At 45.8% G+C, this 121,896-nt stretch overlaps 1 protein-coding gene across 2 annotated transcripts; it reads right to left on the reverse strand.

Moving 5' to 3' along the window:
• Positions 1-48,588: 48,588 nt before the first annotated feature.
• LOC135907236 (mediator of RNA polymerase II transcription subunit 15-like) lies at positions 48,589-118,734 on the reverse strand. 2 transcript variants are annotated; one of them, XM_065438913.1, is made up of 16 exons: positions 118,188-118,731; positions 117,791-117,904; positions 117,279-117,358; positions 117,052-117,104; positions 109,095-109,255; positions 107,563-107,649; positions 106,928-107,052; positions 101,765-101,825; positions 101,507-101,594; positions 94,736-94,819; positions 93,989-94,066; positions 82,842-83,371; positions 57,215-57,771; positions 55,870-56,369; positions 50,378-50,460; positions 48,709-48,941 (listed from the first exon to the last, which is right to left on the reverse strand). In XM_065438913.1, exons 1-15 carry the CDS (start codon positions 118,269-118,271, stop codon positions 50,378-50,380), a joined length of 2,685 nt encoding a protein of 894 aa, XP_065294985.1. In that variant the 5' UTR covers positions 118,272-118,731; the 3' UTR covers positions 48,709-48,941. The 2 variants fall into 2 exon arrangements, with proteins under 2 accessions (XP_065294984.1, XP_065294985.1); XM_065438912.1 differs by lacking the exon at positions 50,378-50,460 and having other exon boundaries at positions 48,589-48,941; positions 118,188-118,734.
• Between the last annotated feature and the right edge of the window lie 3,162 nt (positions 118,735-121,896).

A 121,896-nucleotide genomic window follows, 5' to 3' on the forward strand; every position in this document is an offset into this window, starting at 1 on the left:
CTCAAAAGGTCATCAAATGTTCTTGGACCTTTCAGCTTGACTTGACTACGGATGTCGATACACAACCCTTGCGTTACCAAAGCTAGAACTGCAGGAGACGGCAGCTTCGCTTCTGCAGAATACAATAGGCGACGCATTCAAGACTGTACTCAAGCAGAGTGCCGCATGTATATTTGAGCCGCAGTGCAGGATTCCATCTTTATACTGCGTTGCCTAGGAAAGCCACTAAAAAGTTGCTTTTCCATAGCTCACGACACGTTGGTCCGTGATCCATGAGTTGTGCGTCATACTATTTTCTAACGATAGCGCCCAAATGGCAGCGTATATTCAAAATCTTTGTGTCATCGGAGTGCCAAATATTTTTGTCCGATTGTCACAGGCGTACTCGAAAAACCACAGCCAGTTGTGCGCACTTTGCGAGTATCCAGCAATAACATCCTGCTATCTCGTGCTGATTTCTCTTGATTAAGCGGTTGTACTAAAGTTCTCATTCTTTGACATTGTTGCATCATGTGCCCTTGCAGTTGTTCTGCAACAGTCAAGACAGGCTCTCACCTTCACGGCAGGCGAAACTCTTTTAGGGTGCCCCGGCGTATGCGTTCAATAACGGTTCGCTCTGTGTCTGAATCAGTAGATTCACTGTCACCTATCCTGTTAGCATCAGGGCTTGACGGCTGATTGCAGCTTCTTTCGTCACCACGTTGATCAGCCCGGTAACTTCGAGAGGAAAGTCCGTCACTGGCTCACCGTGCGCTTGGTATCGGATAAAAACGACAGACTCCGATAACGCCTGGTCGACCAAACACGTCTCGCACAAGTCTGGTCTCCAAAGCTGTCGGTTGCGCCAAAAGGTAGCGTTCCTGACTAGAACGGCTATAGAGAGAGAGAGAGATTCAAATTAGAGAAAGGCAGGGAAGTTAACCAGAGTTAAAACCTCCGGTTTGCTACCCTGCACTAGGGGAAGGGAAAGGGGACGTAAAGACAGAAAGAATAGCGTGACAAAAATGAGAGCGTGAAAAGAAAAGACGTAATCTCAGTGAGACAGGTGTCGTCCACCATTTAGTCTAACTTCTTCGTATTCTTTTATATGTGTGCGTGTGGATGGGTGGGTGGGTGTGTGCGCGCGCAGTCGTAGACAGCGCCGCGTTCACGTGCCAGCGTCCCCTTTATTTTTCCATAACAACAGGAGGAAGGAAAAATATGTCGCGAAGAGCACCCGAGCGCTATCAGCGGTCTTATCTGATCCTTTTCTTACGTGAACGTCTGCTTTCGCGCTGAATTACTGTTAATATGCACTGGCACGCAGCATGGCGCAGAAGCAGAACCGCTACGTCCACGAGCAGGTAAGTCAACACAATGCGGAGAGCCGTGGTGGCCGTGGCGACATCTCGCGAGACAGCGCGCAGCTTAGCCGACGAGCGCAGCACGGCGAGGAGAAGCCGCCGCGCTTGAATTTCGCGACAATGCCTCGTCACTCACCGCAAGTGCCTCGCCTGGAATTGATAGAACTATTTAATGTTGTCAATTGCACCATCAAACACATGGTTTTGTAGACTGCCCTCTAAAGAAATCATGAGCCATTCCACTCTGTGAAGGTGTTAATTAAGGGGAAATTAGAAATATTACGTAAAATTACGAAAATTAATTAATAAAAATTAGGTCAAACTCTGTTATAGTGAATGACCAGTGAAATTGTGTAGCACACGACAAACAGGTGACAGAGAATTTTGAGAATAGGTACGAACACATGTATTGTCTTGATCGGCGCTCATCGTGACGAAAGGTACGCACACACATTTATTTCTGTATACCCGCGTTCATTCGCGTTATACAGTCGTTATATACATTCGTGTTTTCATTTCGCAATATATTGCAGCAAGGAATTTGAGACCGAAACCAACGCACCGACCGGCCAGTGCCGTCAGCAGAGGGAGGGGCAGTGTCGCTGGCACGACGCGTCGGGGCCAGCTGTGGAAGGAGACCGCGCGAGCCCGTCCGCGCAGTCCGGGCGCCAACGAGCCAGCTGCGGCAGAAACCGACGACGAAGTAGTGGCGCGAGCCATTGCTGATGATGATAGCTTTTGCTCACAGAGGTTTGTTGAGGGGCACAAAAAATGCACGGAACGCTAGCCACACACAGCTTCGCTGTAAAAAAATTATGCAGATTTAACGCACTCGCGGGAATCTTAATAGACACGGAGCAACCTGCCATGGGAATCTACGTGAAGCGAAGCTCTAATGAAGCAGTTAATTGAATGTTATACAAGCGAATACGATGCGTACAAATGTGTTTTCACCCTATGCAGTGCGTAACCTAATGCAATACTTATCTTTATCCCCCGCAACGATCACAATTTTAATGTCACGCATTTCCTTTGTTCCACACTACTCCGTTCGTAAGCCATGCCGATATGAAACCACCAAGTCAGGCGGATGCACTGTGTGAGGCAGCGATATCACGAGGATGAATGCAATGTGTGGTGCTTCTCTATAGGAAGAATGGTAATGGGGAGTACATACGCATAGAAGTAGAACACATATCTAGCAGCACGTATCGCAGTGGCGCATACTCATGTTTGGCGACCTTTGTGCCTATGAATAAATTTTTACACAAACAGCCTCACCTGGTAAAGTGGGTGATGTATACTCATCGCGTTTTCTTAAGCAGGCATTAATACAAATGACTAACAGCCGGATGGGACTCTAATGAGATAGACTAGAAGAAGAAACATTGGAAATAAATAAATGTGCTAGCACTTCCTTACGCCATTGCGAGGGAGAAGGAGAGGTCACGGAAAGGCAGAGAAGTTAACCAGGCGAACGTCCGGTTTGTTTGCTACCCTGTGCTGGGAAAAGGGGCAACCGGTTCTAAAGAGACACAGAAGGGAAGAGAGATAGAGAGAGCACCAGTCGCGCGGTACTCGAAAGAGAACACAAAGTCTACAAGCGGTCAGTGTGAAACGGTGTCGAATACCGCAACTGAACTTTTACATGAGTAGGTGCGGGTTCGCACCATCGCACCTATGTGCGTCATGCAGGGAGATAGAACGAGTAAACCATTTCCGCCTTTCTTTTGGAAGTATAACCCCAAAAGAAAGACGTATACTTAGAGCAACGCCTATCGCGATTTGATCTTAGTCCCTCTAAGCCCTTGATATTTTTGTATTTTGGTGCTAGCACCCTTGATCGTGTCTGAAAGGAAGACTGTCAGATTGTGCATGAGTCAATCATTACCACAGGGAGGCTGACATGTTCCATACAGTTTTCCTTATTATTAACACTTTATTTGCATTTGTTATTCTACATCGGCTTCACCAAAATTCAATATGATATCTCTTTAATTATATTTAGTATTTTAATTTGAATATATGTGATACAGACCATTGAGTTAGCAGGAAGGAAGCCAATCTATTATGTTTCCGTTGCAAACCTCGGTCACTCCATCCGCACCCCTTAGGTGCCATACAGTGGAAGCAACAGCAACAACTTTCTGTCTTCTATAGGGGCGTCTGTAAACCATTTTAATGCTGTAATGCAAGATCTATGCGCCCGCGGGGTGTGAAGAGACACCGAAGTAAAGAACACAAAAATGAGAGCACCTCCCCCCGCCCCCCTACAGGAAGCACGCGTTTCATTAACAATTTGCTCATTCCCAAAAGGGACCGCGAAAGAAAGCATGTTATGCCACTTCCTTGGGGACACTGCCACAGCTGTCAACGAGGAAATTTGTCCAAGGCTTACGTGCCCGTGGAAGTGCGCAAACAGAAGGTCACACTAAGAACAAGTCTCTCGGAGAGAACAGCATGTTTCACGTGTCACTTTGCTTGAATGTCACTGCTGTTACTGTGGCGCACCTCGCTCTGTGGAAAGCTGAACACCGACGGGCAAACTTCCAATAATCTTAGCTGTCTTCCCGGATGGTCGTTCGTTCGGTGTGTCGCAGCGTGGTTCGAGACGACAGCAAAGAAGGAACCACAATTAGCGAAACGTCTTACCGCGTCTTATCGAATAAGCAACAGACTATGTATAAGCTGTTCAGACGGTGTACGTGGCGTTCATTATATTTGTGTCTATCTGCAAGTGCGCAATGTTGTCGCTCAAATCGTTTTAATTCATTCCAGCCTGAAAATGCCGTTATAATTCTGCATTAGCTTAAAGTCCACTGCTTCAGCTCAGCACAGTTTACGAAGCGGAGGAAGTCGTGTAAACCGGCTACTGTGCTGCGCGAGATAGCGCTTTGTTGATGAATTACAAAGGCTTGTGAAATCAGATAAGAAAAAAGCGAGAGGAATAAGAAGGAAAAGAAGGACAACACTGACACGCGTGTTGTACATGTTCATTCCATAATCATCATCAGATCGAGCACCCATATTCCAATTGGTTGGATGTAGAAGACGACATGAACGACGTTGGTCACTGTGGCGCTGGCCCCAGACTCTAGGTGCTTCGTGCACCAATATAGTCAATTCTATACCAAGTGGTCGTACCGATCAGCACATTCATTCTGAATCTTTCCTCATATTTAGAAATTCTTTCTGATCACTGTTATATTATTTAGCTTCATGCCCTTGCTCGACGCTGTGTTCCAAATTAGGCGACGGGTCCTTTGTGGCATATTCGAAATTTTGCGCGTCAATTGACCTGTGTAATCTCAAGTACATCTCAAATAACAGGGAAGGAAACAACAAAAGCAAGGACTATAAAAGGAATTAAATTCTGAAATAACAATTTATTTGATCGTCCAGCGTTGGAGGAATGAGAACGTTTAGAATGGCTGCTGTAATGCGCTCCATCGTAATAGCTTTCTTCGCTTTTCAGTGGCTTTTATATTGTGATTGAAAAGGAGCTGGGGCTCCGCTTGAAATGTTTGTGATCCTTATGGAACACTTTCCTGTATTGCTTGCCTTTCTTTCATGCCTCATTTTCTCGGTATGGTCACACACTGATGTGTGTTATATTCATGTTGGTAATTTCTGCAAAATTAATATGTAGGAATGAAGAACGTTTCCACTTCAAAGGTCTCCATCATAAAGATCTTAGGATGCTCGCATACTGATTCCAGCTGAATCATATGTATAACTGGCAAACAATCATTCGAAGGAATGAGGTATGGACCTTCATTCGGTGACAATGGGAAGTGGGAAAAGCGGAAAAAAAGAAGTCGAATAGTGCGGAAGCTTTGAAATCGGCTCCAGCTTTCATCAACGTTCTCGAGTGGTGCTCCCTGCGAATCCGGGCGAGTTATGCCTCAATCGACATGGCACGTCAAGAGGAATTCGTCGATACCAGATTTTCGTCGGTAGGAGGACTTTTCGCCGTTCTGCGAGTGTTTGAAACACGGCGAGGGTAGGCTTAAGGCCTGCTCCCGTGCATCTGGGACTTTGAATCCAGTATGGACGTTGTGGAAGGAGAAGATATTACTCAAGATGAGGCATGCGACGCGGGATGGAAGGTGGTGTACGGCCGCCGGCCCGGCAGGCGCAGGGAAGAATATTCTTCGGCTCAAGACTGGAAATACGAGTGGCAGACGGAGAGACGGCGGCCGCACCGCCGCACCACGCGATGCGATATGGCGCGTCACCGCTGCTTCGAGGCTGCCTCGACTGCCGAGAGACACTTTTCGCATCATTGTCAGACCACGCGAGGGCCTGAATGTAAACAAGGTCAGTAAAAATACGCTTTGAGCAAGCCTTGGCCATGGCGGCATCCTTGGCTCCAGCCGCAATCGAAGAGGACACGATGTGTCCCAATGGAGTTCAGAACATTTTTGACGTGTGTACTCCTCACGAGAAAAACGCGGACGCGTACGCCCGAGTGCAGCAAATCAGGCTCGGTGAAGGCACGTTTGGGGTCGCGGCGTACCTGGCCCCACCCGAGAATACGTGTAGAGGTGTCATAAGAGGAGTCGACGTGGAAGTCAGCGAGGCTCAACTCAGATCTAGAATTGTTAATCATCGGAATCCGGGCGCTTTGGAGGCCAGGCGGATCAAAAACACTACAGCGGTGGTGGTACTTTTCGAGGGAATGAGGGTGCCCAACTACGTGGCATGCGGCGCGAGTATATTTCGCTGCACGCTCTACCGACGCCACGCGGAAGTATGCTACGCTTGCGGAGGACTGCGACACCGGGCTGACGTGTGTCCCAACTCGGGAGTCAAGTGGTGTCGCACCTGCGGCAAACGATCGCCGGCGGAAGATCACCAGTGCGATCCTACATGCACGTTGTGCGGTGGCCCGCACCCCACAGCAGCCAAAGGGTGTAGGGACACATTTCAAGTTCCATATATCGTCAGCAGAAGACGGCGGCAGCGGCGTCGACGCACCGAGCAGCTGAAGCTGGGAAACGACGTCATCACGGCGGGCGGCAGGAGCCGCTCTCGTACGCCAGCTGCGCGGAAGCGCGGTGCAATCAGGCAGCGCTCCAGATCAAAAGGGCGCTTGGTGTCCAGCGTGAGGATCCAGGAGGAGCCTACCTGGGCGGATCGTGTCAAAGGGAAGAAGAAGAAGAAGGAGCTACAGAGACCCACGGACGTAACGCGGTCGGCTTCGCCAGAGCATGGTAGTAGATCGTACGTGGACGCATTACTAAAGGAAGTTAAGGAGCTTAGAGAGGAGGTACGCCGACTCAAAGCCGCCAAGGCGAACCCAAAGCCCATTGAATAGGCGAGCGACCAAACGCCACAGGTAGTCGAACATATACTCCGCGTAGGACGCACTAAAGCAAAGCGTAAGGCCCCCCTTCCTAACGAGGAGAGCGACTCGGGAACGCCTCAAGGAGAGGTCCAGCAAAGAAAGATGTTGGAGGAACTACTTAGGATAAGCAGAGAAAATCAGGAAAGCGTAAAGCTTTTGGTCCAAAGAGTGACGGTACTAGAAAAAAAGGCGGCGATTAAGGCCAAAGCCAAGGTCCGAGCGCAAAGCAAGGTAGTGAATCACTCCGAGGTTGCTCCGGCTGTGGAGCAAGGCATGTTAATGTAGCATCATGGCGGGTGATCAGAAAGAGCTGGTAATATGGCAGTGGAACTGAGCTAGTTTCCAAAGGCGCAAGGCTCCGCTACGGCAATTTTTGGCGAATGAGGTGGAAAAAACTGCAGATTTTGTTATTACAGGAGACACTGTGTGACGACCCTACCCTATCTGGCTTCAACACTGTGTCGGTCAGGAACGAGAGAGGCAAAGGACTAGCTACGATGACAAAAAAAAATCTAGCCTTTATTGAACAGCCAATTCCAATCTGGACGGGGCAAGATGGAGGCCCTTTTCGTGGAGGTTATAGTATCCACACGGGCGTCTTAAGCGGAGCGTCTTTGTGCTTAATGTCTATAGTGCGCCGTCGGAGACAGACGTTTAACTCCCTGCTTAGAGAGGCGACGTCGATAGCCAAGCACTCTGCTGATAGTTGCCGGGGACTTTAACGCCCCTCATAATGCATGGGGCTACGTCATACGGACTGCAAAAGGAGAGAACCTGGCGAGGATCCTGGATGATCTCGTGTTTTCGGTAATTACGGACCCAGGATTCCCCACTAGGCTGGACACGTCAGTTGCGCGAGACACAACACCTGATTTGGTTTGTGTAAGGAACGTAGGTAACGTAACGTGGGCCAATAAGCAGGAGAACCTGGGCAGTGACCACTTCATAGCAGCGGTAACTTTAAGGGTGGACGCCCGACCGGCCAGGGTATTTCGAGTCACGGACTGGCAGGAGTTCAGGAAACTTAGGAAGGAGCGAACGAGCACATTTTCCTCGTTTGGCGAGGCCATCGAATCGCTAACGGATGACGTCGAGCGGGCTACTAAGGTAGTACAAACGGAAGCGGAGGTCCTAAGAATGGATCCGCACCTAGCGCACCTGTTGGAGGCGAAATCATCCATTCTGATGAGGTGGAAAACACAAAGCTTAAATCGCAGGCTGAGAAAAAAGGTTGCGGAGCTTAATAGAGAGATCGAGAGATATTGCGCGGAGCTCAATGGGTTACAATGGGACGAGGTCTGCGCGGCAGTAGACGGGTAAATGCGCTCAGGAGGGAAGTGGAACCTCCTCAAGCACCTCCTGGGTGACGCACAGACAAAGCAGAGAAGAGAGAAAGAAGTTTAATGACACGAAATGCCGAGAGGTCGGCCTGAGGTATATTCCTCTAGCCAGCTACTCGGCATTGGGGGAAGGGGAAGTGGGAAAGAAAGAGGGAAGAAAGAGGTGCATGATGGGTGACGATGACGATAGAAGGAAGATGTAGAAAATATGGCAAGCAATTGGGCATGCTCAAAGTCTGCAGTCCAGGCCTGTAATTTTTAAAAAGTTCAGTAATGCCTTGATGGCCTTAAAACTCGACTGAGCGTCTGGCCAAGAGCCTAAAATAATATCCTCCGACAACGGTGCACTGTCGAGACGCGTAAGGTCCTTGACCAACCTATCACGCTCTTCCACGAACTTAGGGCAGTCACAAAGCACATGACCTATAGTTTCAGTCACATTGCACACCTCACAGTGTGGAGACTCGGTGCGTCGCATGAGGTGCACGTATCCGCGCGTAAACGCTACCCCCAGCCTTAGTCTGTGCAGAAGACTGGCATCGCTTCGTTGAATTTTCGGTGGTAGCCTAAAATTCATGGTGGGGTCCAATCTCTGGAGTCGTCTGTGGCGATTATCTGGATTGTCCCAGTGCATTGCTGTCAATTTGCGGATGACACTGGAGAGGAGACAGTTGGCGTCCGCTCTTGAAAAGGGAATTGAAAGCAGGGACTCTCGTTCCTCGAGTGCTTTCTTCGCTTCGGCGTCGGCCAGTTCGTTGCCCTGTATACCACAGTGACTAGGGATCCACTGAAATGTGATGTGGTGGCCGTTTTCTTGCGCTAAAGTGTAGAGCTCGGCAGTTTGAAGAGCCAACACTCTATAAGCGCTTTCTTTCAACGCCACTCTAAGTAGTTGAAGAGCCGATTTTGCGTCACTGAAAACTGTCCATATTTGAGGAGGCTGTCGCACAATATATTTAACGGCCTCTCTTATTGCCACTAATTCCGTAGATGTTGAAGTCGTCTTGTTATGCAGACGAAACCGTCGAATGACTTGATGCGCAGGCACGACGAAAGCCGCACCAGACGCATACGACGAGACCGAGCCGTCTGTATACACGCTCACCGCGGAGTCATATTCTTTCGACATATATTCAAGTGAGAAATGTCTGAGGCCGACGGTAGGTATTCGCGATTTTTTAGAGATTCCGGGAATAGATAGACGTACCGGTATTTTGGACATTACCCATGGGGGCATATGTGGAAGGTCAGCCGGGGCAAAGTATGCTGGTATGGCAGATGCTTGGCATTTAACGGCTCTTGAAAAAGTGGAGTCCGGCCGTGTATCGGGTAGTTTCGATAAGGGATGACGTCCGTGACGGCAAAGCAGTCGCAGGAATACTCGAAGAGGTTCGCATCGTAGATAGACAGGTAAAGGGGTGACGCGAGCCTCCTCAATTGTTCCATAGGTTGAGGTGCAACGTGGAACACCGAGACATGTTTTCAGCATCTGCGCCTGGGCACTTTCCAGCGTACGCAAACATGACGGGCTCATACTTGATAAAACTGGCAGGCTATACCGAATGTATCCGACGTAGAGAGCCTGGTACAGCCGGAGTAGCGAATGCTCAGATGGACCCCATTTCATACCGGCCAGAAAGCGAAAAACTTGAGCAAGCCCAGTTAATTTTTTCTTCAACATTGCCACATGTTTCGACCATGAAACACCGCGGTCAATGACAACGCCGAGGTATTTGTGGTGGGTGACATATGGGATGGCATTTCCATTGATCATAATTGGATACGAACACATAAGCTTCCGTGTGAACGCTATCGCAGCGCACTTGTCTGGGGCCAGTTGCAGTCCTTGGCACTGCAGGTACTGAGACGTTAAAGAAACAGCTCGCTGCAATCTGGCGCGAATTTGTGGTCGCGTGACTGCGGATGCCCATATGCATATGTCGTCTGCGTAGGTACTGATGCGTACTGTATCAGGAATTATTTCCGCAAGGCCAATAAGGGCAACATTGAAAAGGGTCGGGCTGAGAACTCCTCCTTGAGGCACTCCACAGACCACAGCGTGTCTTGTCGTTTCGCCAGCATTCGTGGACATGAAGACTGTACGACCATCTAGGTAATTTGCAATCCACATGTAGAGACGGCCGCCGATGCCTAGATTACTGAGGGCATCAAGAATGGCTTCGTGCAGTACATTGTCATAAGCTCCTTTTATGTCTAAGAAAACTGCTCCTACAAGTCGGTGGCGCTTTTTTTCCTGTTCGATCGTGGACACGAGATCAATGACCCCATCTATTGCAGACCGGCCACGTCTAAATCCGGTCATCATTTCAGGATAAAGCTCATTCTTTTCCATGAACCATTCTAGTCTAGTGAGTACCATCCGTTCCATCACCTTACCGACACAGCTAGCTAAAGCTACTGGCCGGTAAGATGACATTTCGTAAGGCGATTTTCCTGGCTTTAGGAGGGCCACCAAACGGCTGGTTTTCCACTGCTTCGGGACTGTACTGGTTGACCACGTGGCGTTATAGTATGACAGCAGGACTTTCCGACATTCCATCCCAAGGTGGCACAGAGCAGTATACGAAATACCGTCAGGTCCAGGGGCAGAAGATCGTCTAGACGCAGCTAGTGCAGCTTCCAATTCCGGCATCGTGAAAGGAAGGTCAAGACGGTCATCTTTAGGAGGTAGCACGGGTCGATCCAATGTTGGACATGCTGTAACATCAGTACGGGTGACTCTCTTACAGAAGTCTTCGGCAACCTGCACTTCCGTCAGACATTGGTGAAGTGCTAGAGCACGGAAAGAATGTTTTTGCTGAGGAGGGGCACGAAGGCTTCGTACTACCTGCCAGATCCTAGAAAGTGGCTTTCGAGGATCCAGAGACGAACAGAAGGTCCTCCACCGTTGTTTTCCCATTTTTTGAAGGTGACGCCGTATTTTTCGTTGAGCTCGTCGACATAAGACAAGGTCTAATGACGATTGAGTTCGCCTAACCTTCCTTTCCGCTCTACGACGGATCGCTCGGAGTCGTTCATATTCAATATCAATCGCCGTTCTGGATGTAGGTGCACAGATGAGCTTAGTTGTCTTCTGCATTGATGATACAATAATGTCTTCTATATCAGATGGTGAAGTGATGTCTCCGCAGTACTCTTCGACAGATGTAGAGAATGTGGACCAATCAGTGCAGCGTACAGCAGGTGGAGTTGATTGCACAAACCACTTCATCTGTACATATGTTGGTATATGATCGCTCCCATGCGTTTCTATGTCCAAGCACCAGTTGACTAAGGGCAGGAGGCTCCGAGATACAATAGTGAGGTCTAAGCAACTTCCGTAGGTAGTGCCGCGGATGTAAGTTGGAGATCCATCGTTGATGACAGCCAGACCTTCACTGTCTATGAAGTCCATCAAGTTCCTACCCCGACAGTTCATTGCGGCACTTCCCCAGTAAGGATGATGAGCATTGAAGTCTCCAATAACAACATGAGGGCCTGGGGAGCTTTGTAATACAGTGGATAGATAAGATAGTTCAAGTCCTTGTCTAGGAGGTATGTAGGCGCCGATGATCGAAAACACATGTAGTTTATGTTTTAGTGTCACACACACATATTCATTGCTGTCATGTGGAGTGATCGCGTTCCGCACAAACGTCATGTCGCTGCGTATACACATTAACACTTTGCTCTTGGGTCCATCTTCACGTGACCAGAGCTTAACGTATCCGGAAAGGCGAAATTCCGACGTGAGATTTGGCTCGCATATCACGATCACTGGGAAGCGGTATTTGAATACTCGTTGCCTAAAGTCAGACATGCGGCCGCATAGACCTCGAGCATTCCATTGCATTATAACAGAATGATGCATCTTCTGTTCCAATGTCCAGTGTTTTATCGTGAGAGCCATGATTAATACCCTTATTTTAGAGCCGCTAATAGCGGCTCCATAGCATCTAACGCCTTCACGACCGACAGTGCAGTTGGCGTTGCCAATCCGGAGAGTAATATACGCATAGTGTTTACTAGCTGTTTAAGCATGTCTATCACCTTTTCATTTCCAAGCCTTTCAGTACTCTCCCGGCACTTGGGGAGCGCCGAAGGAGTATCTCTTCCGGAAGCCCTCAGTGGTAGCGAAGGCCACTCAATAGCCGAAGAGGTTGGACGCACGTTGGATGACGCCTCATTCCTTGACGGGCGCGGAGATACTGGGGGAGGCGCATCTTGTGTGTGCCGGCCTTGCTCTCTCTGTGGCACGGTTTGCATCCAAGTACTCAAAGGAAGTGCCTCTTTACCCCGAGGCTTGCTCCGGGAGCGGCGACGCCTTTGCCGCAACCGGCGCCTTTTCTTGCGGACGGAATCGGCAGCCTCCTTGTGCGTGGAGTTCTCTCTCACCATTTTTCTCAGAATTTGCCTCTCCTCTACCATTTTGGGGCAGTCCTTGGATGTCGCTTCATGGTCTCCGGAGCAATTTGCACATTTCATGGCGTCAGTCTCACAGGAGTCTACCTGATGAGGACCACCACATCTTCGGCACGACGTAGGATTCTTACACACAGCACTCACGTGGCCCAGTTTGAAACACTTGTGACACTGTAACGGTCGTGGTACATATGGACGCACTGAGTGCCTCACATAACCTACTTTGACCGATGCTGGCAAAGAGTCTGACTCGAACACCAACTTGATGCACCGGGAGCGGCCGAATCGGTGGATGTCGAGGATTCGCACTGTCGACGATAATAGAGATCGCAGGTCGTCATCCTTTATGTCAATGTCCACATCCGATATCACACCAGTGCAGGTATCTTTGCCGTACGCTAGGAATGAGCGAACTGGGATGTTGCCAACCACTTGAATGCCTTTCAAAGCCTCCAATACTGCCTGAGAATTCACGTCCACCGTCAGAATGTTCTTCCGAGCATTAATGCGGATCTCTCTCACATGTCCTGAGGCTATTCGATCGAAGTATTTGGTCAGTGATTGTCTATTCAACGAATTCATATTCGTACCTTCCGTAGTTGGGGTGTAGCCCACGGAGAAGACCCGTTCGTCACATCTGCTGTTATGAGTAGAATCACTGCCTGCTGACGTCCGGCGAAGCTTGCGCTTCAAGTGGCGCGATTGGACTAGCGTGTAATCACTGTCCGAGTCCATGTCTGCCGCTGTTGAGCTGTCAGATGAATCGGGAAGCCTACAGTCGGTGATGTCGCGGTTTCCCACGGACAGGGCTACCGCCGCGGGACTCGCCTTGCCATGAGGGCGCGGAGGTCCTCCGTCCTCCATTCTGGAGGACGACGTCTTCGGGGAAGCTCCTGATATGTAGAAGGCGCACAACTTTGAAGAACCACAGAACAAGATCGACCGTTCCGCCCACAGACAAAGCATAATCAAAGGCAAACACTTAGTAAAGTCATGCACCGGCACAAACAGAAGGGAGGTACTGAAGGGTCACTTTTGAATGCGATCGCGGATAGATACCTAATTAGGGCAGACGCAGGAAGAGGATTACCCGCAAATCGAGTGTGCGACGGTAGAGGAACTGGACGCGCCCTTCACAGAATCGGAGATCAGGGCGGTGCTCTACAATTTAAACAGCAGATCGGCTCCGGGTCCGGATAAAGTTTCTAACAGGCTTTTACGAAACCTGGACGATAAGGCAGTGGAACTACTAACCAAGGAGGTCAACAGGGTATGGGAGACAGGACAGGTGCCTGACGGATGGAGGTCGGCTATAGTGACACTCATCCCTAAACCAGGAAAACCTCTTCATTTGGACAACATGAGGCAACTATCATTAACCTCGTGCATAGGCAAGGTAGCTGAGCACGCGATATTGAACAGGGTTTCCGGGTACATAGAGCGCAGAGACATCTTTCCACATAATATGGTTGGTTTACGGCCCGGCCTATCGACGCAAGAGGTTATGCTAATGCTAAGGAAGCAGATCTTTGATAGCGGCGCCCGGGACGTGAGAGGGATTCTCGCCCTAGATCTCACTAAGGCGTTCGACACAGTGTTACATAGATACATTCCGCGGGCCACAGCCGGGATAGGCCTGGGAGTCAAATTCCAGGCCTTTGTCAGGTCCTTTCTCATGAATAGAACTGCTACTATTCAGGTAGGGCAGATTCGGTCGAGCGTACAGATTTTATGCTTGGGGTACCCCTCAGGGATCAGTCATGTCGCCACTGCTCTTCAATATAGTCATCTATAGGGTCTATCAGAAAGGCTGGGCGGCCTCCAGGGCATAGGTCACGCACTTTATGCAGATGACATCACGATCTGGTGCCCAGGGGGCTCCCTAGCTGAAATGGAGCAAGCTCTACAAGCGATCTCGGACGAGACGCAGGTTTACCTCGCGTACACAGGTCTCAAGCTGTCTACAAGTCTATCGGAGCTGTTACCTTACAGACCCGCAAGGCAAGGGGTTAGGGGTCTGACACCCCTCAACCAGCTACCCGTGGTATTATACGCGAATAATGGGCAGAAAATTCCTAGTGTCGAATCAGTTAAGATCCTTGGCCTGCTCATAGACGCGAGGGGCTGTAATGCCGGAACAATTACCCACGTTACAGCCAAGACGGAGAATATGTTGCGGTTAATTGCTAGGGTGTCCAGCCGAAAGAAGGGGTTAGGTGAAGACAACCTCCTTCGGATGTATAACGCGTTTCTCATGAGTCATATTAACTATGTGGCGTCAGCCCTAGTATGGACAAAAACGGAAAACACCAAATTAATTACCCTCATGCGCAAGAGCATCAAGAAAGTGCTAGGCTTGCCTATTGCCACGAGCTACGACAGGCTCGATCAACTCGGGATGCACAATAGCATAGACGAGATCATAGAGGCACAGGTCACTGCCCAGGTGGTTAGGCTATCGTCGACCAAAGCTGGCAGGCGAATTCTCGCCGAGGTTGGCATGGCTCCTAGGATAATGGAGGACCGGCGCATAACATTGACACGAGAAACGAGAGCGACCTACCTGGTGAGGCCCTTCCCGCGAAACGTGCATCCCCAGCACAACGAGGGCAGACGTAAAGCCCGTGCACGAGCCATCTTGAAGAAAGTTAGAGATGACCGAGACTCCGCGGTCTTTGTCGATGCGGCACAGTACGGAAACAGGAGAGTGTTCTCGTTGTCGGTTGTAGACGGACAGGGGGTGCTTCGCTCCTCGGCCTCGGTCAGAGTGGCCACCGGGAGTATAGCAGAGCAAATTGCGGTTGCGCTGGCCTTGTGTGACCCAGAGCGTTCCTACATTTACACCGACTCGAGAGACGCCATTAAAGCTTTCGAATCGGATAACCTCGCACGAGGAGCGGCCTCCATTCTAGAGAAAAGGGCTTGCTCTGGTTCTCATTCTATCACGTGGTTCCCTGCACACATGGGGACGAACGTTCTCCAGGGCTTCCCAAACCTCAACGGATTGGCCCACGACCGTGCGCGAGTACTCACGCGCCGCGACGGTCTGGAGGCTCCGGAGGGGCAGAAAGGGACTCAGCAGAACGATCCACTCCTCACACTTAATGAAATTGCTAAACACTACCAACTTCGTCGGAGAATTTATCCTCTGCCTCACCCTCACGCAGTGTGTGCAGCGCGATATAAAAATAAAAATAACAGTTCAAAGCCAAACGCTACCGAAGCTGGGTCTTCCTCGCATTAGCTCCGACAAGCTACAATGGTATCAAGACGTATAATGCAGCCCTCGACACTCGTCCAGTTTTACAAGACCTATCTCTTAGGTTCGTTCTTGGGTTCTCATCCATTCCCGTAGGCGGCCGAAAAAAAGCATACATGTAGTCAAACAGTCGGTGCCTTCTTCCATTTGTTCCACCCATTTGTGCATTACCTGTACAAGTAACTTACAGAAAAAATACGTCAGTTATTGCAGTTTACAAGTGTGACCAGCTTTTCTTCTTCCTCTTGCGCGTCGCTGGTTTTAGAAATGAGCGAGTAGTGGAATTAGAAACGATGGAGTAGATCAAGTAAAGGGATGTACAAATAAAACCGCTGAGCTCTTAACTGTGTTTGGTGGTTCCACAATTACTGGTGACCCGGACTCCGAACGGAACCTTCAATGGATCAAACCCAGACTACAGACGACCTCAACTCCGCTCCTACTACCTCTGCAACTGGTCACGTACCTTCTGCGGGTGTTATAGGAGCTACAGCTACCATTACGCTACGGCAGCTATGGTTTTCTGATCCCACGTTATCGTTCATGCAAGCTGAGAACAAGTTCCGCACTCACCGCGTCACGTCGAAGTTTCGCAAATATGAACTCCTGCTTGAAGCTTTGCCGCTACACGCCATGGCCGAGATACGCGACATACCTGTCGAGCCACATCATGAAGCTCCATATACGACAATCAAAGAGGCTCTTCTTCGCCGTCTCGTTCCGCCTGCGCATCGGCGTATTCAGCAGCTCCTGAACAACGAAGAGCTCGGTGACCAACGCTCAACTCAGTTTATGCGTCACCTGCAACACCTCATTGGTGACCAACTAGACTCCTTATACACGGCCGTATTAGGTACGTGAGTTGTTTCTATAACGTCTACCAGCCAACGTACGCATGGCTCTTGTCACTGTTAACCATAAGTCCTTGTCGGAGCTCACCGAACTGGCCGACGATATGATGGACGTCGCTTCGGCAGTCATAAATGCTTTCCGTAGCTCTCCCCTTCCTGAAGTGGGTTCCCTTCGGGAAACAGTAAACGAACTGGCATCTCAAGTACCCGACTTGCATCAGGAATTGCGGAACACTTTCAACTTCAATGACCAACCAATAACAGCGGCGAGCGATCATGGCCATACGTCAAGCCGCCTTTTTCATATAACCGACCGAACCGCAGGACTGCGTTTGTTGGTAGACACAGATGCGGAGGTCAGCGTATTTCCTGCGTCCAAAACTGACCGGCGTCTCCGCGCAATGGCAACCCCCCTACAAGCTATCAGCTCTTCCGTCATTGCAACTTACGGACAGAACTCTCTTACCCTCGATCTCGGTCGTAAGAGCAGGTTGTCATGGCTATTTTGGATATCAGATGCCCGCTATGTCCTCTTAGGGGCTGATTTCTTGAGCCATATTCATCTGCTCGTGGATCACGGGCCTGTCAGTCAGCGGTTTTGTCATGGCTATTTTGGATATCAGATGTCCGCTATGTCATCTTAGGGGCTGATTTCTTGAGCCATATTCATCTGCTCGTGGATCACGGGCCTGTCAGTCAGCGGTTTTCTGTCACCCGCTACTGCTCTCAACCCTACTTCATTAAACTGCCTACCTCACCGTATACAACTCTACTCAACGAGTTTCCGGAGATTACTACAGTCTCCGATGGATAAAGCGCCTACACACTGTAACCCATTCTATTGTTACCACAGGCTCGCCCGTTCACTACCGGCCCCGCTGACTTGGTCCTGATACACTTCGAGTTGCCCGCAATGAATTCGAGCATATATATAGTGAAACATGCGAGCGGAGTTCGGACGAAGAAGAGAACGAAGATGTACTGGCTCGCGTGCGGCGCTGTGAGCTGCTTTCGCTGAGCGATACGTTTGCATTCTTCATCTTGTAAATAAACGCGATTCATCGTCACAATTGTGGTGGAGGTGCTAGGTAAGCCAGTACTACCTAGTGCTACCTGAAGGACACTGTCTGCCAACGACGGAAGCCCAACAGCACCAGCTACGCCGCAGCCGTCGACTTGCGGGCCTGGCACCACTACCTCAAGAAATGAGCTCGAATGGAGACACCCAACTAGCGTCGGCGAGGGCATCTCTTTATCACTACAGGGTGCCGTGGACCTTCATAGGGAAACCCGGCGACGACGTGGATGGGTATCTCCGCCACTATCAGCGGGGGCGCCAATCCTACGCTTGGAATGCCGCTAGGCAGTTGTGTAACGTTGGTTTGTTCCCTGATTTTACTGCGTTGGTATGGTTTGAGAAACATGAGGACACTTTGATAACCTGAGAACTATTTATGGAGAAAATTAAGAAATGCTTTGGAGACCCAGCAACGAAGAAGAAACGTGTGGAGCATACGTTGTCGTAAACGGCTCAAGTCACCGGGGAGACTTGCAGAACGTACATTGCAGAGATACTGAAGTTGTACAAGTCAGTGGACACCCACATGGCAGAAGAAGACAAGGTGGCCATATTCTCAAAGGTATTGTCGAGGATCTTTATCACTTCCTCATCGGCAAGTGTGGAATCAGTGGCTGACGTGATTAATCACTGTAGAACCTTCTAGGTCAGGCACGTACACAGGATTTTTTTTTTCGGGGGGGGGGGGGGGCACCACCTCCATCATCGTCATCATCATCATCATCCTGTTTTATGTCCACTGCAGGATGAAGGCCTCTCCCTGCAATGCGATCTTCAATTACCCTTGTCCTGCGCCAACCGATTCCAACTAGCGCCCGCGAATTTCCTCATTTCATCGCTCCGTCTAGTCTTTTGTCGTCCTCGATTGCCTTTTCCTTCTCTTGGTAACCATTCTGTAATCCTAATGGTCCAACGGTTATCTAACCGGCGCATTACATGACCTGCCCAGCTACATTTTTTCCTCTTGATGGGAATTAGAATATCGTCTATACCCGTTCGCTCTCTGATCCAAACCGCTCTTTCTCTCTCTTAACGTTATGCCTGGCAATCTTCGTTCTATCGCTCTTTGCGCGGTCCTTAACTTGCTCTCAAGTCTCTGCCCCATATGTCAGCCCTGGCAAAATGCACTGATTGCACACCTTACTTTTCAATAATAATGGTAAGCTTCCAGTCAGGAGCTGGCAATGTCTGCCGTATGCGATCCAACCCATTTTTATTCTTCTGTGAATTTCCTTCTCGTGATCAGGGTTGCCTGTGATTAATTGACCTAGGTAAACGTGCTCCTTCACAGTCTCTAGTGGCCGACTGGCGATCCTGATCTCTTGTTCCTTTGTTGTTGTTGTAGCCTGTGGCACGTGTGGCTCCTACCCACGATGGGGGATTGGCCAAGAAATGGGTGGATTATTCCAAAATAATATAGAGCATAAATTTCCTAATATCTATGCGAATAGCATTGAATAGGGTTGAATTACCGGCTAAAATAAAATCAGGAAGGTGCTGTTGAATGAGGAATAATTAATTTAAAAGTAATAAAAAAATAGAATTTAGCAGGGCATTCGTTTAGATTCTGCAAGGAATGTTTGGACAGCGAAGCATGCATCCCTGTGGCTGAATCCGAAAGTGGACGCCCCGAACGAAAGAATTGCAGGTTCTGTCAAGTCCAGGCCAATTCTTCGAAAAGGTATCTCCAACAATCTTTTTCTTTACGCAGCACAGCGGCGGCAAGATAGAAGAAAGTGCTGTATCGTCTCCTCCTCCTCACAAAAAGAACAAAGGGGAGAGGGAACCAAACCCGACCGGTATAAATAGAAATTTATGGAGGGAATGCGGCAGCGTAATTTGGTGAGGCAGACCTCAAGCATCTTTGTGTAACAAGATTCGCTATGCCAGGGAAATGCCAGGTGTTTATACTCTGGAGAAGCTGTCAAATGTGGGTTTCTGGGTTTCCGTGGGTTTCAAATGTGGTTTCTGTCAAATAGGAGTTTCTGTATCCTGTTCATTACTGTTTCTAAGTGAGGTATCGTGACTCCTCTTGGTACTGTATACAGGTCAGCTTAGAATTTTTCCGCTGCTTTTACTATATCTTCGAGATTGCTGATGATATCCCCTTTTTTATCTTTAGTGCATACATCATGGTTTGTCCTATGCCAGGTTTCTTTTTTACTGATTTCGGGCTGCGTTCATTTTTTACGGCTTCTTCAGTGTTTCTCATGTTATAGTTTCGAATATCAGTAATTTTCGCCTTGTTGATCAGTTTTGACAGTTCCGCGAATTGCGTAACGCTGTGCGGCCGCCAGTCCCAGACAACCGCGTAGAGCGCAGGACTCTGCGATTCTAGACGTACTGCGCTCACCGCGAAAGGTTAGAAAAACACCCACATAAGCACAGCAGAGAAGTGGCTACGTGAGGCGGTTCGACCGATAACTGTAGAAGCGTCATTCAAAACAAGTAATTGTTCTCCACTTACGGGGGCGTTTTCTCTACTTCCTTTTTCAATAAAAAGATGTTGATCCATAAATAGTCTCATGAACAACGCTTAACTTTTTTATTATTCGCTTTTGCTTGCAGTTTGGTTGTTGCCTTGGCTCTCTCCCTTAGTATCTCGCTTAATTTCTCAACTCCTTCCGATTTTTGTTTCCAGTTGCCAATTTTGCACGAAAAGTGCTATACAGTTAGGGAAAAACAGGCGAGGTAACGGGCAACAGTCATCTTGCTTATGGGTTTAAGGGTTATTGCAGGGTTTGATGATGGACGCACTTTCACATTATTTTATTTCCCACCTTATCTAACCCATATCACGTGTATATGGTTCCGGGGATCTGCCAGGGTCGCGGCGAGCCGTAACTCAAGAAAATAATGAAGCAAAGGGAAAAGTTAAACGCAATTGGCGTTTTCTCCGGCCGCAACTCGTTCCATGAGAGTACAAACCAGCTGAGTAACAGCCGCATCCCTCTCCTGGTCCCAGGATCAGCCTAAAAAAGAAGGTTGAACTAACAAAAGCAACAGCTATGCGCGTGACGGTTGAATAGATGGTGACAACTGAACGCATCTCGAGTTAATCGCGCGGGTGCGGAATCTATGAAAAACCTGTCCTTCACATTATACAAGAGGTGCCGATAACTACCGCCGTCTAAAAGGAGTGAAAAAGGCAGCATAATGCTGACCGATGAACAGCTGTCAAGTCTCAACATTGATCTGGTGGCGCTTTAGGAATGTTTGAGGAGTGGTGGCGTGGGTGGGGAGGGGGGGGGGGGAGTATGCCATTTGATTTCGGGGGGGGGGGGCGGGCCCCCCCGGGACCTCCCCCCCCCCCTGGGTACGGGCCTGTTCTAGGTCCTTAAAACACGTCGCATCACTTCGAAGTTTGAACGTCTGGTCAACGTGACGACGGTCGCCACCGTCGATATATGCCATGATTCACTACCTTCTGGCCTTTCCTCCACCATTCGTCTCATTATACGCTAGGAACTACGTCGGCATGCTTCTATTCCTGTGCAAGCTAGAGACACGCAGTGTAGTATACTATCAATGCTGCAAGTTTCGACGAGCGCAGCTACTCCAACCGCGGACCTCGGCTGAGGGCTCCACTACCAATGGCCTCTAACGTCAAGCCGTCTAATGCGCTCCGCGATAGTTACAGCTACAACAGCCGACCGTCTCCTTCCGTTCCAGAGTGGGAACAGTGTGCCCCGTACACTCACAATACCGCGACTTTTGGTATGCTGCATGAACGCCCCACATGCTGCCAGTGCGGTGTTCGTGGACACATCGCCCAGTTCTTCCCTACACGACGTCGCCCACGTACGACATTTTCCGAGCGATGTGCAGCATTCCCCCGGCGAAGCCAACGGTCCGATTACACCTACTGGCCTTCGGATCCAACTGCCCAGCAGCCCGTTTACCGGCAGAACATCCGTAGTGACTCTCCCCCCTCTGTGCGAAGCCTCACACCGCCTACTACGCGCCAGCGATGGTCGTCATCTCCCCGGCCCCGGCTTTCATTTCTGCCACCGGGAAACTAGCCTGCGCGGCCGATGGAGGTGAGGTCGACGGACGCACCGCATTGCGCACAAGTATGCCTCCACCAGTTCCGATGCTTCAAAACAATATTTTATTTATTTATTTATTTATTATTTATTTATTTATTTATTTATTTATTTATTTATTTATTTAGTATACCTCAAAGGCCCCAGAGATGGGGTATTACATGAGGGATGGGCTGACTTTAACGAAACAGTGATTCGGGAGCAGCCTTGAATTGATGGGCGTCGGAGTGGTGCGTGACGTTTGCAGGCAGACCTGCAATGGAGGTTCTGTGTTGCCTATCGACGTCTGAACTCCATAACCAAGAAGGACGTCTACATAACCAAGAAGGTTCCACTCGCCAAAGATGCGACACGACACGGAAGGATGTGTGTCGGGTTGCGAGCAATGCCCACGTCGCAAGCATCCCACGACTGCGCCGCCCGGACTTCTTCATCCTGTACTGTATCCTAGCTCTCCCTTCTGGGCTGTGGGTGTAAATCTCCTCGGCCCATTTCCGCGATCAAACAATGTCAATCGATGGGTAGTCGTCTGTGTCGACCATCTGACGCACTGTGCAGAAGCTGCGTCATTGCATGCAGCAACGGCCTTCCACGTATCGCGCAGTTTATGCTTCGCTTTGTAATTCTACGCCACGGTCTTCCATGAGTCATCATCAGTGAACGCGGGCGTCAGTTCGTCGCCAACGTCGTTGAGACGATCCTGTCTGTCTGTCTGCCAGTTTCATCATGTCACTCTGTATCGTCCGCAGACCAATGGACTCGTAGAACTGACGAACAAGACGCTTGCGAACATGTTATCCGTGTATGTGGATTCCAAGCACACGGGCTAGGAGGAGATGCTGCCTTACTTGCGCCTACACCGCGAGGCACGAGACCACAGGGTGTCCTCCGTTTTATCTGCTCTACGCTCGCTCTCCTCGCAGCTGTCTCGACACGATTCATCCTTTTGGGCTAGACGTGGGGATTGCGGCTGCACAGACATTGTGCCGAGCAGAAAAGGCCCTCGCATCGCACGCCTCCGAGCTCTTGCACCTCAACAGCGTTCAGGGATCCGTCACGACGTCCGCCACCTGTCCATGTCTTATGATGAGTGTGACCTTGTGTGATTGTGGGCACCAGCCCGCAGGCGTGGTCTGTGTCGGAGGTTCTTGGCCTACTGATCCCGTCCATTCGTCATTGTCGACCGCCTCAGTGACGTTAGGTATGGTATAATCTCCCGCGTCACAGGCAATGGTCGCCGCTCTAGAGGGACACAGCTGACACATGTCGCGCATCTTAGGCCTTTCTACAGTCGATCTCATGAATGAGTCGCCCAGCAGACATCCTCTGCGAACGGGGAAGTTGGGCGTGCGAGCGCAGTTCGGATGAAGAGGAGAACGAGGCTGCGCTGGCTCGCGTGCGGTGCTGTGAACTGCTTTCGCTGAGCGATACCTTTGCTTTCTTTATCTTGTAAGTGAAAAGCCCAAGTCGCGCGAAAATAAGAATTGCTTTTCGGGCTGCGGATTTCAACCACCGACCTCCGGGTTGCGAGGCCACCAGGCTAGCCAATTCAGCCACTGCCGGTTCATCACACGCGCCCTTTATAGCGGGGTTTTATATGCCCGAAGAAGTAGACGCAGCGCAAGGCGCCAGCCAATCACAGACGTCCCCTCGATTCTGAGGAGGGAACGGGTGGGATCGTGTGTTCGCTCGCCTCGCGCCCGCCGTTTCCCGCCATTTCAGGCCCGGCATTCAGATGTGGAAGCCGCGTTTGGTTAGTTCTGCCAAAGAGCAGGCTGCGTTGAAGTAACGGCAGCGGTAGCGGACCGCGCGTCGTGCGTTCGGCAGAAGAACCAGCGGTGTTTGATGAACCCCGCCGGGAACCCGCTCGAGAAAGGGCTCGCCGTCAACGTACCGACCACGCCGTTAGGGAGCGCGTAGCCGAGGCGTCACGACAGCGAAAAGCCGCGGAGACCGAGCTTTGCTTGCACGTTTCTTCACGGTAGTGGAAGGGCGGCCAAATTTTTTAGCCGGCACAACAATATATTCGTAAATAGATCACGTGAAAGCTTATCGCCAGATCCCCGTTTAGCCACCCGACATTCCAAAAACTGCTACAACTACCCCATTTGGCCTTTTTAAGTATTTACGCATGCCTTTCGGTTTGCGCAACACAGCTCAAACCTTTCAGCGTTTTATAGACGAATCACTTCCAAATGTGCAAGATGAGCACTGGTCGTGCTTTAAAAACAATTACATTTTGCTTTGTGCAGCGCGTGGACCTAGGATAGGCAGATAATGTCAGAAATAAGAGAAACGCCCGTGCCGCGCCCCAGAAAGGCATGGCAACCGATTGCGCCGAGTGTGCAGACATAAATAGCACGACATTCACGCTATCGCGATATTGGGTTTGGTAATAATGAGCGGCCCTGGCGCGTAACATTACCCAGTCTTATGTGACTGAAATGTTGAAGCGCTGTCTGCAGGGTGCGCTCGCGTTGACATACGAGGCTTTATCTCGACAGCTTAGTGGCTGCTGTTTCCGCGCTATCTTTGTGCACTGGCTGCCGTCGAGCAAACTCAGACGAGCGAAAAACTCGTGACATCCTGCACCGTACCCTAGCCCTTTCTCAAGCTTCGAAGAGGAGGAGGAGGAAAGAAAGGGAGAAGGCATAAATGTTAACTAGAAAAAATCACCGCCCAAGCACTTCGTACAGATGGTTAACTAACACAGCTGAAACGTGCGGTCCCGGTGTTTATCACTGGGTTAAAACCAACCGTTCATTGAACGACGGCTTGGTAGGCTGCCGGTTCGTCGGTACGCAGTTGCAGCTTGCGCTCGGCTGCACAAGCCTGTTCCTGTTCGCGGGCTCCAGCATCGGCACGGCGTAGACGAGCTCGCTCCCGGTTCTGCTCGTGGCGTTGTTGAACGAAACCTGTGCTCTTCAGGAGTACGTATGACGTGTGGCCTTCCAAATTCGGAGTCAGCGAGAAACTGCTGCGCGCGCGCTGGGCTGACAGAGCAACGACGACACTACTGGTGCATCAATCACGCGCCTCTCTTTCTCTCTTTTTTTTTCGCGCATGCGCATAGAGTTGAGCCGGAGGAGTTTTCGGCGTACAGGCGACGGACGCACTAATCGTCTAGCCATATTGGGGGCGAGGAGTTACGGAGTCGCCATCTGTCGGAACCACCTCCCTTGCGTAGTATGAGGCATCACGCGGCACGTTCCTCATAGGTTTCGCTTACGGCGCTCAATAAAAACACCACGCGGCAGCCCCCCTGGACATTTATGTAAGTACTCTCAAAACGAGGGAAGTTTTTGACTGTCGATATAATAATCTTGGGCAAACTGAAAGCACAGAATCGTTTACAGACGCTATCTCTTTACCGAATACGCACAGTGAACGCCACTGCGCGCTGTCGCCGCGACGGAGTCTTTCGAATCGGCTTTTTGCGTGAAAGGTATAGGCAAACGCTGAGAATAAACTATGAAATATGTTCTTATAGTGGGCTGTCTGTATAACCAAATGGGCCATAACAGAATGAAGCCTCAATGCAGCGATCGCACGGGTTCGCGGAGACCGACTGCGCGTCTGCATACAAGTCCGCGCACGTTTTGCTTTCGCTGTACGTAAGCGGGTTTTTGCACCTTGCCGTGAGCTTTAGGCCGCAGCATATGAGCATTTGACAGTACACTAGCAACCATAGTTGCGTGGACGCTATCGCAACTGTTCAAAAATAATTTCGTTATAGAGACTTCAACGTCTACGACGGCTGTGATGTGCCATCGCGACGATTCAATCTTTTTCTGTCTTCTAATTTCTTGGACATCTCAATATTATTTCTCAAGTTCCGTCGCACTGTATGTTTATCGGTCTTCTCGCCGTGCGATTTCCCTCTGCTTCTTTTTTGTAATCCAGTGCATTAATTCATAACACAAACATGACCGTATGTCATGCTTTCTTTAAAGTGCGTCTTACCACTCCATTTCCGTTCCAGTGATCTTGCCAGTATCCAGCATCAACAAGTTCATAGACCAAACCGTTATGACATTAGCCGGGCTGCCGGGCGCGGGCGAGCGTCTCAGTGCGCGTTTTCTGCTAGTCGCCGAACATCGCGCACTCCCGGCGCCGTTGCAGAAATATTCCTCACGTTTTTGTTTGCTGCATACCCGAGCTGTAGTTGCATACCCGATGGCTGTCTGCCGGTTCTAAGTTTCGCCAGCCAAGCTTCACGCATCTCCTTGCTCTACGGCTACGTGTGAATAAGGCTGACACCGGGCTCCGTTGCGTTTGTCCGGCACTGCGGCACCGAGAAGTAGCCTACCATGCTGCACGCCTCCAAAGGCAGCCACTACCTATTATAGTACTTTCAAATGTTGTCAAGCAGACACTCAAGGCGGTAAAGCCTCGCCACTTAATCAGAACCGTGGCGCAGGTGGGACTAAACTTTCGTTTTCAGCTCGCTTCGGTGCTTCCGAAGCAGCCGACGCGGCGCTGTGTCCACGTGATCCCTCATGCCACGTCACGGCGACGGTGGCGCCAGCTTTTCCAGTGGTGGAGCTCGCCCCCAATAGACCGTTATATCGACGAGTGGGAACGTAGCCTCGAACCAGCGCGCCGCTCTCCTCCTCACACTGGCATGTGCGGATTCCGTTTTCTCCCAGCGACAGCTTGGAAAGGTGAAGTTCAAATGCGAATTAGTGTGATTCTAACGTGTTCTGTCTGGGGTTTATGCGATGTCAGATGACTCAAGGTCGACGCGCGGGCTACCACTCTGCTGTATTCGGCTCCAAAAATAACACTAGGAAGCAAGCGTGAAGTGCATCTTCAGCCGCGGCGACTTCGTGGACACCACGGCGATAGCAGAGAGGCTTCCGCTTTGTATTGCCAGCATAAACATAAAGGTCTTGAAGCCATCGCGTATATGTTCTAAAGGTTTCGCTCACAGAGAGCGCTCGGCGACGAATTTGGAACTGGGCACCCATGATCAAACTGGGATATAAAAGAAAGGTGCGTATTCGAGTCGGTCAGCTATTGCAAATGGACGAGGCTAACTACTTCTTCGTACACGAACATTAAACTTGTTCTGTTCAAACGAGTTCCAAGAGTATCGTGCTTGGCAACCAACCTTCTGGCGGAAGTTGACCAAGTACATATTATGAAAACAGTACGTGCCGACTAAGAAATGAAGGTGTGGTATTTTCCATTATGTAACCAAAGCCATGCCTACCGTGTGCCGGCTGGCCCTAGTTGACATCGGTTCTCCCATGCTTCCGAATCTCGCCGGCAAGCTGTCGACGCCTCTCTTTGCGCGCTGTATTACTGCAGAAAATAAAATTGCCGTTGCAAATAGTTGTTCGTTTTTCAGCTATCTCGAGTAGGCGAGGTGACCTTGCACGGGCAGGCACCATTCGAGACCTAAGATTGCGCGTAATCTTTCAACGCGTCGAGTGCGTCTGGTTGATCGTGGCATATTCGCTGCCACTATCATCAGCTCAATTTACCCATGTAACAGCCCTTTCGATCGAGTTATTTTACACTTCTTTATTTTGTAAAGCTTGATGCCCGAGTGCCAGATAAACAATGTTTAGAAAATCGTAGCGCAATATTTTATGACCACGAAAGCTAGCAAAACGTAATCCCTCGGAGCTTTGCAGTTACCTGGATTGGAACGTGCGCTAGTGCGGCACACCGCATGACATATGGAGACACCTCTGATTGTGTGATAGCTTAATAGAAGCTAAGCACACATAAGCAGTGTGCTGGTTGCTTTGGTACCTTTCTTGAAGGGCCTTGGCTCTGGCAGACCGCCTCTTGTCGTGTCACCCAGGGAGCATGTTCTTGGGTAACGGTTTTATTACCAAACGGCGTTTGACCGCACCGAGTAATGTTGTTCTTCCTGCTGAATTCATAACGGGATTCAGCCCGAGTTTACTTAGAATGACCCTGCCAGTTGCGGTGCGGGAAAGTCGTTCACGTTGGGCTGTTATGAGCCTCCACGAGTTCGTCTAGGGTATTGTATACACCTAGCTCAAGTAATCGTCCAGTGTTCGCATACCTCGGGAGACCAAGGGCAGCTTTGAGTTGTGCGAATGACGCTGTTAACCTTTTCCTTGTCAGAAAGGCGTAGGTGGTAGCAAGGGAAGGAATACACGACGCGAATGATCAGGAAAGCCTGCGTCAGATGGCAGATATCAGCCTCCTTCATACCGCGGTGTCGTGTGGCTACTCGTCTGATTAGGCCACATATTTGGCGGGCTGTCGTCCGTAATCGGACAATCGCCTCAGAATTATGGGTGTTACGTTGAATTAGCATGCCCAGGACTCTTATAGTCAGTACTGGCGGAACTGGGCCGTCTTCCATACTGACTCGTATAGGTGAGGTGGCGTCCCTTTCGGTGGCGTGTTTGGTTTATTTATGACAGAATGGTCTAGCGTGCTCGCCGACAAAATCGGAGCTTCTCGTCATCCGAGATAAATCAACCCGTGACCGTGGAACACCTCCTGCTGGCCTGCCCTGCTTACCTGCAGCAGCGTGACCGCCTCTTGCAGGAGATCTGACACCTGGGGCTTCCTTCTGCACGGCAGGAAGACATCTTCCCTGGTCGCAACGAGCTACCAGCCCTCCTAAGTGTCGTCTCTCGACTCATCGGGGCTCTCGGCGAGACTCTAGGATTTTCTGCAAAGACGGATAGCCTCACGGCTATCCAATCCACTCCAGGCTACTCCATCTGTCCCAGCCAACTGGCTCCTGTTGGATCACCGCCCTCTGGTCTTTCACCTGATTACCATTTCTGCCGGGCTCACTGGGCCCTTCCTGCAGGACTGCTCAGCCGCTCCCATGGCGACAATTTAACCCCTTACTCTCCTATCTCCTTTGCTCCCACTATACCCCCACCCCTTTTGACGCTGAGCCGTGATCCCGCAAGGGCTGCAGAAAATAGCGTCAACCTTTCCTTTTCCCTTCAAGAACCACTTCTCTCGTCAGTATTGGGGGCGAGCTCCACCACTGGAAAAGCTGGCGCCACCGTCGGCGTGACGTGCCATAGGGGATCGCGTAGACACAGCGGCCGCGTCGGCTGCTTCGGAAGCCCTGAAGCGAGCTGCAAACGAAAGTTTAGTCCCACCTGCGCCACGGTTCTGATTCAGTGGCGAGGCTTTACCGCCTTGAATGTCTGCTTGACAACATTTGGAAGTACTTTAATAGGTAGTGGCTGCCTTTGGAGGCGTGCAGCATGGTAGGCTACTTCTGGGTGCCGCCGTGCCGGACGTACGCAACGGAGCCCGGTGTCAGCCTTATTCACAAGTAGCCGCAGGGCAAGGAGCTGCGTGAAGCTTGGCTGGCGAAACTTAGAACCGGCAGACGGCCAACGGCTACAACTCGGGTATGCAAGTACACACGCGAGGGCGATTTCTGCTGCGGCGCCGGGACTGCGCGATGTTCGGCGAGTAGCAGAAAACGCGCACCGACACTCGCCCGCGCCCGCTGCCCGGCTAATTTCAGGACGGTTTGGTCTATGAATTTGTTGATGCTAGATACTGGCAAGTTCACTGGAACGGGAAGGGAGCGGTAAGAAGCACATTAAAGAAAGGCATGGCATATGGTCATGTTTGTGTTAAGAATTAATGCACTGTATTACAAGAAAGAGGCAGAGGGAAATCGCACGATGAGAAGACCGATAAACATACAATGCGACGCAGCTTGAGAAGTAATATTGCAATGTCCAAGAATTTAGAAGACAAAAAAAGATTGAATCGTCGCGACGGCACATCACAGTCGCCGTAGGCGTCGAAGTCTCTCTAACGAAATTATTTTTGAACAGTTCTGATAGCCTCCACGCAACAATGGTTGCTAGTGTACTAATGTGCTAGTGTAAACGCTTATATGCTGCGGCCTAAAGCACACGGCACGGTGCAAAAACGCGTTAACAGCGAAAACAAAACATTGTGCGCGGACATGCATGCAGACGCGCAGTCGGTCACATCGAACTCGTGCGATCGCTGCATTGAGGCTTCATTCTGTTATGCCCCATTTGGTTATACAGACAGCCCACTATAAGAACATATTTTACATAGTTTGCTCTCAGCGCTTGCCTACCTTTCACGCAAGAAGCCGGTTCGGGAGACTCCATCGCGGCGACCGCGCGCAGTAGCCTTCAGTGTACGTATTTGGTAAAGAGATAGCGTCTGTAAACGACTCTGTGCTTTCGGTTTGCCCAAAGATTATTATATCGACAGTCAATAACTTCCCACGTTTTGAGAGTATACATAAATGTCCAGGAGGGCCACGTGGTGCTCTTATTGAGCGTCGTAAGCGTAACCTATGAGGAGCGTGCCGCGTGATGCCTGCCGCGTGATCATATACGCAAGGGAGGTGGTTCCGACAGATGGCTACTGTCCTCACCCCCAATACTGCGAGCAGTGTTAGCGGATAACAGGGCGCGATGTAGCGTTCGTTTTAAGAGCGATACGCTATTACGTTTTGCGTGAAACTTGCAAAAATGCAACCAAAACATTCTAGATGCTTCTAGAGGCATTCAAGGACGACTGCATTTCGAGGTCACAGTCCCGGAGGTGGCACAAGGCGTTCAAGGAGGGCCGGGAGGAGGTTGCCGATGAACCCCGTTCTGGATGCCAAACGACCAGAACCGACGAAAACATGGATGGTGTGCGCGGTTTTGCGTTCCGACCGACGATTGAGCATCCAGCAAATTGCTGACACCCTACACATGTCCATATTTGCGGTACATGGGATAGTGACCGAGGATCTGCAAATGCGCAAAGTCTGCGCGAAGCTTGTGCCGAAAGTGTTGACGGAAGATCAGAAAGTAATTCGATTTTTGTGTTGTCAAGAACTGTTGGATTAGATTCAAAATGAGCCGGACTTTCTTTAATCTGTCGTAACCGGAAACGAATCCTGGATGTTCGAGTACGACCCAGAATCAAAAAGGCAGAGCAGCGAGTGGCACACAAAATTATCCCCCCGCACCAAGAGAGTGCGAATGAGCAAGTCTCGCACCAAAACGGTGCTCATTGTCTTCTTTGACGCCCGAAGAATCGTCAATTCCGAGTTTGTGCCGCAAGGAGAAACTGTCAACTCAGCCTTTTGGTGCTCAAGAGATTGAAACGCCGCGTCGCGCGTGTGAGGGCTGACATCAAAGACACGGTCAAGCTCCACCATGACAATGCTCCCAGCCACACATCCGTCATTGTTATCCACTTCATGGCCCGGAGCAACACCTTGGTGGTACCCCATCCCCCTTAACAGTCCCGACTTGGCTCCATGCAACTTCTTTTTATGCGAAGCATACTAGCCGCACAACCACGCTCTTCCTTGCTGCGCCGCGCGCGGCCGCGTAGCTACCATATGACGTCATAACAGCTGCAAAGCGGACGCTTAAGCTTCGCCTTCAAGAGTGGAACGCGACAGCGTTCCCGTCGACCCGCCAAGGGGTGTAAGACAATGGGCTACGGCGCAGCGACTACGCGCCCCGCATCGGACGCGGTGAGCGTCGAGCAACGCAGCGTTCGGCGCGACAACGAAATGTGCGCCTGAGCAAGCGACGCACGCCTGAGCCTTAGAAACAGCTCGTTTCTAAGGCAACACCACGTTCACTAGAGGCGCTTTTGTACCGCTTTGACGCATCGAACTCGTGGCTCAGTAAATAAAGAAAAAAAACTCGTGGCTCAGTGGTAACGTCTCCGTCTCACACTCCGGAGACCCTGGTTCGATTCCCACCCAGCCCATCTTGCAAGCTGTTTTTTATTCATGAAGTGCCTGCTGGGATTTATCGCTCACGGCCAACGCCGCAGACACCGACGCCAACGACACCGGCTTTTTTGCGACACGAGCTCCTTAACGCCGCCGCGTTAAAATAAAGGCTAGTATGCTTCGCATCCTGGGCTTAACCTTAGCTAAGCCACAGCCATTTTTTTCCCCGACTGAACAGAGCGCTGAAAGGAAAGCGTTGGGAGACCGTGGAAAACATCCAAAAGCATGTTGCAGCGTTCCTGAGACATTCCCGTCAAGGACTTTCAGGGTGCCTTCCAGGCGTGGCAGACAGAGTTTTCTACAAAAATTACTAGAGGGAACTCTGGCGCTAGTGTCTACGGGAGCTGCAATGGAAGCGGTTGTCCCAGCATGGGAATTATGGGAAGTACATGGATTTGCCTAAACTTCGTACTTTTGGCTTCAAACGGCTTTTTGACTTTGTAAATTCGTCATTTTCAACAGCGTATTGCGTAATAAATAATTAAATAAACATCATTAAAATTGCCCGAAGGCAGGATTCGAACACAGGGACTCTAGCACAAAAGCCTGATATTGAAATCATTAAGCTACGGACGCATGTATCGACAAGCGAATGAAACGCCCTTATGAATTTATCGCGGGCATGCCAGTGCCTTGAGACGCTTGGCGCATTTCGATTTGGCCACCTGGACAAGCTCAATCGTTGCGATTAATAGCAATTGTACGCGTTCCCGGCATCCTCTGCACTTCGAAGAATATAGATTCAAGATTCATTTATTTCTCCAAGAGAAAAAGGCCGGGGACAAAAAGCTGCCGTGAAGCAGCTTGACGGGGTCAGGGGCCCATTTACAAAATGGCAGCAGTGAAGAGAAAAAAAGTACAATTTGACATACATCATGAATCAAGGAACACAATGCAGAATTTCAATTAAGCTTAATGCAATACAAAGTAAAAATTCAAATATACAATGCACTGAGAAGTAACAAAAAAGCATAATACAGCGTTATAGCAGAAACAGAAAGAGTAAAACGTACGTTGCGCTGAAATATACGACAATAAGATTTATATCGCGTAATATACAAAGCCCCAAGAACGTCTGAATCCACAAGCGCGAAGATCAGACAAATCCATGTACTTCCCATCATTCCCATGGTAGGGCAACGACTGCAGCGCCTCGACTCTAGTAATTTTGTAGGAAACTCTATGGTGGCAGACACGTCTATATATATATATATATATATATATATATATATATTGCAACGGGGGTGTTCGCCTAGCAGAAGGGTCACTATTTATAGGTTGTAGCGCTAGGCTTAAACAGGTCGGCGCTATATCGTAACGGGGAAGCAAGCACTACTCGTCTTCTCTTGCACCAGCACACCAGCACCATGCCCACTGCCCAGTGCCTTCAGTACAATCACTCCCCACCGAAAGAGTAGCCATCCTGGCGAATTAAGGACAGGAGAACACAGGGGCGTCATGGCACTGCTTGAGCCGGGAGATGTGGACAATTTCCTGGCCCCGACGACGCTGGTCGGAAGGCGTTTCGAGTGGCTCGATGAGGCAGTTGACCGCGGACGTTTGTTTCAGTACCCGATAAGGACCGTGGTACTTGGAGAGCAGCTTGGAGGAAAGGCCTGGAGGAGTAGAGGGCACCCACAACGAGACCAGCGAGCCAGGCGCAAAGCACGTAGCCGTTGTGGATGAATCGTGGCGAAGCTTTTGGCGCCACTGGTCCTGGGATGTGAACGAACGAGCGAGCTGGCGACATCCTTCGGCGTAAGCAGCCGCTCTAGAAACAGTCGTCCACTCCGAAGCATCTGGCCGGTAAGGTAGAACCGTGTCCATAGTGCATGAAGGTTCGTGTCCGTAAAGGAGAAAGGGGAGAACCCAGTGGTGCTTTGCGTGGCGGTATTGTAAGCGTAGGGGACCAAAGGTAGAATGCGATCCCAATTCGAGTGGTCAGATGAAGCATACATGGCCATCATGTCACCAAGGGTGCGGTTGAAACGCTCTGTCATCCCATTAGTTTGAGGATGATATGCTGTGGTAGTGCGGTGAATGATGCGACACTCCTTTAGCAATGCTGAAAGGACGTGAGAGAGGAAAACGCGACCGCGGTCGCTCAGTAATTCTCGAGGTGCTCCATGGCGTAAAATCAGATTTTGAAGGATAAAACTGGCGACATCTTTTGCTGTGGCAGATGCTAGGGCTGAAGTTTCAGCGTACCGCGTGAGGTGGTCGATAGCAACAATAACCCAGTGGTTGCCGCTTGGAGTGTTGGGAAGCGGACCGTATAGGTCAATGCCGACGCGGTCGAATGCGCGTGCGGGGCATGGTAAAGGTTGCAAGGGGCCGGTGGCATGTTGAGGTGGCGTCTTGCGTCGTTGGCATATCTGGCATGACCGGACATACTGGCGAACGAAACGGTACATACCGCGCCAGTAGTACCGAAGCTGGAGGCGAGAGTATGTCTTTTTTACACCAGCGTGGCCGCATTGTGGGTCGTCGTGGAACGTGGCGCAGATGTCAGAGCGGAGGTGTCTGGGTATAACAAGCAACCACTCACGGCCGCTGGAATTGTAGTTGCGGCGGTACAGCAGGTTATCCCGAATGATGAAGTGCGTGGTTTGGCGACGAAGCGTCCGAGAGATCGGTGCTGGCGACTGGCTGGACAGGAAGTCAATAAGCGAAGAGATCCATGGGTCTTTGCGCTGCTCTGATGGCATGTTGGAAATGTTGAGGGCGAAGACACCGCAGGCAGAAATAGACGAATGGACAGGACCAGAGGGCAGGGGTGACCGGGATAGAGCGCCGGCGTCTGAATGCTTTCGGCCTGAGCGATAAACAACACAGATGTCGTACTCTTGTAGGCGCAATGCCCAATGGGCAAGCCGACCAGTTGGATCTTTTAGTGAAGATAACCAGCATAGGGCATGATGGTCGGTCACGATGTCAAATGGACGCCCGTGCACATAAGGACGAAATTCGCCGATAGCCCAAATGATGGCCAGACATTCCTTCTCAGTAACCGAGTAGTTCGCCTCAGCTTTGGTAAGGGTGCGGCTGGCATACGGGACGACGTACTCTTCGAAGCCATCCTTGCGTTGTGCAAGAACAGCGCCGAGCCCGACACCACTATCGTCCGTATAGATCTCAGTTGGAGCAGAGGGATCGTGTCGCAGTACTGGAGGCGAGGTGAGAACGCGTCGTAGTTCTTCGAATGCGTCGTCGCACGCCGAGGACCAGGCTGATAGGTCAGAACTGCCGGTGAGAAGCTGCGTCAAGGGGGCAATGATAGAGGCAAAGTTACGGACAAAGCGTCGGAAATATGAGCACAGGCCGATGAAGCTGCGAAGCTCTTTCATGGTGGTTGGTTTAGGGAACTCGGATACGGCGCTAAGTTTTGTGGGGTCCGGAAGGATACCGTCTTTTGAAACTACATGGCCGAGAATAATAAGCGTACGAGCGCCGAAGTGGCACTTCTTCAAATTTAGTTGCAGTCCTGCAGTGGAGAGGCACGCAAGTACTTGCTCGAAGCGGTTGAGGTGCGACGCAAAGTCGGTGGAAAAAAACCACAATATCATCTAAATAACAGAGGCACGCTTTCCACTTCAGCCCTCGAAGAATGGTGTCCATCATTCGCTCGAAAGTGGCAGGCGCGTTGCAGAGGCCGAACGGCATGACCGTAAATTCATATAGCCTATCAGGAGTTACGAAGGCTGTCTTTTGACGATCGGCCTCTGCCACTGGCACTTGCCAGTACCCGGAGCGCAAATCCAGCGACGAAAAGAATTCCACTCCCTGCAGACAGTCCAAGGCATCGTCGATGCGCGGCAGAGGATAGACATCTTTGCGCGTTATTCGGTTAAAGCGGCGATAGTCGACGCAGAACCGAATGGAGCCATCTTTTTTTTTAACGAGGACAACCGGAGATGGCCAGGGACTGCTAGAGGGCTGGATGATGCCACGCTCCAGCATGTCGTCAACGTGCTGGTCGATGATACGGCGTTCAGCAGCCGACACACGATAGGGACGCTGGCACAATGGTGTTTGTTGACCGGTGTCGATACGGTGAACGACTGCGGACGCTCGACCAAAGGATGGTTGGTCAATGTCAAATGAGGAACGAAAACGTTGGAGGAGTTTGATGGTTTCTGATTGCTGCGCAGGTGCGAGTTCTGCGTCGACGGCACGAGCGAAGACGTCTACAGGGGCATCAGTCGCGGCGGAATTAGTGACGGAACAAATCAGAAGTGATGCCGTATCACCAAACATGGTGGCCGGGAGAACGCTATCGAAAGCTTCAGCGGTACCCAGGCACTCGCCGCGGAGTAGGGATGATGGGCAGGCGGACGGATTGCACACGTAAAGGGCAGCAGAACCATCGCAAAAAGTGACGACAACAAACGGAAGCAGGAAGTTCCGGCGGCGCGCACAAGTGGCCGACGGCGTAAATAGAACTGACGAGTTCGCAGCAGAGTTACATGACACAGGAACCAGAGTGGCGGAGAAAGGTGCGATATCGATGTCAGAGGCGGCAACAACTTTAGAAGAATGGTCGTCAGGGTCGAAGCACGGCACTGATAACGTAAGTTCGGCACGAGCGCAGTCGATAAGAGCTTGATTGACAGATAGGAAATTCCATCCAAGAATAACGCCGTGTGAGGAACGAGGTTAGACGACAAATTCTATAACATACATAACGCTTTGAATGACAACCCGGGCTGTGCACGACGCTGAAGCCTGAATGCGATGCGCGGTTGCCGTACGCAGAGAAAGAGAGGTAAGGGGAATGGTCACTTTGTTCAAATTGCGGCAAAGCTTCTCACTAATAATAGAAACGGCAGCTCCGGTGTCGATAAGTGCGTGTACGGTGACGCCGTCTACGGACAGTTCAATTTCGTTCGCCGGGTTAGAATGAGGCCTTGAAATGTTCGACGTAAACGCAGTTCTTGCCTCTGGAACTGCGACTGTTAGTTTTCCTCTCGGGCTGGGCTGGGTCAGCGAACCATCGGGGAAATGGATCGGCGACGTGGGGAAGGTGACCGGCGTGCATCGAAAGGGAGGCGACTGTAAGATGAGTGCGGAGGAAGGCTAGATGAGTCCTCACGCGGAAGTCGAGCAGGCCTGTAGCTTGAGGCGCCCCCACTGTCAGGTAAACGGGGGCTGCGACGGCGGCAGAATCGTGCTACGTGGCCCGGAAAATGGCAGAAATAGCATATTGGCTGGTTGTCAGATGTACGCCACGGGTTGACGACAGGGGCTCCAGCGGCCGAGTAAGGGACGACCATCGGGCGTGAAGATGGCGGCGGCACATGGAAGGTGCCAGTAGCCCGGTAGGCATCAGGAGCCGGAGGAGCGTAAGGCCGGGCGACAACGTCAGCGTAAGTTAGCGGTCCAGCTGCAGGCTGCGGAGGGGCAGATGGCAGCGCCGCAGCAACTTGGGTCTGAATGACGTGGCGAAGCGAGGGAGCCAAGGTTGTCGATGGCTCGGGTGTGCTGTTCGCCAGAGAGAGTTGGCGTGCCACTTCCTGACGGATGAACTGCTTTATCTCCGGCATTCAAGCAGAGATGTCGGCAGCGTCGCGGCCGAAATCCAATGGAGATAGACCCGTGGTGTCCTGCTGAGCAGCGCGCGTTGATGCACGCTGCTTGCGCAGCTCGTCGTACTGCTGACAGAGCTGTACGACCTCGGCAATCGTCCGCGGACTCTTCGCGACGAGCATCTGGAAGACTTGGTCATCGATGCCTTTCATGACGTGCTTAATCTTGTCAGCTTCGTCCATAGATGAGTTGACGCGCTTGCATAGCGAGAGCACGCCTTCAATATAACTAGTGAAGGTCTCCTCCTGGCGTTGAACTCGACCACGCAAGCACTGCTCAGCACGAAGCCGGCGAACGGCGGGACAGCCGAAGACCTCTGCCAAAGTTGCCGTGAAAGCCGACCAGGTGGTAAAATCGACTTCATGATTGCGGAACCATAGGTTTGCCACGTCAGTCAAGTAAAAGCTTACATTTGTGAGCTTGGCGCGGTCGTCCCACTTATTATAGGCGCTTACACGATCATATTCGGCGAGCCAGTCTTCCACGTCGTGGTCGTCTGTGCTGCTAAATATAGATGGATCGCGCTGCCGGATGACGCCAGAACAGACGATGGCAGGGGGCACGGGAGCAGCAGCCTGGGACGGTCCCGGTTCATCCATTGCAACAGCTGGTGGTAGCGTTCGGATGCGGAGTTCCAGGATGTCGAAGAGAAACCCCGCACCTCCACCAAATGCAACGGGGGTGTTCGCCTAGCAGGAGGGTCACTAGTTATAGGTTGTAGCGCTAGGCTTAAACAGGTCGGCGCTATATCGCAACGGAGAAGCAAGCACTACTCATCGTCTTCTCTTGCGCCAGCACACCAGCACCATGCCCACTGCCCAGTGCCTTCAGTACAATATATATATATATATATATATATATATATATGTATATATAGGGTCCGTTATGAAAGTAATGTGCATTTTCTGGGAAAAATACGATTTATTGACCGGACCGGTACAAATGGTTAAAATTCAACTTACTCTCCCTCTGCATCCATACATTTGCGGAGACGTGTTTGCCACGACTGGAAGGCACCCTGAATGTCACTGACGGGAACGTCTCTCAGGAAAGCTGCAACATGCTTTTGGATGTTTTCCACGTTCTCCCAATGCTTTCCTTTCAGCGCTCTGTTCCGTCGGGCATGGAGCCAAGTCGGGACTGTAAGGGGGATGGAGTATCACCACGGTGTTGCTCTGGGCCATAAAGTTGGTAACAATGAAGGATGTGTTGCTGGGAGCATTGTCATGGTGGAGCTTGACCGTGTCTTTGATGTCAGCCCTGACGCGTGCAACCCGGCATTTCAATCTCTTCAGCACCAAAAGGCCGAGTTGACAGTTTCTCCTTGCGGCATAAACTCAGAATCGACAATTCCTCGGGCGTCAAAGAAGACAATGAGCATCGTTTTGATGCGAGACTTGCTCAATCGCACTTTCTTGGTGCGGGGGATAATCTTGTGTGTGTGTGTGTGTGTGTGTGTGTGTGTGTGTGTGTGTGTGTGTGTGTGTGTGTGTGTGTGTGTGTGTGTGTGTGTGTGTGTGTGTGTGTGTGTGTGTGTGTGTGTGTGTGTGTGTGTATATATATATAGACTGACATGTGTGCTTGTTACCTTTCTCAGGAGACCGTTGTTCACCAGCTAACAAATGTTAAACGTTATCACTTTGCGCAAAACGCACCTGCATGATTTGGACCTTATGTGAATGTTATAGTTCCTTCTATCAGTTGTGTATGTCCTTGCTGAACCTTCTATTGGAAGATTGCACACGCAACACGAATTGTGTGGTAGTTTCTGGAAACCACGTGGGCACCAGCGATTACACTACAGGTTTTCCCGCTCAGTTTAATCCGAACGCCATTGAAAATAATCCAGGTGCCAGCCAATTTAATCTGAGTGCCAGCATTTTTAATCCCAGTGCCAATAATTTAATCCAGGCGCCATCACTTTTAATCCCAGTGCCATCCGAATTAATCCGCGTGCCAACTCATTTAATCCCTGCGCCATCCATTTTAATCCAAGTGCCACACATTTTAATCCCAGTGCCAGTCAATTTAATCCTGTTGGAAATTGATTGAGAAACGAATAATTCTTGCAGAAGAGCTCGTAACAGGCATCATGAATGCCGTGTATTCATTGATGTGATCACTATATTGGCGTCTGCACTACAGGAGCACAGTTTCCACGCTACCGGTCTTGTCATGGTTGCTTCAGAAACACTTCCGTGTGTTACACCGCTCGCTCATTTCCTCCTTCTTGAGTCGCATTCCCGAGTGACAAGAGACTCACATAAGCGAATGGAATGGAATGGAATGGGAAACTTTATTGACTCTTTTAAGGTTTTAGCGGGTCGAGGCCGAAGTCTTAATTCTTGAAGCTTGGGTCCTCTTCAGCGATGGATGGGCACCGAGTCCAGGGCTTCACTGAGCCGGGCCGCCTCGCACGCGTGCGCTATTAGAGCTCTTTGAGCCTCCAGCTCGCGGCTGGTGAGCCAGCTCTCCCATTGCTCCGCACTTGGTGTTTTGTGTTTGTGGAATGCCTGGTTTCTTGTACACTCCCATGTAATGTGGTATAATGTTGGTTTAGCTCCACACCACGGACAGGTTGCGCTATACTGCGTGGGGAACATCCTACTTAGTACGTGTAAGTTTGGAAAGGAGCCCGTTTGCAGTCTCCGCCAACCTGCGGCCTCCTCCTTTGTTAATGCTTTATGTGGTGGGGGATATTGATATCTTAGCCCCTTATAGAGGTAAGTGCGGCAGAATCGTGACGGATATTACGCGACTTGGGTCGCGATCATGACATGCGATTTCCTTCCCTATCGCCTTGCATATCGATCGACATTGTTCGCAAGGGTCAAAACTTGCTCACCATTACTCAGGCACTTGGCATAATCACTAAGCGATTCAATATAGCTCACTAATCTTGTATTTTCTATGCACTCTTATGCTTCCGTCATGCATACCAAATGAAATGGTTCTGAGAATGTAACAGCTTATCCTTGAGCGACATGATTAGCTCACTTGTGACTCGCTCGACGCCACCGCCGTCGCACCTCTCCTAACCTGCCTACTAACATATCAAAAGAAATCGCTTTCAAAGCTCAAAAACATTCCCCCTATCAATGACTCAAGTGACGTGATCACTAGTGACTGGCGTGACGTCACCACGCTTCTCACGCATGCACTATCCTAAACTGCCAGCATGCATATCAAACGAAGGGGCTTATAAAGGATAATAACCGGCTCACTATCACCCAGCCAATGACGTGATCACTAGTGACTCCCATGACGTCATCATGGTTCTCACCCGACCGTGCACTCTCCTAACCTGCTCACATGCATATCAGACGAAATGGCTTTTGAAGAGCAACAACCTGATCATTATCACAAAGTCAAATGAGCTGATCACTAGTGACTAACGTGACGTCATTACGGCTCTCACCCAACCATGCACTCTCCTAACCTGGCGACATGCATATCAAACGAAATGACTTTTGAAGAGCAACAATCTGCTCATTATCACAACATCGAATGGGGTGATCACTAGTGACTCACGTGACGTCTCCACGGTTCTCACCCAACCATGCACTCTCCTAACCTGGCGACATGCATATCAAACGAAATGACTTTTAAATAGCAACAACCTGCTCATTATCACAAAGTAGAATGCGGTGATCACTAGTGACTCACCTGACGTCACTACGGCTCTCACCCAACCATGCACTCTCCTAACCTGCCGACATGCATATCAAACGAAATGGCACTTAAAGAGCAAAAACCTGCTCATTATCACAAAGTAGAATGAGCTGATCACTAGTGACTCACCTGACGTCACTACGGCTCTCACCCAACCGTGCACTCTCTTAACCGGCCGACATGCATATCAAACGAAATGACTTTTAAAGAGCAACAACCTGCTCATTATCACAAAGTAGAATGAGGTGATCACTAGTGACTCACCTGACGTCACTACGGCTCTCACCCAACCGTGCACTCTCTTAACCGGCCGACATGCATATCAAACGAAATGACTTTTAAAGAGCAACAACCTGCTCATTATCACAAAGTAGAATGAGGTGATCACTAGTGACTCACCTGACGTCACTACGGCTCTCACCCAACCATGCACTCTCCTAAGCTGGCGACATGCATAACAAACGAAATGGCTTTTAAAGAGCAACAACCAGCCCATTATCCCAAAGTATAATGAGGTGATCACTAGTGACTCACGTGACGTCACTACATTCGCACGCGAGCGTCAACTCCCCTTACCTGCCGGCACGTATATCAAAAGAAATGGTTTTCAAAGGGCAGGTAACTGCTTACTATCGCTCATTAACATGACGTGATCACTAGTGACTTACAATGCGCTGTTCCGAGTAACTCGCTCAAGATATCGTGTTAGAGAAGAGACGCATTGACACGCGCAAACCGTGTTATGATGGTGACTCACATGACGTCCCCATGAAGGCTATTTAGCACGCACTCTTCATTAAGGGATGCAATAATATAAGAAATATTTTTAAAAGGCCAAAATGAGCGAATTGAGTCACACCTTTTTCGTACAAATGAATTGGTCATTATGGAACGGTGGTTCTCATTTTGCCAGAAACCTTGTCATGCTACCGACCTCGAAATGAAATATCCTTGTATAGCCTTACACTTTGATGGTTGTCTCGCGTTAATCAAATATAAGTGGACAATTGACTAATATCTTAATCTCGGATGCGCGGGATTGACTGCGCCTTCTTTTCTCCTAAAGCTCGAGTATGGACTGCAAGAAGTACAACCGAAAAAATAGCGTCGTGATATATTTTATGAGACATCTCACTCGACACGAGATGTACAAAGATACGGTGAGGTCTTTTGAACGAAAATATGTAATTTATTCGATGCGGTATTTAATTTCACAAGATACCAGGGCACTTCCTGAATGGGAGTATAGAAAAAAACCGAGAACAACTACATGTCTTCCTCTCTAAGCGCAGCCTGAACGAAAGAAAAGTTGTGCCTATCAAATGCAGCGCAATCCACGCGTTGCACAAGTGCCATTGCGTGTTGTGCAGCATTTACAAGCAACGAGCGCCTGTGCTCCTTTTGTGTGACTCCTTGTGGAGTCACCAGCACTGCGTCGCGCCGCTCACTGAGGTACTGTTTAACCTGACATTTAAACTTCGAGAAAACTTCCTCTATGGGATTAAAAAAAGGGCTGTATGGCGGCAGGCGCTTGATGGAATGGTTCGAGCGGACCAGATTTGCCTGTTCTGCGCGATTGTGAGCGGGAGCGTTGTCGAAAATGAAGACAGCCTCTGCATCCGGCTCCTCAGAGTCAACATGGGCGGAAACATCGGCGAGAAAGTCATTGAATACGATCCAATGGACTCTTTCGACAATTCGCCAGTGCAGCACACCGTTTGCCGACATGCAGGCGATGATGTTGATGTTCGCGCCTTTCGTCGAAGTCGTCGTCTGGAGCGCTGCCGTGCCCTTTTTTGCGCGGCCGAATTTTCTTGAGCACCATATATTGTAATTCGTTTCGTCGACGTAAAAGCGGCAAAGCCGGGGCCCATTGGTTTGTAACCATTGCGCATACTCTTTTCGCTTCTTCTTCACGTCGCAGCGGTTGCGGTCCACCGGCCTCGGGGTCGCTAATTTGATGGAGTAGGTGTGTGCATCGAGGAGGCGGTCAACAGAACTGGTGCTGATTGTGAGGCCAGGTATTTCTTGTTCAACGGTTCGCTTTATCTGTTTCAGCGTAAACGCTGGGTTCTCGTCGACAGTTCTTGTTACGACGGCGACAACATCGGCACCAAACTTTCTGATGGAGCCCCCCGTTTTCAGAGACACTTCACGGTCTGTCGCTGCAATCGACCTCACAGTTTTTATATTTATGCCGAGCGTCTCGGCGAGTTGTCTCAAATCTCCGCCGCGCCTTGAGGCATCGACGATTCTTGATCGGTCGACGTCAGACACCTTGTTGTTTTTCCTTCGTGGCTTAGTTTGATCCCTGAACGGAGGACCCCGCTTTCGCACGACGCTCGCCTGTTCGTCTTCAGGAGTCCCACCTTCCATGGCGGTCAGCTCAGGTAAAAATCAAGCACAGCTGTAGCACCGGGAGCACATAACAAAAGGTCAGACCGCCACTATTTCAGAAGCGCCGTGAACGCCGTCTGCTGAGTCCGCTAGGTTACGACACGATATCGTCTGCTTTTCAAGCGGAAAGTCGAACGCGCTTGCAGACGACAGGGAAATCGTGGAAGTACTAAGAAGAGCTTGTGCTCTTTAGAATTACACAACTGGAAGTATTTCTGAATGATATAGAGCAGTAGAACAAAAAAAGCTAAAGCAGACTAGTTATCGTCTGCGTCACCGCAGGCGAAACTGCACACGCCGTTCTCTTGCGATGGTGGTGAAACAAAAACAGAGCACTCAGCAGACGGCGTTCACGGCGCTTCTGAAATAGTGGCGGTCTGACCTTTTGTTATGTGCTCCCGGTGCTACAGCTGTGCTTGATTTTTACCTGAGCTGACCGCCATGGAAGGTGGGACTCCTGAAGACGAACAGGCGAGCGTCGTGCGAAAGCGGGGTCCTCCGTTCAGGGATCAAACTAAGCCACGAAGGAAAAACAACAAGGTGTCTGACGTCGACCGATCAAGAATCGTCGATGCCTCAAGGCGCGGCGGAGATTTGAGACAACTCGCCGAGACGCTCGGCATAAATATAAAAACTGTGAGGTCGATTGCAGCGACAGACCGTGAAGTGTCTCTGAAAACGGGGGGCTCCATCAGAAAGTTTGGTGCCGATGTTGTCGCCGTCGTAACAAGAACTGTCGACGAGAACCCAGCGTTTACGCTGAAACAGATAAAGCGAACCGTTGAACAAGAAATACCTGGCCTCACAATCAGCACCAGTTCTGTTGACCGCCTCCTCGACGCACACACCTACTCCATCAAATTAGCGACCCCGAGGCCGGTGGACCGCAACCGCTGCGACGTGAAGAAGAAGCGAAAAGAGTATGCGCAATGGTTACAAACCAATGGGCCCCGGCTTTGCCGCTTTTACGTCGACGAAACGAATTACAATATATGGTGCTCAAGAAAATTCGGCCGCGCAAAAAAGGGCACGGCAGCGCTCCAGACGACGACTTCGACGAAAGGCGCGAACATCAACATCATCGCCTGCATGTCGGCAAACGGTGTGCTGCACTGGCGAATTGTCGAAAGAGTCCATTGGATCGTATTCAATGACTTTCTCGCCGATGTTTCCGCCCATGTTGACTCTGAGGAGCCGGATGCAGAGGCTGTCTTCATTTTCGACAACGCTCCCGCTCACAATCGCGCAGAACAGGCAAATCTGGTCCGCTCGAACCATTCCATCAAGCGCCTGCCGCCATACAGCCCTTTTTTTAATCCCATAGAGGAAGTTTTCTCGAAGTTTAAATGTCAGGTTAAACAGTACCTCAGTGAGCGGCGCGACGCAGTGCTGGTGACTCCACAAGGAGTCACACAAAAGGAGCACAGGCGCTCGTTGCTTGTAAATGCTGCACAACACGCAATGGCACTTGTGCAACGCGTGGATTGCGCTGCATTTGATAGGCACAACTTTTCTTTCGTTCAGGCTGCGCTTAGAGAGGAAGACATGTAGTTGTTCTCGGTTTTTTTCTATACTCCCATTCAGGAAGTGCCCTGGTATCTTGTGAAATTAAATACCGCATCGAATAAATTACATATTTTCGTTCAAAAGACCTCACCGTATCTTTGTACATCTCGTGTCGAGTGAGATGTCTCATAAAATATATCACGACGCTATTTTTTCGGTTGTACTTCTTGCAGTCCATACTCGAGCTTTAGGAGAAAAGAAGGCGCAGTCAATCCCGCGCATCCGAGATTAAGATATTAGTCAATTGTCCACTTATATTTGATTAACGCGAGACAACCATCAAAGTGTAAGGCTATACAAGGATATTTCATTTCGAGGTCGGTAGCATGACAAGGTTTCTGGCAAAATGAGAACCACCGTTCCATAATGACCAATTCATTTGTACGAAAAAGGTGTGACTCAATTCGCTCATTTTGGCCTTTTAAAAATATTTCTTATATTATTGCATCCCTTAATGAAGAGTGCGTGCTAAATAGCCTTCATGGGGACGTCATGTGAGTCACCATCATAACACGGTTTGCGCGTGTCAATGCGTCTCTTCTCTAACACGATATCTTGAGCGAGTTACTCGGAACAGCGCATTGTAAGTCACTAGTGATCACGTCATGTTAATGAGCGATAGTAAGCAGTTACCTGCCCTTTGAAAACCATTTCTTTTGATATACGTGCCGGCAGGTAAGGGGAGTTGACGCTCGCGTGCGAATGTAGTGACGTCACGTGAGTCACTAGTGATCACCTCATTATACTTTGGGATAATGGGCTGGTTGTTGCTCTTTAAAAGCCATTTCGTTTGTTATGCATGTCGCCAGCTTAGGAGAGTGCATGGTTGGGTGAGAGCCGTAGTGACGTCAGGTGAGTCACTAGTGATCACCTCATTCTACTTTGTGATAATGAGCAGGTTGTTGCTCTTTAAAAGTCATTTCGTTTGATATGCATGTCGGCCGGTTAAGAGAGTGCACGGTTGGGTGAGAGCCGTAGTGACGTCAGGTGAGTCACTAGTGATCACCTCATTCTACTTTGTGATAATGAGCAGGTTGTTGCTCTTTAAAAGTCATTTCGTTTGATATGCATGTCGCCAGGTTAGGAGAGTGCATGGTTGGGTGAGAACCATTGTGACGTCACGTGAGTCACTAGTGATCACCTTATTCTACTTTGTGATAATGAGCAGGTTGTTGCTCTTTAAAAGTCATTTCGTTTGATATGCATGTCGGCCGGTTAAGAGAGTGCACGGTTGCGTGAGAGCCGTAGTGACGTCAGGTGAGTCACTAGTGATCACCTCAATCTACTTTGTGATAATGAGCAGGTTGTTGCTATTTAAAAGTCATTTCGTTTGATATGCATGTCGCCAGGTTAGGAGAGTGCATGGCTGGGTGAGAACAATTGTGACGTCACGTGAGTCACTAGTGATCACCTTATTCTACTTTGTGATAATGAGCAGGTTGTTGCTCTTTAAAAGTAATTTCGTTTGATATGCATGTCGGCTGGTTAGGAGAGTGCATGGTTGGGTGAGAGCCATGGTGACGTTACGTGAGTCACTAGTGATCACGTCACTTGAGTCATTGATAGGGAGCATGTTTTTGAGCTTTGAAAGCGATTTCCTTTGATATGTTAGTAGGCAGGTTAGGAGAGGTGCGACAGCGGTGGCGTCGAGCGAGTCACAAGTGAGCTAATCATGTCACTCAAGGATAAGCTGTTACATTCTCGGAACCATTTCATTTGGTATGTATGACGGAAGCATAAGAGTGCATGCAAAATACAAGATTAGCGAGCTATATTGAATCACTTAGTGATTATGCCAAGTGCATGAGTAATGGTGAGCAAGTTTTTACCCTTGCGAACAATGTCCATCGATATGCAAGACGATAATGAAGGAAATCGCATGTCATCATCGCAACCCGAGTCGCGTAATATCCGTCATGATTCTGCCTCACTTATGTGAGTCTCTTGTCACTCGGAAATGCGACTTGAAAAGGAGGAAATGAGTGAGCAGTAGAACACACAGAAGTGTTTCTGAAGAAACCATGATAACACCGGTAGCGTGGAAACTGTGCTCCTATAGTGCTGACGCCAATATAGTGATCACATCAATGAATATAGGGCATTCATGACGCCTGTTACGAGCTCTTCTGCAAGAAATATTCGTTTCTGAATCAATTTCCAACAGGATTAAATTGACTCGCACTGGGATTAAAATGTGTGGCACTTGGATTAAAATGCATGGCGCAGGGATTAAATGAGTTGGCACGCGGATTAATTCGGATGGCGCTGGGATTAAAAGTGATGGCGCCTGGATTAAATTATTGGCACTGGGATTAAAAATGCTGGCGCTCAGATTAAATTGGCTGGCACCTGGATTATTTTCAATGGCGTTCGGATTAAACTGAGCGGGAAAACCTGTAGAACCTTCGACAAGTGATGTACAAAAGCCCACGCACTTGACTGGCTGATCGGATTTCGACAATCACCGACTGTGTTCGCTGCTATCGTAGCACTTTGCGTGTAATTTAGTTTTGTGGGCACAGGTTCGCCCCATAAAAAGTTAGTTATGCTACTGACAGTTTTGCTGCTGTTTTTTTTTTCGCTGTCGCTGTCAGCCACTCAAAAAGTAGTTTGTATGCCACTGCTTATACAGTACTGTACAGTAACTTAGTGTTGCACAGCAAAGTACAGTAATAAATAAGGGCATCTGCAAGGTGGTGTTTAAAAAGTGAGAGATTGGACTGCTACTAGCTGCTAAGCCTCTGTCAAAGGTCAGTCTGAAATTGACTGCGTACTTATGCAAGTGAAAACTCCAGACAGCAGCCACGACTGCTCGTAAATAAGTTGTACATACACTGTCGATATGCTGATGGATAAAAGCAACTTACTCGAAGAAAAAAATACAAATTGCACTAGCTATTTGTCGAACAGAGTCGTCAAAACAACATGCACTCCTGGGCATGTACCGACATTTGAGACATTGAGACAGCATAGATGTGCAGCCAGAAAATTAAACAGAAGCTTCTGTCTCTTCGCTGCACAGTAAAAAAAAATATCTAGCCAAATCAGCTCAAGTGCAAGTTTCGTGTTGTTTGAATGGGTAAGTGCTAAGAGCACTGGAGGCTAGTTTTGATGACTCCTCACATAGAAGTATTTTTAGACTCCCTAATGTGCTGATAATGGTCAAATCGGACTAATAGGTAAAGCGCAGACTTCCCTTTATTCGGTACATGGCACTGCTCATGAAAGAACTCAAGCGATTAATGCTTAACTGAGAGTCAAGAGCTGGAGCCTGCTGGCAATTTTCAAGCAATTTTCACAGGCACGTAACAAGAAACATCAAGGTGAAGCTTGGCAGGAAGAGAGTAGATATGTACACACTGATGAGAGGCCTGCATAGCATAGCAGATCCATTTGCTTTAGTAGCAGCACTTCAATACAGCATATGCATCTTACATTTGTTGCACATTACAGTGGATTAGCTCACTTCTTCGTGCGCAAAGTGATGATGTTCAATTTCAATGAACAGCATCATGTTGTCACAAGTTATTGCATTCCCAAGAGTAAAGGAATTACCTAAATTAAATTGTGGGGTTTGACATACCAAAACCACAATCTGATTATAAGGCACGCCATAGTGGGAAGCTCCGGATTAATTGTGACCACCTGGGATTCTTTAATGTGCATGTAAATCTCAGTATGCGGGTGCTTTTGCATTTCGCACCCATCAAAATACGATCACCGAGGCCGGGATTTGATCCCGCGACCACACCAGCACCACTTAGCAACACCACACCAAAACCACTAGCAACCATGGCAGGTGAGAGTCAAGGAATGCCTTGCCCAAGAGCAGCTAACAGCTCACGTACACTTTAACTCCTACACGACGCACTGTGCAAAGCATCGATACAAAGCTTGCACAAATGAGAGAACATGCAAAGGTCTGTTCACAGTATTTTTTTTTATTGCCAAATAAAATAAGCACTCCTGAGCATTTACCACATGCTACAGGCAAAGCACAATACTATTTACAGATGGCCTCTGATCGACACTGACATTAAAGTAAGTTCATTGGTATATTTACATTTCAGAAACCTCTTTATAGAACATGTCCAAAAGGCATAAGAGAGGATAGACTGAAGAGGACTGGGCCAGCAAGCCTCCTCCATGTAGAATATATTTTATGAAAACTTGACCATTTTGGATTCTACAGACCAGCACTATTGGGACCCACCAGACCTCGACGACTGTCTCGCAGAAATGGGTCTCCCAGATGTAGGCAGTTTTGGTTGAGCCTGTAAAGCAAGAAAATGGAAATACTATACCATAAAAATCTCAAGAAAGCCATCCAATGGCATGTGTACTTCAGCATGACCGGATAAGATGGTTAGAGCAGCAAAGCAAGTGCTACAAGCTATGTCTGGTGCCTCAGTATTAACCACATTAGGATTAATGTGAAGTGATGTCCTGATATTAGTAATCCATCACACCCAATCATTAACATCAACTTCTGCATAGAACTTTCTCAGCAGCAATTAGCTTCTGTGATCTTGACTTTATGTACAAACATCACATACAAAATTAACTCCGAGTGAAGTAAGCTATGCATTCAAGAAAAAGCATAAACAACATGGCATGTTGTCACACTTTCTGATGTTCAGTCATTCCTACCACTACAAGGGCAGTGAATTTTGGACTTCTTCTGTACAGCGAGCACAAATGGGCCACATGCACACAGCATGTGGCCCATTCATGCAGCACTATTTTCTATCACTCTTTGGCACAAATTCGAATTAAAAGAATGTCACTGCCTAATGTCTTCACAAGGTGAGGTGAACATAGCCAAGTACTGCTTGTTTCCACAGGGAAAACACGGGTAAGGTGGGAAATGGAAATTTAAGACGAAGAGCCAAAGGAGAACAAGGTGAAAGCCGGAGCCAACGTTTCAACAAGTCGACTTGTCTTCTTCAAGGCTGCATATGCTGTCCTTGCCACAGTTTATATCATCATCATCATCATCAGCCTGGTTACGCCCACTGCAGGGCAAAGGCCTCTCCCATATTTCTCCAACAACCCCGGTCATGTACTAATTGTGGCCATGCCGTCCCTGCAAATTTCATAATCTCATCCGCCCACCTAACTTTCTGCCGTCCCCTGCTACGCTTCCCTTCCCTTGGAATCCAGTCCGTAACCCTTAATGACCATCAGTTATCTTTCCGCCTTTATATATAGTTTATATAGGTGGGGTTCATCTAAAGGGGAGAGGGCATAAGACGAGTGGGAGCGGCAACAAGCGAAATAGTGTTAGCAGCGAGGGTGTCGAATTGAAAATGAAGGAGTGCTGTGCACAAGGCCAGTGACACGGTCGTTTGTCAATCACGTGTCAATCACACGACGGCTAACACACGGCCGTTAACACGTGACAGGCAGCCACGTCATTGGCCTTGTGCACAGCACTCCTTTATTCTCAATTTGCCACCCTCGCCACAAACCCACCTTTACTCGTTGCCGCTCCCACCCGCCTTACCCTATAGATGAACCTCACCTATATGTACTGTGGCGAGGAAAGCATATGTCACCTTGAAGAAGGCAAGTCCACTTGTCGAAACATTGGCTCCTGCTTTCAACTTGTTCTCGTTTTACTCATTGTGTTTTGTTTTCACAGCAATTTTACTTAAAACAGGCATACTAAGAAACCTTTTTAAGTCATGCAACTGTGTAAGTATTGTACCTAGAGGGCACCTCTTGGCCTCTTCCAGTCTGAGTTGGCCACGGAATCCCCTGGTCGCTTCAAGTTTGGATAGGTGTAGGATACTGCACCGAAATAACACAGAAACAAGCCCCCAAAACCCAAACCGCCCACACGAAGAAAAAGCAAGGTCAAAACCCAGTGCATTGCACAAAAACAAAAAATTCAGTAAGAAAAATGAGAAACAAAGAACATGGAAAAAAATAGAAAAAGAGAACAGTGCAACAGCAGAACAACATTTCAGTATTTCAAATAATGTCCATCCGTCGATCGGCAAAGGTGCGCAATAAAAAGGAAAGAACAGGATGATGTTAGTTGCAGAAGATTGGGTCCAATAAATAGTGCGTCCAGGTTGGAAGAAGTCGGTTTTTCAGTTTCAAATGATGGATGTTGCACGTTGATCAGGGCATCAAAAGTTTGCATGGCAATGCCAAGTCAGCAGCAGCAGAAGGCATGAAAGAAAAGAAGGTATGTCAGAAGTTAAAAAAACAAAAGTCTAAAGAGAGTCTGAGAAAATCAAATTAATCACACAAAAGCATTTACTGTTTCAACAAACATATGCAGATGCTAGTATATCAGAAGAAAAATATAGTGTTGAATTTTTGTGCAGCTCCATTACAAAAACAATAATTTTTTTAACAATACAAAACGTATATTGCTTTGATACCCATTTCCAAATTTCCTGTATGGCAACACTTCATACAATATCGACATGTTTGCACAGCGCAAAAGACGAGGACTGAAGGAAGAACACAACACCAGACACTTCCTTCTTCCTTCACTTTTTGCGCTGTGCAAACATTTTGTGCGCAAACAGACAGGGACAAAGAAAAGGGCAACACAAGGACGAAGCGCTCGTCCTTGTGTTACCCTTTTCTTTGTCCCTGTCTGTTTGCGCACAAAACGTTTCTTTACGTAATGAATCTGTTCCAACTAGGCCGACTCGCAGTTGTGCAAACATGTCGATATTGAATCAACAACTCGCCCAATCTTCCACCTTATCACTTGATACAGTTATGTTTTACTCTGCATCTTTTGTCACAAGCAAGTTTGTCAGTGATTCCACAGGTACCTTTGAAAAGTGAAATGCTACAGTATTCCTTTCCTTTTAACAGCTCCATCCTAAAATTCCGTACTTAACCCTTTCATAGCTTTTTCTCATCAGTCTCTTAATATTAATAATCATTCAAAAATACATATAGCCACTAATTATTGGGATGCTTCTCATGCCACTAGTTTCACTGCTCGTTGCCTTCTTGCCAATGCAATTCTTATTTGCCCCCTTCATCACACTAATCCAACTCAGTCATCTAACCTTGGCCACAGTGTCTGCTATGTTGCCCTTGCCTCATGCAGTTATTTTCAACTACGTTTCCTTATTCAGTGCAAGTCAACCCTGTTTCTCTTGTTCTGACTACTTGAAACATTTAAATTCCAGAATTCCTCACGAGAAGCGTAAGTGAATAGCTTTAACCCTTTGAAACAGTGTATACACAATTGCTTATGCCAAAGTTGTGCATCAAAAGCAAAGGCACTGATGAAAGTAATGAAATCTAAAATGTGTCACATAGATCTTAAAACACTTCTGAATGGAATTGTGCAGCAAGTTTGAATAACAAGTGCAAGATGCTTTAATAACATGAGTGGAAATGTAGATGGTTGGGTATATTTATTCAGTGTGAGTACATCGTTGTATGTAGTGGGTTCCCTTCTTTCATTGTTTTTGACAATTCTTTGCACCAGGCACAATTTTCAACTGACTGCACGGGTGCTTTTAAAGCCTGTTAGATATGAAATAGTTGATGTCCTCCAAGCTGATGGTCCTGAAGAAGTTTTCATATGGAGTCCACATTCCCTAGACATGACAACACATACTAAAGGACTAAAAGTTGTTAATCTATTTTGCAGCTGTATGCTTTTTACTATTTTGGAAATGTAGGAGATGCAGTTCAGGTGAGTTTTAAATCAAGAGAATCAGCGCCTGAAAGGATTAAGTAGTTTGCTATTATTGGATACATCATGAAACCAATGTCCTGAAGTTCACATGCACCACTATCACAAACAATCAAGAACTACTTTAAGCTTTCCATTTCACCAAATGCAATGTCTAGAAGAAAAACCAGCAGGTAAAATACAAACACCTGAAAGGCAAAATGCTTATTATTCTTGCCCCCTTCCACTGAACCATCATAGAGATGAGTTACCAGAGCTCTGCTGACAAAAACAAACTCCAATTGTTAGAGACATGCAACCCAGTCACGTTCATCCACTTTGGATGCTTGGCACGAAAACCTGCTTGCATGCAGCCAGTCAACACATACGCAAAGAAACCCATGCTACCGAAAAAATAAAATGCATACCACCACCAAAGACAACAGAAAATGCTAATACCACATTTCCATGAATACAATGAGAGCTTTGCAAAATTTTTGGCCTCAGAATGTGCTTCGCATCGCATCGTGACACAACTACCCTTTTTTTTTTTTCCATGCCATTTCAAACTGCAGTGAGCTAAACCACGAGGCAGCATCACGACCACTGCTACACCTACAGAGCCATGTTCGAACATACACAACCAAGCACAGCTTTGTTATGTTCGATTGTGCCATGGGCACTCCTAGAGTGCTGCCTGTCCAATAACTTTTGTGGTGCGAAGAACAATGCAGTTCTCGCTGTCAATTACCAAGACGCCAGCAGTGCCAAGTAAATTGTGATTGTACTCGTCCTTTCACTGTATTTTGCAACGGCAGTTCACAGTAACGACGAATAAAGCACCCTGTGGTCACCCCAATTTATGCGTCATTTCCCATTCGCCGTTCTTTTGCAGTATCACTTCACATTATAATCCTACCATAATATTTTCCTTTTCTGAGAGGCTGAAAGTCCCCCCTCACATTGTATTCGTGGTTGCATCATTTAAAGGGACACAAAGAAACAATATTTTGAGCTGTAGTAGTAAATTGTCCTTCCACAATTTTAACGTAAGAAGACGCTTAATATAAACCAGGAAAAGGCACAATAACAAAAGACAGGTGGCGAAGCCACCTTGGACTTCCTGCACCATCCAGCTGTGACGTCATGGCTTCTACCGGCTTCTGTTTGGGCCTAGTTAAGCTTTCATGAGTAAAGGTTGACTGCATTGTATTGCAAATTAGCCAAAGACTCAACTTAGAAAGCTTGGAGAACTTTAAAGCGCCACAATGGCCAAAATATGAGAAAGTAGTTCGAAACATGTGATGTCACACTCACAAGCCGACGCTGAGGTTTCAGTGCGAAATTTTAAAAAAAGATAGAACTTTCACCTTAATTTTATTTTATAATACTCAACCTTTTACTGTAAAATTAAATAGTGTTTTGAAAGAATGCTTTATCAGGTTAAATTGTTTCATTATTTCTTTTTAGTGGCCCTTTGATGGGCCCCTCACCAAGTCTGGACATTTCTGAGCTGACAAACGCAGTGCATACAATGCGCACTAGCAATTATGTCTGCTAAGTGGTACGTCCGTCCCTATGCGCCGCAGAAAGAGCTTAAATTTCAAACCAAATGCAGTTTGGCCTTCTCCTCACGGGCACCGTGCTCCCAGCCGGAGAGTCGACGTACATCACACAAGCGTGCCCACATAGGTGGCAGTGACACGCGACTTCGAGAATTATTCAAGGCAATGTCGGTTATTTATTTAATCTGTTGCTTCAACAGACAAAGTAAAGTTTAGGGAAATAATAGAACACCCAAACCGAATGTCTACATGTTTGTTGTTTCACTTCGCACCACAGCAAGAGAGACGCACAAACTTCCTTTTCGTCTGCATGTTCCCATGTCGTGCAGCCGTGCGCGCAGAGAACAAAACTACAGTTGAACCTCGCTACAATGAAACTCACGGGACGCGCAAAAAATTTCGTTGAAGCGAAAATTTCGTTGTGGCGAAATTTGCCCCAAAACACTGTCAAATTTGACTACACACACACAAACATCATTTATTTCCAGAAAAAGTAGGTCACTTTTTGTTGTGACGAAATCTGACCCAAAACACTGTCAGATTTCAAAAACACTACACATTCAAAAACGTCATTCATTTCCGAAAAAAGTCGGTCATCTTTGTTTGCCTCCGTCCTTTGGTCATCATCCCCGTGGTGCGATGTTCGCACTCGGTCAGCAGCTGCATTGCGACGTCGTCATCGTGGCTGTCAATGAAATTACGAATGACGACAAAAGCGTCCGTTACATCCAGTGCACAAGGCAGGGCCCGATGCATCTTGTTCGCCGCACAACACTTTCGCAATGATGTCATGTCGGGCCCTGAAGCAGGTTAGCCAACCTGTGCTTGCCTTAAAATCGCCAATGCCGAGCATGCAAGCATAGTTAAGTGCCTTTTGCTGCAGCATGCTTCTACTGTTTGGCATTTTCTTGGCACGCATGTTGAGGAACCATGTAAACAACGCCTTTTCAAGGTACTCGTGTGCAGCTCGAGTCAACTTCTTCCATTTGGCAGACGCCCCCACAAAAAGAGCACTGGTGATCGCGTCCTTCGACTTCAAAACTGTCGACAGCGTGCTGTTGGAGATGCCGAACTCTGCTGCATACCTGCCAACCTGGCGAGATCCAAAATCGGGAGACTTTATGTTCGCGCCAGCGGAGGGGGGGGGGGGGGGGGGGGATTTCGTTGAAGCGCCGTTCGTTGTAGCGGGGTTCGACTGTATGTCATTTTCTACCATGTTCCAACGTCGCTATCATCCGCTGCGCGAAATGAGACTAACGCAACAGCTTGCGCACAAGACAGTCACTGGAAGTGTGCCATTCAGCAAAAACATGCAAGAGAGAGAGAGAGAGAAATAAAAAGAAGGCGGGGCCCAAGAGGTATTTGTCACATGATCCTCTAGCTCCGGTATGAGAGAATGCAGGGAAGGAATTTCTCTAGCAGAGGCTAGACAGGGCAAGTAGAGAGAGTGTCTACGTTGGCGGTGTCATTTGCCTCCTGAAATCATGGGTTCACACCACTTCAAATATTTTTATCTCGGCTATTAATGAACATTTTAAAAAATTTTTATGGTAGAACAATTTTTAGAGGACATGCAACAACTTCCAGCATATAACCGATATTTTCTATGTGGCCTGGTGAGGGGCCCTTTAAGGGATAGTACACAATAACAACAGCAAGGAAGGTGAAAACAAAATGCATTCGCAAAGGTGTTTAAGCTTCCTGCCACTTGAGACTTTATGAAGTGCATAAGTTTTCAAGGATTATGAAGCACCTTTCCTTGCCTAACCCAATTCCTTACAGCGAAACGCACTGCAACGCACATTAACACAATAATGGCAGAATGAAAATGGCCAGGTCGCAATATATCACGATAAAATAGAGCAGAGTGCCACCTAGAAAGAAATAAAACTGAAGGATGGCAATCAACCAGCACACTTCAGAGCCCGCAGCACATGATGATAACAAGTTCCCAAATAGCTTATTACTAGGTCTTACCTAGTGAGCTGATTCTTGGTTGGGTAGGCTTGGCCTGCGATGGAGGGGGCATCATCTCCCAGTCTGACTTCTTCGTCCTGTTCTCAGCTGAGCGAGTGGCAGAAGCGCCATCAGAAACAGCTAACGATGTGCTTGACAGGCTACTACCATTAGTCCGCGATGTTGGTTTTGCATAGTTGTTATACTCCTCCTCTGGAAGTGCCGATGCCTGGTAACTGCTCAGATATGAAGACTTTGCCTGTGGCCGCAAACTCCGATAGTAGAGCGGTGTGAGGCCAGATGATGATGCCGCCTGGGAGGAGGCAGACAGTGTTGGTGCTGCCTGCCTGGCTGTAGGTGGAGATGTCTTTGCATCATTGTGGTTTGTGCAAGTGCGCGGTGATGGCGGTGGTGTTGATGGCTTTGAAGGCACGGATACATGTGTGGACTCCAACGATGAAGCTTGCGCTGACGGGAACAAAGGTGGGGGCACAGTCATGGATGGTGGTGGGACACGAAACCTAAAAAGAGAGAGGGTTGAGGGAACAACAAAATTACCAGTTATTAGTACTTCTTTGAGAAGAAAAATTCTCGAAGAAATTGAAACACTACATTCCCAGCTGCTGAGCTTTCTCCCCTCAAGAATTAAAAAAAAAAAACAATGACACATCCAGTAAAACCAAAGGAATGCCCATACTGGGCTGAAGCGCAACAGCTACCTGACCAGAGAAGTTTCCTTATGTCATGTCTTAATGCTTAAAACTATAAGGTTACTAGATAACATTATTGTGCTGAAGAAAAATAATGAAAAGACATGCTAACTGCCCAGCTGCCAAGTTAACATTAAAAAAACAAATATGACACTTACAGCCCAAAAAGGCATGCATAGACACTTACATTGAGGAAAGAGAAAACACCCATCATCTAGACTGTTGTGTGTAGGTATAAGGAGCACATGGCTGCTATCCAATGTGCTTTTGAACAGGCACTCCCATATGCTCAACAATACAGAAGGCATATGGCAAAACCAAAAGTTCTCATCAGAAAGGTCTATAGTACTCAGTTTCGACAATTCCAAAGCTACAAGTCACGCCAGCCAATCAGAAAGGAAGAACCAGAAGGAAACAGCTGATTTACTGCCTGGAGCTAACCCCCTTGTCTATGATGGCAGCTGAATGGAAAGGTCACCTAAACGACAGCAGCACACATCCTACAAGGCTCCTAAGAATCACGTGGCTAGGTCTCATTCCTAGCTGTAAAGTTCTAGCCTCTCATTTCACTGCATGGAGTTGTTGAGACTGAGAATATGTATTGCTTGCAACAGCAGCTAATAAGCAAGTTTATGGCCCCAAGAATAACAACTTGCCTCCAGCCATCATTTGCACTATAGTTGGGAGGTGGCACTGATGTATCGGTGGGTGGTGGTGCAGCTGTGTTGGCTGGCAGGGGCGCAGTTGTGTTCGTTGGTGGGGGCACAGTTGTGTCAGTCGGTGGGGCCACAGGCGTTTGTGGCACAACGGTTTGACTTGGTGGATGTGACACAGTCGTGTTCACTGGAGATGGCACATTACCAAGTGGAGGCACCGCTGTGTTTGCAGGCGGGGGCACAGCCATATTGGGTGGTGGTACAGACGTATCTGTAGGCAGGGGCACTGTCACATGTGCTGACGAGTGTGCAACAGTGGGGCTGCTTTGTGCCACAATGGCGGCCGAGGCAGCAGGGGCTCCAGTCACCGCTGACACTCCTCCAATCGATGCAACACCTGATGAAGCCGATATAGTTGCAACTGCTGGAACAGCGTGTGACGGCGGTGGAACATCATATTTCTTCTTAGCAGCGTACTGAGCATACTGGTGTCTCAGGTGAGGATATACAGTAGCAGATGTGATGGTAGATTGCAGTGATGGTGGTGGAACAGCCACCTGTGGGCAGCCAAGTTAGAGAGAACCATTGTACAGTCCCCTAGCATTTGCAGCGTGGTTGTTGATATTTCCCTCATTTATAACTCACGAAGTCACTCAAAAAGTATAAATGTAAGCAAGCACAATAGTTTTCAAGCACCAAACCAAATAAAAAATCTTTGCATCTCCACAAACATGTCAAACAACCATGCAGTCAGAGAGTGCATTTTTTAACACACAAGAAAACTTAATGCTGGTGCAGTTTCACAAGCAAATACATACATCCTAAAAATATAACAAGGAAAACTCATTATAAGCAACACATTGATTCTAATATAGTCCACGCTGACAATAATGCTGCTTTCAACAAAAACATGCTTCAACATTTTTTTATACCTACTGCAAATGATGCAGAACTTTTCATGTGACATTGCCTTGAATGTGCTCGCTCGACCCATGTCCTAGCCAGAACTGTTAGAAATACTTTGCAGCAAGAAGTAATTCAATGTGTTCAACAGAAGCGTAGTTATCGGCAGACAAAGATTGCCTGTGATACCCTTTGCAGTCCTTCCACTTCTTCTTCAATGCCTTGCACTGCCAAGGCTACTGCAAAGCGGGGTAGTGCACACAATGCTTTGCCCTATTGAATGTCACCGTGCCGCACAGTTCAAATTTGATTTCGGATGTTCATATAGCACTTATGATTTTGGCACTTATGATGCACCAAACTCAGAGGCTATCCCTCAGCTTACATTACAGTTCACAGTGTCTCATCCTTTTTCTGTGCTACATTGTGCTAGATAGATACATGTGAACATTCTCGCACTGAGTAACATGAGTAGCACATTTTCTTTTGCACTTATCTCTACAACAATCGCACAATTACTGAGAGCCGAACAAACTAACTCTTCATGTTCGCTCGTGCAAGTACGTATCTGGCATGCACATCTGCTAAGCGATGGATGCCGCACCCCGCACTCACATTGAAAGGATTCCTAATGTAACAAGCTTAGGCCACAATGGTGACACACCTCGAGGGTAGGCAACTTAGAAAACAGACAACCTGTTCTATCAGATGTTCGCACTCGGGCCTTTAGTGATGTCACCCACAGACACCAATCAAGAGCAAGTTTTTTTAGCAAGCGTGTGCATTGCAGCACCCTGCGGCGGCCACGGTATCTACACTACACTGCAGATGCAGCTATACACAACTGGTACCTAACCATGTACACAACAGAGCAGGAGTGCATGCTCGCATTCATATGCTCCAGTCCTGCTGTGCTATGCGGCGATATAGTGAGCGGAGGACCAGCTTTGTCCTGTGCCAGCTTGACTGATAGATAATAACCACATCTAAATTGCACATTTTGCACAGTAGCTCAATACGAAGTGGTATGCCAAGGTGTCTAGCCAGGATCAGCCAGGAGCTAGTGCGCGCCGGTAAGCGCACGTCTGGTCTGACTTTAAATGTTGCGTAGTTCAAGGCTAGTTGAGTGTTCAAAACTAAGAGAACTTAGCAAGACTCGATGGCTATGGCACTAATAATCAGTGTAGCCAAAGTTTCATTCCTACGCGGACAAGCACGGCCACTGTGGGCCCTGCTGAGTGACAGCATACAATAGTAGATGATGTATGATAGTTTTACTTCCTACTTAAATTCGAAAAGCAAATTTTTACTTAGTTCAGCCTGTTTGTTAAACTGCATCAAATACTGTATCGCAATAATGAAAACAGTAGGAGACAAAATTGGCTGTCCCGTATCGCCTAGCGACCTGGGCATTGTTCATCGCGTAGCAACCAGAGCTAACGGCAAGAAAAATATCATTGTAAACGTGCCTCTGACCCCATCTAACAAGGCACTCTTTTCCAAAGCCCTAACTTTGAAGAAAGAAAGGAACTGGAGGTTCCTTTGGACGGATAACTGCCAAATCAAGGCTAGGAAGACTACTAACAGCAAAGTTCTCTGCATTCGAGACAAATCTGACCTAACCAAAACAGACTAGAGCTCATTGTTTAACCAATTGACATAACAATTATGGCTTCCCTACTAAAACCCCATTAAGTGAATTCCTCTTTAAGTGGATTTCCTTCCATCATTCATTTTAACGCGAGGAGTTTCAGAAGCACTTTCACGCAATCGATAAATTCTTCGAATCGCTAACTACTTCGTTTTCACTAATTGCCATTACTGAAACTTGGTTACCTGATGACGACAAAAATTTGTACTGCTTCCCTAACTATAAATTGGAATACTGCAATATATTAATGAGCTGTCACAGTGGTGCGGCCATATATGTTTCTCCTAATATTGCTTATCGAAGAAGACACGAGCTTTCCTTAACCATTACTAATTGCGAATCTGTTGATTTAATTCAGTAACTGCTCCTTGCTCAGGACGAGAATTTCATATTTGGCTGGATTTACCGTTTTCCTTCGTCAGTTAGTGATTTCTGTACCAACCTTGATCACATCTTACACATATCACTAGAAATAAAGATGTTATAATGGGTGATATAAATATTAATTTACTCGATGAAACATCACCCATATGTATTCACTATACTAGTTTGTTCCGTAACTACAGATATGATTGTTTATTTCACCTCCCCACACGCAAAGTTTCTAACCGCACAGGAACACTTATTGATCATGCTTTTTCTAACCTTCATTCACTAGAGGCCAAAGTTTTGCACCTCAACATTACTGATCATCATTATCCCCTGCTCTTAAGCTTCTGTTCCAACGTACGACCTTGCCCACCTTCACACACTAAAGATGTTCTGGACAAAGTCAGCATCATAACTGCTGTTGCTAATACAAATTGGTCTGAAATTAAACCACTAAACGGCCCACAGAAAGCCTTTTCAACATTTTTTTCACATATTATATAATACTTACGACATTTCACCTCCAAAAAGAAATGTGAAAAAACTGTAGCATTTTCTAACAATCCATGGATCTCGCAGCAGTTATTAACAGCATTGTGCAAACGGGACAACTTATATAGGAAAATCAAAAGGCAACTGTTTAACATGAACTTACGTGACCGATATAAAAGCTTCTGTAACACTCTTACCTGTAATCTAAAATCAGCTGAATGATAGTATATCGAGCAAAAAATTTTACAGGCGGCTAATAACACTAAAAAAAAATGGGACATTGTCAACTCCTTCTTAAACAATAACACACGACTAAACCAAGTATCCAGAATTTTAAATGATGGAGTGGAGCTCAATTCCCCCTGCCGATATAGCTGAGGCTTTTAGTAGTTTTTTCTTTCTTAACAATTTACCATCTCCTACACAGACCATCAGCATGAACCGTCGAGCTCATTCATTGCTTTTATTTCCTACAACGCCAGAAGAAATAACTGCTGTTATAAATGATCTAAAAATGACAAGCGCTGGAATTGATGAGGTCCACCCTGCTAACATTAAATTGCTTGTGCACTTAATTTCAGATATACTTTCATTTATTGTTAATTTATTATTCAAGACTGGTTTATTTCCTTCTGGTCTTAAGCATGGCAAAATCATCCCAGTTTCTAAAAAAGGCGGCAGCTCATTATTAAATAACTACAGACCTATTTGCACTCTACCATTCTTTGGGAAAGTTATTGAGAAACTAATTGAAATTCGGCTAACCAAATACCTTTCTAAATTTAATATCCTCTCTTCAAGCCAGTTTAGTTTTCGCTATGGATATTTTACAGAACTGGCACTCATTCACCTGACTGACCAACTAAAAAAATTAATTGACGAAGGATTTCTCGCCGCCTCAGTTTTTATCGATCTAACGCAAGCATTTGATAGCATAAATCATAATATCCTTTTCTCTAAGCTCGAAGCAATTGGTATTTGTGGGCCTGCTCTCTCACTACTAAAAAGCTACTTATATAACAGAGTTCAAGTTGTTTCTATTTCCAATGATTATTCTCAACAGCAAATTACTAACGTTGTTGTGCCCCAGGGATCTATCCTGGGGCCACTTTCTTGCTTCCACAAAACACATTCTCTACGCAGATGACAACACTACATTCACCTTTCATAAAGATATCTCATCTCTCGTTAATAAGTTAAATGCCGACTTAGAAAATATCCTAAGGTGGTGTAATCTTAACATGTTATCTATTAATGCAACTAAGACTAAATTTGTTGTATTCTTTTCACAGCAGCGAAACATACCATCCATTCCAACTATCACTTTTGGTCCAAACCGCCTTCCTCCAAGTTCATGTTCATCTTCCCTTGGTATTCTACTTGATTGTAATTTGAAATATCGCAATCATATTGCTTGCATAAAAAAGAAAATAGCTTATAATATATGCATCTTAATTAAAACACGCCCTTGCTTCACACATACCACATTACTCTCACTTTACCACTTTTTTGTCCACACTCGCATCACTTATGGCATAATATGTGGAAAAACACCTATAGTACTCATACTGGGTCTCTCCAAACAGTTCAGAACCGAGCCTTAAGAATAATAACTTACAGTACACGCTTTTCTAATGCCAATTCCCTACTACATGAGAATAACATCCTTACCATTTCTGGACACACTAAATACAACCTAGGTATTTTATTTTTCTACAGATTTGTGAATAATGAGCTACCATCGATCCCATTTTCACCATCTAACCTGATGATTCATAGTACCACCAGATTTGCATTGAATAACAATTTTCTTTTACCAAGAATCCGCACTAACTATGGTAAACAGACAGTAAATTCACTTCCATATCAATATGGAACACTCTTCCTTTTACAATGAAAAACGCAAGATCTTTATCACAATTTAAAAGAGAACTAAAAATGCATTTTTTATTGACAGATTAACGACAAGGATTACTGTAATCGATCTTTGTTCGCTTTCTTTTTTCCTTTGGTTGTTGTATATAAACTGTTGGTATTTAGTTCCCGCACAATTTTTCCTGCCACCATGAGATATGCTAAACCTTGTTATTATTTGTAATCAATTCTGTATTTTGTTCTGTAACCGTTCCTTTCTTGTTGCTCGTATACTTCCTTATTATATGCTACTGTTGCTTTGAGATGTTAACAATAATAACTGTTTTTGTATAGGAGGTCCTGATTCAGTCTTTTACAATGGGACCTCCTTCTGCATACTAAACACTTGTAATGTGACCCAACTTCTAATAATAAAATCTGATTCTGATCCTAACAGTAGGAAGAAGCACACCGATTCAAGCAACCTTCTTTATTGATATCAGCTATTGGCCAATAGAAGCCATGTATGGGATTTTGCTATATGGCGATATATGCCAGTCCAAAAAGAGCGAGGAGAAGACTTGTGTTAAAAAGAGAGCATTTGAGAAAAAGGTGACTTTGCACTCTGTCTGCGGGCTCCATGCACCACAAGCAACTACAAAATTTGGCTGTGATGTTTACAGCAGCGTGTGCTATCCGCGGACTGTGTTCTTTCCCCCAAGTCTAAGGGGTGATTCAGGACCTCTTTAAGTTAGCTTTAAGTAGCTGCAGTACTTAAAAGCCAGCTTCGGGCAGTTTCTTGCATTACCCTAAAAAACAGTCCGTGCCTATGTTTCAACAGTGTAATATATTAACTCCGATGGATTTACGCGACACTTGTCCCAAATTTATGGCAGCTGACAGCTCCGATTGAGCTAGTGTATCTATGTTGTGACAGACCTGTTTTAGTTAAAGCCATGTTATGATGAACACTGGTCAAGAAAATGGAAAAAGGTAAACCTCAGTATTCCTGATTCTCCTTTAACAATTTTCACCATACTATCAGCTACAGCTAAGGTTCAGCATTTTCGGTTTTAAACTAACAAAAATAAAATGAAAGAAACCGTCTATTTATTTGGGTTGGGCTCAGTTTTAAGTGAAAAGAGTGAGTAAACAATTTTCCTCAAAACCCAAGATCTGCGTAGGTATGGTACGATGAACTTTATTTAATGTCCTGAAGATCAACCCTTAGGTTGACGGAGGCGGCTCCCACGTCGGGACAGTAAGGTTTAACCTTACCACCATATCATGGGCCTTCTGGACGGCCTGTACTTGATCGAAAAGAACTCCACTGTGTAGGACTTGCCGCCACAAGTCTCTCTCTTTGTCACAGTCTGTGAAGGTGCACGCATTCGGGAAAACTATTTGGTTGTGTGCCCATCAAAAAAAGCACCACGTGTGACAAACTTCCTCTAATCTTCATCCTATCGCCAAGCAGCTAGGGCAATTAGTTTTCGCGAGTCTTAAAAGAAAGAAAAGAAACGGAAACGCATGCACGGCGGCATCTTTCTTATGCGCACCATTGTGAGCACTAAACAAGCAAGAAACAAGCGGTCGCCCTTTGAGCGATTAGGAACGAGATAGCCATCAGTTTCGCAAGCGAAAAAAGCCGAAACTGCCCGCAAAACAACATCTAAACAGCCGCCCGCCCGCGCCACCACGCCACCAGTTCTTGAGCACACAAGACCACATGTCAAGTCAATTGAGACCGCCTGTGGTCTGGTGCTCATTTCTTATGGTTTTGGGAGCGTGGCACAAAGCAACATTAAAATTTATCCCAATTAACAACTCTAGCATTACATATACGTCACACTGGAACACTTGTGGTTTCATTTCGTGATGGTCAGACACAGACCTACTCATAAAGCATAAAAGTCACAAACAACAATCTTGCTGTCAGTTGTCCTTTAACCCTTTAAGGACAGAAGACAAGCTCAGCTTGGTAAACAAAACATCCCAAAAAGACAAATGGTGAGACTAGCTCTTCCAGCACCTTTTTTTTTGTGTGTTTGTGTGTGTGTGTGTGTGTGTATGTGTGTGCGCGTGTGTGTGTGTGTGTGTGTGCGTGCGTGCGTGTAGGACTGAAGGTGACTTGAGCTCCTCCATTGCTCTGCGCTTCTTCCAGATGACATGCTTTATTTTGTGCTTGTTGTAAAGAACATCCAGTGGCACAAGGAGCTGTTGAGTGATGCTCAAAGCTTAAACTCACTTGTTTACAGTGAAATTCACTCTCGTTACAGTGTAACAAAAATTTGCTTTTAATTTACTTCGCCTTGCAGACAGAATTTCTTTGCAAGATCTTGCCTTATATGATCCTCAGAATTGTTTGCACTTGATTTCGGGAGCAAAAACTAACTATATGCAGTGATGCACACTTTTTGGTGCAGCGTAAACAAAAATTGGTTTACAGAGTAAAATGTACATTTCTGATAGAAATTTTTCCTGTGGTCTAGCTTTATATGATCATCAGACTTATTTGCACGGAAATAAAATTAATTTTCCTTTTTAAAGATTTTTTTTTGCGTTTTTATCATTCTTAAAGGACAGTACCCCTTACTCGCACTCGTCCAGTTCAGCAGCTTTTGCTATGTAGGCATGTGAATGGGGTGTCTGGATGAGGGGCTTTTTTCTTTTCTCCAGCCTTGCCCAAAGCTTGCTCGAATTCTGGGGGCCTTGCCAAACATGTCATGACAAAGGGATTGATTGAATAAGGCAGCTCTGTGCACATCGATTACTCCCCACTCTTCCGGTGTATCCACATCAGGTAGCGCGTCCAGCAGTGGAATAAGCAATAGGGATGTGGTAACAGGGCAAAAAATGCAGCAGATCCAACGAGTTGGAATCTATATCAATTTTTGGCAAAAATGGATGCCTATGAAGATCATGCCTGCAGATCAAACCTTCTATTTTACAGCATAATCGACAACTTTGAAGAAACTTGGTACAAAGCCGAAGGTTTGGTGATTGAACAAAGCTTGACGTTGATTTGCAGCCAGTTGACATTGAACGCGCACACAAGATTGGCTCTTTTGATGTAAGCAAAACAAGACCTATAATTGTCAAGTTCGCAAACTTCGAAGTTAGAGTGCGTTTTGGCAAACTCAGGTAAATTTAAAGATACCGATTTCAGTGTATCACCAGACTATTCAACAAATACTCGGCTCGCCCGCAAAAAACTTGTTGCATTTGCAAAACCTCAAGGCAAACATCATAAGGTTCATCACAACAGGTTAATAATGATTAGCACCACCTATGTATATGATCGTTCTACGGACAAAGTAATCCAACGACCATCACAACTAAAAGATGATCCTGAGATGCGATCAGAGATGGTTGTTCGGCGCGTTCGTTCGGTTACCGGCACGCACGATTGGCCTACTCCACGCCGATGTCGCTAGCCACAGGGCGCCGCCCCGTTTTTGGTGACGTCAAAATGACGACACGCTCCTGTCAATCATCTGCCCACCGAGCATTTCGTCCGAACGCGACAGGAATTGAGAAGTTTGGAGCGATCATACGGCTTCGCATGGCGCATCTGGTGGATTGGATTGGATCCAACAGGCGGCCTTTCCGGCTGCGGAATGGCACGTTTGAATTCGATCCATAGTTTAATTCTTGGAAATGGCGCTTCCGTTAGAAACTTAGGTTGTTGCGCTGGCGTTTCTAGAGGAAGGAGGAGAGCGGGTGGCGGTGCGAAACGCGTTTGAAGAAATGACAGAAAGTGAATTCCGGCGTCGTTTTTCTTTCTCGAAACAAATAATTCGTTGGTTGTACAGAGAAATCGACAACATCATCGGTGCCAGCGAGCCACTGGGATGTTGTCGCTGCCTCTTGAAAAGTGCGCCACTCTTCCCATTGTTTTTTTTTTTCTTTTTCCTTCTCGCTGTGCGCGACACCACCTGGGGATGACGCAAAGAACCTAATAGTTATAAATTGCAGTAGTCACACGTACTACTATTTGAAAACGTGTTTGGGCTTGAGAAGAAAAAATACATTTTTTTAGATAAAGATTTCATTCAATTGGAAGACGAGAAACATTTGGCTTTGTAGTATACTGTTTGCAAGCAGACGACAAATGACAGAGGTAAACTTCCGGGGAGGTGACTGCTTCCTGATTGGCTGCTCTCTCCGCCACGCTGTCACAAATTTTGCATACTGCAACTTTGTGACGTTGCAGCAACTGAACAGAATGCGTATCGAACAAAATATCTCTGATCGCGCCCCTGGTGAACAACAAAGAAAATGTCTTCTTTCGATTTTATATACCAGCATAAAAAGCATTTTACCAAAGCTCGACTCAGTTTCTAACCTTATTTCCACCCACAGATAGCAACGTTCTCATTCTAACGGAAACTTGGTTAAACACAACCATTGACAACACCGAAATTCAGATTGCCTCAACCGACTTCGATATCTTCCGTTGCAATCGTGGTGTGAGGCAAGGACGAGGAGTGTTAATAGCCACTAGCAGCAACCTTCATTGTTTCAAAATTGATATCTTCTCTCCATTGGAAATACTGTTTGTGTGCACTAAATATTCTCACCCACCCTTAAAGGGACACTAAAGGGAAACAATAAATCAGTTTAGACTAATAAAGCATTGTTTGAGAACCCTGCAGGCAGTCATTTCAAGAAAATAGTTTGAATATTAGATGAGAAAATGAAGGTCCAAGTATCAGTATTTGAATTTCGCGCCGAAATGCCAGCGCCTCGACGTCAGCGTGACGTCAGGATTCCAAAGTATGTTTTCACATTTGGGCCGCGTTGGCTGAATAAAGGTTCCCGAAACTTGGCATGTTTAATATTTGGTTCCTTTAGAACACAATGTAGTCAATCTGTACCGCTATTTATAATTAGTAGGCCCTAGAAGATGCCATCAAAATCCATGACGTCACAGCCCCCAGGTGCAGAAACTTAAGTAGGCGTCGCCACCCGTATTTCGTTCTTGCGCTTTTTCTGGCTTACCAAAACGTCTTATCGTTGTAAGAGTGGTGTTTTTGGTGTTGTAGAACGGTGATTTACTGATGCAGAAGAAATCACTTTTCACTTTAGTGTCCCTTTAATATTAGGATCTTGTAACCGTCCTCCTGATGCAGATTCAAGCTTTGTTGCATGCTTCCATGAGGCACTTTACACTCTGACACATTCTTTTCCTAATGCGCCAATCATTCTCTTTGGTGATTTCAACTTTCCAACAAAAGTATGGTCTGACATAGCACTGACATTATCGAAACATTACACAGAAAGTGAATTTCTCGACACGTGTCTTACGTTTCGCTTATCTCAGCTCATCTTCAACCCAACAAGGCATATAAATCAATCATCCAGATTGCTCTACCTTTTTACCACGCATACTGACAACTTTTCTGAGCTAACAGTTATCAGCTATCAGCTATCATGCTGTAATTCACGCTACTTATCAATTTCATATAGCATATCCTTGCTGGGCCGAAAGGGTCGCTCCTCGTGAGGGGCCATCCTAGGACTCGGGCTTGCCAGATAACTGAGCAGAATCTCAATAAAGTTGTTACCACCACCACCATATAGCATATTCCCCAAAATAAGAAAGATCATAACGCTCTACGGCAGAGGTGATCATGTGGCATTCAATGAAAAGTTAACTGCAGTTCAGTTACTCCTTTCTTGAAACGTTCACTTGTCGTTCCGTTGAAGATAACTGGTTAATGTTTAAATCCAAAATGCAGGAACTAACAAAAGCTCATATTCCTACCATCACTGTAACTGAACGGCCCTCATCCCCTTGGTTTAATAATGCAAAATGCCTGAACAATACAAAGAAAAGGCTTTATCGTATCGCCAAGCAATCTAACATGTCACATGCATGGGAAAAGTACTGCTGCATTGACAAAATGTTTCAGTCACAAGCCAACAAAACTAAGCAATCATTCTTTTCAACCCCACTTCCTGATATGCTACGTAATAACCCTCATAAATTCTGGAAGGTTGTCAATCCATTGCCACGGAAATTGATCAAAATACTTGACCAAAATGGCGTCCCTATCCCAGATACTGAACCCGCAACAACACTTAATTCAACATTCTGTTCAGTTTTGACATAAAAATCTGAAGGAAATCTTTCTTAGTTTCCTAACCCTCAATATCCTCTCATGCCAGCCATCACATTTGAACCTCATGGAATTTGCAGTCTAACAGAATCTTTGAAGCTAACTTCATCGGCTAGTATTGACGAAATTAATGCAAAAGTGCTTAAAAATAAAAAAAGATGTCACTAGTGTCATTTGATCACAAATTTTTCAACAGTCACTCTCGTCTGGAGTGGTGTCACAGGACTGGAAGACAGGCAAATGATTCCAGTCCCCAAAAAAGCTTCTTCAACGTTCTGTCTTGACTACCAGCCAATTTCCATTACCAGTGTTTGTTCCAAACTGATGGAGCATGTCATCTTTTCCCACATCATGAGATTTCTAATTTCTAACTTCTTTCATCATAGTCAGCACAGATTTCTTAAGAATTTATCTTGCGATACTCAACTTGCACCTTTTATAAATGACATCAGTTCCCAATTAGACCTTAATATACCCATAGACTCATTGTTTTTAGCCTTCGAGAAAGCTTTTGATAAGGTACCCCACAATCGTCTTTTATTGAAACTTTCAGTCTTGAATCTCAATCCCCTAATTTATAATTGGTTGCGCAGTTTTCTGACTGGCCGGCAACAGTTCGTTTTGCAAATAACTTTTCATCTCCCCTGTCTCCCGTGCTTTCTGTGGTTCCTCGAGGTTCTGTTCTTGGCCCCCTTCTCTTCTTAATCTACATTAATTATCTTCCTAATGATATATCTTCTAACAAATGCCTATTAGCGGACGACGTGTTATTTACCGACCCATTAACAGCAGCTCAAATATCCCTGTCCTACTTCGTGACTTACAAACAGTTGAAAAATGGTGTAAGGCATGGTTAGTCATCAAATATAAATAAAACCTCATTAATCTCTTTCCATCATCGGCATTCTTATGTAGCACCCTCATATCTCTTAGGTAACTCAGTAACATCATCTGTAACATGTTATAAATAGCTAGAGCTTACTTTAACACAATATCTTTCATGGTCCTCTCACATCGCTAAATATAACTAACGAGGCTAACCACACCTTAGGCTTCCCCCGGCGAAATCTGCAATTTGCCCCTCCTTCGGTAAACTCTTGCCTACAAACTGTGGTAAGGCCAAAACTTGAATACGCATGCTCAGTTTGGGACCCTCCTCACACTAACCTTTCTAACATGCTTGAATCTGTCCAAAACCATGGAGCCCGATTTATATTCCGTGACTATTCTTCATATACTAGTGTCACAGCGCTAAAATCTAATGTGAATCTTTCCAGTCTAGAAATGAGATGTCAAGTGTCCAGGCTCATTCTATATCACAAGTTTTATCATGCCCCAATTGGTAACAGCGTCATATCACCAGCTCACCGCCATTCATCCTCGACTAATCATTCAAAGTCAGTATACCCCCAGCATGTGCACACATTATCCCATCTGCATTCGTTTTTCCCACGTACAGTGAGAGACTGGAATGATCTGCCTGAAGAAGCGATGGACCACTCCAGTGCGACCGAGTTCAAGACTGCCATCGAACACCTTCTTCTTTGAAGCTTCCCACCTCTCATGTAAAACCACTCTCCAGGAGCATTTGAGGAATAAAATAAATAAATAAATAAATAAATAAATATACAGCAAACCTCTGTGTGAGTGCATATGGAGTCAAAGCAGGAGTTGGTGTTTACTGAATGTCCACACAAAGTGACACGGAAGGCTTTATTCAGGCATTCTAGAGAGGCTAATGCAATGCCACTGCCGTGGATGCGAGAAGGCGAGCTTTCTGGTACTTATTTTGCCTACTTTTTCCACCACCCGACCGGCACCACCACGGAGGGAAGGAAGGATGGATGGATGCTATCAGCATCTCCTTTGAAATGTGGTGGTTGGTTGCGCAACCACGCTTTCATTATTATTTTGTGTAATCTTCTACCTATAGTTAAAATGAAAAAAAAAAATTGATTCCCAGCAACAAACTTTCTTAACCATTACTGGGAACTTTGCTTTTGTATGCCTCCTTTGTTTGCCGCCAAACTTCCAATTGCCTCTTACTGATTTTTATAGCAAGCATGTTTACTTTACCCCTGTTGTCGCTGAACCCAAGCGTTTCAAGGAGGCCAGAGGAGCCTAAACTTACCGCTGGGTAGATATTTTCACATTCTAATAAAACATATTCCATTGTTTCCGTAGCTTTACCACAGCATGCGCATGGTTCTTCTTCCTTATTGTACCTTGCTTATTAGGTACGCATTCTAAGGCATTCTGATCTCACTTTGAAAAGTACAGAGCTTCCCTTTGAGTTATCATAAAATGTTTCTTTCCTGATTTCAAATTTTCCACTTGGGTAGTTATTCAGAGCAGGTTTCTTTTCATCGCCGCCATACATGGAATTGTCTCAGCCTCTCTGACTGCGTTTGACGCTCTTTGTTGCCATGTCACTCACTATACCGGTCGCATAGTTGCTAGTAAACTTTCTAGTTCTTTTCCTCTACTCTGAATCAATGTTTTTGCTGCATAAATATCTGAACACTCTAGCGACCCATTTACTATCTTCCATATTGCCAAGTCATTGCTCAAAATCTATTTTATTCTGAGCTTTTCTCACTTCAAAACTTGCCCAGCCCACATCACCCTGCAAAGCTCAATTTGTAGTCTTCCCGTGAGCACCCAATACGAGGCATCCTACTGACCGTTGGTTGCCACAGAGTCCTAATTGTACCCCTGACTTCAAGCAAACAACTACTCTTCCAATGCAAGTCCTGGAACCATAACACCTTTCCACATACCCCGGAGCACCTCGTACCTACTTTGTCCCCGTAGCACTTCGTGTTTCATTATGGCGTAATTTCTCTTCCCTTTCACTATTACCGTTTTTTCCTGCGTCTCCAGATATCTATCACCTTCATTTATCCATACACCAAGGTGCTCGTTATTTTTTTACTCAAGGCATTTCCTAACCGTGTATCAACACTGTCTGTTCATTGTTTTCATTGCATACAGTAAAACCTGATTTATAACGCTAAATTTTAATCCTAAATTCTGACCTTCTTGCTCAAAGACATCAGTCAAACATTGCAAATCAGTTTGCTTGCTAGCAAGCAACACAATGTCGTCCGCATAAACCAACCCTGGAAGCTGCTGCTCTACTACTATACCCGCCTGTTTGTATGAGAGATTAAACCCGATATTGCTTCCTTCTAGCGCCCTCTCCATCCTCACCATGTACATCATAAACAGCAGTGGGTATAAAGGGCATCCCTGCCTCAGACCCTTAAATCAAATCAAATCAAATCAAGTTTATTCATTACAAACAAAGAAACGGTTACATTTTTGTTTTACAGACGAGGGTCCCAAAGTCGAAGACTGTAACCGGGACCCTCGGTGGGTAATTATAAGAAAAAAAATTACATAGGTGGCAGGACAGAAATAAAACTTATACAATGTACACTAACAGAAACGAAGAACTGTAGTGCAACAACAGAAAAGTGATTACAATGTACCGTAATACTAACAAAAAATAAAAATATTGGCGTACAACAGAACCTTTAAATTATGTGAAGAAGGAACAGAACGAAATAGAGAAAAATATGATCGGCAGGCCGAGATGAACATGAACTAAAAATATAAGTGTGCTAGAAATATACATATACAAAATTTTAACAGACACAAAAAACATGAGAATACATAAAAAAGCATTATGAGCAAAACGACTAAAGGCAACAGCAAGCATGTGAACAGCAAAACATAAGAGAAATAGGGTAATAAATAATACATTTGGAACCTTAATTGCGTCACTGCGCCAAAAGGAACTCTTTAAGGGATTTTTTGAAGGCATAGAATGATGTGAGTGATTTTATGTTTGATGGTAAGTGATTCCATAAAGATATGCCAGCGAAAGATGATGTTAGTTTACCATAGTTGGTACGGACACGAGGCAGTAAAAAATTTCTGTTAAAGGCAAACCTAGTTCTATTGTGGTTATGTAAATCATTTAGGTCAACGAATTCGTAAAGCAATTGGTTGTTAAGTAACTTAAAAAATAAGATTGTTAAATTATATTGAAACAAGTTCACGGTCGTTAAAATGAGGTTTTGACGGAGCAAAATGGATGCATTTGACTGACGAGGACTGCTAGTAATGATACGAATGGCTTGATTTTGTAAATGCTGAACTGATGACAGGTGGCAATTGTATGTGTTGCCCCAGGCAGCGATTCCATAGTTAATATGACTATGGATAAAAGCAAAGTAAAGTGATAAAAGAGCCTTGCGAGAAAAGAAGGCGCGTGCTTTTATTAGAGCGCGAATGCCAAATGCCGTTTTTTTCTTAATGTTGTTAACGTGGGAGTCAAATTTGAGGTTAGCATCCAGGAGAACACCGAGGAATAGAACCAGGTCACCGGCTGGTATTTGATGAGCACCAAGTGTTAATGCTTGTGGAGAAGTTAGGACCCTGTGACCACTATTGAATATAATATATTTAGTTTTCTCTGGATTAATAATTAGGTAATTACTGAGACACCATTCTATAACGTCAGTTAGCGCAGCATTTAACTTTGATGTTAATGAGATTAACGACGTGTCTGATAATGATATGGTGGTGTCATCGGCGTATAAAACGCAGTGAGATGAATGTAAAAGGTTTGGTAAGTCATTAATGTAAATAATAAATAGTAATGGACCGAGAATGGACCCCTGGGGCACACCTAAGTTAATTATTTTAGTTTGAGAAAGGGCACCCGCTACAGAAACCACGTACTGCCTATCCAACAAATAGCTTTTTAATAGATTTAAGGCGGGACCAGTAATGCCGTATGCTTCAAGTTTAGTGAACAAAATGCTGTGGTTAATCGTGTCAAAAGCTTTGGTGAAATCCAAAAAGACAGAGCCAACGAATTTACCACAGTCTATAGATTTCTTAATAAAATCGGTTAAAGAGAGCAATGCTAAGCAAGTAGAACTACCGGAACGGAAACCGAACTGACAGGGATTAATTAAACTAAATTTTTCAAGGTAGTTATTTAAACGTTTAACTAATAAATGCTCAATAATCTTACTTAGAGACGAAAGAATAGCTATTGGTCTGTAGTTAGAAATTAGGTCTTTGGCACCTTTCTTAAATACGGGAATAAGCTTAGCCTTCTTTAGACATAGAGGAAAAGTGCCAGATTCGAAAATGCGGTTAGTTATGATACATATTGGTTCAGAAATAATATTAGCAACTAACTTTAAATGGTGTGCGCAAATGTTATCTAAACCTGGACTTGTGTTTTTAAGGCTACAGATTGTTAAATGCACCTCTGGAACAGTAACAGGGAAAAGAAAAAATGAGTGAGGTAACCTAGACAAGGTTGGCTGAGTGACTGGATTGTTCGTTATTTGTGTCAGAGCAAAATAGTCGCTAAAGGCATTGGCAACATGAGTGGGCTCGCGGTATGTTGTACCATTCAGGTTAATTTTAGAACATTGTTCAGGCGTGGAAGATTTATTCATGAATTCGTTCAGAAGCTTCCATTGCTTTTTTGGATTATTGCTGTGTTTATTAAATTCATTATCATAGTAACGCCTTTTAGCCTGTTTAAGTAGCGTGTTGAGAACATAACAATATTTTTTATAACGCAGAGCCAACTTGGAGTTAAAAGGTTGCCGCTTAGTTTTCCTGTATAGGTTATCTTTTTTCCTTAAGCTGGTCAGTAAAGCGGACGTCATCCACGGGTTGCAGGCATACTTATATTTATTCTTACACCTAACGGTCCGGGTGCTTATTGATACGGCATGTAAAAACAGCGCAGAGAATTTATCAACTGCTGCTGCCGGATCTTCCAGCAGATTTACCTGAGTCCAATTAGTATTGCTAATGGTATCAATAAATGTATCTTGGTTAAATACTGATGTACTGAATGAGATGTTGGGGGTTGGCACTAAACTGTTAAATGTAACGAAAATGGGAAAATGATCGGTTATATCACTACGCACTACTCCCGACACAGGGGACGGTGTTATGTTAGATAATGCATGATCAAGAAGTGTTTGGGTTCCGTTATGGCTACATCTGGTATGGCAATTAATAAGCGACTCGTAGCCATATCCGAAAAAGCAGTCCGAGTAGGCAGAATATGCGCTGGTATTTGTGTCGAGTAAGTTGATGTTAATGTCGCCCACGATTAAAACATTCTTGTTTTCGAACGATAATTTGTTAAGTATGACGTCGAGAGCAAGTAGGAAATCAGTGACAGAAGATGACGGGGAGCGATAGATGGAACCAAGAATAAGATTTTTCCGATTATGTGCAAAGGAAGGTTGTTCAGCCTCAATCCAAATAGCCTCACAGGAACTAACATTTATTGATAGATCGTGCCTACGGGTGTAAGTGATGTCCGAAGCAATGAAAATGGCAGCACCTCCATGATTATCAGACAAACGATGACAGTACTCAGAACTATAAGATGGAAAGCCGTATAAATTGAAATCGTTGTCAGAAAGCCAGGTCTCAGAAACACAAATAAACGAGAAAGAGTGATCAAGATTGTTGATAAAGTTACTAATGTTATCATGATTCCTCCTTAGGCTTCGAGCGTTAAAATGGATCAATGAACGATTATTATTTGAAAGTTCATACTTAAATCTTTGTGGGGATATCAAAGACATGGCAGATTAAGGTGCGCACGCGCAAGGAAAAGATGAATGAAACACGGTTAGGTGAAGATGCGCAGGTCCGCTTCAGATGAAATGCGGAATACTCTGCTGTCACTGGTCTTACGAGCTTTAATGAGACAATTATCTGTCCACAGGAACTGCCAGTTGCTATCCTTCTTTAGCGCGAGTGCCTTCGCGAAAAGCCTCTTGTTGTCGGGAGTTAAATGGTCATTTACAAAGACTGGAGCTGGGGGTGGAGTGGAGCCTGAGAACCTTGTTGATATCAACCCTTGTTGATATCAACTTCCTGCTCGCTCCTCATCCCTTCCCATTCAACGCAAACAGTATTTTCGAGGTAAACCTCTCTCAAAAGCTGTATACAATCACTGTCTAAGCCTTCCCGTTCCAGAATATGCCACAAAATGTTGCGGTCAACATTGTGATGCACTCCTGTAATGTCTAAAGAAGCCAACTATCATGGTCTCCTTTCTACTCTGGATATTTATATACACTGAATAAGAACAAATAAGTGACCATCCAGATGCCTACCAATCCTGAAGCCATTCTGATGTTCTCCCAACATGTCATTACTCTCTATCCATGCTTGCAGTTTTAATTTAATTGCCGGCATTGCTAACCTGTATAATACTTAAGTAATGGTCAACAGTGTATATGAGTGAATTCTATCTTTTTCCCCCTTTCCTTTAATAAATTTGTTTTACCTTGTCACGAACTGTCTCGTATTCACCTATCTTGTAAGCGTTTTTCTACTGCTTTCAACAGAGCTTCCTTAATTTTTGGTCCTAGTTCATCAATCAGCCTAACAGGAACCTTGTCTAACCCTGTGACTGTACGCTTAGGAATTTTCTCTTCAGCTTTCATCTAGTTGAAATTTCTTAGCACCAGCTCCTCTTCCACCTGGTTCTCGCTCAAGGTCTTTTTTTCTCTAAAACAACCTCATCATTGCCTTGGAATGATTCAGCTGTTATTTTTCGGATGTAATTTGCACCACCACTGCCGCAGATGCGAGCGCCATTAGGTGGTGGTGCAAGGAACCCAGCAATGCACATACTCCGCTGTGGCTTGTTGGCCTATTCGGCAAGAGAATAGCCAGGCCACAGCACGCACACTCACGAAACCCAGCAAGATTCGCAAAAGAAAGCTTTGCTTTTATATGTGATGCCTTCCAAGCAAGAGTGCCAACAAGTGGCAAATTTTTGAAGAAATATAAATGCTGATAAAGGCCTGCCAAATTTCAAAAATATATATGTCAAAAAATACAATCCATAGATATAACGAACTTGCTTTCTTGCATCGGTGATACTTCATTATCAGGCTTGACAGCATCAACTAAATTATGTACTGTTCAGCATATCCCAGAACTAAGGAGTGCAACTTACGCCGCACTCAACAAATTCATACCTAACATAGCATGCCAGAATCCAGGGAAAACATGGGGAAGGCGGAAAATGGAAATTCAATACGATGAGCAAAACGAGAACAATGTAAAAGCGGGAGCCATGGTTTCAACAAGTGAACTCGTCTTTTCCAAGGCTTGAAAAAAGACAAGTCTACTTGTCAAAACATTGGCTCCCGATTTTACCTTGTTCTCATTTTGCTCATCGTATAAGATGCCCAAGTAACCGGTGTGGTGAAACCAATCTTATTAATGAATATCTTAACTAGACAAAAGCGTCTAATTCCGTTTCACAAACAAAAAAATTATTTCTTTTAGTATATCCCTCTTGAAGTGTAAAGTACTGTGAAGCACCACACACTCGAAATGGCACAAAATGTGTCAACAGTCCTTGGCACAAAATTTCACATTTCATTTGTTGTGCTGTACACTTAAGTAGATTATAAAAAACCAAAAATGGGAAAAGTTTTGGTTTTGAGTTCTCTTTACTATAACATTTTAATTTTTTTTTTGCTTTATTCATGCGATTATTAAAGAAGTTTGCACGAAAAGCTCCTCAGTCAGAAGCCAAAGATAGTGGAAGCTCATTATTGAAGTTAAATGTGAACAGAGTTAAAAATGGCGAGAACAGCCAATGCCATAGTGTGTTAGATATTCAAATTATATTGCGCAACAAAAAACGACACGGATGTAAGAGAGGATGACACAACAAGCGCATGTTAGATATGTCGTGGCATTTAACTGAATCTATGAAGTGCAGGCAAAATAAATGGAACCCTGAAAATTCAAAATTTTGTACTATATTGCCACTGTGCCAACCAGGAGCAGTAAAGTGCTCCGAGAGTTTCATGCAAAGTGCTCTGAGGATTTGCGAGTAGAATCCAACTAAGAAATAGAACTAATAATTAAGGGATCATAAGTGCTGGCACATACAGCAGAGATTGTGTTTAGCGCAATGGTTTTGTGCAGACCGCAACCACCGTTAATGGCTTCTGTCACCAAGCTCACGCACGTATCATCATGTACCACCAATTCTAGACTGCCACATTATTCATACACAACTGTGTAGTGACTCCATAATGCCCATCAAAATATTAGTTCACTATACAGACCTGACAAGCCTACATAGCTACGTCCATTTCTTTCATCATCGCTGAGGCCCTCATAAGCTCGCTTCCAGCTGATATTTCCATATTTTGAATCACTGTCGATGCATTTGGAGCATATCCACGAGACAATGAGCTCAAATGTGACGTGCACCCAGTGTGGCTCCTACACCGGCACAACAGATGACAAAGTAGCGAGTTCTGCCTTCCGGGTGCCAGTTTGTGTTTTTAGCCACTCTCCAGCCACATTTGCATGCAAAACATGCGCAAATGATGATTTCACTTTCAGACAAGATTGTTCTCTTTTTTTTTCACAAAGATAACACATATTAACCATCCAGAATTGGGAGTGTGGAAGAAAATCAGCTCGCTAAATCGCAGAAAAACTTGCATGATGTTTAGGATGCTCGTTACATTGGATTTTACTATACTGATGTTTGTTGTATTGAGGTTCGACAGTACAGTCTTTAAACTGCGCCTCTTGCCAACCATTGTAATGTGCAATGAATGACTTCTCGGGTTTTATGTGCCAAAATCACGATTTGATTATGAGCCACGCCATAGTGGGGGACTCCGGTGCAAGGGGGACTCCGGTGACTCCGGACTCCGGACCACCAAAGGAAGTCTTTAATGTGCCCTCAGTACACGGGACACAGGTATTTTTGCATTTCACCCCCATCAAATTGCAGCCACCATAGCCAGGGTTCGATCTCACAACCTCATGCTTAGCAGCGCAACACCACATCCGCTAAGCCACCACAGTGGGTAACTGTGCAGTCAATTTCCCAAGGCATATACTGGCCCAAACTGAAGACCCTCTTATATGCCATGTAGCATAACTGTCAAAACAGCTAGCAATAATTAAAGAAGAAATACCTATACAAAATGTCCTCAGTACAAAACAGTTGCAATCTTAATGCAAAAAGAAACAAGTTCTTGCCGGATAAAGTTATACAGTTAAACCTCAATATAACAAATTTTAATATGATGAAATTCCTGACATACCGAAATATATAACTTTTCATAACTTCTCGTCCATAGAACATGTATTTAAACTAGGATATAATGAAGTGTTTTATACACAATTTCAATATAATTAAATTTCACTCCTGCTGCAAAGGAATAATGACACAATAGAAACTTCCTTAGACGCAGATCATCAAATTGTTGAAATATAAGTAGCTGCTTGTGAACGCACCTCTCAAATCGCACGCCACGCAACCGAGAGTGATTGCCTAAATGGAGCAACGTCATGTATCACCCTCACAGTGTCAAAACGTTCCATCAAGAGTGATTTTATTACCACATGCCTCACTTTTAACTTATCTCGGCTTTCCATGAAGGCTACGAGAGAATGCGCACGTTCACCCAACAAACTAGACCTCATGCTCACAACCCATGCCGATCACATCACACCACTCATGCATTTGCCTGCCCTCAGTGATCGTGCAGTATTTCAAGGTACATAATCTTGTGACCTAGCACACATTAAAAAAGCAAACAAAAATGCTAACACTTTAGGATAAAGGTAACTATGGCGCCATTAACAAAGAATTAAATTACTTTTTGCACAGATTTTTCAATGACTTCTCTCAGCATTCAGTTGAGTCGAAAATAATACAAAAATTAAATAAAAGAATCAGTTGATTTATACGTCCCCACTATCATCTTAACAGAACGTGCAGCTTCACTGTGGTTTAACATGTTAAAGCGACTAAAAACAAAACAAAAAAACAAAATGCACTTTCTGCATGCGGTAGGTGTCACATCATAGAAAAGAAATTTCATTCTCTTGCTGCCAAAATGAAACATTCCTTCCCATCATCCACATTTACCAGCTATGTTGCAAAACAATATTAAACAATTCTGGCAAGTTATCAACCCTGTCCGTCTATACCACTCTGTCATGACCTCCACTTTCCTGTGCAAAACGAGGACGTTGCTGAAATGCTACACGCTACGTTTGCTTCAGTGTTTACTGAGGAGCCTGTAGGCAATCTGCCAGATTACCCCAAAACTGATCCCCGTGAGATGCCCAGTACATATCACATTTGAAGATAACAGCATAATAAAGATAACCGAGTCTCTGAAACTGAGGGACAGCAACAATGTTGGTCAAACTGTGACCACACCTCTGTTTGAGCACGGGAGTCGCATAAGTGTGTTGCCGTACATACACACTGTCTCCTATAATGAAAAACATTGCTCAACAAACTAATGCAGATGTGGTCTTCTCAACAGCAGACAAGCTGGAAAAGCTGTGCAAGGTCATGGCTCCAAATGCACACAAGAACCTTGGCTGCAAAATGAAGCAAAAAAAAATTTGTAGTTGGTGCTGCATTAGTAATTTATTGCTTACCACCGTCGTGTGGTCACAGCTATGTAGGGCAAACCAGCCGTTGCCTTGGCAATCAGTTGCACGTGCACAGTAACAATGTCAAAAATGTGGTCGGTGGCTTTCTTGCAATGCATTTGTAAGAGTTGCGGTTGTGTTCCGTTGTCTCACACTTGCAGAATTTTTGGCCGAAATATGAATCAGCTTACAAGAGAGATTATCGAAGCAGAGAAAGAAAAGATGGGTGAAATGTGCATAAGCATGCCATCTATCGCGCCTACAAGAAAATAATTTCATTTTCTAGGTGTGCCAGCCTCGTTTGTGTAGATTGTTGACTCTTAGTGCCTTGGTGTTCTATGCGCTAATGTGCTCAGATTATGTGATGTATAAAAGTAGCATCGAAATCAAAAATAAACTGTTCAAAGTAGCGCTTGTGTGTGCGTGTGTGTGCACCTTATATTTTTTGTCCGCGTTTTCCTTGTGCTTGCACAGTTCTTAAAAAATAAACTAACAACATTAGCTGAAATCAATTTCATCTATGCAAGGGTCCTAAAATATACAAAATACATTTCTGGTGCTCTTTTATCGCACATCGTCTAACAATCCCGAGCTATAGGCATTGTAATGATTGGAAGGTTGGCAAAATAATTCCCATGCACCAAAATGGGCCTAAATCATCGCAAGAAAACTACCGCCCTATATTTATTACAAGTGTTTCTTCAAATATAATGGAGCACATAATCAATTCACATCATGAAATTTCAACTATCTGTAATTTCGTTTTGCCTCTACCTACATGGATTCCTAAAAGATTGCTCGTGCACTATCCAATTAGCTCTGTTCATCAATGATATCAGCTCCAGCCTAGACAGCAGTGTACCCGCCGACACGCTTTTAGATTTCAATTTACAGAACACTTTTGACAAAGTTGCTCACCAATGCCTTCTACTGAAACTCTCCGATTTAACCCTTAACCCCCTTGTCCTAAATTAAGTGCGTGACTTCCTTACTAATCATCAGCAGTTTGTGTGGGCTAAGAACCATGCATCTCGTAACACACCCATTGTCTCAGGCATGCCCCCGAGCATGGATCTGGGTTCCTTACTTTTCCTAATCTATATATATGATCTTCCTAATAATATCTCCTCTAACATATTATTATTCACCAACGGCTGTGTTATTTTCCGCAGCATCAATAACAACCTTGACTCTACCAAACTCCAAAACTATCTGTATCATGTCGAAAAAAAAATGTTGCAACGTCTTGTGATCTTACATGGTCGTCTCACATAATTAACATCACAAACGATGCTAACCACACCCTTGCTTGTTTATGACTTAGCTTGCATCCCACCCAGTCCTCCGTAAAAATACTTGCTTACCAAACAATGGCATGAATGAAACTCGAGTACACCAGCGCAATTAGGGACCCCCATCAGATTAACCTTTCAAACATGTTGGAATCAAGTCCAAAATCGTGCTGCAAGGTTACCTTATTCAGAGCACTCTTATATAGCGGCACAGCACTAAAATTCCAAGCCAATCTTCCCAGTCTTGAATGCTGCCGCAAAATTTTGAGACTTTCCACTTATCACAAACTTTATCACTTGTCAATTAACCATGCCGTCATTACTCCGCCTCACCGACTATCGCTTCGCATAAGTCAGCTGTTCACGTGCCCACACTTCTGCGCATATGAATTCATTTTTCGTCCAAATGGTAAAAGATTGGAACAAGTTACTCGTAGATGCTGTAAGCAACACTGATCACGATAAATTTAAAGCAGTTCTGGCATACAGTGTGAAATAGTATTAAGCCTGGCTCGCTCTTTCCATGTTGTAACATGCTGCATTGAAATCTTTTTATGTGTGTTTCATGTGAACTCTTTTTTTACTGCGCTGAGTATTACACAAGTCCACATTTACTTATTTTACTGTTATATGTGTTGTATTTACTACTTGTTTGTCTTTGTTATTCATAGTTATTTTGCATTCTTGTAATTAGCCTTTCTTTGTTCTTGTTCACTTGTTTCTATGTATGCTTGGCCATTCCTCATGTCAAACCCTTGAACAGGGGGATTTTGACTATAAGATACAATTGTGCCCAACCTGGTGTAAGCTTTCGCTATGCCAAGAAGGGTGAGCCAAGAAGTATGGTGGCCTCACGAGTGCAGTTTTCCTCCCTTGCAAGCAATGGGAAAGGAGGGGGGGGGGGGGGCTGTGGAGCAATTTCGCAGCAACAAGACCAAGTGCGTGCAAATTTTTTTATTGTAGGCACCCTAACGGATCACAACCATATGTACAACCTCTGTACTTGATATAGCTGTGGGCACAACAGCTATGTTCCAGACATTTACAATCGTGGGAAAAAAAGTGTAGCTTAAGAAACTGAAAATTGTTTAACACACTTGAGCCTCCAGTAAAACAGCCCTGTATAAGATGAACATAAAGGTAGTAACTTTAAGACTTAAATCTCAAAAGAGCTTTTTTAAGAGTTGGTGACATACCTTAATATGTGCATATCTGTGAAAAATTTGCTACACGCTCCACCATTCGAAACAGGAAAACATGACAGGCGTTACCTGTATCCCTTTGGGCCATCAGCCAGACAACCATCCGCAAAAAATATTTTTGGAAAAAAAAACCTGTTCAAAATGTGATGGCCTTGCTGCAGCTGTACATACACACAAAGTGTGAACATGCTGCCAGAAAGTAATGGCAAATCATCCCTACACCGATGAACGCACCTGATAGGGCTGCTGTAGTGTAGCTGGCAGCTGGCCAGGCTGCTGCAACTGCTGCTGCTGCTGCTGCTGAAGTAAAAGCCGAGACGCTTGGAGTGTGGCTGCCTCTGCTTGCTGCTGCTGTTGCTGCTGCTGCTGAGCCTGCTGTAATTGCTGTGCATGTTGCTGCTGTTGAAGAAGTTGCTGTTCTGCTTGCTGCTGTGCCTGCTGCTGAAGCTGTTGCTGAGCCTGTTGTTGAGCCTCATGAATCTGCTGCTGCTGTAGTTGTTGCTGCAGCTGTTGTTGCTGGAGCTGCTGTTGAAGTTGCTGCTGCTGCAAATGCTGTTGCTGTAATTGCTGCTGTTGCAGCTGCTGTTGCTGCAGCTGGTGTTGCTGCAGCTGCTGCTGTTGCAGCTGGTGTTGTTGATGCTGCTGTAGTTGCTGTATCTGCTGTGGCTGCAACTGAGCCATGGCAGTCTGAGCGGCCATGACAGCTTGCGTTGGGTACATTACGGTTGCCTGAGTCTGAGGTAGCGCCGTCACATAGCTCACACCTGCGGAAGAACCCCCACCAGCGTTTGTCATCCTGGGGGCACTGAACCACACAAACTCAACTAAACGAATGATGGACGCCACAATGCTCTAGAGCATGGGTTCTCAAAGTGGGTTCTGTGGAACCAAGGGGTTCTGCAGGACCCTCCTCAGGGTTCCACAAGCCAGTGATAAGTTTTCCCTGTTTCTGCACTTGCAAAGTCACTAAACTAAGACTGTGGACAAGAGGTGTGCTCAATCCAAGGGATCTCTATTACCCAAAAGCACATCACAGTACGTAACAAAAACGTGCAAGCTGCACAATAAGTCTGCTAGCAGCTAGTAGCCACCCAGCCTCCAAAAATGGGCAGCATGCCTAAGCTTTCACACTTGTATCTCGAAGGAAGTAACTTACCCCATGCGCATCTCTCCTGTTTGTAGATAAGGGCTAGACAGGTGCCGCTAGCATGCACATTGACATATAAGTCAGAGGATTTGAAAAAAGATACATGGAGTAGCACAACACAGTTGGTTCTAGTACGGTAGCTCAGCAGGCATTAAACACCACGAATGTACAACGCAAAAGAGCAAGAATGGTGCTAGCGTCCAACCAAAACAAAGCAGCGGTGTTCGCATTGCCATAGTCATCAGCGAAAATCATATGTGATACTTGTCTGACAGGAATGCTGGAACACTTCATGCCTAATTGTGCCTTTAAAGCCTTTGGTCTTGCGTTTATCACCATGCATAACACTACATTGGCATCTGGCCGTGTGCCTTCTGCACAGTCACTAACCATGATCGCATTGATAGCCAGCATAATTTTGTCCGCAGCGGTTGTGGTAAACAGTAGTTTCGTTTTGACTCAGTGTGCGCGTTGGCCACGTGCCTTCAAAACTGCATAGTCACCATTCGTGATCGCATCAATATCGATCGCAGTTTCATCTGCAGTTGTTGCAGAAAATGGTTCTTTTATTTTGACTTGGAGCATGCGCCAGCCGCCTGCTTTCAGAACCGCAGTCCATGATGACGTCAATAGTAACCGCGGTTGTCCGCAGCAGTTGTGGGAAACAGTTGTTTCACTTTGACTCAGTGCAAAGCTGTCGAGGATGAAAAGCGCCAGCTACAGCATGATGAATGAACACTTTCTTGGCGACCAGCTCACTGGCAAAGAAATAATCAGGATGTATGCACGGTAGTGAAAAATGTGTTTCAGATGAAGACATGCCACTGCCATGCTGCAAATGAAGTTTCAAGGTCTTCACCATTGCGAGCACTAATCAGTCACAAGATCATGAGAACTGCAGCTTCCACAATGCTTTTATGCATAGAAACGGGATCTGCTGATTCAGTCAGTAAATAAAAGCGTGTTGCCATGGTAACCATTTGCTTATTGTTTTGTTACCCTTGATAATTCTACATTTGGTTAATTTTAAAATTTTTTTCAGTCCCGTGAAATCCAAATTAACAAGGTTTTACCATCCTCAGAGTCGGCACTAATTCCAAAACCACTTTTCATGAAATGTTTAAAGTGTTCCCATGTAATATGCTCCGAAAACTGTCATTCTTTCTCAGCACGCCTTGGTTGCGATGTTGCTTTGTCTTGGCTCATGACAACTGCACCCAGTTTGCACCACGTGGGTTGCACATCACCGTCAAAATAGCCTGCCCACCACCACCGTTGGCCCCAAATGTGTTGTGTGCTACGCCTAGCTTCTATTATTCTACATTACCCTGCCCACCATCACTGTTTGCCCCAAGCATGTTGCACACTTCACATAGCCTCTCTACAAGGGGGGAGTTCCTCGGCACTTCATGGAGCTGAGTAGGGTTTCCTGGGACTAATATGCTTGAGAACCCCTGCTTTAGAGCCAGCTCAAGGACCAAGCCACTCTGGAAATGCACACACACTAGTACAAATCTTGAATACAAACCCTGCCGATTAACGGGCACCCAACACAACACACCGTGTGCACAATGAAACTCCTAATGCTAAGAAGCAGCTGATCCTACCTGAAGGGAAAAGGTTAGACAAGGAATCTAAATAAATCAAGCAACAGTAGAACAAGAACAGTGGAACTGAAGAAACTCAGCAGATGGTCTCCTCAAACACCAAAATGTCTTCTTCATTCTACTCAGACAGCAGGCACTCTTGCACTAAACATTCCCAAGCACTCAAAAAAGCAAGTGAATAATTACCGTATTTACATGATTCTAACATACACATTTCCCTGAAGAAAATTAATCCGAAAATTCCCTTTGCCATTACTATCTGATAAAAAACTGAAATAGTGTTCACGGCACTGGCTACTGTAACTGCCAGCAGGACTGCCACTGTCATCATAAGATGGCAACAGAACAAGTTTTTTGCACAACGTGCCGACAATAGCACTTCGCTTTCATTACAAAAACTTATTTGAGGAAGTTATATTTAGGAGGGCACTGGTTTGGGCTGGTTGGTAACAATCCATAATAAATATTATTTGCGCACGGCTTGGAATGAGGGCTAGGCTTGTGTCTGTCATTTCCTAGTCCTCGTTTCAAGTGGTGCACAAATAACATTTATCATGAATTATATTTAGGCTTGTGTGAATATTTAGTTGATATTTTGAAATATTTGATTGAATATTATGCTGTTCAATATTTGTTCTGGCTCAAATTTCAACATTCACAATTTCTGAAGTATTCTCAAACAATTTAACAGTTTTGGTGTCGTGAGCAAGTCACATCGCATGGCTCATAGCCATGACAAGCCAAATTAATTTACAGTCACTGACTGCATTTCGCACTTGCTCTATTAAATTATTCAAGCATTAATCCTACCCACCACCACCTTCTATTTTGAACCATACAAAAAGCCACATACAAAAGACACACACACACATACATACAGATACATACAGCAGTTATGGACGCCATAACGTATCTGGCTAGATTTTTCAAGCGTGATCCAGACACATGACGACATTAAATATGGCGGCAGAAGAAAATTATTGGTTTTCAGTTTGTCCCTCATACTCTCCCATTCGCTGGCAAAATGGTTTCCCAGCCTCTTGAGAGACCAATGGCAGCTGCAAGTTGATTTGTGTTGACTTTGCACTAAACAAATCAAGCCATAAATTTGGTTGCCGACACTCGGCGAAACAGCAATGGTTAGGCCTAACAGCCAAGGTGGGTGTGGCAATGGGCTGGCTGCAAAACCACCACCAGAAGTTTGCCGCTTATTGGTGACTGTCCCTCAGATCACACACGTAGTCTAAACTGAGGGTCGGAGAAGCAGCGAGCATGAGTTCAGAGCACTTACTGGACAGAGCTCGTTAAGCTCACCTGCATATGGATAGCACAATCCAACTGCTGGGATCGCGCAGTCAAGGTCGTACTTTTTAACAACACACAATGGGTGAACATGAAACACGACCACAGCCTCGACCATTAGGAAATTTCGATGAGAGTTGTGGTAATGCGCGACTCTCACGCGTCCCCTAATACCATATTTACTCGCATAATGATCGCACTCGCGTAATGATCACACCCCTGAAATTTGTCGTCAAAACTCGATTTTTTTATTTCCCGTGTAATGATTGCACCCCGAACTTGCCGCAGCGATATGTCATGTGCCAAGTCTAGCTAATAATGATCACGCTTACCATCTGTCGAATGCTACGCGAACGACTCTTCAAGACAAGCCAAGCAGTCTGCGCGCACCAAACATTCTTAAGTAGATGCCTCATTTCATTACTTTCATCACTTTCCGCACTTCCATGACTAAAAGGAAGCGGCAACCAAACTTGCCTTTATTACTTGTAGGCTTCGTAATGGTTGTGGTCAACAACAGCAAAAAAAAAGGCGCTTTTTGGTTCTTCTCGTCTGCGCTCGTGGGTACGCAACAAATCGCGAGCGGCAAATACAGTGGCCGCATTTACACTGATACGTTAAAAGTGTACCCTATTCATACGCAGACGCTTGTAACACAGCTAAGATATTCACCCACCCTTAGCGGAAACGTGCCATATTAGGATAGTAGTGAAGACAGATGCCGCAATTTCCGCGGCATGCCGGTCATGTGTTTCTATGTCACTGGCAGCTAAGCACACCCATCTGTTTCTGTCCCCTCGAAGTGGACATGGCTATGTTATTGCCACAAGCTTGCCGATACTAACAATACAGTAAAACCTCGTTAAACCGTACCCGCTTAAACAGTAGTTTCGGTTTAAAAGTAGTAAAGTCAATTCCCCGACTCAGCGGCCATTGAACATAATGTATTTTGTATCCGCATAAACCGTACCAGCTTAGTGCGTACGCATCGGTTAAGGCGTAGCGTTTCCACTTTTCGTCGCGCAAACACGGCGGTGCGTCGTCTCCATCGGGCGGCCCGGCAGAACAAGCCTCAGAGATCGGTACAACGGCCTCCAAGCGCCCTGTGCGTTTGCCCGTGAAGCCGCATCAACATCAACATCATTTCGACGCCGCATGGACGCCGTGATGCGCCGTGCCGGAGAGCGTTGTGGCGTCGTGCAAGCGAGGACTCGCGTCATGCCGAAGCTAGGATAAAAAGGACGCCGGGTGCTCAGCATAGAAGAAAAATTAGACATCGTCCGTGCTACCGAACGTGACACGAAGAAGTCGGCGCTGGCCCGCGATATGGATCTGCTGTTGACTACAGTGTGTGGCATTTGGAATGCGAAGTTGCTCGGCAGCGCTGCTGCGACCACGAAGAGATGTCGGCTACGAGGTTCGACTTTTCACCATCGTTGCCGCTGTTGTTGCCGAAGTGTCAACTAGCGACAATGATGAGGACGACACGGAAAGCGACATCACGGGCTATTCAGGCCCGACAGTGGCAGAAGCTGCGCGTTACGTCAGCCTCATGAATGCGATCGTCGCAAGGAGAACAGGGCCGCGATAACGTAACTATTCCAAACGAAAAGTTTTCCGAACTCCGGCACCCGGCAATGAAAAAGGCGTCCCGGGACTTATGCAGCACTACTGCGCGCGTGCACGGAGAATACGTAACGCCAACGAGGAATCTGCCGTGCGAGTGTTTGCCGAGAGGAGGGGGGCTGGCTGAGAAGCTGGCACGCAGCTTCGGTAAGCTTGAGGCCGCTGTCGTCGTGCTAGGCCGCCGCAATATCAAACGAAAATAACATTTACGTCCCGCGAAGTGAATAAATACTGCATGTTTTTCCCCTTACATCGCACTCTCTCCGAGTTCCGTTTTCGACAGATAAGTGGGCGATCTCGTGCTATTTCGCTTAAACAGTACTACCGTTTAGTACGTACTTTTTCCGAGCTCCGGCCGACTACGGTTTAACGAGGTTTCACTGTATTATTGATTACTGATACGGAAGAAACTGTTTCAATGCACGTAATGTACTCACGTGAAGAAAAAAAAATCGCGTTCGGCGCGTTCGGCTTGCTCCCCTGGCAGCCATTTTTGTTTTGATGTCCCGCAGCAAACGCGGGACGAAAAAATTTTTGTTTCTATTCGCAAGAAATTTAACCCGCATAATGATCGCACCCCTGATTTTGCGTCAATTTTTCTGACAAGAAAGTGTGATCATTATACGAGTAAATATGGTATGTCGTTTTTCTCGCATATCTCCCATCTCCTGTAATCCGGCTTCGCCACGTGGCTTCACTGCAGCAGTCGGTACGCTTGCAGGGTAGTACGAGAGATGGCGCAAGTGTTGCTCTGCTAACGCCACCTAACGGCGGGGTTACATGGCGCAAAAAGGAGAAGGCTCTTCCTCTTTGGCTCGGGGCCGGCAAGCGGCGCGGACGTCTGCGCGGACTTTCTGCGCATGCGCCGATCCATGCTTCTGCGAGACCGTCTCGCGAGGCCTACCTCGGAATGAACGAACACGATTGTTTGAACATGCCACTGTTCGCGTGACCGTACGCGTGAACGACCAGGCATTGGTGTCCAGCACGAGGTGAACATATTCGCTCATTATCCGGTCACGGTGAATCGGACTTCCGCGATTTATCGCGCGCCCATCAGCATGTTTTGTGGATAACAACTCAGTGAGCAGGCATTAGTCTATGAAAGGTGCAATAAATGCCCTTGTGATTGTTTGCACTACTGTGTTGTTGTTCCTTTGTCCCAAGAACATGGGTGAGAACCCCACAGAGTAAAGCACAACCGTGAGCAAAAGCGTGTAAACGAATTCCCAGTTTTGCTGGCATTGTAAAAGGTGGAACTTGCATTTCTGCATGAGGAGAAACAGTGCTTTCAAAATAAACTGAATCAAGATGAGTCTATTTCCTTCTTTGCAAAAGGTAAAACAAGTTAGATTTCTAAATATCTGGCACTTAGTTAAAGCTTTATGCAAGCTGCACAGCTATTTGAACTATTCATTTCGAAATTATTCAGCACTAATTACAATTCATTTGTTGCTTAGTTTGCTTCAAACTAAAAAAATTATATTCACACAAGCCTAGCCATTTTATTTGCTGAGCTTGCAGTTATGGAGCCGCATTTCAGGCTTCTGACATTTTATTGAATTGCATTAATAACAAGACAACCTAGCAAAGTGGATGGTCAAGATGTTGGCCACTGTAGCGTTCATGATTGCAGAATCATTCAATAAATGTGAAATATCAAGTGCAGTGGACTGTACTGAGAAAAGCACTATTTATAGACCATAATAACAAGCTAGCAGAGATGACAGACATTAAGAGTGAATAAATTAACATTCTGTCAAGGTGAATCCTGCTGGTCTCATATTGTTCTGACTATGAATACAATATTGGATGAATGCTATAGGGTGTGCATCAGGTATAGGTGCAAATTATTTTCTTACATTCAAACCATCAAAAATGGGAGCATGTTAGATTTCGAGGCACATTAGAATCTTGTAAATACAGTAATGAACATAAATGTCTATGGAGTGCATCTAGTCAACATGGTCAGACAGCATAGAGTTCAATGACAAGAAACAAGAGTCGCAGACAAAAAGGTATCAGCAACGCTCAAAAGGAGAAAAGGTACAAAAAATAAAGAGTCAAGCACAAGTTATCAAAGAAGTTGGGAGGCCTGTGAAAAACAGAAAGCTCACAAGAGTAAAAGACACGTATACATTTATCTATGGGTTGGCATTACCGTTTGTTAACATACTGCATTCTACCCAGCGTCCAAGACCTGCAAACTGGTATATTTTTACTAACTAACCGAGCAACTGTTTGGCAAAGTACCTATTATTCAATGTTGCTAGTTCAGCCTTTCTCCTTTAGGAAGCAGTGCCTGCGAATTTCCCATCCATGTGGTAGCATGTGTGCTGATCGTCGTCTTTTGGGAAACTTTTCTTTTGGTAACCCTTTTTATACCTGTCTCAGCAGCATGAACACTAAAATTATGTACAAAATGAGCAATAAAAGACGGACATGTGGTCATCACTTGAAAGTCTTGGCATTCCATATGCACATGAGGCATTCAAATCATGTTCGTAATTGTATGGTAACATACAATTGCTAACATACACTGCTTTAAAGAGTTGATTTTGGTTTAGACGAGGGACACCTGCATCCTGGCGTCAGCCCACACTATATTTTTTGAGCTTAACCTCCTTCATAGGAGTGGCGGTTCACTTCCTTTCCTGTTCATTCCTCCATGCATAGGTCCTTTCTGTTCCCATCCTCCTGCCTCCGAGTGTTCGCCGCATCACCATTTGAAGCATCCTCTTGATCAGTTGCACGGTCAACATTCGATTTTTTGGACACTTTAGGGGCCACAAGAACATACTAAAATTGAGAAGCTCGAGAAAATGGATGCACGTCTTTTACTGCCTGGAGGGCTCAAATCACCAAGGCACATCTGGAGAAGCTCGGAATGCCTGCCAGTACACTTATTAGGCATATCGGTGCTCATACTGTGACAGGAGATGGCGGTTGCATACGTGTACAATTAAGGAATACATAGTATGTCCCATAACAATTGCTCCTTTCAACACTTGTTATGCTTCACTGCAATACTTTCGCGTATGCTTCACCGCGTAACATTACTGTACTAAGGCGACGCTAACTTTCGGGAACCAGCATTATGCAATGCGCCGTGCTTTCTGAGCTTCAAAGCCATTCGCGAGAACCACAAAGGCGGAGTCGGTGCCATTGCTGTCAGCGGCGAATTCTTTCAATGAAAAACACGGTACCGAACGGCAAGAACCTTAAGAGCGAATGTCGAAGCAGCTAGGGCCTTGATGGTGGCTACAGCTGCCAGCCGATCTGTGCGAGAACGCCGGTTCGAGGCGGAGAGGTACTCAAGATGGTGCCGGTGTTGGCTTTGATTAATGCCATTTCGGACCTGCAGTCACGACAAAAAGTCTGGAAAATCGGACGGTGAAGAGTCCTTGCATCCAAAATTTCCGACATGCTTACACACCGACTATCGGGTATGCGTGGTGGTGCCGCAAACCTGTCCAAATTATTGGGCGTCCAGAAAGTCGGTTGTTGACTGTACACTGGCAACTCCTCCAGCCGACGATATGGTGTCAAAGTAGATTCATTACAATTCCTCTCTATTACTCGAGCCAGCATTAGCGCGACTTTCGTTCTCTTTCAATAAAATTACAGCTAATTTTCCCTAATAGAAGCAGAACTTCCTTGAGTTTTTTGTGAGTATTTCCAGACTATTCAAAATCACTGAGAATTCCCGGTTTTCCCAGTTGGTAGACACCCTGAACACCACCTTGAAGTTCCTGAAGGACATTAAGAAATTTGAATGTCAGTTCCAGTCTAGCATTTGACTGCTTATTGGTAGAGATACGACTATGAACCCAAGAAAGAACGTGGCAACTTCCAAGAACTTCAACTGTGCCACAACAGCCCAAATATAACAAGGTCAACGTCAACAGTGAGCTGTAGCGCTAGGAGGAGTGTGCATCAACATGATTTGCACTTGAAATCAAACCAAACCTGACAAGAACTCTCAGACACAACCCCCTCCCCATATTTTTGCCCCACCCACATTTCACATCATTGCTATACCAGACATCTATTAGAGTTTTAGAATAGGGGCCCCAAATGGTTTGGAGCCCCAAAGAAATAGCGTTAAAGCCACTGCGCATGCACAAGGCACAAACTGTGTTTGGGTTTTGCGTCGGGCAAGCTATTTCACTGATTCTGAGAGAGCCCCAAAAATTGCCCCAAAAGACTTGCGTAAACAAATATAGTGGCACCCATCGAAGCAACGGCTCTAACCTAGCACCAAACTGGGTTCGATTCGTGGTAACGCGTGAAGTTCGTAAGCTAGGAGAAGTGACTGCTGTTATCGCTTTCTCTCAACTAGGGTGTGTTATGAAGATTGACGCCACCGACTCCGATTTCGATTGTGGAATTTATGGCTCGTAGGCCTAACATGGTTTAGCTTGGCTGGTGAAGGCACGTAACGTTGGTTACTCAAAACTAAGGACAACCAATTGTTTGCTTACAAATAATCTCTAAATTGTAATTAAACACGAATACACAAAAGTCAAAATTACTATTCTTATCACAAAATGGTATATTTTATTTAATTATTTTTAATACCTTTCCTTTGACGCCGTGGTGGCACTGTCAGTGCAAGGCACTATCCGCAAATGCAAAGCCCTATTTTAAAACTCTTCACTCCTGCGTGCCCCAATGCTAACACCTGAAAAGCTCTTTGGGGCACCAAACTATTGGGGCGCCTATTCTAAAACTCTCTATTAATTCCTCTGTGTGCTTTGTCCATTTCCTATAATCTTTCTTGGGGTGCTAATGACTCCCTATAAGCACTTAAGGAGGGAGTGACACTTATGCCTTCCAAACCACCTAAGAATGGTGCCCTACACCTCAAGACACCATGAGCAATCCAATGTTATGCCCTGGTACCTATAGTGAACGTGTACCACACTGTGGCTCTGCCCAGGAATGAGGACTACGTATGGGAGATGGCTCTGAGAACTGATCAAACCAAATTATAAGCAATGGCTTATGGGTAATGAGTTCTATAAACCTCTGCTACAGCTCCTATAAGAGTTGTTCAATAATGACTGAGGTTGATGCTCTGGAATCTTTATTTCTGAAAATTATTCATCGGCACTTTTATCCCTTTCTGTTTGCTGCCCAGAACTAAAAATGCATGCGCCCCATCGTTTCTACCAAGCCTAAAAACATGAGTGAAGCCATCTTTTGCCACCTTCTTAAAAATTACCTCCGTTGTCTTGACTACACCTTGCTCCATGTCAAAGCAATGTCCTTCTCTACCGGTCCCCAAAGCATCAGAACGATCCCCTTACCCATCCTACAGTCTTATGTACCTTCTTTATGTACAAACCATTATGCTCAGGTCATCAAACTCGAATCCCTTGACATATTTAAGCTTGTTTGATTGCCCTAGCTGCTACCACTAGCTATAGCTGGACAGCTATGTACAGCCAGCCACAAAACCATACACGACATTATTTAGCCTTTCAGAGTGATTCATTAAATCTTACCTGAGCAGCAATCCACAGTTGTCATGGAATCCATGTCCCATAAACATTTGTGGCCAACTGTACATGTGCTGGTCATCATACATTTTTTTGCGGCAAGTTATTACATTACTCAGATTCATCTGACCACTAGAACAAAGAGCTCAAAAAGTATGAGTGGAGAAAGAGAGAAAACTCAAGACAGTGGCTCACTTGAAGGCAAGCCTTGTGACATGGGCAGCACAAAGGATGCTGACTGGGCTCCCATCACCCCAGGGCTCACCAGGATGCCTGCAGCCACAACAGAAGCACAGCGCAAAAACTGAGCACACTAGCTGCTCTGACATCACATTGTCCTGTGCGCTGATGGCCAACAGCTCCGAGATGTGTTGACATGGCAGTTTCTCTGCATCAACAAAGCTAACTGTTTACACTTTGGTGGGCCCACAAATCCATTTAAAGCTAGTGCAACTGGAAACATTCATGCAGAAGCAGCGATTGTGAGCGTGCACCACATCTTGACAACACAGCGGTAGTGTTCAGTGAAAACGATCCCGGTGCATGCAGGATTGTCTAGGCAGCAACTTTACTGAGTGACAATTACAAGAACAAAGAAAAATTTGATTTGATGTTTTGGTAAACACTGCCACTACAAAACAGGAATGCAGAACAGGCTTTTACAGCCAACACAACTATGTGATTACAGTGAATTGAGTACTGGTGACAAAAATTACAAGCAACAGCTTAGCTTAGAGGCACAATGATAACAAAAAGGAACAAAAAGAAGCTCAAAGAACAAATGGCTAGCACCAAGCACCAGTAATAATCTGTTCAGCCTGCAACGATACAGAGTGTGATGAAGACTAGGTGCACTGAATATAATTGAAACTGCATGCCAAGAGCAGCAAAACAACCAACTAAACAGTGTCAAAATGAGGAGGAACAACACCATGCCCTCACCCTGAGCTTGCACTTCTCCTGCAGTTGCAACAGGCTGGAAGACCTGCCCCAGGCCTGTGATGACAGGTGCACCTGATGCCAGTTCTATGTTGCATTGTGGCAAAGCACCATTGCATATGCGAGAAAACAGCCAAAATATATGCGCACAGCACCATCACTTACAAAAGCAGTTGATAGAAACCTTGCACAGCTATAAACAATAACAGGCTTGTCTTGTACTCTCAGATCTCACAATCTTCACACGTAGTGGGACATGGCACATGCTTACAGATTTACTGTAATTTTGACTGTGCTGTAGAATCCAAAGTGAAACTACTGCTGCTAATAATACTACACTGCACACACTGTGCTGAAAGAAACATATCCTCCTGCAAGTGCTACAGTACTCTCAGTTGTATGAACGTTGGCTTAACGAATATTTCAGAATAACAAACTTTTAAAAAATACCCGGCAGTTTTCCTATGCAAAAATCTTTCAGTTAAACAAATTTCTGAATAGCAAATACTTCAGTTGAACAAACTTGATCAGTGAACGCGGGCTCATTTTTTAAAATCAGTTCAAGGAAGTTTTGCACTCTGCAGCACTGGCATAGTTGGTGCTTGCCACCCCCAAATCAGCCCTCCAGCGGCAGCTATGTGCAGTGTGACAGTGACCTCATTACCTGTGCTGAACTGTCAGATCTGGAAACTGTTTCCAGCGTTCATCCCAAAAAGGAAGAATGTGACGAAGAAGATGCAATGTCAGCGGCAGATTCAAATCCTGTAGTTCTAACTGAGGCTGTAGGATGCCTTGGAAAGTTGCGAGACTTCATGTCTCGGCAACAAGCTGTGCCAGGGGAAATGCCCAAAAACATACTCTCTGGACAGCTTTGTTACTTCTTGCGCTTTAAGAGCACCAGCACAAATTAAAATGATATGTTTTAAGCAGCAAAGTAACTTACGCACTTCATGCATACTCTCGTTACAATGGAACCTGATAATCCAACAAAAAATGTCCATTTTATCATAAGTCCATAATATCCGAAATGCTTCACTTCCGAAGCTTTCGTTGCAATGTCTAACAACTTTATTGCAAAGAGTGAGTGACGAACGTCAAAAAAAAAAAAACAAGTCAGTTTCACCCGAAAGGCGAGGCATCGATTGCGATAGCAAATTAAGCAAGATAAGCGCAGCAGCAGCAGTGGGCGAACTGACCTTCGTGTCATCTCTCGCTTCAATGCAAACTAAATCTCGAAAGCACAGCGCGTACGAAGCTACCAGCACTGGGCCATAGGCGTACCTACCGGGGGCAGGGGGGAAAGAGGGGCACTTGCCCCACCACTTTCGAAAATGGGGGGTCAAAGTATGTCATTTGCCCCCCCCCCCCCTCCACTTTTGAAAGCATGTACTTTCGGCTGCATGCTGGAAAGTAGAACAAAACTACAGCTGAAGCTAAATTTTCCTTCTTAATAGAGTGACCACATAAGATGCTTTTCTTTACTCCGCATCCCCTGCTTAGGCAGCGAGGATTGTCTTTTGTGCCGTCTAAGGACGCCCTATAGCGGACGATACGTGGGATTGGGCATGCACACTCGTGTTGCGGAGAACGTCTGACGTTGGGCAGTTACCGTCCTAACAAATGTCAGCCTGCGCAACTTGCATCATCCCAGGTTCTTGGGACCGCTATTTCCGTATTCAAAAACACAATCAGCTTGGTACATTTAACCTGTGGGTGAGGAGAAGGTCCAGATAAAGCGTTACACTCAGCCGCGCCCAACGACTGGTGTGCCTTGCGGCAGGAAATCATTGGTTTATCAAATGCTGGAACTATAGTCGTATACAAATTTTTAAAAAAAGGAGAGGCCCCACCCAGATGACCGAAGCGCGACAGCCGATTGCCTCCGCGACTAAAATAGTCCCGCTCGAAAAATCATGCTCCTGAAACGCGTAATTCTCGGTATTAATAAAGACTTTTGTATTTTGATGACTGGTTTAGTAGAGCTCTCATGTGCTACAGCACATGCCGGATAGCGACAGAAAAATAACCCCGTGCCTTCTACAACGCTGCCCGTCGTCTGCTCTTTAGCTTCATTGCTAGTGACAAAAGTAGAAAGAGCAGCGCTGCATGGCTTTTGCGGATGTTTACATGTACACGGCGTATCTACTACTCGTTTTCCAAGCTTAAAATGAATCAGTTGCTATTGAAAAAGTACTTATATAATACAATGCATTTATCGCAACCATTACAAACCTGGGGCGAGAATACGGTCGAGGCAGGAAGGTACAAAAATGCTTCATTCATCGTTTTAAATAGATACTCTAGGTTTTAAATAGCATAAAATTTATATTTCTTTTGTTTTTTGCTTTCACAATTTCACAGCACGCATTCTGCAGCTTGTGCGTGCAGTGAGCACTGGTAGACAGCAATCAATCGACGGTGCTACACAACGCTCGAACACCGTCGCTAGACGCTCGGCTATCTTACTGCTGACAATGATCGTTCACGCTAAGTTGACGGCGACAAATCTTTGCATTGAAGGCTTCTTTTGCAAATATTTTCTGTTGAGACACTCATAGGTTTGTTTCATGCGCGTACACTTTTCTGATTTCTCCTGAGAATGGTTTTGCTCCATCACTTCAATCCGTCCGACAAAAAATGCAGCGACACAGTATACGAACACACCCGCCGCCAACAGTAGGCACCAGTCTTTGGAAAACTTTTCTCATCGTACCGTCACTCGGGTGCAAAATAAAACAACATGGAACAAACACACAGGATGTGTGCTCGTAACGGTCGCCGCAGAATCCTGTTTTCAGGCAAAGCGTAGCGCAGCGCCAGCGATGCTCGCTGCAATGTTCCTTCGCCGGATCACGGATCAGAATAAGCGCACGTGGCACAAATGCGGCATCGTAAGCTCGCAGTAATATTTCCGGCATGATAGACAATCACAAACAGTTCTGGAATTCACTCTGACGAGGGGCTGAAGCCCACAGCTGACGTAACCTCGCCCAGTTAGAAGCGCGGGCAGTCATCTTCTCCATTGGCAGGCTCACCGGCCATCCGGCTGATGACGTTAGTCCAGAGTGCGCGCCCATTGGTGGGTGCTCATGTGGCTCCCCCTCGGAGAAGTAAACGCCCCCTTTTTTCTAAAGTTGTATCCGACTATAGGCATTTAATCTCTAAACAAAGATAGCCTACGTAGCGTTGCAGTATCAGTATATTACCAATATTAAGGTGTTTATTTGACCGGACTAGTAGCAGCGCAGCGGTGACAGTCTAGGCAGAGCATGGACTCCGAGCAAGAGTGGCATTTACGAGCAAAGGCATTGAAGAGGATGATCCATTATATCATTCCAATCCTTCTCTACAATTACCACCGGAAACGAAAAGGGGGCCACCCGGCAACCTAACAGCTTGTCACTATGAGTGGGTCATAGTAGGTCTTGAGGCGTTCGATGCTGACTATGTCTCGTCCACAACGGTATACAGAACGTTTGCAACGACAACACAAGCGGTGCATGCCATTATGGGGTGAATACACTGGGTGCTGGCTGTACATCAACGATTTAATCAAACCTCTTTCAGGTATAACTGTCTCGTGTAATCCTGACTTATCATAGATATGCTAGTGAAAATGACCTTGGTCGAACATGCAGAGCCATTTCAATACCAATAGTACACTGACTCAAAATTTTTCTATAGAATGTGTCACTTCTGACTTTGACGATTTCATTTGCAGGCTGTTCTTAAATAACAGCTACACTATTACTTCTTTTCCAGCAGGAGAAAGAAACAGCAGATATTCCATATTTTGAAAAACGAGGGCCACTTTTTTGTGACACGTACCGAAAATTCGCACTGTGTCTTACGTGCTCTGAAAACAGTTACTGATATTCGCTTTCTCCCAATTTTTATGCAGTATACATGACATTTAGTTGTTTTCCCCCTGTATCCTCGGTACAATATGTGGGGTACGAAGTACGAAGCAATGTTCCGAGTGACGAGCGATGTATGTTTATTCTGTGCAGATTCATAACAGCTTTTGCAGAAAGTTGCTCACTGAAGCATTCTAGAGTGTCATACTGCCGCTAATCTAAATGTTTCCCAGACTCCTAAAACAGCACTAGAGACGGTTGACATTCCGTGAAAATAGAGGGAATTTTAAATGCAGTGCATTGCGAAACTTTCACTTACCTGCTTTAAATGGAAATGTTGAAGATACTAATTACTAAATCCACATTTTTCCATGTATTTTCATGCATCATATGAGATTCATAGTTTGTTTCTCCTATGTCCACGGTGAGCTAAACAAGGCATATTGTTTATATCGGGGGAAAAATATGGGCATGGTATGCCCAATGTGTAGGCAATGTTCGAAGTGGGTGGTTTAAATGCGCATTTTCCAGTATAATACATATACAAGTGCTCCATCGTTATTCGTCTGTTTTACGAGCGGTGTAAAACTTAAGACGGCTGCGCTGACATAATTACAACTACAATTGAGGTCAAATTTTGCGAACATAAGGGGAACAATCCACCAAGTTCATGTGCGATGGTAAATGCGTGTTGATCAAATACAGCGTTAAAAAAATTGTAAACAAGTGTTTGAGAGTATCACGCTACTTCTAGTATCTAGGTTTCCCAATGTCCCAAGAGAACTCTGCATTTCACATATTTTATATGTTGAAGGAATAGGTAGCATTTTAAGTGTTAATGTTTCTGGCTTATTTAGAAGCGTAACAAAACTTATTCAACCGTCATCACTTTTTTTTTTACTTTTTCATGCATGATATATTAGATTCGCCTGGTACCTTCATTGAAATAAAAGAGACATACGCTATTCGTTTTGTTTGGCGACTGCAAGGACAAGTTAATGGGTACGGTTAATGGTGACAGGTTAATAGATGGGCTTTCGCAATAAATTACATACGCAAGCACTCTAGAGTCTAGAGTGTTATGAGTGTGCCTAACGAGCTGGAGAGAATTGAGCCACTGCGCTGGCAGAGCTATAAAAGCTGCCAAGACCAAATTTAGTGAGAAATACATTGCAGATTGCTTTCGAGATAGCGCACCCACGCAGCTTATCCACATTGCAGATTGCTTTCAATATACGGGGTCCACACGGGTGTGCACTTTGTCCATATCGCAGACAGCTTTCAACATACTGTGCCCGCGCACCTTGTCCACATCGCAGGTCACTTTCAAGATACAGCACCCGCGCAGGCACGAACTTTGTCCATATTGCAGATCGCTTTCACGATACAGTGCCCGTGCACTTTGTCCACATCGCAGATCACTTTCAAGATATGCTGCCCACACACTTTGTCAACATCACAGATTGCTTTCAAAATACGGCACCCACATGGGCGCACACTTTGTCCACATCACAGATCACTTTCAAGTTATGCTGCCCACACACTTTGTCACCATCACAGATTGCTTTCAAAATACGGCACCCGCATGGGCGCACACTTTGTCCACATCGCAGATCACTTTCAAGATATGGCGCCTACGTGGCCGCGCACTTTGTCCACATCACAGATTGCTTTTGAGATACGGCGCCTGCGTGGGCGCGCACTTTGTCCATCTCGCAGATCACTTTCAAGATACAGCGGCCGCGCCGTAAGCAGCAGTCATCGGAGTATAACCTGCTCTCTCTCTCACCTAGCAACCCTTCCCTCTGTGCCTCGCACGTGAAAGAAGATGGCACGTTTTCCGCCCCGCCTGCCTCCCTTGCCTGCTCAATATTGAGCCCCAATCGTTGGCTGACCTTTCAGCCCTTGTCCACACGGCCAAAGCCCGTTTTATATGCCCGATAATGAAAAAATTTATGCTAATTTCGTTCACAGTAACCGATGGTCCGTTGTAGTGCAGTCCATTAAGAGCTTACTTCGTTGCATGAATAAAATAAGTAGAACAAACTAATGCTGAAATATGGTCTGTTGTATAAAAAGTATGTTGTAAGCAGGTCCATTATATGCAGGTCCGTTGTACGCAGGTCCGTTGTGCACAGGTCCATTGTAACAAGCGTAGACTGTATTGATGTACATATAACTCCATAAATTTCATTTCACACTTTTGACTCGATGTCTGCTGTGCCTTATGCTGTTCCATGTTCCAGTGAATATTCAGTTTATTGAACTTCTAGTTAAGTGAACTATTTCGTTGGGTACCTTGAAGTTTACTCAAGTGAGAGTTCACTGTATTTGCATGTGCGAAACCCCATGTACTAGACCAGACTTAGAGGGACCCCACTATCAAAGGCTGTTTTTAATAACTGGGCACATCACACAATAGTTTCTGCCTTTACAAGTGTCGAAGATGTAGCTCCTTACCTTACACTGACCATATTCAATTAAGGCACACGTGAGCAGCTCAAAGTAATTCATTTATTTAATTGGTTTAACATTCCAAAGCCACACAGGGGTTCTGAGATGAGAGGTGCAATAGTGGAGGACTCTGGATTGATCAGGGCTTTCTGGTGTTCTTTAACATGTTCTCTGTACATGAGTATTTTTGTGCTGTGACCTCATTGATATGCAATTGCCATAACAGAGAATCAACCTCGCTACTTTGTTCTCAGCTGCAGAATACCGCGGCCAAGGAAGGACAGCAGGCAGTGGTATCTCAAATGCAGTTAAAAGATTCGCATTAGGTGTTCACGCACTAACAATTTTGACCAAGGTTATGAGCAGGCAGATTTGTACAAACTGGCTACATCATGCTAGCCAAAGGCAATGTTGGCTTGTGGGCACATCAAACTGAGATGTTTAAGTAATATGCAACACTTACGTTGATTAGCAGCAGCCTGGGTCATGGCAGACTGGAATGTCAGGGCAGCCAGCTGTTGTTGCTGCCACTCTGCAAAGTCTGTGTGCGTCTGCAAACACACAACCACAAATCAGCCAACAAAACTTGCTTGTATGTGCTCTTACTAGCCATTAAAGTGGTTTTAGAGCATTGCGCAAATTTCTTTGCACTCACAATCGCTACTAGGAGAGTATGGTTACAATGTAATGCATAAAAATGCCAAATAGGCTCTCTACTCACTGTTTGGATCAGGCTAATAGCCAGTGACTTGGCCGCTTGCAACCCTTCTAAAGTCGGATGCCTGGCAACAAAAACAGAAGTGTCACTTAGCTGGAGATTTTTTCAGCTCATAGGGAAGCATGCAAAGTAAACTTTAACAGCACTGCTTATTATCCAGCTTGAAAAGGTTGAAGGCAGGCCCTTTCACAGTGAATTACAGTAAAGCCTTGCTACAGTAAAGCTGAAGGGGGAGCCAGAATTACTTATTACAGTAGAACCTTGTTCATGCATTTTGGAAAAAACTTGTTCATGCATTTTGGAAACCATGAAAACATACAATACGAAGCCATTCAAAAATTTGGCATACTCAATTGCAGTTAACATCTACATAATGTGAAGTGTTGCGCAAAGCACCGCAGCACAAGACGCTGACACACATTGTTTTTATGGCTTTGGCAAGCTTATGATTGCACTACTCGAATTTGGCCTTGGTCAACAGCCTCTTCGAGCAGGGCATTTTGGTAGTAAGTTTCAGCGCGCCCACTTGGCAAGAGATGCCAATGCGTGTCAACCTGCAGGGGCCCAAGAGGTCTGAAGGGTGCTTTATAATTTTCTTATTGCATATTGTTTTAAAATGGCATCGGGGCACCGAAATGAAATCAAACTGGTAGGCAATGCCATCAGAGCGAAACATCAGGCTCACTTCACGCCAACCAGAAGCATGGAACGGCGTCACATTTGGCTTATTGCCTATTAAATGTATGCAGTAGGCTTCCAAGGGCACTAAGCCACAGGCAAGGTCGAACAGCTGGATAAATGAACAGGTTATCGTAACAGGGTTGGTGGCGACGGCTGTGCATACACGGTGCGGCAACCCGCGAGACTGGCTGGTACTTGTAGAGAAAACCGACTGCATGTTGACATCCTGCATTCAACACGTCAGAAAGTGGTGCAGTGAGTTTGGTGCCAGTCGAAAGGAAGTCCACGATGAAGAACAGAGTGGAAGACCGCCTGTTTCTGAGGCAAATATCGTGATGGTCCACTGCAAAGTGCTTCAGAACAGGAGGATCATCATCCGTGAACTTGTTGCTCAAATTCCTGGGAGTTCTTACGGTACAGCGGAAAGAGCTTTGACTGAAAAATTGGGGTGTCAAAAGTGTTGTGTTCGATGGGTACCATGGCTATTGACATCAGACCACAAGGAGAAATGCCTTGACTGTGCTCGCCAGTTTCTTCAAAAGTGTCAAGAAGATAAGGAAGGATTGTTGGACTCCATTGTTATGGGAGATGAAACGTAGGTGTTTCATGTTTCATTTGCAACACTAAGAAAACTCAGGCGAACTATCCAGAACGGTCAGCAAGGACGACTGGCAGCCGGTGTAACGCTGCTTCATGGCAACGCCTGACCTCGCGTCTCCTGTCAAACCCAGAAACTTTTGACAAACTTTGGGTAGACTGTCGTGCTGCCCCCCCCCCCCCTCAATGTATAGTCCAGACCTCACGCCTACAAGTTATCACTTGTTCCCCAAGTTAAAGGAACATTTGAGTGGCCAACAGTTCCGGAGTGATGATGAAGTCAAAGAAGAGGTGAAACGCTTTCTCAAAGTGTTGGCGGCAGAGTTCTACGACATTGGGACACAGAAATTGGAGCACCATCTATAAAAATACGTACAAAAAGACGGCGATTATGTAGAAAAATAGAGCGAAGTTTCATCTTTCCAATGATGTAAATTTCTGAGAATAAACAATGTTGTCTATCCCTAAAATTGATGGGAACCTTATTTCTGGATCAACCCTCATATCTACAAGGTTCTACTGTAGAATCCATTACTTCATCATATTTTTAAAATTAATTACATTCTGGAGTCATGTTTCATTCCACCATAGCCGACCACAACCTTCCACCAATGTGCAGCATGTTGTGTGCTCAGAGCACAGTGGTAAGGTGGCAACTGTATGGAGCAAGACTGGACTTGGCAGTGTGGCCAGTTTGCGAGTTGCCAGGTAGCCGACAGATTGCACAAGTTCTGAACAGTCACATCAAGTAGCGTTTCACGCCACCGTTCAGCCCCATCAGTGTGAAATAATCAGTAAATCTTCATCAGGAACTAAAAAAAGTTTGTAATATCAATTTATTGGAAATTTAACAGAAGTTTTAAACTCATGGGTTTTTATGGAAATTTCAAGGGGAACCACAATTACTTTGTTTTAACCTGTTTGAATATAATGAGGTTTCATTGCATAGTTTAACGCAAAAAGGATGAATTCAAAAGGGGATTGAAAAATATGGTAACAGACAACTCATTGACGTAAGGGCACTGATGTGTGCTTTAACTCTTTGACGGTTTTAGCCGTACATGTACGGCGGCGGTTTTCTGTCCCGCAAGGTCTTCGCCGTACGGGTACTGTTTCGACCCTCCGTTTGAAATTTCGCGCCATAATGACGATGCACGCTTAGTGGGAGGTGCTGCCACCTCTTAGGTCTTACAAGAAGCGTTTGAAATTTGTGCTACCTTCTTGGGGAGATAAACAGAACTGACTTCAAGCTTCAGAGCGTCGCGCAGACTGCGGCCACACCCCTTTTGCGGTTTCGGTTTCGCCGCGTGATCGCAACGGAGGCGCGCGAAACGTCATTTTTCTCTTTGTCGGCACTCTCTTGCAAATGCTGTGGAAGTTGATTTCTATCTTGATTGGCGCTGCTCTTAGCTTGTTTATAACCGCCGCTCGCGAGGTATTCTCGCTCTCAGCGGCAACGCGCTTTCGCGGTTTCGGTTCCGCCGCAACGGAGGCGCGCGAAACATGATTTTTATCTTTGTCGGTACGCTATCGCACGGGCGGGGGAAGTTGATTTTTATCTTGATTGGCACGGCTCTTAGCTCGTTTATCACCACCGCTCATGAGGTATTCTTGCTCTCTGCGGCTGCGCGGAGACTCGTGTTTCAAGGAGTACCACACTCTAAAATACTATTGAACATATTGCAGTTCTGAGTGATACCGACACCAAAATACTGTTCCCTAATTTTTTTTACTATTTATTCCCGACTTTATACATCTTGTACATTCAATATCTGCAATGAAATAATTTGACCACCCGGGAAAGTTTTCTTCAAAATAATTCGACCCTCAAAGGGTTAAGAGAAACCAGTATATTCCCAAAGTATGTTGCTGGATGAATTGGGACATGTTCATGAATATGAAACGACAAGCATGAAAAAAGTACTAGGACAAGGACGACGACAGGACATGTGCTCCTGTTAGATGATATGATGTCATCTTGCTTGTCCTCGTACCTTTTCTGTGCTCATGTTTCCATATTCATGAACACCAGCACATCTTTATAAGCAAGAGAAAGATTGATCACACAAGCATTTGATGCCATCACTCAAAGGCCAGGCTTATTGACACATCACTAGTAAATACTGAAGCACAGGTTTCACCAGCTTCGCCTATGCAGTACAGCCTGTGTCACAAACAGAAAAGCACACATTCTGCAGAAAGACGGTCAAAATCAGGAAAGGTGAGAACGCTCCCTCAAACTGCTATGCCTTTCAGAGGCAGCAAACAGTGGCAATGGCAGCACTGCTGTACAAGACTGGGCACACTGCAGTTACAGGCATGTTCACTGCGTGTGCTCCAAACTTGAAAGAAATAATACCGTATTTACTCGATTTTAACCCTTTCAGGGTCAATGACGTAAATATACGGCGCCGCGAACAAGTCCAACATGGTCGATGCCGTATATTTATGGCGCCGTCTGTACGTTTAAAAAGCGCGCCAATTTTCTAACTTTTTCGTTCCTGGCATGTGCTGTCACTATGTGGGGATACAGGCAATTTTTTCTCGCGCCTCACTCTCATGGTTTTCGTTGCATGGTTTGTTTTAGAGCTAGTTTGCTCCAGCGCATCTATATACTACCGCTCGCGCATTGGTGCGCGCGTGGGCGGGCGAGGGTTTGGGTTTTGTTCCGCGGGCAGTTTCGGTTTCTTGAGCTCGCAAAACTGATAGCTATCTTGTTAGTAATCACTCAAAGGGGCAACCGCTTGTTTCTCGCTCATTTAATGCTTATAGAGGTGCGCAAAGGAAGGATGTCACCATGCATGCATTTCCTTTGTTCTTTCTTTTTCTTTTTTTTCTTTTGAGACTCGAGAAAACTAATTGCCTAGTTGGTGATAAGATGAAGGTAAGATTAACTAGTTGGTGATAAGATGAAGCTTAGCGGAAGTTTGTCACATGTTTTGCACTTTTGGCGGCCACACAACCATACAGTCTTCTTGAGCGTGCTCACCTAAGCAGTTCAATTACGCTATGGACGTAAATATTAGTGCAGGAGCAGGAACATTTTATACTTGCAAAATATTCTCGTGTGTGCATTTTCTAAGCCTTGAACTATGTGTATAACAATGCATCAACTTTTTAATTCTTATAAGTTTATTTCCTTATTTATTGTTATTTATGAATAAACAGTATATATAACCAACGTAAAATATTTTTTTCTCACTTTACAGTCACCCTAAAAAAATTACGGTAAATTTTTTTCGAAATGGGTCCCTCAGAAGAATTGGAATCTGCAAGAAAAAAAATCAAGCCTGGGCGGTTGCATTTGGTGAAAAAAAATCGACCCTGAAAAGGTTAAGCACCCCCTTTTTTCCATGATCGTAATGCCAAAAGTTAACGGGGTGCTTAGATTCAAAAAAATGTAAAATGACCCTCCCCCACCTTATTTTCGCAGCAATATGTGACAGGCTCAAGAAATAACATTTTATTTGGAAAACACGAAAAAAACACAGATACCTAGGTGGAGACAGTGAACCTACTGCTTGTATGGGCTCAAAAAGCAACGCATGCCTGCTGATCGGGGTCACTTTCAGCTAGTTTTGGGGAGAGGCTTAGTTTTTGGCGTTCTGTGCCACCGTCTGTCGTGTAGCGTCAGAGCACAGCAACGCAAGACACGACTGCCTGGATCGGCGCACGGCGGCGGGAAACACCTGCCGCGCACGCTTATCCAGGCAGCCATGCACAAGAAGCCGGAGACTGCGCCACCGCTGCCTCAGCACCACCTCGGGACTCAGAGCAAGCGCGCTTGGCAGCCCTGGCTACCCGTTCTTTCTCGCAAAAGTAGCAGGGGGTGCTCAGAATCCCAAAAATACGGTAATAGATGGAGAACAGCTAAAAACTGACACTTACGTGATGTGAATGTGAAGTGGTTCGAATGCTTCCCTACCCGAAGTTGGGTCTAAGAATCCAGAACCTTTCCCACGAAGGGTCACATTGGCACCTGTTGTCGTTTTGATGTGATCAAGGTAGGCACCCTGCACCCACAGAGGAGCAAGTTTAGTTTTAATTAATGCCCACATTCATGGGTCACGAACTATTTTCACAACGTTACTTTATGCTGATTTAAAATTCACCTTGGATGAAATTAGTCTCAGTTAGTCTTTTTCATGAGAACGCGTGCTCGGGCCGAGCCAATGTGGTGGGAAAAGATGCCACATGAATTGATTGAAACAGCATGGCACAAATGGATGCCTTTTTTTTGCACTCGTTGTGTCTGGGGATGTACAATAATCGTAGCCAGGTGAGCCAGTAAAGGGTGGTGAAAGCAAATGCAAGAAATAAGCAATGTGCCACACAAATTCTATCGTGTCAAATCTCACCACTCTGACCACATGCGCTGCCTTTTGTGAGATCTATTCCCCATGCAAGGCCGGCACCAGACTTGCGCAAGAGGCCTCACCCAAGTGCTGTTTGCATCCAGAAAAAAGGCCGATTTGAAAAATTGTCTATTCACGAATGTCAACAGACCACAAGAGACAACTTACCCCAGGTCCAAGAATCTTCTCCCGTACCGGAAAAGTCATTGGAGCGTGTTCAAGGCCCACAAATATTTTGTCTTGGATGTAGTGATGCTGGATAATGGCACATACAAAAGATAGCCAGTTTTATTCTCACAGGAAAATAAGGCCAACAAATTATGTCCTTCAAGAACCACAAGGAACTTGGTAAATGAAGAGCATATCATAAAAATGAATTGGACAATTCTACCACAAGGTAAGCTAGCAACACTGGTGAACGCTACAATAAGCTGAAAATTTAGCAGTAAAGAAGACAATAATCTGAAAATTTAGCAGTAAGGACGACAAGATAAAATGTGCCACACAGAGCTCTAACATAAAAGAAAACTTTTTGCACCCTATAGTATCGGTAGCAAAGTGTGGCTAATGAATTGTGCAGCCATAACGCACATAAAGCCACAGCCATAAAGCCAAGCCATAAAGCTTGCCTGTGGTTACCGAAATACCAGACACTTTCGGCGCTACGACAGAATGCTCGCAACGCGCGCTGCTTTGATAGCTCTCGCTTGAGGTCGACGGCCAAGCGGCTAGCGGAGAGGTTTCGCGTGGGCGGGGTTGGGCTCCAAAACAACTGGAACTGGACGATGTGACATCGCATCGTGACGCAGAACCACTGAAGGCGGAGCTTAGCCCCGACCGCTCGGCGAAAGAGTTGAGGAGGAAAAGCATGGCTAGGGAGGAGGGTAACTTCTAATCGCTTGTAGCTCCATTAATACGTAACGCTTCACTTAAATTGTGGTGCGAATGTTATACTTAAGCTGTACCCTACACATCTACAAAATTTGCCCCAACCGTTTCAGGGGTCCTTTAAAGGGAATGAGAATTAGTGCTTAGTACTCCCTTCTTTTGAAGCTGTGAAGTATTTTTACCAAGGCCAAGTATTCACTAGGATTACGAGATGAAAATTTACAGAAAAATTACCACAGAGGTTGCAGTGCACATGGCATGCACACTCGAGTCAAGAATAACCGATTACCTGCATCTTTGAATAGAAAACTAGAAATAGTCAGTATTTTATTGCCAATAATAACCTATAGGAATAAAACTCTGAAGATGACAAGCTTAGCTAAGGACTGTATAAGCACAATGAAATTAAATATGATAGGCATAACGTTGAGACAAAAAGACAACAGTGTCAGTTACAATTATAGAGAAATCGTAGCTAATATTCCAGTTGCCATAACGAGGAGGAAGTGGAGTTGGGCAGGTGCCATAATGCAGTCAGTGCACACCTTATAGGTGATTTATTAGCGTGCCGAGAGGCAGGAAACAATGTCACGGACAGCAATAAGATTAGGACATTTGCTGGAAGGATCATGGACCGAAGGCATCATCCTGCAACCCTCTTGTCAGTCTATCAGCCGACGTTTAAAAAAAGTTAAACCTTATAGCAGAAAAGGGCAGGGTCTCCAAGTTTGTGTTGTGCACTGGGGCTGTCAAGCGAAAGGCACATTATGGCAGTTGCAAACTATGTTGTAGGTAACTAGAAGGAAACTTACTCCAGCTGCCTGGGCTGTGAGTAGACTGATAGCAGCAGCTGCCATGGCGTTTGACTCGGCGATTTGCTGCTGCACAAGCTCTGCAGTGGGGTCACTGGCTGTGAAATTCGGATCATCCTTGGCATGTTCTCGAATCACCATGTTGATTCGTGCCATGGCCTCTGAGGAGTGAGGACTAACATAAGACACATATGTGCAACAGTTGAAGTCAGCTCACACACAAGCCCGCTTTAACACCAGCCAATTGTGCCTTCAAAAATGCTATCTGTCACCGAGAGCAATCCTGAAATATTTTAGTAATTTGCATCAATATTACTCCATTCTGCCAAAAATAACTACGAACAGAACAAATGTTACTGTCACAAACTAACCTAGCTTGCTGCATGAACAAAATAGCTTGGCAGGTTTCCCAGAAATCAAACTACATTTCTGTCACTAAGAGCAAATTATGAGATGTAATTCAACATAATCCACCATAATGTAAAATAAAACATGCAATTACTACATTTTCACTCCTTAATGCATGAATTTTTAAGCATGAAATGCTTTTAGCTCCCATTGTCAGTGACCTTCAAGTGACCTTGAACCAAAGCCAGGGCCATTATCCAGGCACTCTCAAACAAGAACATCCCGGCAAGTTGCAAGAACAAAACCAGATCATCCAAGCTACCATATAAGACCACATACACTAGTTACTTCTCAAACAAGTTACAAAAAACATTGCTTCTGAGTTCTTCCTAATGTTTGTTCACAATATCACTCAAGCTGTAACTTCTAGTATGCTGAAGTTTTATTTGTGATTTCCAATAGCAACATTCAAAAGGTAGATACAGGGCGCTATATATTTGGTTGTCATTTTTTGGCACAATGTGTTCTTTTCAACGCCACCGGTCCTTGAGACCGGGGCACGTCCAGCGCGCCGGCAGCATCCGGCAGTGCCCAAGCTGGCAGCGTCTGGTGCACCACGAATAGCTGTTTGACCGGGATGATAATTGCAATGACGTTCTGTCTGTGACAGGAAGCTACAGTGAAACCTTGTTAAACTGTACCCGCTTAAACAGTAGTTTCGTTTTAAAAGTAGTAAAGTCAAATCCCTGACTCAACAGCCACTGAACACAATCTGTTTTGTATTCTCATAACCCGTACCAGCTTACTGCGTACGTATCTGTTAACACGTAGTGTTTCCACTTTTGGTCGCGCAAACATGGCAGTGTGTTGTCTCCATCGGGCGGCCCGGCAGAACAAGCCTCAGAGATCAGAACAGCCTTCAAGCACCCTGCGCGTTTGCACATGAAGCTACATCAACATCAACATCATTTCGGCGCCGTGCCAGAGAGTGTTGTGGCGTCGTGCAAGCAAGGACTCCCATCATGCCAAAGCTCGGATAAAAAAAGATGCCGGGAGCTCAGCATGGAAGAAAAATTAGACATTGTTCATGCTGTCAAAAGCGACACGAAGTCGGCGCTTGCATGCAACAGGAATCTACTGTTGACTACGGTGTGTGGCATTTGGAATGCGAAGAAGTTGCTCAGCAGCGCTGCTGCGACCGCGAAGAGATGCCATGTCGACTACGATAGCGAGGTCGCCTACCAACTCACCCAAACTGCCACGCTTTTGATGAGGTTCTACTTTTCACCATTGTTGCCTGTGTTGTTGCCGAAGTGTCGCCTAGCGACAGTAATGAGGACAACTCGGAAAGCGACAACACAGGCGATTCAGGCCCAACAGTGGCAGCAGCTGCACGTTACGTCAGCCTCATGAATGCAATCGTCGCGACGAGAACAGCAGGCCACTATGAAAAAGGCACCCCACGATTTCTGCAAGGTTACCGTGCCCATGCACGGAGAATATGCATCGCCAACAAAGAATCTGCCATGCAAGTGTTTGCCGAGGAACTCACCGTGGCTGCTCAGTGGCTATGGTGTTGGGCTGCTGAGCACGAGGTCACGGGATCAAACCCGGCCACGGCGGACGAATTTCGATGGGGGCGAAATGCGAAAACACCAGTTTACTTAGCTTTAGGTGCACATTAAAGAACCCCAGGTGGTCGAAATTTCCAGAGTCTTCCACTACGACGTGCCTCATAATCAGAAAGTGGTTTTGGCTTGTAAAACCCCATAATTTTATTTATTTTCTCTCTCTCTCTCTCTCTCTTTTTTGCTGAGGGGAGGGGGCAGGCTGGAAAGCTGGCTCTCAGCTTCAGTAAGTTCGAGGCCGCTGTCGTCGATACTAGGCCGCCGCAGCATCAAACGAAAATAACTTTTGTCGCACGAAGTGAATAAATACTGCATGTTTTCTTCCCTTTCATTGCACTCTCTCCGAGTTCCGTTTTTGGCAGGTAAGTGGGCGATCTCATGCTCGATCTCATACTATTTCGGTTAAGCAGTACAACCGTTTAGTACTTACTTTTTCAGAGCTCTGGCCAACTGCGGTTTAACGAGGTTTCACTGTGTTGCGTCCATATGGACCACTGCACAGTATGATGTGGTGTGATCGGGTGTGCTGCTGCGAACATGCAGTACAGTAAAACCTCGTTAAATCGTACCCGCTTAAACAGTAGTTTCGTTTTAAAAGTAGTAAAGTCAAATCCCCGACTCAGCGGCCATAGAACATAATTTGTTTTGTATACGCATAAACCGTACCAGCTTATTGCGTACGCATCCGTTAAAACGTAGCATTTCAACTTTTCGTCGCACAAACACGGCGGTGAGCCGTCTCCATTGGGCGGCCCGGCAGAACAACAAGCCTCAGAGATCGGAACAATGGCCTCCAAGCACCCTGTGGGTTTGCGCGAAGCCACATCAACATCAACATCATTTCGACGCCGTGCTTTCTCTATGGCGTCGCATTATGGTGTCGTGCAAGTGAGGACTCGTGTCGTTCCGAAGCTCGGATAAAAAAGACGCCGGGTGCTCAGCATAGAAGAAAAATTAGACATTGTCCATGCTGTCGAACGTGACACGAAGAAGTCGGCGCTGGCACGCAACAGGGATCTGCTGCTGGCTACAGTGTGTGGCATTTGGAATGCTAAGAAGTTGCTCGGCAGCGCTGCTGCGACCACGAAGACATGTCAGCTACGAGGTTCAACTTTTCGCCATCATAGCCTGTGATGTTGCCAAAGTGTTGACTAGCAAGAGTGATGAGGATGACACGGAAAGCGACAGCACGAGCGATTCAAGCCCGACAGTGGCACACGCTGCGCGTTACGTCAGCCTCATGAATGCAATCGTTGCGGCGAGAACAGGGGCGCTATAACGTAATTTTATTCCAAATGAAAAGTATTCTAAACTCCGGCATCCGGCAATGAAAAAGGCGCCCCCGGGACTTCTGCAGCACTACTGCGCCTGTGCACGGAGAATATGTAACGCCAACGAGGAATCTGCCATGCGAGTGTTTGCCGAGAAGAGGGGGCTGGCTGAAAAGCTGGCATGCAGCTTCAATAAGTTTGAGGCCGCTGTAGTCGTCGCCAGGATTTTTATAGCCAGGATTTTTATTTTTTTGTGACAACGTTCAACAAGCCTTTATTTAGGCCAGAAATGTCCAAACCCTAATTTTCTAAAGAAATGCAGAGTTGCGATTTTATAAGCAATGATTGTCGCATATCATACAAGAAACATGAAGTTATGAGTGCATATTGTGACCATACAGAAAGGCAATCAAACTGCAGAAAACCTGCAAAATATATCTCAGCCAGTGAAAAAAAGCTTTAAACCTTGTTGCGAAAAATGTAGTGCATTATAAAGGGGCCTTGAACGACCCCTCAGGCTTGGTGAAATAACATAGCCAGCAGGTAGGATATGCTGCTGTGAACATCTCAGCCAATTTTTGCTGTCGAACATGGTGTGCGGAGCTCGCAAGCGGTTCACGAAGTCACCTTTCTCTCAAACCTTCTTTCAACAGAAGGCCCTGTCCTCACTCTCTGATGGACACGCTATTTCGTCATCGGATACATTATTTTGCGATTCCCTTAGACGGCTGCTATTGGCCGATAGCTAACATCATGCTGTGGTTACATAACTTAGATGCTGCGACCACCGCGAAGTACCGCCACGAGTCCGCTGGCTAAGCGCACTGCAGCTCGCTGAGGACAACCGAGTTTGGCTTATGTTTAACGTGTTGTAGGCACCAAAGGCAGAAGTCATGGCGTCTACGTTAACATCCAAAATGGAATCTGAACTGCATGCCACGGTGACATTTAGAAGGCGCAGCATTGTGGGCATGCCCCACTGCGCCGTAGCCCTTGCAGTGCAAGGCATTGATAAAGGAACGGGAGCGCAGCGAAGGCCATGCTTGATTGCCAATAACACCACTTTTGCTGAATGCACTGAAGTACTTTTTGTGGCAAAGTATTTCTGAAATAGCCTATTTTCGCTTCAAATGCCTTTCTCCACTTCAATAAGAAGTGGCTCCAGGCCCCTTTAAGAGAAAAATGCATGCCAGATGAATTCCTTGTTCCTCTTCCTCCTTCAGTTTTGTTGCTGCTGCTGTCATCAGTTCTTGAAATATGGCAGGTCCATATTCATACCCCGCTGGCCTTTTCATTTTCTACCATATTTGTAACAATAATGGTCCTAAGAAACAGTATAGCCTGTAAAACATATTTTGCCACCCAACTTGCTCACTAACAAGAATATAAATACTTTCTCTTCTCCACAACACCACTCACAACTGCATGCTTTGTCATAGTGATACAGCAATTAATGCTTGTCTCGCAGGACAACCAGAATATGCTAATAGTTTTTAGCATAAAGAAACGCACGACACGAGAAGGCACACAGAACACAGCGCTACTAACAATTGATGCTTTATTGCACTTGGTCGCATAAATGTAGCACCCTACAATAAAAGACAGAAAGGGAGTGTAAAGTTACCACAGCATCACAGATCGCCTAACAGCCTAACAATTCACTGCTCCCATGAAAAGAACAGTATCTCCTTCTCTGACAGCGTGACAGATGGGCAGCTCAAGCAATCTTTGTTTCTGTTCATTTCAAACATCTCTAACCATTTCCCCTTGACACGTGATCAGAATGTCTGGCCATCACTCTTAAGACTTCTTAAACAAAGGTTTGCAGCCACAGCGCATGTAGTGTGCAGCAACACGACCGGTTACTGCAAGTTTATCAACATTGTTTCAGTGCTCCTCATAAGCGATCACTGAGACATCTGCCAGTTTGTCCCAAATATTCTTTCCTACATGACAATGCAATCCAGTAAACTACACCTTCCATACATTGGACAACAAACTATTCGCGATGGTATTGTATCACAAGCATTGCGTTTTTCCTTGGGATTATTAACTTTCGTGCACAAGCTAGAAAGTTTATGTGGGGCAGAAAAAAACAACGTCCACTTCAACTCTTCCTGTAATCTTCTTGAGATTGTGGTTAACATTATGTAGATACGGCACCACAACCTCATTTTTACTTCTGCGTGGCAGCAAGGCAACACCAGGACTATTACTTTTGCTTTTTCTTAACATACTGCCAGCCACCACCATCAGCAACTGCAAAGGGTAGCCAGCTGTGCAGAGTCGCGAAACCTGGTTATCAAAACGTTTTTGCATAAGATGCTGGCAGGATTTCAGAAGTGAATTTTTAAAACATAGGTTCATGATGCCCCTCTTATCTAATTTCGAGTGTCCAGATGCATATGGAAGCAGGGGCTTCATTCCTCTTGGCTTATAACACCAATATGTATGGGTGCTTAAAACATGAAGGGTGAGGTCTAAAAGCCTACCATGTCTGTCAACACTCTTCACAAGTTAAGGTGAGAGGGTTTGGCATTCACGGAAAACGTAGCAGACTGTTGTTGTGGCAACCGCAGTGCAATCACTGTCACATTCTAAAATCCACAAATAGTCATCCATGTATCTGAATACTTTTGCAACTGCTGTTGTTTCCAAGCGAGAGCACAAAGTCCTGTCATAATGTGCAAGAAAAAGGTCACTTAAAGGGCCCCACACCAAGCCTCATTACAAATTTTGGTTATATGCTGGAAGTTGTTCCACGTCCTCTAGGGAGCGTTCAGCCGGAAAAATTTTTCAAGTCAGCTCATTAATAGCCGAGGTAGAAAGAAATATTCCAGTGCCACGAACCCATGATTTCAGCAGGCGGGCTCCACTGCATAGCGAGACTCCCTCTCCATTCGCCCCGTCTAGCCTTTGCAAGCGAAATTCTCTCCCTGCGTTCTCCCAAGCCGGAACTTGAGGATCGCGTGACACATGCGGCATGGGCCCCGCCTTCACTTCTTTTTTTTTTTCTCCTCACTTTTTTTTTCTCGGTGCTATGCATTTCCACTGGCGTCGCACACTAGCTGTTGTCTCGTTCACGCAGCACAGGATTTTGCGCGCTGTGCCCAAGGAAACATGACTAGTGGTATAATTCAGTGCTACACGAATACTGAGGCAGAACAAGCGAACCGCAGAGCATGATCACGCGCTGGAGCACGGTACAAAATGGCACAGTTTCGGTACCTACGCATGTGACTGCACGATCGTGGGAACAAGCAGAGGAAGCGGAAGTACATCTCTCTTGCTTCGATGCGAAAAGCAAAAACATGCGGACATTCCATTTGTGTGTTCCATTATTTCTCTAAACTTCAATTCATCAATTCAAGCAACAGATCACACAAATAACAGATAGTGCCTTGAATAATTCTTGAGGTCATGTGTCCCCACGAGCGACGTCACGCTGCAGACTCGAGTACGTAGGCGCAAGGACGCGACTACGTCATCTGCCGGCTTGGAGCACGGCGGCAGCGAGAAGAAAAAACTATGTCCCGTTTGAAATTTCAGATCTTTGCACGGCATGTAGCAATGTAATATTTTGCAGACACGATCATTATCGTGCAATGTATGCTCTGCCCTTGTCAGCTGAAAATGGCCAGACCTGGTGAGGGACCCTTTAAAGTCAGGGCGATCCCAAGCAGAAATGCAATGCTTGTGATACAAATCATCGCAAACAGTTTGTTGTCAAATGTGTGGAAGGTGTAGTTTACTGCATTACATTGTCATGTGGGAAACAATATCTGCGACAAACTGTCAGATGGCTCAACAATCACCTATGAGAGCACTCAAACAATGTTGATAAACTGGCAGTAACCAGTCATCTTGCTGCACACTGCATGCACTGCGGCTGCAAACCTTTGTTTAAGAAGACTAGAGACATTCTGATCAAGTGACAAGGGAAATTGTTAGAGACGTTTGAAGTGAATAGAAACAAAGATTGCTTGAGCTGCCCATCTGTCATGTTGTCAAAGAAGGAGATACTGTTCTTCTAACGGTAGCAGTGGTTTTTTACGCTGTTAGGCGGTCTCTGATGCTGTGGTAACGTTACACTCCATTTCCGTCTTTTATTGTACCGTGCTATATATACTGCGACCAAGTGCAACAAAGCATCAGTTGCTAACAGTTCTGTGTCCTGTGTGCCTTCTCTCGTGTTGTGTGTTTCTTTGTGCTAAAACACTATTAACATGCAATAACAACTAGCCCACCAGTCTGTTTTGTTGAACCAGAATATCTTTCTCATTCAAAATCCTACAGTAGGATGATAAGCAGCAAATAAGTACCCTTGTATATTTTGTGTGCTCATTTTAAGTGTAAAAATTGTAAAAATAGCCTGTTTATTTAGGAAACTTATACGAACTGCCACCATGCGTTCTTTAAAAAAGGAACAGAAAGAAAAAAAACCTAAAAGATGACTTCCAGAATTATGATCACTGTGTATTTCATTGCTAGACATGAGAGAGATTCCAGGTAAATAAGTACAATTTTCTCTCTTTTTGGTTCTGTTAAGTTTGAAGTTGTTGTTCTATGTGTATCATTTACATACAACTTGCAATAGGGGACTCAGCAACAAGTATATTCACTGAATGTGGCGTTTCTCCATTGTACAAGTAAACATCAGCTTTCTGCAACATGACACTGCCAAGAAAAGGGCCTACATGCAATACTTACTTTCAATCGCATCCACTGTTGAGGCTTGAATATGCAAATACAATGCTCTGTCTCTGTAACAGTAAAGTTGGAAAAATTTAAATGTGCTTCCTCTCTTCCCCAACTTACACCAAGACGCATTAAAATAGCAAGCAAACTTCACCAAGCCATGCTCATGCCTCAATGAAAAGCAAAACAAATTCCAATACACAATTCTAATTTTATGAAAATTATGAGCAATGTCTCACCCAGATCCTGAATTTAATTTTTCCATTCCACTCATGTAGCGACCCCTTGTAGACATAACTGCACCAGTCGAACGGCATATCTGCAATAGCACAGCATATTTCAGGACAGCGCCTGGACAGTTTCACAACTACAATAGCACAGCAAAGGCAACAGTGTACATCTTTGTCCAAGGGTACTCAAGTCTATCCACAGAAAAGCAAACTTTTTCCATTGGGTGTTTAGCAAGGCCTGCATGACATTTCCACCGCCGAAAAATTCTGGGCTCTAGAACTGCTACACGTAGCAGTTCCGAGTACATGTGCAGTTTCATGTTTATACTTCGCACAAAGGACCTAATTTAGTACGCCTAGCACGAGTAGGCGACAAGAACTCAACTGCTGGTCGTTCGAACCTAGAGCTAGTTCACCAATAACATTTTTGGTCAGATACTGCAGATGCGAGCGTATGCTTTGATGCAAGCACTTGCACATTTCCACACCTATTTTAGCGAAATCTGTCTGAAAGTGCTCACCTCCTCCTGAAAAATTCCCTTTGTCAAGACGTTGCGCGCAGGTAAGGGCGCATCGTTTATCTCCACTTCGGTTGTGAACAAGTCTCCCGAACTGCGGCCTGTGACACCATTGATCTGTAAAAAATATGCAGCGTCCGGACAAAATTTAAGCGCTTTGCCCGTTGCCTGCCGTTGTCCCACGGCCACTTTCGATCGCGATCAAGCCCAATCCAGATTGAATTTCTCGACCGTTATTGGCTCCTTCCTGTAGCTTACGCAAGGAAGGCAATAGCGACAGGGAACTTCGATTCATACCAGGCCCGATCGCGATCGAAAGAGCGCGATGTGACACCCGTATAATGTTCGACGGTCGACTGCACATTTCACAAAACACGAAAACGCAGCTACGAAATCTTACCTTCAACTTTCCCTTGGCGACAAGCATCGCGTTTACTCTTTCCGCAGCCTCGGCGGCAACCGCAAGGCAGCTTTTACTGCTCATCTTGGTCGCCCTACCAAATACACTCGAAACAAGGGCTCCTTCTCAAATGTACCCAACAGGATCTGACACTATCCGTAGCTATCTACACGCATCGGTCCGCTAAGCCTATCGAGCCAAGCCAACTAGTCAACGTATGTCCAGCAGCCGTTTTTCCAAGGTGTGAATTGTAATCACACAAAATAACAATGCGACACAAGCGGCTGCATATGCTCTGGCTTCAAGCAAATTAAGCAGTGTTTATAGTAATTTCACTGCAGCTAAATTGGCAACACAAGCGCAGAACAGCGCAAAAGACAACCTCCCGAGAGCGAGAACGAGAGAGCGAACACAGTTTCGGTTTGGTCACGACCTACGTGCCATGACATGCCGCCAGTTCACTGTTCAAAGGAAATTACAATTAGAGGAACCCTTCCAAAACCTTTGGAATTTGACTCTTCCAGTAATCATTTCCTTTGGGGCTACCGTACTGCGGTTTACAGATAGATAGATAGGTAGATAGATAGATAAACTTTATTGAAAGAATAATCAGAAAAACCGCTAGTGGTCGGGGCCCTTAGTCCAGGGTATAGTGCCTAGAATGTACTGGCTAGTGTGCCGTCCACCCGCTGTTTTCAATAGAGGAGGGTGGCGCCGCCTGCAATGAATGCCCACGGTGGCCGACAGAGGTCGCTGCCGCACGGGTGGGTGCAGACTGCGCGTGTCGTCTGCTTCGCATATCAGTTTCGCAGCTTTTGCGTCGGTTTCTATGTTGGCGTTTTCAGTGTTATTACAGCGTTGCGTGTTTGTTCTTGGTGTTGTCAAAGAGTGAGTGCGTCGCTACTGTGTTCGTGTGCCTGTCATTACAAGAACTATGTGGCGGCGGTGAAAGAATTCCGAAGAGACAGTGCAAGGAGAGGACCTGCTTTGTGCCGTTGTGTCAAAGCTGTTACCGCTTGAACAAAGGGTGTGTATCCTTGTTCACTCCACCAGTGATACGAAGAGGCAGCAGAATGGGCAAGAATGATCAGGAGAGCGGACAGAAGGCCGGTACCAACTGCTGTGGTTTGTGAAAAACATTTCGAAAACAGCTTAGTCGAACGCGCGTTCTGTATCACCGCGATAAACCACGCCTGAAACCCTACGCTATACCCACGATATTTCCTGCGTATCCTAAGCATGCACCTTACTTTTCGTGAGTACCAGGGGAAAAAAACAAGAAAAAAGGAGCAGTAGTGCTTTGACCTACTGTATACTGTTATGTTGCACGAAAGATCACTGCCCAAAATTCTTGACCACAGTGTGCAGGCTTCCTTTGCGTAAGTAAAGCTGAAGCTATTGCCGACGCTGCTTCACTATTGCACTACGCATTTTTGACAATGGAGGCCTTGTCTATCTTAGTCAGACCTTGTTAACCGCTGTGAAGGCTGTGGAAGATGCTTTTACTGTGTTCTTTAGCAAAAACAAGTTACATGTAGCGAGTCTAGCTGATTTTTCAGGTCAGCTGCAGACACTGGCCTTTCCCCAACTAGGGTGCCCAGAGCATGAAAAACCAGCTTTGACAACACTTGTGAAGTTCTATGTTTTCTTGAGGTTTCGGTTTTTTTGTAAAAGCCATCAACAAAGAGAGGGAAGCGCAAATTTCAACGACAGAAGCTCTTTAAACTGCGTCACTGCCACTAGATCTATCTTCTTCATGTATGTGTGCATTATCTCATCTAGGCCTGTCTTATATGCCCACGTTTGACTTGTCGCGCGAGAATAAAATATTTGTTACGCTTAAATGAAACATCTGTTTTCCATTTTCGTTCACTTATATCAGACATAAATAGAAATCTGCATGTGTGTACCAGGTATTAAAAAATGTATAGTACACAGAACAACGCGTGCAGTCCATTTTACAGGCAAATCTTTTTACTTATTCTCCTATCCTCGTGGCCCAATGGGCATTATGAGGACATGGGCACATACATAGTTTACAAACAATCAAAAACACTCAAACCTATGAGGACAACAATAAGATAATAGGCAGAAATAGCAGCAAATAAAATAAAAAGAAAGTACAGCGAAATTCGTCATTTCAAAAGATGATCGGTTACAGCAGTTTTCAATGGTTATGCATTAATATAACATCAATGGAACAGTAACGTAACCTTAGAATTCCTTTACTTTATTAGAATGAAAAATGTAATCTAGAACTTGCCCTTAAAAAAATACGCTGCCATCATATGGCTAGAATAAAAAACTAGTGTCCTTAGCTATCGCCGAAAAGACACGAAGGCGAACGCCTTGTGAAGCCTACTGTAATTCACCTTAATGCACCCTAATCTTCCTTAATTAATACACCTTAATCCCCCTAATTCAACCTAATCCCCCTTAATCCAATCACTATATTCAATAGTTCAATTTGCTAATCATTTAGCATCTCTTATACACGGCTGAACATGCTTTGGTTCGTTTCTGGCCTTCCTTGGATCGTGTGATATGATCTGTACCTCGCAACACGGCCTTGGAACATAGAGATCTAAGGCATTTGCCTTAAAAATTACGTTTTCTCTTCGCCAGCCTAGATACACATCAGGTTCCCCGCTCGAAGCCGAGCTGAGATAGCACACGCTTTTCACGCAAGCGACAAGCGCTAGAGAAGCCTCTTGTAATCGAAACAAACCCGGATTTATAAATCAGGTGCCCACATTTGAACTGTGCTGCTGCTACGGCTTAATAAAAACAAAAAGCCCAGCAGCTCGCTTGCCGATGCTGTGGAAACACGGCGGGCTACGCAGACCCGATGGTGCCGCGGCACCCACCTGCGCTGCAGCGCTCCTAGCGGCAGCCGCCGGCATTCATTGCATCCGGTGCCACCCGGGAGGCCGCGGACGGCACACTAGCCAGTACATTCTAGGCACTATATCCAGGGCTCCGCTGGCTCTTGCCATCTTCTCAGCTCTCCTTATCAGCTTGAGCCGGTCGTCGAGGGCCGAGCTGGACAGCAGTGCCTCCCATTGCTTCCTCGTGGTGTTCGTGTCTGGGTGTTCTATGTTGTGTAGTGTGCACTCCCGCGTAATGTGGTATTAGCAGAGAACGAACACGAGCGGCGGCGCTGCGAGCGCCGCTCGCGTGACGTCAGGGCACGGACTCGCGCCTGTCGTCTGCTACAGTTCGGGCGTTGTCCGGGCGCTTTCTGCGGTGTTTTCGTTTGTTCGCCCTCGTTCTCTCTGCTTATATACTTATGGTGGTCGTCTCAAATATATTTTTACGACGTCTTCCTTTGCGAACATTTATTCAAAGAGCGAATTTCTTAGACAACAATGCAGCTCTCGAAGGCAACGCTACAGTGCCAGCCGAAGCCACGCAGACCAGCCCATTGCGGGTTTTTCATACGCGGATAGACAATCGCAAGAGCATAGCCTATAGGAATCCAGCTATGATACCATACCTGCCGCGGTGCAACAAGTATGTCACAAAGCTGGCTATATATGACTTCTACAGCAGTTACGTTGATTTTATTCCGCTAAAACGGGTTTGCTCACGACGAGTAGTTCATGGTATAAAATCGAATTTTTGCACTTCCTCGCAGAAACGCTCGGCAGTAGCACGGGGACTTAACTAATACTGGAGCTTAGATTCTACACGCCTCACTTGCTTCTTT

This window comes from Dermacentor albipictus, chromosome 1 (genome assembly GCF_038994185.2).
Source record: "Dermacentor albipictus isolate Rhodes 1998 colony chromosome 1, USDA_Dalb.pri_finalv2, whole genome shotgun sequence".
NCBI lineage: Eukaryota > Metazoa > Arthropoda > Arachnida > Ixodida > Ixodidae > Dermacentor > Dermacentor albipictus.

What these genes read in the sequence shown, in the direction of transcription:
- LOC135907236 (XM_065438912.1), bottom strand. Translation starts at nt 118,271, where the DNA reads ATGAGCAGTAAAAGCTGCCTTGCGGTTGCCGCCGAGGCTGCGGAAAGA. An exon ending in AGGGAATTTTTCAGGAGGAG is followed by an intron (nt 117,359 to 117,790) that starts GTGAGCACTTTC and finishes GTGCTATTGCAG; the next exon opens with ATATGCCGTTCGACTGGTGC. An exon ending in AGGAGAAGTGCAAGCTCAGG is followed by an intron (nt 94,067 to 94,735) that starts GTGAGGGCATGG and finishes TTGTGGCTGCAG; the next exon opens with GCATCCTGGTGAGCCCTGGG.